The 144,179-nt window shown below is 42.7% G+C and overlaps 1 protein-coding gene and 1 long non-coding RNA gene across 6 annotated transcripts; one reads left to right on the forward strand and one right to left on the reverse strand.

The window, feature by feature from the left end:
* Positions 1-6,644: 6,644 nt before the first annotated feature.
* Met (MET proto-oncogene, receptor tyrosine kinase) lies at positions 6,645-117,160 on the reverse strand. Of its 4 annotated transcripts, none has more exons than XM_050145879.1 (22): positions 116,903-117,159; positions 91,983-92,031; positions 87,476-88,692; positions 66,909-67,100; positions 56,834-56,968; positions 55,426-55,599; positions 51,062-51,222; positions 48,944-49,046; positions 48,698-48,834; positions 47,872-48,033; positions 47,015-47,114; positions 42,765-42,983; positions 33,856-34,002; positions 32,109-32,265; positions 31,797-31,937; positions 27,120-27,350; positions 25,239-25,319; positions 21,785-21,966; positions 19,516-19,625; positions 18,170-18,335; positions 9,078-9,214; positions 6,645-8,975 (listed from the first exon to the last, which is right to left on the reverse strand). In XM_050145879.1, exons 3-22 carry the CDS (start codon positions 88,676-88,678, stop codon positions 8,765-8,767), a joined length of 4,149 nt encoding a protein of 1,382 aa, XP_050001836.1. In that variant the 5' UTR covers positions 88,679-88,692; positions 91,983-92,031; positions 116,903-117,159; the 3' UTR covers positions 6,645-8,764. The 4 variants fall into 4 exon arrangements, with proteins under 4 accessions (XP_050001836.1, XP_050001837.1, XP_050001838.1 ...); XM_050145880.1 differs by having other exon boundaries at positions 117,013-117,153; XM_050145881.1 differs by lacking the exon at positions 91,983-92,031 and having other exon boundaries at positions 116,903-117,160.
* Positions 88,704-105,465, forward strand: LOC126503909 (uncharacterized). Of its 2 annotated transcripts, XR_007592453.1 has the most exons (4): positions 88,704-90,770; positions 91,458-91,718; positions 92,025-96,408; positions 99,427-105,465. It is a non-coding gene; the product is annotated as an uncharacterized lncRNA (long non-coding RNA). The 2 variants fall into 2 exon arrangements; XR_007592452.1 differs by having other exon boundaries at positions 88,704-91,718.
* Positions 117,161-144,179: the final 27,019 nt, after the last annotated feature.

Consider the following 144,179-nt stretch of genomic DNA (forward strand, 5'->3'; position numbering starts at 1 on the left):
CACTTTATAGCATTTGGTCCAGTTAAACGTTTTTCCATGAGGATCTAAATTATAACAAAATAAACAAACCCAAACAGTATAAAGGAACGATGCAGGAAAATTTAAAAATAGGTTTTGAATCAGGTAGGTGATATAGTCAGATATTTGATTTTGGCAGCTGCCTTTTAAGTTAAAAGGAGAAAGCAATATAGAGTGGGCAGAACGGAGAGGACAATGGTTGGAGGAATCCCAGCCTTCTAAACCTGGTGTAACTAGGAGACAATGTTGTAAAGCCCTTATAGAGAACCCACATCGTCTTCGGGTCAGAGCGTTTAGGATGAAATCATTCAATTGTAGAAATTCGATATGCTTACACTAGAGGGAGTTATATTTTTATTAACAGTTTCATTATCTGTCAATTAGATATTTTATAAATATACATATCCCCAGAGTAAAATTATGGGACAGATGTGTGAAAGGCAACAGCACATTGATTTTCTGAATCACAGATTAATAATAATAATAATAAATATATTATATTATTATATAAGTATAATTATAATAATAATAAACCCAGTAAGCACAGTTAGTGGAATGCCCTGCTTTCACGTCCTCCTCTCATGAGTCAGTCAGCCCTGATTTTTCACTTTCGTCATTTTAAACATTCATTTACTAAACCAACAGCGTTTCATTAAGTGAGTCTAATCCCTGAGAGTATTACCTTAGCCCATTAGCTTCCAGACAGCCATTAATCCCCATGACACATCCCGGGATGACATCATTATTGTTATTACTATTTATTTTGTTATTTTTTATTTTATTTCTATACTAAGTTCACTTTATGAAAAACTATCTGTATGGTTAGTTTTAACAGGGGATGTTTTCTTTCTGAATTGTTTGGGGGCAGTCATTTGATGCTTCTTCACCAGGTGCTCCTAGAGCCCCCGTGGCTACCCCAGACGCTAAGGCAATGTTCTAATTCTTGCAGCATAACAAATTAGAAACAGCTCTGCAGAAGGCTGGCACTAGGACATTTGGGTTGTTTTTCTTTATTGGGGCTTCTGAAATTATCTCTGAGGATCATGTGACTGAAGTTGGGTTTCTTGGGGGCGGGTTTTACAAAGACCCTGCGTTGGGTATTTCTTCTTTTACCACTGAGGAACATGGCAATTTTTTAGTCACGGTTGTGAAGAAGGAAAGGCCCTGCCGGCTTGTCTCTAATGGAAGGAGCAGATGTCAAAGTAAGGGCTCGGTCTGGCAGAGAGCACATGACCAGTTCCTAGCACTCAGCATCAGGGCCAGAGCCAGGGGTGGGACACAGTATTGGGACTCTTACCTACCATGTGCCAAGACCTGGATTTGATTCTGAACACTGAAAAAAAGAATAAAATAGAATAGAATACGCAAAACAAAATATAAAACAAGAGACGGGCAACCGAAAGGCATAAAACCACTGAGAAAATTAAGAGGAACCACAAAGGCAGATGAAATATGGAATTTAAAAATAGGATATTATGGTTCCATAGACCATAAGCGAGGAACACAAATGGTTTGGGGGATTAAAAAACAGTTCTGACATATTTGGATGCCAAAGATTTTTAGAGTTGATCTCTTTTGGCCTGGTAAGATTTTATGCATTTTTGTAGTTCCAGCCAAGTGGTCTAAGGATTACTGGATGTTTCTGCCAGTCTGGAGCTCTGTGTAGTGAGAAGAATGGACTTGTGTGGCAGTGGAAAAGTGAATGCCTAAAGCCAGAGGACTTCTCCCACTAAAGGGATGGGAGTTGCCATTGCAGGCTCAGGCCAGTGCTCCGAAATAACGTGGGGGTTGTTATTTATTTAAGATTGAAAATTCTGTTTATTCATAAGAAACATAACCATTTTCATCTAAGAATTTCTTCTTCAATGCTTCATGGAATTTATTTGAAACTTATTCTAAGTTGGTCACTTCAATGATATTCTCTCTCCATCTCTCTTTCTCACAGACGGACAGACAGACAGATATACACACACAGACACACACACACACGTATGCATTACACCCACGTGTGCTGCTGTGGAGACTAGAAGTTGGCACTGGGTGCTTCTCTTTACCCCTCTCTGCTGTGTCTCTTTGAGACAGTCGACTGCTGAGCCTAGATAGCTCACCTATCCACTGGACCAGTTGACCAGAGAGTCCCAGAATGATATTGTATATAATCATGCCACTCCATCCCCACTCCTTTTAAATTCAAATTTCAAATTTTAAACTCTTTAAACACACACACACACACACACACACTCACAGACACACAAAAAAACCCTCAAAACTACTGAGTTCATTTTCTGTTGCATGTAAGTGTTCAGGGCTGATCATTTGGGATTAGGTAAACTATCAGGGAGTCCAAGGCTTTTTTTTTCTTTTTACTTTTGGTAACATGAGTGCTGGGGATTTGAACTCAGGTCTTCTTGATATGCAGTTAAGAGCTTTATCCCTGATCTGTCTCCAGAATCCCCAATCTTTTTTTTAAACCATAGCAATAATAAAGGATTTGGAGTTATTTAGATATTAACTATATGATTTGATAAGTAATTCATATGAGGAAGTGGCAATGGCACTGGGGAGGAAGGGTGTACGTGAGGAGTGGGACAAGGAGGGGGCGAGGAGTGACTGGAGGGGAGAATCCAACCCAGGCATGTAGAGAAATGTTATCAGGAAACCTGTTACCTTGTATGGCAATCAAAAGATAAAATAAAATACATTATTATAAATAAGTAAAAATGAAAAAATAATCCATATGAGCCTTGTGAATCCATATTTTTAATAATAAGAAGAACACATGCATCAGAATAACTCAGAAGCATGAGTGAAGGAACAGGAGAAGACAGGCATTCCTTCCGGCTCGAGTATTTGTTCAGTATTCGCCTTGAAGCCAACACCGCCCTAGCCAGATGCCAGGACGGCAAGCCCTGTTCATGTGGACTTTTCAGTACCATAGGTATGCTTTTTCAGTTTGCCTAGATTCCTGCTCCAGGGTCACATGGTAAGTCAATAGTAGTTATAAACCTCTCAGCACGGTGATCAATACCCTCGGACTGATGTAATCTAGACCTTTGCTCTGATTTACAACAAAGGACAGTTTGGGCAGCCGCTGTTTTATTACCCTCAATTCACCAACTGAAATATTTCACTGGCTTATGACGGAAGTTTTCTTCCATTTCTGTGATAGATAGCAAATTAAGATAGTCCCGAAGAAAAAGGTCAGATCCGAAGAGGGAAGGCAGCGGTAGGTGTCGTTCCCTTTGAGGTATGTCTGCATGCCTTTCTGTGTCATGACATTATCTGAGGTGCCAGACTGAGTCGTGTCTGGGTAGCCCTGTGTCCAGTCATCGGCATGGAGAAGAATGTCCATGAAGTATTCTTTAGCTTCCCAACAGATACCACGCACCTAAACAACCCGGGATACAAGCTACTTTGCCTGAATGGAACCGGAGTGGTCAGCAACAACCCACTTGAGCAAAATGAAAGCATGAATGATATGTAGGCACCAACGCTGGGACTCCGACTCCATCACGGCACCTCGTGTGACGTTCCTAGAATTTTACGCGGATTGTTATTTTCCATATTTCTTGTCAATTGTAGATCTAACCAAGAAAAAGGAGGACCAGCCACTGTCGGAGTGTTGGGGGTGTTGATGTCCTTCAGGGGTCTGGCACTGGATGGAAAGTGCCACCACACGGTCACTGGTCATGTTTCCCATTCGTACCCTCACTTTCTCATCTACCTGAGCTCAAGGATGGGTAGAAGCACAGTGTGAGTGAAGGTTTGCCTTTAAAGACCTCTAAGGTCCGTCCATACCAACCACAGGCTGCCCTTGCGCGGGCTTTTATTGTCCTGCACTAAAGCTCGTAATAACATCACAGTTACTCAGTGGCGGTGACACCACAGGTTTTGCACACTCATTTTGTGTCCTGAAACAAAGTTGTGAGTTAAGCAGGACCTGTCTATTGAAGAGTCGGGTGTAGGGAGGTTAAATACATGGCTGTAGGTTGAGTGAGAGCTCTGTCCCTCTGCACAAGAGCCTACTGCTTTTTGTGTGTTTAACTGTGATGCTTCTTGAAGACAGATGTATAAAAAGCCAAGGTGTAATATTCACCAACTGTGTACTTTGCCTGTCTTATCCATTGAGTTCATTGGAACAAGAAGGACAATTTTACCACCCTATCACCTAACACTATCTGACATACAAGTTGCTTGGTAATTATTTGTTGAAAACAATGATAATTTCTTTGTTATCATATTATTCTTATTTTTTTTAAATATTTATTTATTATGTATACAATATTCTGTCTGTGTGTACGCCTGCAGGTCAGAAGAGGGCACCAGACAACATTACAGATGGTTGTGAGCCACCATGTGGTTGCTGGGAAATGAACTCAGGACCTTTGGAAGAGCAGGCAATGCTCTTAACCACTGAGCCATCTCTCCAGCCCTATTAAACTTATTTTTAAAAATAAACTGGGAAGATATCACCACCTGAACATTTGATACATTTTTTATAGGATATGTATCTCTTTCTTTTTCCCAAGGATGAAATCTGCCCAGTTGGTCAAAGAGTAAAAATATAATTGATGTTTGCTCATGAGATAGAGATAAATTTCCACAATTAAATATTCAGAACATGCAAAAGCAATGCAAAATCAATATTATTTTTATTTTTCTATTTTTACGTATGTGTGTGTGGTGTTTCTCTGTGTGTACTTTAGTATGGGCATGTCTGCATGTAAAGTATTGTGGTTGCTGTTGAGAATCACCCTTCATTACTCCCTTGGGCTTTCTATTGCTGTGATAAAACATCATGACCAACAGTGCCAAAAGTACACAGTTTCACATTACAGTCCACCCTCAGAGGAAGTCAGGGCGGGATCTCAAGCAGGATTGGAAACCTGGAGGCAGGAACTGAAGCAGACGCTGTAGAAGATTACTGCTGCTTGACTTGACTCATGGCTTGTTTTCTTATACATCGAGGACCTGGCCCAGGGATGGCATTATCCCCAGTACTTTGGGACTACCCACAGCAATTACTAATTAGGAAAATGTACCATAGTCTAATCTGGTGGGGGCATTTTCTCAGTTTAGGTTCCCTCTTCCCAGATGACTTTGGCTTGTATTAAGTTGACGTAAAACTAGCCTGCACACTCTCCTATATTACACTTGGGAGCAAGGCTTCCATTACCCAGTCCTTACTAAAACACTTGTGCTGGGAATCCGCATCTCTGCCTTCAGAAGCTGGAATTAGAGACTGGCTGCCATGCTTACCTGACATTCCTCTGGGTTCTAGGGATCCGAACTCTAGTCTTCATGCTTGTGTGACAAGCACTTTGATCACTTAGCCAACCCCCAGTCCATATTCTTTTCTATGCTGGCGCATTCTTTGTCAGCTTGGCCCAAGCTAGTGCCAGTTTAGAAGGAGGGGCCTCCAGTGAGAAAATGTCCCCTCCAGACTCTCTGCGGACACGACTGAAGCGGTGGTGCATTTCTTGACTGATGGTTGGTTTAGGAAGACCCAGCTCTCCATGGGCAGTACCACCCTGGGCTGGTGGTCTGGAAGATATCTGAAGGCAAGCAGAGAAAGCCATGAAGAGAAATCCAGTCGGCAGGACTCCTCCTGGGTTCTGTTTCAGTTCCTGCCTCCAGGTCCCTGAACTGGTTGACTTCCTGCCCTGACTTCCCTTTGATGATGGATTGCAATGTGTAACCATAAACTAAAACAAACCCTTTCCTCCCCAAGTTGCTTTTGGTCACGGTGTTTTTTCACAGCAATAGAAACCTTAACTAAGGCAATCGCCGCTCAGAAGGTCCCTACCCCACCTGTCTGTGTCAGCGTACACCAAATGTCACAGGAGATACATAGACAAGAACTGTTTCTGGGTGGTTTAGAGTGGGTGACAGGAAATGGAGCTGGTGTGTCAGTTCAGTAATTATAAGTGCCAAATACTAAGGGTACAAAGATGACAGGATTATGTCTTCAAAAGACAGGAATAAAGGAGCTTTGTGTGAGACTGCATCTCTTGGCTGGAAGGCTGCCTGTGAACAAGCGCTCCAATCTTATTTTGTCAACATCTGTACGGACTTATTTTTTTAAGAATCAAACATCCCTGAAGGGCTACAAAATTTATAGATGGCTTAAATCTCATCTTTGTAAATATCATTCCAAGAATATAGCGATAACCTGAATGCAGTTTCTCTGGTAAGTAAAGATCCCAAAGGGTGGGCACATGTGTATATCAAAAGGGGGGTTTTGAGGGGGGCAAAAGGCATCTCTTCCCAGCTGCCACTTGGGTATCCCTCTTTCTATCAACTGTACATTACAGCTCCTTTGTCACAGCTTCTGGCCCATGGATACTCATCTTGTTGGAGAAGAGCCCCAAGTTAAAACAGAGCCAAGTACTCTAGCAGGGGAAAGGTTGCCAGAACAATGCAGGGAATTAAAAGCTCAGGACAAACCTGAGCAAGAGAGGCTTCCAGAGAGTCAAGCATGCAGCTATGTAGCTATTGCCCATGCATTAAAGAATCGGCATCCGGTCTATGGAGGAGCGCCAGGGAGCCAGGTGAAATCAATCTTAGGCTTCCTCTGTCGTTATGTAAATGAGATAGGTAATCAAGCATGACTAGCTAGAGCCGACTCACAGTAGACAAGATGTTACGTCACTTTATTTTAACCGTATGATTTATCAGAACAATTATTCACATCCAAAGTACCATTCAGCTCAACTGCAGGTATAAGCAGTGACAAGTGTCGAATTCTTAGAAGAATGATTGACTCGCACAGTCGGTCCAGACACATTACCCGAGGAAAGTTCATAAATAGAAAAGGTGACTTTCACGTTGCCGCTTCTCGCACAGGTATGTACAGGTATGGGTGTCTCCCGCAGCTCTCTCTGTTCTTGGTGGATTCAGTTTCTTGCCCTCATAGAGACAGTTCCTTCTTTTTACAGAGCAGACGGTCGTTTTCTGCCGTCCACCTGACAGCGCTCTGTAAGTTAGAACTACTCTTCATACTCATGAAGCAGTAATATTGGCACTGAAATAAATCTGTGCTACAGCTCCTTATGTATTCTGGTATGTTCCACCACCATCAAAGACCTTTTGATGGCCATCATTTTTCCTGCAACAACAGCCAAGCCCAACGATTGGGTTTCAGCAGACCACACCCATGTCACAGTTTGCTCTATTAACCCTTGGCTTCAAGTCCTGATGATGTAATGAGGGCGGGGTGCGCTGACAATCAGAACACTTCCTTATCACAATTTACAGCCCTGTAGGAAAAAAAATCATGCCGCTGGCGATCCAACTCTCACATACCTCTTCCTAAACGTTCACAGTGCAGTATTTTTGTGGCCTAACGACAATCTTCTTACATCATTAAAAATAAACATTTCTATAAAAATATAATACTTTCAATGTTTACACGGATAAAACCAGCTAGAGGAACCTAAGCCACATGCACCAGACAGTAGTAAAGCACAAAATTCCACAGAGCACAACGTGGCAACAGTCCTGTCCAGAGGAGCTGATCATTCAAGGTTGTCCAGTGGCTTTCTGTCTGTTTTGAAAATATGCTTTCGCTTAACCTACAATGTGTCCTAGCGCAGAATGAGACTCCCCAAAAGTATTGCCGCCAATTGTTTAGGTGAGAAGCCTCCACCTGAGAAAGAGTAAATATTTCCAGCCCATAGATCCTTTCTTTGCTCTCCACATAAGCCATGACTGGAAATAGTGAACCTTTCAGTTTTCTTGTCCTTTAAAAACACACTGAGGGGCCTTTCTAAAGGTTTATCACCACAAGTTACTTATTTTTCAGAGTTGTCATTTAAAAAACAGATTAAAAAAACAACTATGTGTCCACATTCATGAGATCGGAACAAAATCTCTCTCAGACAGTCAAATTTTTCTTTGCTGAGACAGGGTCTTAAAACTCTCACCCATGCTGGCCTGTCAATCCTTATGTGGCCAAGGCTGGTTTCGAACTTGTGGTACTCTGTCTGCCTCAGTTTCCCCAACGCTGGGATTACAGGTGTGGTCCACTACTCCTGGCTAAACATATGATATTTGAGTGATGATATTTTACTGTAACAAAGTTTTGTTTTTGAAAAAAATCTCCCTATGGTCATCTATGTACAATCCATAAAATCCCTGATACTTTATGAACACATCTCATGTCATGCTATCTCGACAATAAGTACATTGTCTGTGGATGTTCCTGCAACCAAAGGAATGTGCATATGAAAGTTTAAAAGGGAATGTTCACTTGATGGGTGGACAACATCAAATAATGGAAAATCTCCATGACCACAACACAACAAAATATGTTTAAAAAACACTGAGATCTTAACAAGCAGCCTGCTGGGGCCACCACATCTGTCATGCACGAGGCTCCCTCTTCTGGGTTTTCTGTGAGAAGTCTTCAAAGTCCACTGTATCACTTCCTCACCAAAAATAAGACTTTATGAAACCTCAACCCAGAACTGAGGTTTTGAACTCCGGTGAGACAGGAGTGCTGTTGTAGCTGTAGTTGCCTTTGGTCCTCAGCCAGTGGGGACCAGGCTTGTTTTTCTGATGCATTGTCAGATGAGAAATTCCTCAGAATCCAGGATCTTCAATAGTAAAGTTTTGGCAAAAGCAAAACAGAAACAAGACAGTAACAACAAAACCATCGGGTGGCCTTTCGAAGGCCAGGCAGTGAGAACTGGTGGGGAAGGTCTAGAGCACTGTTTGTTGGATGGGGGTTATGGCCTCCTGTCCATCATGTGTCCATCTCGCCATCAGCGTTGTCTTGGGACGACAACAGAGAAGGATATGGAGCAACACATTTTACATTCACATAAGTAGTGTTCACATGGACGTAGTGCTCCCCGATGAACGTGGAGAAGATTGAGGATATCCTGGAGACCAGTTCAGAAAAAGATGGGCGCATTTCAGCTTTGGGGTGCCAGCATTTTAGCATCACCTCATACCTGTTTCAGAAAGAAATGCCGTGAGAGACACAGTTTCAAGTGCATTTGTAAATGTCACGAATTTCAGACACAATGGAGGACCCCACCGAGACTCTTACTTACAAGGCATCTGGGCAGTATTCCGGTTGCAAGAGTCTTCTGCCTTGTAACAAGTAGATGGTGATATCAAATGTGTTCACATCCGGATAGGGAGGGGCTCCTCGGGTCATGAGCTCCCAGAGAAGCACACCAAAGGACCACTAAAAAAAAAAAAAAAAAACAAGACCGAAAGAAGCCAGGTGAGAGGAGTGTAACCACACAGCTACGGAGGGAAAAGCAGTAGGGCTCCGTAATCAATCCTGGCTTGACATATTTAACGCCATTGCTGTTTACCGCAAAAATTTCCCTAAAGACGACTAGTAAGTGCTGTACATTTCATGGCCTGTTTAAACCAGAACGAGATGAGATAAACATTACAAGTAATCAAGAGTCTCCAGAAAAAAAGATGTGAAGTCTACATGATGATTTAATCTGTGGGTAGTGGAGTAGATTTTTGAGTTCTTTCTCGTAGGGTTAAAGTATCAACATGTTCCTACCTTCTCCTTCAATAGTTTTCTCAGAACTTTGGATTTTTATAAATAAAGGTGGCCTCCCAGAAATTAAAAAAATGAATAAATATTTTGTTTATGTATGCTTGCATACCCGTGTGAGCTAATGTGTACCACATGGATGCAGATGCCCATAGAGGCCGGAGGGTATCAGATCCCCTGGAACTATTATAGGTGGTCGTGAGCTGTCTGATATGGGTGTTCAGAACAGAACCCAAGTCCTCTGCAAGAGGAGTCAGTGCTCCTTACTGCTGCTGAGCCATCCCCAGTTTTAGTGATCCAAGCCTCTTCTGGCCTCTGTGGACACTAGGCATGCATATGGTATACAGGCACACACGTAGGCAAAACACCAAACTCAAAGACAATTAAAGAGACAGGAAATGTAACTGAATCTAAGGACAGCGTTCTTATCTTTAGTACCACAAAATGATGGGCGGGCATGGAAGTCTCTCTGCAATCCTAAAGCCTGCGAGGTGGAGACAGGGAATCCCTGGGACAAACTAGCTAGTTAGACTAGCTAAACAGAGTGTTCCAGGCTCTGCAAGAGGCTCTGCTTCAGTAAATCCAAGGGAGAAAGACTGAAGAAAACATCAAGTGTCAACATCAGGCCTCCATAAGCAGCTCTCTTGTGCACATACACACACACACACGAACACACAAACATACATACGTGAGAACACATGTTCAAATAGGTACACACATCAAACACACACAACACACAAACACACACACATGTGAGAATACATGTTCAAATAGGCACACACATCAAACACATACACACACACACCCCAAAGGGAAAATGTAACCATATCTAAATGCTAATGTTAAAAGAAAAGGTCTAAATTAGTGTAAGCAAAAATCTGTATTAGAAGCATAACTAATCAAATTGCTAGGCAACAAAGTTCTCTACTGAAAACTAATTTCAATAAACCCGAAAATGCTGAATTGCCAGATTAATGCGAAACAGTTACATCAGTGTTTTATGGGGAGACCAGAGATGCAAGGCGGGGTTAAGGGAATTCTAAGAATTCCCCAACATATGTGAATTCACACCAGCATAAACATTTAAAGAGCTCTCGACTCTCGGGTCTTGCTGTGTCTACTGAACTTTACAGGCATGCAGAACAGCACAGGTCATGCATGTCACCCCTCTCCCCCAGACATGGACTGAATGTGTCAAGGAGAAAAGTCAGTGTGTGCAAGTCACCCTGTGAAGGGGACTCAGAATACCAGTTCTTGGTAGGCAATGCTTTCAGGCCACTCCTATACAAAAGAGTCAATGGCGGTGGTGGGGAAGAGACAGAATTCTTTAATTAATTAATAAAGAAATAAATAAATTAAAAAAAAGAGTCAATGGGCAGGGCATGAGCCTGGTGTGTGTGTGTTAGAGAAAGAGAATCCATTCCAGAAAGAAGGAGTTTAGAACCGAATATAGCTCCGAATACTTAGCAAAGAGAATAATGTGTGGCTTTGAATCCGGAGACAGAAGGAAAGTGTCCCCCTCCAAGGGCAGCTCTCTAGTTGTTGGAGTTGGCAATGCAGTCACATTAACGGCTCTTTACCTTTGCCCAAGTACAAGAGCCAACCATCCTGCTTTCAAGTGGTGTATTTATTTTTATTTGTGTGTGTTGATGACTCTTGTATGTGCTTTGCATGTTTATACTCCTTTGGAGGCTAGAAGACAGTGTTGGATTCTCTGGAGCTGGATTACAGGCAGTTGTGAGCTGCCCAGTGTGGATACTGGGAATTGAACTTAGGTCTTCTGGAAGGGTGGTAGGTGTTCTTTATAACTGAGTCATCTCTCTAGTCACTACTCCTTTTTTCTTAAACTAAAAGTGTGTGTGTTTTGTGTGTGTGTGAGTGTGTGCAAGTGCACACATGCCATAGCAAGCATGTGGCGGTCAGAGAATAACTCTCAGGAATCAGGTCTCAACTACAACCTTGTGAGATCAGGATGGGGAGCAGACTGAGGTCATCAGGCCTGTGTGCAAGCACCTCTACCTACCAAACTCCCTTGCCAGCCCTTAAGAGCTCCCCTGTCCCTCTTTCGTAGGAATGGGGATACTGTCTCACATTGTAGCCCAATTTGGTTTTGAATTGGCAGTAGTCTTCCCACCTCTGCTTCCTGATAGTTGGGTTATAAATATGAGCCATCTTATTTGATTCAAGAATCATTAAGATCATTGGATGCTTTGATTAAAGTGGAGAATATGACCTACCCAAGGAGGGAGCTAGGTAATTTCACTGTCAACTCAATCTCTCAAGATCAAAGTTTTCATGCAAATCTTATTCTTGCAAGTTATGGTGTCAATGCTTAAGCTCTAGACTTTGAGTTAAAATTTAAGTCCAGGGAACAGGAACCTATTGACCTTTGATCTTGTGCAAGGAGGTTACTGTCCAAGCTACTAGATAGGTCCCAGACTGACAAACAGTGCTCACAGCATTGTGCAATCAGAACATGACTGTAAGATAGACTGATGATAGAAAAGAGGTACAACCGTGGTGAAAAGTCAAAGGGCACCCACAAAGATATGGGAAGAGTGAAGGAAAACGGGTCCCATGGAACTGGCAACATTTGTCTCAGGGGTTCATGACATCAGACTTCTGGATGGGGTGGTGCAGCAGCAAGAGTATATGCATGAAGCTGGGGATGGTGGCAGACATCTCCAATCCTGGATGCAGGAAGCTGGGGCAGAATAATAATGGGCTCAAGGCCAGTGTTAACTGCTAGAGACCCTGTTTCGAGCCCCCTATCTTCCCCCCCCCAAAAAGCCCCAGATATTTGTTTTATTAAATTTCTATACTGGAAGTCACATTGCTGGCTCTGTGGAGTAGGGGATGTGAGTGAAGGTTAAGATAGGACAGGAAGGTTTTCAATGATGAAGATGTGCTAAACTGGAACTGAGGCGACAAGACTGATCTGTGTGCCTGGAGACTGTGACCACAAAAATGCTTAAGGCTAAAGGAGAATCTTGGCGTTGGTGCTGTAGCTCAGTTGGCAGAGCCCTTTTCTAGCATGCATGAAGCCCCGGGTTCCACTCCCAGCATATATGAAATCAGGCATGGTGGAGTATGCCTATAATTCTAGCACCCAGGGGTGGAAGCAAGAGAATCAGAAGTTCAAGGTCATCTTCATCTCTATTGCGAGTTTGAGACTAGCCTGGGAAACGTGAATGAGATCCTGTCCAAGGGTGGGGTGGGGTTGAAGCTGGGGAAGCTGGCTCACAAATCCTCAAATGGAGGACTCTGAATAAGAACAGGGAAGGGTACTTCAGGATAAGAGTCATGGAAGCCTGTGGAGCTTGACTGCAAGTTGATGGCGGAAGAGTGTCTGTCATATAGTATAGCACGTGTTAGCATCATCTCCTCCCCAAATTATTACTTTTTTTAATCCTTAGAATGGGATTTGATCCTTACAATGGCAATAACCTTTATAGTTGCTGTACGGTCAAGGAAGTCAGAGTTGTAAGAGGCCATCAGACCCAGGATCCAAAATGGAGAGGGAGTAGAATGGAGAAGAGAGATTCTTAAGCAAAATAGACCTTAAGCAAGGGCATCAGAAGGAAGTTGGAGAATTCAAGGAACAGGAGTTAGAGGTCAGAGCTTACATAAAAGCACTGTACTAGACTACAACAAAAACACTTGTCTGAAGGCACACCTATACCCGGAAGACAGACACGACTCAAACAACTCAAAATAAAAGGGGGTAAGGCTTGATTAGACACGTCACCAAAAAAGATGCAAGGATGACGCCAGGCACACGAATATGCTCAATACTGGTATTCATCAGAGAAATTCAGATAAAAAAGGAAACACAACTTTACTAGATTGACTTAACCTCCCCAAATGTGACAATGCCTAGCGCAGGCAGGTGAGGATGCTGAGTGGCTGGAACCCACTGAGATCACCAGTGGGGAAATGAAATCAAGCAGCCACTCTCTAAAACATTTGCACTTTCTTACAAACTTGAATATGTAGGAGTACTACTCCTAAATATCTAAAACAAACAAATATACTCACACAAAACTTTTTAGCAAGTGCATTGGCAATTATAATTATGTGTTGGTACCTGCCTAAACATATAATGCTTCAGATGATGAGTGAACAGATTAAACTTAGTATATCTATACAATAATCCACTACTCAGAAGGACAAACTACTTTCTATAGAATATAGTACTGAAAAAAAGAGAAAGAAAATAGAACTACTGGATGGTTCATAAATCTCCACTTCTGGGTATATTTCTAGCACAACTAAAAAGATAAAACAACTGGTTTACTGCAGTTTGTTGTAGCATGACTCACAGCAGTCAAGAGGGGTAAGAAACCCAAATGTCTACTAATAGACTGTTCTATTATATGCACAATAGAATTTCACTCAGTTTGAGAAAAGAAAGAAGCCTTTGTCATATGCTACAGTGTGGCTAAACCTTGAGAACATCACATTAAGTGAAACAAGGCCAGTCAATAAAAGGACAAATGTTTTATAACTTTGCTTCTAGGAGGTATTTTGTTTTAAAGACAAAGGTAGAAGGGTAACCAGGAGCTGGAAGAAAATGAAAAGGAAAATTTTTGTTCAGTTAACAATGTTTCGGTTTTGATGGGAGAAAAAAGTTCTCGAGATCTGTCATATCAAAGGTGTCACAGTTAACACTACTGCAGTAGATGCTTAAATGTGGATAAAATGGTAAATTTCATGTGTTTTTAACCCAGTAAAAAATAAACCTGAATGTTGATCTGACCCATCAAAACTACCAATAGAGCAATATGTATGTTCTCAATGCCTTGTTCTGAGTGAAGTTGGCATTCTCCGAAGGCTACTGATTATGATTCTGTATACATAACACTCCAGGAAAAAATACTGTAGAGACAAGTTAGTGATTCCCAGGTCCTGGGAGAGGCCAACTATAAAATGGCACAAGAACATTTGTAGGTGACAGACTGTTCTCTACCCAGATTGTGGTGGCAGCGGTGACACAATTATCTCCATTTGTCAAAACTTGAAGACCTAAGAAGGGCCACAGAAAAGAATGTGTGGTAGATACTTGCAAAATGGTAATATCATTGATAGAAACTGAGTTGAAGACTTGCCAGAGGAGGAAAGAATTTAATTTTGAGTATCAGAAAGTCCTGATGCTGATGATGACCTCCAGGCAGGGTCGACAGAATAATCTCAACGCCGAGGGCATTTGATCCCTGAGATGATCCTGAGGGAAAGCTACATACAGGAGGAGCGTGAAGGAAGACAGGAAGGAAGAATAAAGACAGTAAGAAATAAAGATGCTACAACCAAGAAGCAGGAAGAAAACCAGGAGGTGCAGTGTCTAGAAACCAAGGGAAGTGGGCACTCCGAGGAAGGGCTGAGTGACCCTGGGTAATATCTTCTGAGAGAGGGCCAAGAAAAGCCTGCGCCTGATCAAGTGAGAACGCAGACTTTAGTGATGCGTAAAATGAGAGCCATTGGATGGTGCAGGCTGGGCTTGAGTAATCTCATGGGAACTGTCTTCGAGCTCACTCGAATGCACATTAGAGTATTTGGTGAGGCCAAATTCTACCTGGTCATTGGCTAAAAACAGAGCCTGTCGATACACAGGCAAGTGTTTGCTTGTTGGACTCCACATACGTTCAACTTACTTCATGCTTTTGGAAACGTCCATGTCGACGTTCCAAACTATATGTTGCCTTTGAGGTGAAACCCTACTCAGATTATTCTACGCAATCAGCATTTGTTTATCAAAGCCGCATTGCATGTGGCCTGCATGTCACAGTATCCTAGTGTCTTTCAGGGATGGGGGAGAAACCGTGTTAATACTGTGGCCTACCTGTCACAATATCATAGTGTCTTTCAGGGAGAGGGGGAGAAACTGCGCTGATACTCCGCAGTTTCTTTTAAAGTTTTAGTTTTTTTTGTGGTCTTTGGGAGAGGCCTTTTCTTGATGATGTCTACTTATAGATTTTAGAATTCCCTGATTATCAGGATTTAGTCAATGATACTGGGAAAATTCAGCTGGGTTATCGATACCATTGCCATTCGATTTTAGCTCAGTTGGAACCCCAGAAAGTTCCCTCATGCTCACTTGTCATCAGCCTCCACCCCCATTTTCAGCCACAGGCAACCGATGATCTCCTCTATTTATATTTCTACTGCTTTCTAGAAATGTCCTACACATGAAGTCATTGAACTTTTTATCTTTCAAGTCTGCGTTCCTTCACTTGACATAATTTTGGGAGTTTGATCTGCAAGCAGCATGTCAGCCATTCCTGTATACTGCCAAATGGTGTTGTATTATATAGGCGTATCACTCTGTGTGTGTGTTGGGGGGGTTCTTATGTGGGTATGTGTGTACATATGTGAGTTCATGTGCATATGTGTGGAGCACAGAGGCCAAGGTCTATGCTGGGTATTTTCCTTCACTCTTCTACACCTTATTTTTATTTTACATGTTTGGGTATTTTGCCCGCATTTATGCATATATCAAGTCTGTATTCCTGGTGCCCACAGAGGCCAGAAGAAGGTGGTGGACCCCCTGAAACTAGATTGACAGAAGGTTGTTAGCTGTTATATGGATACTGATAACTGGCTAAGCCACCTCTCTAAGCCCCATCACCCTCAGATTTTTGAGGCAGGAATTTTCACTGAACCTGGAGCACACCAACCTGAGTAGACTAGGCTGACGGCAAGTCCCAGGGATCTTCTCCATCCCTGGCTCCTCAGGGCTGGAACTGCAGGTGTGTACTGCCTTGCCCAGCTTTTATGTGGGTGTTAGGAACTAAGCAGGTTCTCAAGCCCGCACAACAAGGGCTTTACTGTCTGGGGCATCTCCCCAGCACAAAATCCATCGCATTTCACTTAGCCATCCTTCAGGTGATGAATATTAGGGATGTTTCTAATTTGGAGCTATTATAAATAATCCTACTGCAGCCATTCATACATATCTCTGTGTGGGCAGGTTTTCTCTTCACGTGCTTATTAGCTAGTTAGTCACACATGTGTCTGGTGTAATGCCCATCCAGATACTGTGTCTATTTTTAAAACTGTGCTCTTTCATCTTGTCTCCTTGCTATTGACTTGTTAACACTGGCTCTCTCTTGTGTAGGTTTACTGGCAGTCACATCTGAATGAACGACATGTTCTCTAAGGATAGCTAAGCTCTCTCTTCAGGCATCCACCGTTGTTCCAGCATCTCTAGCATCCGTTTCTTTACAGTCTTTCGGTGTCAAAATCTCAGGCGTTAACTTCTACCATGCGCTACCACATTCTCCTCCTCTATAGATCTTGTGTTGCCAGAATTCTCCTTACACTGCCATGACTTGGGACATACATATTGATAACGAACTGCTAGTCACCTCACGTTACTGTCAATGCTTCCTCTTCCTTAGAGGATCAGAAACTAGATGACCACTGAGTCCACCCCCTCCTCTAGCTGACAATGTAGTGAGCTATTTCTCACTAGTACCATCAGTCCCTGTCTCCTGTCGTCTGTCAGCAGCTACCAGCCTTCTCTTTTGAAGGTCACATCCTGCGGGAACATTTCCCGGATGTCTTGTGTAGTGGCAGCACAGATTTATCGTTGTATCCTTAAGGGTAAGACTTTAGATGTTTTTCTGCCTAAACGTCACACTCGTCCTGACTTGCTGCGTGTGAGTAGAACAGCGAGCACACTCTGGGTTTCACGCAGCGCTCACGCTCTGTGCGTGCCCGAGACTTTCAAACCACTCAGATCCAAAGAGGCCAAAGCCAAGGCCCTTTTGCTCCAGAGAGAAGCAGTGAACTTGCTTCCCAACCCCATATCTCTTTTGATGTTTTTTCTTCCTCTGGCTTCTGTGTTAGTCTCTCCTTTGTGGTCTTCATTTTCTCTGCCTCTCTCCTCAATTTTGTGTGTTGATTCTTTCAAATAATTTCTTTTGGACTCTCATAAAAATATTAGTAGCCTAGATTTCTGTGTGTGATGATGTTTGGAGATGGGACCTCTGAGAGGTTATTAGGGTTATGCACATAGCTCAGTGTGGTGCTACGCTCTACAAATATTTTCTCTTTCTTTCTTTCTTTCTTTCTTTCTTTCTTTCTTTCTTTCTTTTTCTTTTTTTTTTATTTTTCGAGACAGGGTTTCTCCGTAGCTTTTGATTCCTGTCGTGGAACTAGCTCTTGTAGACCAGGCTGGTCTCAAACTCACAGAGATCCACCTGCCTCTGCCTCCTGAGTGCTGGGATTAAAGGCGTGCGCCACCACCACCCGGCTACAAATATTTTCGAATAAACAAGATAATTTATGAATAAGTTGGGTACCTACTGGACGGTCAACTCCAGTTCTATAAATGAAGATACCCTGCAAGTAGTGGTGTTGAATTTTTATTGTTGTTGGTTTTTTGTTTTTGTTTATTTTTTTAGACAGTGTTTCTCTGTCAAACAGGTCTGGCTATCCTGGAACTCACTTTGTGGACCAGGCTGACCTTGAATTCATAGAGATCTGTCTGCCTCTGCCTCCTGAGTGCTGGGATTAAAGGTGTGCGCCAACACTGCCTGGAGAATTTTTAAAAAAATTATGTTACCACAGAACTATGGAAATGAAAGTCAAGGAAGAGAAATTTAGGGATGGCGAATACATTACCACGTCTGATTTGGTGGTAAACTTCTGCGTTTGCAGGCTCTCTAAGGCCATCCACTTCACTGGCAGCTTGGCCCCTGTCTTGTTGTGAACACTATAGTACTCTTTGTCGTACACGTCTCTGGCAAGACCGAAGTCGGCAACCTTGACGGTGAACTTTTCATCCAACCTACAGCAGAAAAATCAATTACGGACTGAAGTAGAATAATTTACAACAGTGCTGAATGTCTATAGATTTCAGAAAGGTGGCTTCGGTATTAGAGATCTACAATTTCCTCTGGCCTATTGACTAACACTAAATTACGGTGGATCTCCTCAGTAAAAAAGGTTGACATTTACCATACAGATTCCACCGGCCAGAGAGCGATATCATGAATGACATGGCATTTTGCTCTAATGTAGGTCTGGGGAAAAGGGAAAACTGCCTTCCACCTAGCTTTCCATGGCTGCAACATAACTAGGGCATCAGGCTACCCAATGCAGTCCCCCGCATCACTAGTCTTCCCTGGTCATCTCACCGACAATACGTTCCTTGGAATGAACAGGCCATGGTACTGCTACTTGGCCCTCTTTTGTTCTCAAACACGCTAGCGAGCACATACAACTCCTATGTGCCATCAGTGAGGCAATGAGACAGAAGGCTAAGTGCCTAACGAAGCTGTCATGTTAAAAAACCAAACAAACAAAAAAAGTCTTCTGCTATCTAAAACTGTGCAGCCCTTGTTTAATGCAGTTCTATGATGTTCCCCTGACCGAAATCTAGGTAGAAAATTAATAGCATAGCTTTCTCATTCACACGTACCAGGAGCCATGAATCAGCGCTCTGCAAGGCAAAGCAGAGATCCAATTATAAACTGTTGACTGTTGTTGTTACACAGCCAGGCAGCCAGACACAAATAAAAGTTCTTTGTATATTCGTCTCCAAATACCATCTTTGGTAAGGCGTCTGCAGGCTGGCTGCAAGTCTGCTGCTGGGAGCTGCACTGCCTTGGTATTCCTGTTACCAGTTTTTCTTTTTCGCTGTCTAAGGCTGGAGATCAAATTCCCTCTCCCCATCGCTAATACAGTGTGAAACCACAACACTGGAGACTGCTGGTGGGAAGCGCCCAGGAAGGCTGAAGGAAGGAGCAGCTGCTGGAGAGCCCCCGTGGAGCAACCTTTTAAATGCTTTGTTTGATAAAACTAAAAACCTCTCCCACATCCCCAGCAGGGGCTTACACATCTACTCAAAATCGTCAAGGATATTCAGACTTTGCTCCAGAGAGAAAAGGAACATCCTTACTAGCACTGAGTAGTGAGAAACAAACACTTCATTTGTACTTTGTGCATGGTGATATTTTCATACTTACATGCAGTTTCTCGCAGCTAAGTCTCTGTGGACAAACTTTTTGCTGGCAAGATATTTCATGCCTTTGGCTACTTGGAGACCAAATCCTATAAGATCTTTGACAGTTGGGTTCTGCAATCAAAGAGAGTTGGGAAAGCATAAACTAAGCACTCGATGTCCTAACAGTGTTCTGAGAATACTGTAATGTTTATATGACTTATCTTGTCTCAAATAATAACTCATGCTCCATGGAGAGGCATAACTATTTGTTAACTAGTACTGTATACAAAGTGTGAGACTAGGTTTTTTTTTTTAAATAAAGATATTTTGTTATTTCATACACACTCTGTTTGGAAGGTGTTACAGGTTCTGCTTTCCGGGTGGGAAAATGCAGATGTTTCAAAATGTAGGTTTTATTATTCAGCGTGTGTGATGAGACAAATTGATCAGGAGGCAGCTCCCGTTGAAATGATAGTTTGCTTCTCAGTGCAGATAGTTCACTACCTGCAAAAGGCCGTCTCTGCTTCAGCAGCCATCATGGAGCTTGTGAGCATAAGATTCCAACAGGAACTCAGACTGAAGGCTGAAGTTCCTGTTATACACACAGCCCGAGGGCAGGCCACATCTTGTGGCTTAGACATCTCCTCAAGACATATGTGTGAGGGGCCAGTAGCCACTCTCTGGGTTTTGAGAGGCCAGCTCCGATTCTGGAATGGACAGTAGGGCATCTCTCCCACATCCTGAAAGAACAGTGCTGCCGAGATGGTAGCTCATCTAAACTGTCAGCCGCATCAGAGAGAGGAGAGTTCAAGTGAGACCTTTACAATGTCCGTTTCACTACCTGCAAAGAACTGGCAGTCTGGGGTGCTCTATTCTTTTGGATGAACAGAAAGTAACTCTTTATAGTCCCAGGGCTCATTTGGCTTAGTGTTTATAAAGTCATTTTTGATGAAGAGCAAAGCTACTTGGTTGACTCCCACAGGGACCTGGGCAGCAAGGCCAAGCCTGTGGCTATGACGTCAGCTCAGTTCTTGGAGCTCTTCAGTCCATGCGCCTCACCCTGGACCCCAAAGCTTGCTCAACGTTATGGCCCAGTTAAAGGGTCATAAAGAAAATTCATGGCCACATGGGCCTTGGTTCTCTTTTGCAACTTTGAGCTCACTTATTCAAGTAACATTTACTAAGAGCCTATGTGCTGAGCCCTGGAGCCACAGGAGTGAGCAAAATGCACAAAACTCCTACCCCGTGAGCTAGTGTATATGAACACACATATTTACACTGATGATTTGTTCATTGTCTAGTTCAACACCATTCAATATAATATAAAGTATTATACACCCATACTTTAAATAAAAATAGATGAAACATACCATAATATATTTTAACCCAAATTTTCTAAAATATTATTTCAATATGTGATCAATATAAGGATTATTAATGACATATTCCTCCTTCCAAGGCAGCATGTAGCTCTGTAGCCTAGGCTGCATTGGCAAGCAACTTTTTATGAGACTCAAACGCTTGTGTTGGGGATGAGATGAGGGTTCAGTGGGTAAAGTGCTTGCTTCACAAGCAGGAGAACCTGAGTTCAGATCCCAGCACCTATGTAAAAGCCAGGTGCATCTGTAACCCAGAGCAGGGAGCAGAGACAGGCAGATCCTTGGGGCTCACTAACCTGCTGATTTAGACAAAATGGTGAACTCTAGGTTCGGTGAGAGACCCTTGTCTCAAAACCTAAGGTAGAGAAAGAATTGAGGGAGACACGCAATGCCAGTCTTTGGCCTGTTTATGTGTCTCCATAGCTGCATATGCATACACTAAAACACACCAAATAAACAAAGAAACACGTGAACAAACAAACAAATGGGCTGGAAAGAGGGCTCAGTGATGAGCATTTGCTGCTCTTGCAGAGGACCTGGATTTGTTTCTCAGCACGCACATGGTGGCGGACTCATAACTGTCTGTAATGATAGTTCCAGGAGATATGATGTCCTCTTAGAGTACTAGGTATCAGGGATACATATAGGTAAACACATGCATAAAATAAAGATAAAATCTTAAAAAAGGAAGGAAAGCCAAGTGTGGTGTCATGTGACCTGCAATGTCGGTACTCAAGAGGCTGAGGGAGGTGGACTGCAGAGAATGTGAGACTAGCCTGGGCTACAGAGTAAGTACCAGGTTAGCCTGAAGTATAGCAAATCCTATCTCATCTGCCAAAATTGAAACAATATATTTAAGGAGTAGCTGGCTGACATTGGTTTGTCAATTCATAAACTTAGCAGAGTACTTACATGAGTCTCGTTCCTAATGAAATTTCGAAGATCTCCATGTTTCATATATGGTAGAACCACTAGTGGGGACCCTTCACTCCGGAGGCAGATCCCCAAGAGTGAGAGAACATTGGGGTGACTGAAGTCTTTCATGATGATTCCCTCAGTCAGAAACTGGGAGACTTCGCCTATATCTGTGATTCCTGTGGAATGCAGCGTCGAGACATTAGCTTCCCTACAGGACAACGGAAACCTTTTCAACTTTAGATAGCAAACACAAGGAAGTGTGAGGACAAGCTGGTGACACCTCATCCGGATGCTTCAACCTCAGGGTGCTCTTTCTACAACATGTCTGAGAGATCGGGGTCCTGGGCAGAAAGCTTTTTTTCTTTTCTTTTCTTTTCTTTTCTTTTCTTTTCTTTTCTTTTCTTTTTTTTTTTAACTTTCCTTACCTATCTGAGGATCCTACAACTAAGAACTGATTAACAACACAACAGCATAATGTCTACTTTGAAACACTTTATTATTATTATTGTGATGATGATGATGTGTGTGTGTGTGTGTGTATGTGAGAGAGAGAGAGAGAGAGAGAGAGAGAGAGACAGAGAGAGAGAGAGAGAGAGAGAGAGAGAGAGAGAGAGAGAGAGAGAGAGAGAATAGTGTCCTCAGAGGCCAGAAGCGGGTATTGGATCCCTTGTCCCTTGGGAGTTAGAGATGACTGTGTGTCACCCATGGTGAATTGGTGAATGCAAGGAGCAAAGCCCGAGTCCTCTAGAAGAACAGGAAGTTCTCTTAACTGCTAAGCCATTTCTCTAGCCCTTCACAACACTTAAAATCAGCGTTTTAGGCATCGGAGCCTTCAGAAATGGAGATCTGAGTGTCAAGGGGAATCAATTCTTTTATTCTTGGATTTGATGAAAAATTGAGAGTTGTGAAAAACATGAGTGGACTGAAGTCCATGACCTAATGGATGATAAGGGAAGCCAGCCAGGCTTGTCTGCAATGCTATTTCCTCTTTGTTACCCGTCCCTTCTTCCTGGGTGTAAGAAGGACCCCTGCTAGAACGAGGGTCTTATGAGTGGTGATCAGGCAATATAGGTCAGGGAAAATGTTGTGACCACTCAGCTCAAAACAGGAAGGAGGGGAGGCTCTGAATACAATTTCAAGGTATTATGCCTGGGTTTGGAGGAGGGGGATTTTAGTTTCTATGCTGCCTTAGTGGATCAAAGTCCTAATTTTTAAGGCCTGCTTTGAGAAAAAAAAAAAAAAAAAACAAAGGAGACCTGGGGTCAAGAGGCCAGAGAAGGTTAGGGAGAGGCCTGTCAAATGCTCCTTAGTTCAAGATCTCAGCGAACCAAAGCCCCATATCGTAGGATATCGTTTTCTGAGTCTCCACAGCGCCACACTGCACAGTGCCATCAAGGCACTGCTGGCAGCCTCTTTTGTAAAACAGAGTCCAGGGAACAACTGGTCTCATGTAGGAGCGTAGAATGTCTTATACAGACACAAAACAAAGATGCCACACTTCCATCTGGATAGCATCTGGGGCATAAGCTGTCGAGTGCTTTGTCTCTGGTTCCATAGTCTTTGGCTTCATGGACCATGTGGTGTCTGCTTCAAACACTTAACTCTACTGTTGAACCATGAAAGTAGTTATAGACAGCAAACGCCTGGGTCTCAGTAAACTTTACCCATGAAAGCAGCTTCGTGGCCATAGTTCAATGATTAGTGATTTATTGAGGATCAATCACCACATGGCATACGTAAGTAGCTGCCCCCCTTTTTGTACTGAGGATTGAACTGAACCCTGAATATGAAGGTGCCCCACTACCAAACTATGTATTTTGTAAGTAAGTGGTCTGTGTGTATTTGTGTGCATACAGGGTATTTATTCATCTCTCTCTGTGTGTGTGTGTGTGTAGACCCAAGAATGACATCCATTGTCCTGCTGCACTGCTCTCGGCACCATTCTTTAAGACAGGGTCCCTCAGGGTCCCTCACTGAATCTGGATGGCCATCAAGCCCCAGTGATGCTCCCCGCCATATTGGGGTTACAAGCATATTCGGCCAATCTCGACTTTTTATGTGATCTGAACAGCGGTCCTTATGCTTAAGAAGCAGTCGCGGTTACTCACTGAGCTCTCTCCCCAGCCTCTAAATAGTCAGTTTTTAGCACAGCACTTTCTAATCAGTTCTAGAAAGACCTACTGAGGAAACGAGAGCTCACAAGTGAAGAGTTAACAGTATTAACATACATCTCAAGAGTGTCTCTTCGGTGTTCATTCTGAGACCCGGAAAAGATGGCGGAGTTCTATGTGGACTGACAACAGCCATCGCATAGCGATGACAGGAAGATTTCCCGGGGTTAGGACTGTTCTCAGTGAAAAGGGCAGCACTTCTTTCCCCTGAGGTCAGTTTATTGGTCAGTATATGTCATCTACCACAGTCTGCTACTAGATTCCACGCGGACTGTCCCTTTAGTTACCTTGGGATCAGATAGCCAACAAAATGAACCGTACAGAACGATGCTCACCATGGAGATTAGGTTCACAATGGAAAGGGCAGCAGTGATTCTGGTATGAGAGTACCTTGCATGGAATCCTATCATTTACACATTTCGAGATGATTAGTTCTAACACAAACCTGTAATACGGTTGGCTCACAGTTTTCAGGTTGCTTACAATTCTAAAGCAGAAAGTCACAGAGGAGAAGAGCAAGCATGCGAGGTTTGTCGACAAGGGTGGAGCCAGGAGTCCCCTCATAGGTTGTACAACCTAGCAAGTTTGGGCTGCCATGATGTCTCTGCATCAGTAAAGACTAAGCTGATGTTTAAAAGCATGCCTTGGTTTTTAAAGAAAGTGTGCACTTCACCTTAAGAGTTTTCTCAGTAACAGGCACAATTTTTAAGAAATTCTGCATCATGAACAGAGGGCAGGTTGCATTTCCTTAGGAAACTTATTTCTGTGGAACACCTCATTCCCTAAACACGTGGATAAATGAGGAATTACCACACTGAGGATTTTTCAATTTCCTGTCAGTACATCTCTCTCCAGTTTGTATTACTTCAGCTTTTAATCTTTTTTTTTTTTTAAATGGAAGTTGTGGTTAAAAAGTAATTATGGCAGTGTCTCTGGGCAAAATGAGTCATTACTATGGTATGTGCCAACGTGCTTCCAATAGTTTCCACAAATGTCATTTGCAAAACAAATTTTACAAGTTCTAACGTGGCTAAGTGATACTCAGTTCATCCGAGAGACCCACTGCTCCTCCTCCCTTACTTGTTAGTTGTCTGTGGGGTATTTTCGGAGGGACTATCTCAGTAAGTGTTTAGACTAAACAAATTTCCAGGATTAATTCCACAATTTCAACAGTAGATGACTTTTTTCCCCACAAGGGAAAGTGTAAATCAACACTTGATTATACACTGTCAGTTTGTAAACCACAAATGTGCCCGCCACCATTAACTGCAACTTACTATTCAAGGATTTCACAGCACAGTGAATTTTCTTGCCATCATTGTCCAACAGCGTCCCATGATAAACACAGCCAAAATGCCCTATTAAAAAAGAGAACTTTGTTAAAGTTATATGATACTGGCTTATATAATAATTATTTATTAGGACCTTAATCTCCTTCCTCTGTAAGACAAAAGAAGTAACATTTCTGATGACACTTTTATTAACAATGTCACTTTGTGCGGTACATGTGTTTGGATATAAATAGAGATGCAATACATTTCTTTCCACGGTATAAGTAATATGATTATTTAACATATGGCAATATGTTTTTTTAAAGGGTAATCTATTAAAACATTGAATCATTGTGGTATCACCGAACAGAATAATAGCTTCTGCATGAAAGAGGTTGATTATTTTTAAGGACCAAATACTATTTAAGAAAACATGTAAATAATTTTATCCACTTGAATAAACATAAAATAAGGCCTTTACATTCTAATAAATGATTATAAATTAGGTGTTCTAGAGCACGGATTTCCCCTGTTAGTCACTGGTTAATATGTAAGTTGGGCTGGCAGGAATCAAGAGGCAGTTGCCTAAATGAAGTAGATCCCCTCTGAGTCACCGCATGCCCTTCCCTCTGACTTTACCCACTCACTTCCCCGATAGTAGCCTTTCAACAGCGGCAGTAATTTTTCCCAGAGGTGTCAAATGCCTGATAGCTGTGTAAGTCATTCAATTAATTCATGGAGTCATGCAAGCTGTCCTGAGTGCTCAGTATGTGAGTATCAGGCATGGGGCTACCCATAGGTCACGAAGATGAATACGATAAGCCCATGCTCACGAGTGATCACAATTTCCCTTGAAAAACACATAATAAATACGGAGTAGTTAATATTGATGGCTTCTTAATGACTACGACGTCAGAGAAATAATGACCATGTTAACACCGTCCATGATAAAAAAAAGTTCTGATTTTACAACGCCTGGAGCGAGAAGACAATTAGTGAAGCTGTATACTCCAGCACAGGCACACTTACTGGATTTACAGGCTAGTAATAAAACGCAGATGCACACTTGTGCACAGAGGCCACTTTTCAGGGCGAAGCAACTCACTCACAGCTCAGCTCTGGAGTGTGAGAGGATGCTGCGGAGGACCAGCGCTCACACATGGCCAGTAGCCCTGTCAGTTTCTCCGGCAGAACGCTGACAGATGCCTGTATAGCTTCTTGTAAAGCATTTAGAATAAAAGGGACCAGGAGTCATTCAGTACTAAGTGTAGAGGGATTTTAGAGGAGACTTTACGTCATCGCTTCTGGTTGGTTTGTTTCTCCTGACAAATATTTCCTCCAATAGTGTTTATGCTTGCAGCTATTGATGCTCTGGCTAGCTTATTGCAAACAGTCGTTCTCTGTGTGAAGAAAATTGGAGTGCACTGTGGAGATAATATATGTTGCCTCGGATCAGGGCAGGGCTATAAATTCCCTGCCGCCTGATGCTGTCCAGCAGTGCGCAGGTGTCTCTACACTAGGACTTCATAGACTTTGCTACTGCTCTCATAGAAAAGGTGGGAGGGGCAAAGGAGCGAAGAAATTGGCCTGATTTTTATGAGTAGGTGAGTGGCACTTTCCAGGCAACTGTAGTTAGTGTGAGAAATACGAGGGAGAAATGGGGTTGTTTACTCCCACGTTGGGATGTTATCCAGTAGCTTCCGTGCACAGGAAGGTCTCCTAGGACGTGCTGTAAGTCTGCATTTCTGCAGGACTAAACTCGAACCCCTCATTATCAGTGCTCTGTCAGGGGCCCTTGGCATTGCCTAAGTTCCTAATCTGCAAACCAGGAGATAAAAGACTTCCTGGAAAATTGTATTTAACAGAGAGCTGAGTGGAAACACTTACCTCTTCCTATGACTTCATTGAAATGCACCATCAGGCTACTGGGCCCAATCACTACATGCTGAACTGCCTGGACCAGCTCTGGATTTAGAGCGCTGAGGTCAATGTGGACAGTATTTTGTAGTAATGGGCTGGATAGATCAGAATCTCCGCTCGTGAGGATGGGGGAGAGATCTGTCAGAGGATACTGTACTTGTCTGCACGCTCCATTCTGAGAGGAGTTGGGAAGCTGGTCTGCAAGATAAAGCACATAGGCACAGCTGTGAAACCTCACCCCCTGAAGCAGGCATCAGGGGTGGCAAAGGGGATCACTAAAGTAGCGAAATGTGGATTTTAACATTAAGGAAATCACTGAGTTCAATGAGACCTTTACAAAGGAGTGTCTTGAGAAAAAATGGTAACGAATTAGGAAAAGGTTACATATGCATAGATATCTATATAGAAACACAGTTTATAAAGTGCTTAGGAATGTTCTTTAAAGTAGGCAGTGTTAACTAGGAAAGCTTGTTGGTCCTATTGGTGTCCTTGGGTATTTCTTGTTCGATTAATAGCAAAAAGTTATGCTTGAAGTTCATTTTTAAATGTATTCCACCTTTAAAAATTAGAAGCAGTGTGGAAAAGTGATGGCTTCTAGGGAAAAGAATAAATTTTCCTTAAGGGTGAAGGCCCCAGTTAGGACCATGCTCGACTATATGGCCCCACCCCCAGGAGTATTTTGGCAGCACATATTGGACTATATTAGTTATTAAAAAGAAAAAAGAGGAAATAAAATATGTGTGGTGGTAGGAAGTCAGGGGGAGGAGTGAGGGTAAAATAATCAAAACATATTGTATAAAATTCTTAAAGAATTAATAAAAATATATTAAAAAGAAAAAGAACCAGAAGTAGTAAAAGCGGTTAAGCAATTGCCCAGTGATAAAGAAAATGAAAAAAAATGCTCTCTGAGATGACCACTTATATGGAAATTATTAATATTATGGAGACCTACATGAATTCCTAGACAAGAAAAATGTGTAGCAAAATACATATAATTAGTACAAGCTGAATACCCATTTCAAAAATACTTGGAATCAGAAATTGTTCAGAATTTGAATTTTCTTAGATTTTGAAGTTCTGGCATGGACTTTATTGGTTGGTCATCCCTGATCAATCTGAAATTTGAAATGGAAAATATAAAACTTTTAAACCTGATACTTCAAAGTGTCCTAAGTCTTAAGGGCTGGGGAGATGGTTCAGTAGGTAGGAACACTTGCTTTACATGCAGGAGGATGTGAGTTCAAATATCCCCAGTTCCCACATAAGCAAAATAGCACTGGGGAGCCAAGGCAGGTGGATCCTAAGAGCTTCCAGTCAGGCTGACAAATAAGGAGAGCTCCAGGAACAGTGACAGACCTTGTCCTAAGGGAATAAGGCCAAGGGTGATAAAGAAAGCATGTGACATCTTACTCTGGCCTCCACATGTAGACACAGGGACACACATCTACACACTCACGCGTCAGCAACACACACACACACAGCTCTCATACAGGTTTTTTTAAAAAAATATTTACTTATTTATTATGTATACAATATTCTGTCTGCGTGTATGCCTGTAGGTCAGAAGAGGCACCGCACCAGATCTCATTACAGATGGTTGTGAGCCACCATGTGGTTGCTGGGAATTGAACTCAGGACCTTTGGGAGAACAGGCAATGCTCTTAACCACTGAGCTATCTCTCCAGCCCCTCTCATAGAGTTTTAAAATGATTTTTGATTTAAAAATTTTGGGTTATGCCGTTTCAACATGTATCTATAATTGTATATTGCTGGAAATACAGAGTGCTACATTCTCAGAACCAAGAGCCTTGCACCACAGTGGTAAGTTCTCAGCTTGTGGTAGTGGTCACAGAGTGTTATGGCTACTAAGAGCAGACAGTTCGGACTGTGTTAGTGTGCTATATCACTGTTCATTTGAGGAGATTTGAGCATGGCTGTTTCCCATTAGCCTATCTTTACAACCAAAGCACTGTGAAAACTTCTAGTAAGATTTCTTTTGCAAAGGAATGGCACTTTCATGCCAAAGTCAAGGGGCTGTGGCACTGAGTGCTCTTAATCCCAAATGAGACAGAAGCCACTCGCTGCTTTACCCTTCCCAATGGCAACCATCACCCACATCAACGGTGGGACACCAGGATCACAGCATCTGGCTGGCAGGGTGGGTGTGCTTGGGCTCATGTGTGCATGCATGCGTGCATGTGTGTTTGCGCGTGTGAGATGAAGGGAAGGTTAGGTGAGCGGTTCTCCATCACACGATATTGTTTGCTTGCAAACAAAGAAGAGAATCAGAACACAGCAAAGCTGATGATGCCATGTCTAACCCCACTTATGCATGTTTAGTGTTTTCCTCAGTACATCTTTCTGTTAATAATACTTAGCCAGGCAGTAAGTCTCAGACTGCCTCCAGAAATGTTTCGGAGGGGCCTTTAGGGTCATAATAATCAGTAACACAAATAAAAAAAAAATGCAACCTCAATGGAAGGCTCTAGACCATTTAAGAGGCTCCTCCAAAGCTGGTTGGGTAAATAAAAAAAAGGAAGACTCCATTTCCTGGCTGCTTCTTCAATGGCAAGGAATCAGGTTCTCCAACCTTCCCCAGCGATCACACAGGCAAATGGGGCTTCTCTAAACCAGCTCCTTCCTTCTCACTTTCCAGACCTTTGCACCCAGAGAGCAGAGCTGTAAGTTCCCAAGGGCCTAGGGAACAAAGGTCCTCCTGAAGGGAAGTTCTACAGACGGAGCGGAGCCTTTGTTAAATTCAAGTACACAGAGACGCCAATATAGAGCATTCATGTAGACCCAGACTTCTGGGTTTCCATGGGTAAAATTGTCCTCCCCAGCTACAGAAAAAAAGGTCTGCACTTGCTGTGGGACAGGTTTGGATCCTGAAGCCCTACTGATCTTCCCTTTGGGTATCCCTCTTTTGCCCATTTAACTTTTCCTGTCTCCAAGAAGCAGATTCAAAGCAAGCAGGAGGGAGGAGTTTGTTTTCTTAGCCACGGTGACAAATGTTTGGCAAGTGAGGAATGTAGAAGATTAAGAAATCTTACATATATTACACATGCAGGCATGAACACATGCACGCACACACACATGCACACAGTAATAATAATAACAACAATAATAATTTTAAAAGTGAGAAAGCAAGCTGGCTCAGGAGGTAAATGTAATTGCTTACAAGCCTAGTGAGCTAAATTTGGTACCTGGAATCCACGTAAAGGTGGAGGGAGAGAACCATCGCCACAGAACTTTCCTCTGGCCATACACACAGATGTGTGCATAAACACACACACACACACACACGCACACACACACATCACACAATTTAAAGATGAAAAAAACCCTATGTGCGTGCTTGTGTGTGTATATACACTGTGCATGTGTGTGGAGGTCAGAGGTCAGTATTGGGTGTCTTCCTCAATCACTTCCACCTTATTTCCCTAACTGAATTTGCAGCTGCTCAGCCAATGGACTCTTAGGATTGGTGCCCGACAGGTCCAGGTCATGTGACTTTTACGTGAGCTCTGTAGATACAAACTCGGGAGTTCAAGTCCTCTTTCTGGGGCTGCAAACTTTCCATAGGCAGTCATCTCTCCCACTGAGGATAGCTTTTTTAAGAAGCAATTAGTTGCAAACCTCAGTAATCCCAGGTTAGAGCTATTAAACATGGATAAGAAAGACTAATTACATCTAACTTTTAACAGCATGCACTAAGCTTGATTTGTTCACATTCTTAAAGGATTGGATTTCTTTCCAACAGTGACTAGAGTCACTTGGGGCATTGAACAATCTCCAGAGAACCCACCTAAGTCTCAGGAAGGGCAACAAGCGGTGAGAACCTTCGAGAGCTGCCTGTCTCAGTGCTGGTGGCTTTGCCTGATGAGCAGCCTCTGACTCCTCGGTATCCACAACTGTCTGTGACTCACTTTATTTACCCAGTGGTAAATATTCAACAGGGAAATGCTTGCACTTGACTCATGTCCTGGAACTTCTAAAGATAATGGCCCTGATACAATATGAACCTTTTGCTTTGTGCAAGACGAGTTTAAATAAAACAATGTGCAATGCTCTGGCCAACCTGCCCATTCTTTGGGCTGCTGTTTTGCAAAGCAGATGATGTTGATGAATAGCACCACTGGAGGTTTTTCTTGGATAAGACTCAAAATATATTTGGGTCATAGATGGCTGTGGGTAAAAGCCATGCTCATTGAAAAAGCTTCAAAAGCTACTACTAATGGTATAATTCAAAAGTGTTTTTTTCTCCCAAATATAGCATTTTAAATTTATATTTAAATAGAAGTATTTTATAACTATACTCTTCCTGAATGGTTATAGAGAGCGTCTAGATTTTTTTAAGCATTGCCCTGAGAGAAGTGACTGCTCAAATGATTCTAATGGGAATCTGGCTGTGTGTGATCAGAAAGCTGGCAGATGCTAAAATTCCAATATGATACCTGCATGAGTTTGATTTTAAAGTGAAGGCCATGCAATTCTGCATCAAGTTAAGTATTCTTTTGGCAAAGGTCAACCTTTTTTTTTCCTACTTGTATAAAAATGTGAGGAAAAAGCAAAAAGCAAGAACAATGCCATAGTTCAAAGAGGTCTATGTATAGATATTTCTCAGGATAGTAAACTGAATTATACCTTCTGGAAAAGTAGCTCTGTAGTCTACAGACTCATTTGAAACCATCTCTGTAGTTGGACTCACACTTCGGGCACTTACAAGCCTATCCAAATGAGGAGTGTGTACTCTTGCGTCATAGCGAACTAATTCACTGCCCAGATCTTAAAACAGAGAGAGAAAACTTGTTAAAGACTTGGTTATCACAGGTCTCCGCGCCCAGAAGTCACAGGCTATATAAATGTTTACTATACAACCCATATGTCCCCATGGCAATATTAAATATAATTACTGTACTTCTACGGCAGTTTCTTAGACAATACCAAAATATACACCTTTAATATGCTTCCTCTTTCTCAGCCACAGGAAGAGCCCGAGTAATAATAAAAGGATTAGTGATATTGAGACCACACCGACAATCAATCCTGTGAAATTCTGATCTGGTTGAATGATCACTTTTCCAAGGACAGTCGAAGAGATTGCTTGCTTCCACTAGAAAAAAAATGAGAAGGGAAAGTAAGAATTTGGCCAAGCTTGATACAAAATATACTATCTATGTGGAACCAAAGTTCCTCTGTGATCCCATTAGCACCTCATGGTCACCATTCTAGAAGTTGCATTATGACATTCAGAACAAGAAATTCCTCAATTTTGCCCCAGTGTTTGGGTAATTAGGAAATATTGATTAACTGAAGCACAGCTATGATACTTAGATAAACAATAATAGTCTTTGATCTTGAGGAACTAAAGTATATATGAAGGGAAATGGCTAGGTCAACTATTCTAATGATACCACAGAAGTATGAACCAATAAAAAGTAATTATGCCCCATTTGTGGAGGGCGGAGTGCATAGCAGAAAAGATTTCTCATAGGAAGGAAAATCATATTATAATAGGATAATAAAGCCCCGTGTTATCTTTATTTCACTTTGATAATAATCTCGTCAGCATTTCTTCCAGCCCCAGGGCTTTGTGATTTTTTTAAGATTAAAGGTCATTTTGAAATTTCTCCTCTAGTGTCCACATTCAGTCTCAGATTTTGTAATTCTTTTGTACATTTCCATTTCCTAACACTTTCAGAAGACTTCAGAAGCCCCTGAAAACTACTTTTTCTTGGGCAAGCAATATCTGGTATATATAAAGTAAGACATCAATCAGCCATAAAATGGAATGAACTACAAAACACTTGCCAAGTAAAATGAGCCAGATGCCAAAATACAAATATGGTATGATTTGACCTGCATGAAATACCTAGATCAGCAAATTCATAGAGAACGAAAGATTAGAGGTTACATGGGCTGTTGGAGATTAGGGTATGGCATTCTTGTTCACTGGATACATAGCATCTGCTTGGGAAGGTTTTTGAGTTATACAACACTGATCGTTACTCATATGACAAATACAACTCATGTCTCTGAATTGTACATTTAAAATTAATAAAAAGGCAAATTTTATGATATACGTGTGTTACCAATATTTAAAGAAATTAACAATCACGCCATATCTAGTCTATTGAATTGTATACTTCAATTGGCAAATTGTATGGTATGCAAGCTATATCACAATAGAATATTAAAAATAATGAAGGCATATTCTTGTCCTGTGTTGTCTGATTTAGCCGTGTACGTGGAGGAAGATAGTATTCAACAATTGAGTTTCCACCTTCCTCTGCCATGCAGACATATCTCTATCTGCTTTTATGTACAGCGTTCCATGCGCTGGGACCACTGACGCGGGAAGGCCTCTTGGCTGGGTGAAAAGCGGAAGAAGGGGCTCTCTTGCGTTTGTCCTTGTGCCTTCTGAGAATGACAGCCCATGTTGGCAAGAGTATGGGATGGCGGAGAAGTAGTGTTGGTACGACGGCTTCTGAGACTACACTTCTAACCCAGGGGAAAGAGACAGTGTAACAACAACAACAAAAAAAGCCTTCAACATTTCCCAAATCACAGCTAGGAACTGAGGCTGAGCTGATGAGCCAAAGTCAACACACAAATGAGCCTTAATGATTTATTTTAAGCCTCCTGGTGACATAATTGCACTGGCATCCTTATTTACATCATGAAAGGCACGCAGGAACCCCACCTCTATATTTAGCTCGCTGTTCAGTTTCAGCAGGTCGTTGGGGACCGTACATAAAACAGCTTCGGAGTGCCAGTATATGCTCTCGCAGCTCCGATTTCCAACTCTCAGCACTTCACCTTTGACCGCTTCAGGGTCAATATCATTTCCCTGAAAGGGAGAGGGAAAACAAAATGAAACGGTCATTAACACTGCACAGGTCAGCAGGAAGGCTGGCAACTTTAGAAGGCGCACACAAGAACACAGCGAACGTAGATGATCTTTTCCAAGACGTCTGATTTTTAGGGTGCTCATTTTCGGGGCGGGGGGGGGGTTGAGCCGGCTGAAAGGGAGTGTAAGCATTTCAGGACACAACCAAGGCAGGGATGAGAAGATGCGCTATCCCAACAGACTGAATTTTAGAGAAAAGGAAAGGGGATCTTGCTTATGTCCTTATTCTGAAAACTCTCATGCATAATCGTCTTATTACTGACTTCAGGCCCAGTATGGGTGTTTGACGAAAAGAAAGCCGTTTGGAGTTTAGTGGCTAAGCCTGTTGAATTGCTTAACACTGCCTTTTGTAATGATTCACTTTTAGAATCGCACGGAATGCTTTGAAAAATACCAATGCCAAGGTCTCGTCTCCAGAGAGCTAATATAACTGCCCCATCGATACATTCCTTTTGCTGTTTGGCTGGGAAATTCCTTTTCATTCTTCTTGCCTGGTTGAACCCTGTACACAAGTAAATTCATTTCAAAGAAATTCCCTGAAGACGCAATCATTAGGACCCGAGAGCACATTACATTATTTTGAACAATTATATAGTTACTTGAGGACTTTTACACATTACCCGATTTGACATAGTTAACTTGAGTTAGCATCAGGAATGTTTAAAACATCAACATTTTGTTCAAAAGACCAATCATTAGCCTTAGGAAAGAAGTGCAAACATAAATACAATTTTTCATACCAAGACTTAATGAATAGTTATTTATTAGACAGGTTGTTACTTGGAGGAGAGAGCTATCAAAACCTATTACTATTTTTCTTATGGACAAAGAACAGCTCCTAATAGAGACAGCCCAGCCCTGCAACTTTGTTTTCCATACTGAGTATGTCCACCAACTGCTTCCCTTACAGTATCTCATGGAATTTAAGGCGAGAAGGTCAGATATATTTCTAGAAAGAGGAATACCTGAAAGAAGGTGCTTCTTTATATTCCGAGAACCCGTGGAAGAAATGAATGCAGACAAACCTTATCCTTATCATATTTCCAGAAGCACTAGGGGCAATCTATTGATCTGGGTCAGGCACACAGGGTAATTCAACAGAGAAGCACATAAATCTCACGGGTCACTTTGGGGCTTGAAAGGACAACTTGTTGGTTAGGTCTAGGAAGGGCGCAGGCCTTACTCACAGGTTGGAGGGAATTCAGAGAATGACAGAGAGAAGAGATTAAAGAGCTCCAGGGCTTGATTTATGGGAGAAGCACTCACATGTGCCTTGTGGGCTTAGGTAATAGCTAAGGGTGGGGGAAGGGAGGCCCGCAATGCATGTCCCCTCCAGAACTCATTTTTTCAGGCTTAGGATCTCCTAGGATATTACAACAGAAGAATAGAGAGCCGAAAGACTGAATCCTTCTTGATTCATAACCATCAAAGAGCTCGCGATGAGTACTGACTTAAGAGAATATGTTACCACCAGCATTGGATATGAAAACTGCTTTTAGAGTTGAAAACATAGATACAGTAAGAGCAATCCCAGCAGCTGTGACAATAAAAGAGGAACTGATATCAAAGCAGGAAGAATAAAAATAGAGGCGGCTTACTTTTTGTATTTAAAGTAAGTGTAGCTTTATTAAGCCAGGGAAGCGAGGTTTAAAACTTTCATTGTTGATATTGACTAGTTATTAAGTAGAAGAATACATGTGAAGAATCAGCTCAGTTCGGCAGGCATGCAAGTGACAAAATATGATTTCTAATAAAATGGCATGAGTGAGAACTTCATTTCCTTAGGCACAAAGAGCAGCTCAAATGCCAACGATCTCGTTCTAGCCTGTAAAGACTCAGGGGGTATTTGTCATTGCTGATTTATACGAGGGGAGCTAAGCTTCAAGAAGGGTCTAAGCCACAAAGCTAAGCAAATTCTATCTGACACAAAATCTACTTCCCACCCAATGAGTGTTAGCGCCAGGCCCAGTTACTGCAAATATGAAGATGGATAGGAGCTTCTGCCTGCCACGGAGATGCTAAAGCAAAAGCCAGCGACTGCCCATTTGTCCCCAGTGGTGACATTTTGTTTGTGCTATAACAAATAAAGCTTGTCTGTGGGTCAGAGTGTGAGGTGCCACTAGTTAGCCATAGAGGCCAGGCGGTCGCGGCACACACACCTTTAATCCCAGTATTTGGGAGTCACACACCTTTATTCCTAGGACTAGGGAGGTGGCGACAGGGAGGGATATGGCTGGGTGGAGAGAGGAATATAAGGCAAGAGGAGACAGTAGATCAGGGCATTCAGAAGACTTAAAGAGACAGGATACCCTCTTTGGTCTGATCTTTCCATAGAGGTAAGAACTAGTGACTGACGGCTCTGCTTCTCCAAAGACCAGCTAGAAATCACACTACGATCCCCTTACCCCCATTCAGGTTGTGGGATGCCACTCATTCACGACTGTGACAAAACAGAATAGAAAGAAGCAAAGGTGGGTAGTATTTATTAAAGCAGCACTCTAGTTGACAAGATCTGACAAGTGTTTGTAGCCAGGCAGCCACAGGAGAGTTCACCAATGACAGCGTGAGGTACAGGCTGCTAGCTAGACAGAAGCCGTGCAGTGAGGGCGTTAGCAACAGACAAGAGACGTGGTGGCTGCTGTGGTGGCATTACACTTTACTTAGAGAATCTGAGCCCTTCTCTATAGAATTCAGGCCAAAATTCTGTCTCAGAAAGCGTCAAACCAACCCCACAGGATATCCGCAGGAAACGGGGGGAATAGCGTCTAGGAAATGTGAGAAAAGCTGGATGGACCGAAATTCAACTAATTTCATCACTAGCAACTTGGGAGTCTTTTTAGAGACCCTTCCTGAGACAGCGTGTTAACACAAGCACCTCCTATGTGCCCTGAAGTACCTTTCCTATAGAATAACCATCAATGTGTGCATCTCGGGGAAATACTACTTGAGAATAAGGTATGAACACCATCAACACGAGTACGTCTGGATGCTGGGCCAAATGACGAGAAGAAAGGAGGGAAATCTGACCTCACACTAGCACAATGGGATTGGCTTGCAGTAAGCTACCGAGAGAAGGGAATAGGCCAACCTTTAGCTGGCTGGGGCACCAGGTTGATTGGATTGGCCCAGAGTGGTACTCCTTTCTATATGTCCTTGGTGCCGAGACAGTGATGTCTAGTTCCTTACCTGTAACCCGCATACTTGTTCTCATGTTCGCAGAATCAGTTCAAGTCTCTAAATCTCGCTGTGGCTCATCTTGAACGACTTCTTCTTTTTATGAGGTTCCTGCTCTCCTCTCTCTTTGAATTGAATTTTCAGAAATGACTTTTGAAGCACCCCTATTGCCACATGCACCTTGAGCACAGCTCTAGGATAAGACAAACCCCCAGGACAGCCAGAAGTAGTCCCGTTCCAGCATCGAATAGGGCACTTCTTTCTATAGAATCTATGCATGTGCAAAAAACTTATATAAAATGACCAGGGGAAAGCATATCAAATTTTAAATGTTTGAAGAAAGTTTAGAGCAGGGCTAGAGAGATGGCTCAGTGGTTAAGAGCACTTACTGTTCTAGAGAGCCCGAGCCCAGTTACCAACACCCACATGGCTTATAACTCTGGCTCCTGGGATCCGCTGTCTTCTTGACTCCACAGGTACTCACACTCACACCTGCACACACACACACACACACACACACACACACAGAGTTAAAATAAAACTTAAAAATGTTTAGAGTGAAATAGATAAGATCATCTGATAAAATTGGGATTATGGGGGTGGGGGAAGAAGGGAGGGCAGAAGGAGAAGAGGAGGGAAGAGGGGAGGTGGGAGGAGAACTTGAGGGAATGGGATAATTGAGATGGAGGAAGAACAGAGGAAAGAAATATCTTAATTGAGGGAGTCATAATGGGGCTAGCAAGAATCCTGACTCTAGAGAAATTTCCAGGAACCCACAAGGATGACCCCAGCTAAGATCCTAAGCAGTAGAGGAGAGGGTGACTGAGCTGACCTTGCCCTGTAGCCAGACTAATGAATATCTTAAATGTCACCATAGAACCTTCATCCAGCAACTGATGGAAACAGAGGCAGAGACCCATAGTGGAGCACTGGGCTGAGCTCCCAAAGTCCAGTTGAAGAGTGGGAGAAGTGAGAATATAAGCAAACAGGTCAAGACCATGATGGAGACACCCACTGAAACAGTTTACCTGAGCTAATGGGAACTCACCAACTCCATTCAGATGGAAAAACCAGCATAGGACCAAAGTAGATCCTCTGAATGCGGGTGACAGTTGTATGGCTGGGGTAGACTGTGGGACCACTGGCAATAGCAGCAGGATTAATTCCTACTGCATGTACTGGTTTTTGGGGAACCCTTTCTCTTTGGATGTATACTTTGCTCGGCCTAAATATAGTAAGGAGAGTCTTGAACCTTTCCCAAAGCAATATGCCTTACCCTCTCAGAGGAGTGGATGGGGGTGAGGTGGGGTGGGGAAGAAGGTGGAGGGGAGGGAGTGGAATTGGGATTGCTATGTAAAATGAAAAAAGATAGTTTATTTTCTCTTTTAAAAATAATAAAATAAAAAAGTTTAGACCTATTTCACTCAAATAAGGGTGTAGAATCTATTGTCACATGATAGAAAGTTTCACTATTTTGAAAAGTATTTTTATATTCATTAAATGAAAGAGAAACACTAACTCAGTGAATTGCATGGAATTTGGACTCAGGAGAGTTGAGTCTGAGTTTCAGTTTGCTATTAGCTCTCTGGGGGACACCAAGACAATTAAGTCAATCTTCTTAAACCTGCTGGCTGATTTATTTATTAATGGGGACAATACTCACTGACCTCCTAACCTCCAAGGGCCACATAAGATTTAAATCGAGTAACATACATAAAAATCCTTGTGTTGACTGTAGAATCCTTCTTAAACATGAGCACTAATTGTTGACAACAGCCCAATGTGCACTCGCAAAGAGACTGTGACACTCACAGACGTCCTGGTGAACTTGAACTACCTCAAACATCTATAGGTTCCTGATCTATTACCAGGAGAGACCAATGATTTGTCTTACTGGGTTCTTTTGCACTGAATGTGGTTGTCCCCTTTGTATAGTTACCAGGCCAAATAAGTCACTGGGGCAGAGCCCACCTCTGGGACTGAAAACTACCACGACCCTTTCAAAACCAGTGATTCTTACTGGTATATCTGGTTGAGGAATGCGAGCTTCTCTCGGCAGTAAACAACAAATTTCATTGTATAATTTCCCCATAGATCTTGCTTTCCTTTCCCCCCCTGGCCTAGAACCCTTATCTTCCTATCTCAGTTACTCACAATGGGGTTAAAGTCATAGAGTCAGGCGCCACTGCCCCTAACTATCAATCACTTCTCCTCTTCCTCCTTATGTCCCCTCTCCTTCTTCTCTTTCTCGTCCTCCTTCTCCTCTTCTTTCTTCATCCTCCTTCTCCCATCCCTCTCTGCCTCCCCTCTCCTCCTCTTCTTCCTTTTGCTTCTAGGTTTTGTGCATGTGCGTGTTTTTTAGTGTGGGTATTTTGAGTGCAGGTACTGGCATTGTCCAGAGAGTGAACAGGATCCTCTGGAACTAAAGTTGCAGGTAATTGTGAGGCCTCTGGTGTGGGTGCTGGGAACCAATCCTGAACTCAAGTCTTCTTTAAGAGCAGTAGATAGTCCAAACCACTGAACCACCTTTCCAGCTTCCACTTTTTTCTTTCTTTTTTCTTTTAGTAGTGCTGACAGTTGAGCCAGCTGGCTAAGCACCCTACAGCCAAACCACATTTTAGCACCACATCACTTTCATTAACGGGAGACAAATGCACTGTGCACTCATGTTTTCAATGGCAGTAAAACAAGTACAAGAAAGCGTTTTAACAAAGACACTCCACTGGGGGTCCAAGAGAGGCAGAGGTTTCAAAGTGATCTATTTTAGAAACCGATAAAGGATTAAAGTGCTGCCACAGCCAATAGGATCACACACCTTAGATTTCCTCCTGTACGCACAGAAATGGAGTATGGGAAAAGAGCAAATCGTGTCACTAAAACAATTGCCCCACGCTGCGCTGTCACCATGGGAACACAGCCTTGGGACATGGCAAGTGCTATAGACTTGTTAGAGAAAATAAGTGAACTTTACATAGTCAAGAAAAGCGACTGCTTTGTGCCGGTCTCGGCGGACATTGGGCCATGTTGGAAACACCACTGACAGACTTAGGATGACGTCAAGCCATGCTTTTCCTGGTCCAACAACTTCACGGGGCATTGAATAACTGCGGTTTAATTTATAGAAAAAGAAGTTTTCTCTTCCACCAAACACTGGATTTGAAGGGGTAGATAAAGAACCCCTTGTATCTAATCTGTCCATCCTAGACACTGGAACAGGAATGGGGAGGGGGAGAGAGGCTTAAGACTATTTACACACAAACCTTTGTTTTCATTAAGAAAAGCCAAATGGAATCTTTCAAACAGCAAACACAGTAATTGTTGAAAGCGAAAGGTCACACTAGATTAGTTTTATTGAGGAAAAAAAAGAGGAAGTGATAAAAAGCTCTTTCTCTTTTTCTAAAACCAATTAAAGCAGCAGACGAAAGAACTTCGGTGTGGCAAACACACTGTTCAGTGAAGCAGGTTTGTCCATTTAATTTCATGCTGGGTTTACTTAATTATTGTACAAAATGCAACAGAGAGGTTAGCGATTGTGTGAGTGTGCCTTTGTGCAGAGATAAAAATCTCCCCGAGAGAGCAGAACTATTTCAGCGGAAATGGCACTCGCTTGGAGATGACCCGTGCTGCCCACATCACACCTGAGTAAGGCCTACTCTGCCGCTTGCGTTGCTCATGTTAGCACTCAACTGCTCTCTGAAGACAAACATTTCCAGTGTCTCACAAAACAGGCTGTGAAGGATGACTATTTTGCTAAATAGGTGGACTACGGAAAATTCAAATCTTGATCATTTTGCTAGTTTTCTTATCATCTGAAGTAAAGTTAACTGGAATGACGTCAGAGAGCTGATTCGAGTCCCCCTTCTGTATTCTGCTTATTCCATTACTTCTCAAACCCTAACCCGCCTTTAGTGATATTTGTCTGCAGCAGGCTGTCTGGACAAGGTGCTCTGTTACTATGTTTTCAGGAGCTAATGTATTCCCAAGGTGGTAGGAATCCAGATCCATTTATAAAACAGCTTATGTCTGACCATACCTATGAAATGGCCCTGTGGGTAAAGGTAAGTTAACTCTCCGAAGTCAACGCAGAAAGCTGGAGGCTGTGCCATGCATCTCTGATCACACTTCTTCTATGAGCTGGCAGGCAGAGACAAGAGAATTGCTCAGAAAGTACAGGTTGCCGGGCAGTGGTGGCACACACCTTTGGTTCCAGCACTTGGGAGGCAGAAGCAGGTGGATCTCTATGAGTGTGAAACCAGCCTGGTCTACAGAGTAAGTACCAGGACTGTTTCACAGAGAAACCCTGACTCAAAAACTAAAAAAAAAAAAAAAAAAAAAAAAAAAAAAACCTTAAAAAATGTGGCCAAAACCCATACGGGGGAGAACTCATTATTTTGCTAAACAGGCTGTAGCCCTCAGACTTCATTAGGGGACTGTCTTGTACATTAGATAATGGTTCATAGAGAAACTTAGAACTTGTCACAAATGGAACATTTATATCACTCTCTCCTCTCTAAGCTTCAAGGACTACATCTCAGAAAAAGGGGTAGAAAGATCACCAGAGACAGAGCTGTGGAGGAGTGACTTCTGACATGGGGGGACTCTTCATTCATGGACTCACAGTTGCTTGAACAAAAACCTGCACACGAGCCTGCACCCCTAACTAGGAGCCATTGACAGCGGTTGGCGATTTGGAGATAGATGATCAATTGTTTTAAGAGTGTGGTCCTGCTAGGTCAACCACAAGTACATTTCAGTGGATGGCCCCACGTCTGTGAATATATGAGATTGGATTGGCTAGGCTCTTTAAAAAAAGAGGATATGAAATTAAGAGGGGGAGGGAAGGTATCTGGGGGGAGTTCAAAGGAAGAGCTGGGGGAGTGAATATGGGAAACATACACCATATGTTTACAAAATTACCAGAGAGTTACTAAAATATCATATACACACATATAAGGAGAGAGAGAGAATGCCATAGAAACAAGGTACAAAAAGAAAAGGGGAAAAAAACTATGAAAAGTTGACCTCTGATCTTCAAATATTTGCTTTGGCATGTATGTTTACACACACACACACACACACACACACACAGAGAGAGAGAGAGAGAGAGAGAGAGAGAGAGAAAACTTCACAAAATACACACTATAAGGAAATACAAAGCTGCAACCAATGCATTTCCATCAAGGCCCTCACTGTTTATCTTCCGGTAAGCACATTTAGGTGAACCACACAAGGGAACGTAAAACATCATCAGGATAGCATCACGGGGAGCCTGTTTGACAGATTTATGCTCAGCATTTGTTACTTTTCAATATGTACACAAGGAAGGGGTCTTAAATGCTTCATTAAAAAGCAATGCATAATTACACCCATCTTTTAGTCTTATGCCAAAAAGATTTGTTTTCAGTGCTTTGATATTTGTTGGTATAGAATAAGATATAATGCCCAGATACAATGACTCTATGGACATGGCTATGAAGTCCACAACGCGATTCAAGTTCATTTAAGAAAGTATTTTACGCAATTCTTACCTTAATTTCTAGTACATTTTCGTTGCCCATTGAGATCACCACTGGCCTTTCAAAAGGCTTAAACACAGGATTATGCACATAAGCGAGATCAAAGTGCTTGGAGAGGACCCCGTCCAGCAGGAAGAAGGCTTTGGTCTTCAGGGGGAGTTGCAGGTCCAGCTGTTGCAGGGAAGGAGTGGTGCAGCAGATGATCTCTGAGTTAGAGCGATGCTGGCATTCCTACGGGGAGACAGTTTCCCACCGTCAGAGGACCCAGGCAGCACCGACACGATTCGGCTATCGCATACCTTCAGAATCCACCCACACCACATTGTCAAAAATGGTCTCCATTTAACTTCCTAACATCGAAGAACACATTTCAGGAAACATGATAGGTGTAAAGTGTTCCAAACAACACAACTGTTTTTTTTTTTTTTTTTTTTTTTTTTTTTTTTTTTTTTTTTAACCCAGAGCGTGCAGGGCAGAAGCTATGGTGATGTAGCTGCAGCTGCCTTCCTTCTATCACGTAACTGCTTAGGACAAGGCGGGGGAACCGCCTCCGCATTTTGTAAAGCAGCTATGGGTGAACAAGGGCTGGACTTTGAGAATTTAGAAGTCCTTGGTTCCGATCTCACTTTTAGGTTATGAGAAGTGGGGTGAAGGCATCACTCAGAAACTGTTTCCCCACTTAGGAACTACGACTGAGGTTTTTTTTTTTTTTTTTTTCACAGCGTGGGAAGCTTCACGGTAAAGGGCTTTGTACACTGCCTGGTTCCACGTGGTTAACATCACAGCTGACCATGTTCATGGACCCTCAGTGTGTTAACTGGTAAAATACTCTACAAAGTTAGTCTCCTGTGATGTTCCTGTTACTCCTACAGGGAGGTGGCATGCTGTGCCATTTTTAGTTAAAGACCCTGAGCTCAGGAAAACATACTTCATTCAGTCTGGTCACACATCTGAGGGGTGGAGTGCCAGCAACCAAGGCCATTGGCATCAGCGGCCCCTGTCATCACCACCGAGCCTTGCGTCCTTTCTCACTCCGTAGCCTCTCTAAATAATTCTGTCCATGTTACAATGGCTCTGTTGCTATTATTTTATATCCTTTCATCTCTCATTTCCAATCCTCCTCTTTGAAATTCTGATTTATGGAATTTTGGAAAATGTAGTTTCCTCCTGATTGTACTTAGACGAAAGCCAGTCACACAAAGTGGTGTATTTAAAGTCAAAGGGTAGCGTTTCTCCCCCAAGGAAAAGACAAACAGGCAACAACATCCCTTAGATTTCCTTTTCTTTGACAAGTAGAGTTGGAGATAAAACAATTGCTTATGCCCACAATAGCAAAAGACCTCAGGATATACATAAAAAGCACAGAATTTACTGTGTGATGTTTTCTCCTTAATAATTTAAAACTTACTCAGTATTTAAAAATCTATGTTGGAATCAGATAAGACGGAGAGATAAAAATGAATAAAATAGATTGCACTATCTAATTTTATATAAAATAAAATGCCATAGTTCTAAGAGCTATTTATTCCTATCATCTTGTAAAATGGAAATGAAATATTTCACTGCTACCATATTAATTCTCTGTATAATAACAAGAATCTAAAAAAAACCCCACAGATTAATCTGCAGGGCTCTGGTACACAGCATGCATTAACAAATTAATCTACGTTTTTGTTACATTAATTATTTCTATATTTTAATGCTGTGAGTTTTCTGGAGTTAAAAATTATTCTGGCTAGATATAGATCTACATCAGACATCACCATTAAGTTTTTATTTGCTAAATAATAAATGAGTTCAATTCATCATAGCCAACTTTATAGTCTAAAAGCCACAGGGAACTGAGATGGAGCATACACCTCTCCATAAGGCAGTGTTTAGGAATGACCATAAAGGAAGGGATAATGAAAGAGCAAACAGTAGAAGATCCCTTAGATAGTTCACTACCATCCAGTACTAACATGCAGAGCTATTGTACACTGTGTTTCTGACTCAAACAATAGCAGTTTGTATTATTTCCACATATAAGACAGCTAAGACTTGTATGTCTGAGTCTTCTTGGTGGTACGCCTCTCTTATATCACCTGGAGGGCTTCAAGCAAACATTTAATTATAAATAAATGGCCGAAGTTGAGAATTGTTCTGTAGACCATCTTTGGGTAAAGAGACGAAAGCAATCTCCCCCATTATTTTAATAATGGAAGCTTGCTCTTCAGCAAATGAATCATTTATCAGAGCCAACTTTAAAAATTCACATGCCAACACCAAAGGGGATAACTGTTATTTTTATTTGGCTAAAATAAAATTGTATCTTGGTTGTGGAGAATGGATGTCTCCTAAATTAATATCAGTGGTATTCTAATGTTGTTTGTGGCCATGTACGGGAGATCAGCTTCCGGGCCCTTCACTTCATGCCGTGACTCCCTGGGGTACCATCTCTCGGAAATATGATAAGAATCTAATAATGCACGTTAGAGGTGATGCGGCGTGGGGTGATCGAGAGGGTCAAGGGAAATCTCATTTGGGATGACCTTGTTGTTTGGTGACTTAGCTTGCCATTTTTAGTCCCCAATTGCTTTTCTTAATTAAGGAACAGAGTAGCTTTAGTCTTTAAGAAATATTGGATGGGGAAATTTCCAAGAAAGTGCTATAATTCAATCTCTCACTTGCCTGATTGAGAGTGTATGCGAGAGAGGGCACTTGGAGCCTTTTCTCCAAGTAGAGTGCATATGTCCAGTGAGAGCATGACATCTCATCGCAGAAAAACTGCAACAAAATCTAGACCTTTCTGAGGTCTATATTAAAGCTACGGCTGTTTCTTTTTGTTTGCTTATTTTTCTTTTTGAAACAGGGTTTTATTTAGCCCTAGTCTAGTCTTGAACTCACTATATGGCTGAGGCCAACCTTAGGCTTCGGGTCCTCCTGGATCCGTCTTCCAGATGCTGTGATTATAGACACATAGAGACCATGGCAGGCCTTATGTGACCTACTGAAATTGATCCATCACCTTTAATTAAATTATGGTTGGGTTTGCAAATAAAAAAGGAGATGTAGAGGAATGAAAAATACCACCGACATCTAGGATTAATATATTCTAATGTTTTTTTTGTTACTTGATAAAAATACTTTATTAGCATTTTGTGTGTGCCAATAGAGACAAAGGCAGTGGGATGGAGATACAAGGAAATAGGTTTTAGATTCAGAGCCTAAAACGCAGAGTGGTGGGGCAGATGTTGTGATTTTGTTTATCTATTTTTTATCAAGAGGTGTATAATAATTTAAAATTTCCTAACTTCAGTAGTCTAAATCATGTCTTTGATTATATATATGTTACAAGAAATACATCTATCTGTAATATATGTGTACCTGTAATGCTTTTCTATAAATAAATCTATTTATGATATAAACTTTTCATTTTGCTTATTGGCATCATGTAGTATGTATTTAACAAAAATAAAAACATATTAGCATGACTAAAGCATAGTATGTGCACATCTCACTCTTAAAAATGTCTATCTCACATCTTTCACTTGAAAAACGTATCAAAAGCTGTGTTAGGTTTCCACTGCTGGGAGGAAGCTCCATGAACCAAAACCAACTTGAGGAGAGGCTTGTTTCCTCTTACAACCCTCGGATCATACTCTGTCTGCGGGCTGTCAGGACAGGAACTCAAGGAGGGAGTAGGGAAGCAGGAACTGAAGGAAAGACCGCGGGAGAATTCTGCGTATGGACTTGTTCTCCCTCTGTAGGTGGTCCTATCTTTCCCAGGACCATCTATAGAGGGTGGGCACCACTCATACTGGGCTGGCCTTTCCAGCATCAATGAGTAATCAAGACTGGGCTGGCCCCTCCAGCATCAATGAGTAATCAAGACAATGCGTCCCCCAGACTTGCCTGCAGGCCAATATGATGGAGGAGGTCTCTCAACTGTGGCTCCCGCTTCGCAGATGAACCCGGCTTGTGACAAGCTTGTGTTTTGTACCAACAAATTCGAAAGCTACTGTCTCAAACTGAAAATCTTCATTGCTATATAAATGGGTTTGTGCGCATGCGCATGTATGTTCATGTGTGTGTGTGTGTGTTCATGTGCAAATGTGTATGTATGAATGTGATTGCAATGTCAGCTCAAGATTCTATTGTTGAATAAAAAGTGCCATTTGACCACTACAGCAAAGATTCCTAGTGAATATTAAAGGCAAAGCCTGGGCACTGGAAGCCTGGTGGTGGAGGCACGGCTCCGAGCAGCTACTCCAAGGACTTACCACGGTGTAGTTCATTCCCACTTCATGCACATTTATGACCAGCTTCGGGATGCTGACTGAGTTCAGGTTTTTTCCAATCCCTGTTATTGTGCTTCCACCACTGGCAAAATAAAAGAGAAAACAGGACTCTTCAGAGGTTCTCCACCAAGTCTTTAGAGGTTTACACTCAATGATAATGAGTAATAAGGTTTTACGCTCAATGGTAAAGTTAGAGGGCTAGCCAGAGTTGAATGGGAGCTCGGGGTAACACTTCTCTGGAAGTGAGAGAGCATTTTAAAGAAAATTTGTAAGCTGTAGAAATGTCTGAATTTTTACTGACTAAATGTGGAAAAGAAATGGGTTTTACTCTCTGAAAAGTACAAAGGAAAACGTCTGCGATCATTGTTGTGAGACGGTAGAATGAGCAGAAACGAGAAAGGCTGACCTAAGTCCAAGAAGACACTGGCTGTGCAGAGTCTGGTAGAGGGGAAAGTGTGTGTAAAGGAATCCCAAGGTGTGAGGAGAGGCAAGGGAGAGGTGGCTCTGCTGTCAGGAATTGTGCTCAGCCGAGAGCAGACACAGACGCACACACGCTCTATATGACACAGGTGTGTATACACTACGGCACTAGGTTGAACCATTCTTGTCTAAAGCATAACTGGATTGGAAGACTGTTTCTTGGCATGAGCTGCCATCGATAAAGTCAAGCTGTCCCTGAATCCCAAATGTAATTTCCCACTGAATCGGAAAGGTGCCTTCAAAAGAAACACCACTGCATTTAAGTGAGGGATGAAAGCACGAGGCTGCTTGGTTGTTTCCGCAGCCAAATCACCCGTCTGTTCTCGCTCTTCTTCTCCCCATCCGCAGTTTTCACTTACCTAATGAAAGATTTGGTCGGGTAGATTTCAGAGACCATGGGGTCCTCCCGGTAACTGAAGCTGCTTGTCTCTCGGTTAGCTAAATCAATTTTCAATTTCACGGGAAACTCGGCGGAGATGGTTTGGGCTGGGGTGTAGCACTCAAGAATACTATCTGATACACTGAACAGAATCAAACAAACAAAAGAACAGAAAGGAGGGAAGGAAGAAAAACAGACATTAGTTAATAGTGATATACATAATCCGAAATTATATCTGCCAGTCAGAAAACATAACCCTGTGGAGTTTCCTGAGGTGGTCTAGGAGACTAGCTCTTCCTAGTGTAGGCTGTTTACATTCAACTGGATCCCACACTCAGCCTTGTTGAAAGGCCATCCGTGACTTCAAAACAATTGGCGGTTCAGGCAACCTTCAAAGTACATTTGGTACTGGAACAATCTTAGCTGCTTCAACTCTAAGAAGGAGAAACATAGCCACCTTCCAAATCTAACCTCACCCATTTCTTCCCTCCCTATGTCTTCTTTAGCCTTGAATCTTGATAGAAATGTTTATTTTGATGTAATGCCAATAAAGAGCCTCAAGCTCACTCTGTAGCTGGGATAAGACTCAGGGCAGCAAGACAAAACTCCGAAGGGGGATAAAGCAATAAAAAGGAAGGGCAGAAAAACCAGCAAAGGGGGCGAATGGCTGTGGGAAGCAGGGAACCGTCAGTAGGAGAGGAAGTCATAAACAAACACCTTTACTATGCTTTGTTTCCACAGACACAGGAGAGCTTGGCGTGATGCGTCAGGTACAGACATTAATACGGCAAAAAAAGCCCCAATACCTTTTCAAAGTACATGTTTTCCCACCAATCGAAATGTGTCTAGAATTCCCGCTGTTTAGATACTTTCCAGTTAACGTGAGCAAAGTCCCTCCAGCCTGAGGACCAAAACTTGGAGAGATGCTTGTTATTACAGGATCCTGAGTAGGGAGCAAAAACAAAAATGTTAACCGGTAAATTCCATCATTGAAGTAGATGAAATAAAGATCAAACGTCCTCGGTCATGAACAAAATAATGCCTGGACTTACTACATAGGAAAACGTGCTGTATTGTGTTGCCCCTCGGCTGTTGGAGATGATTACAGACACATTGAAGTGCTCACTCATCGCAGGACCAACTGTGCACTTCAACCTACAAAAAAAAAAAAAAAGCAAGACTTAATATGATTGTGAGCTCATGACCGCAAACGGCAAGCTCGGTTTCGTGGACTCATTAGGTCAAAAATCACATAATTCTATTTTTTGAGTGATCACGCCAAACTTCGTATAAACCGTAATAGGAAACTTCAGACCTCACCACGGCAGACTTCCCCAGCTAAGAAGTGCGCGATGATCTAAGATGGTAAGACTACATGGTTGGCACACGGGAGATGATGATCGCTATCTCAACAGCATGTGAAGCAATGCGCCATGGATGAACAAGCCAACTCTTCATCAACTATGCCAGCAGCTATATTTCTGTGACTGGAGTTGTGTGTGACAAGTCTATTTAAATCACTGAGAGGAACAAAACTATGGCAGTTTTTCCATAGAATTATTAGTATTACTGTGCCGTGTTGGAAGCATAAGTATTCACATGGAAGCCAGAGGTCAACCTTGGGTGTTATATCTCAGAGGCCACCTACCTGGTTTTGAGATGGGCTCTCTCACAGGGACTGGGACATCCCCGATTAGGCTAGACTGGCTGGCCAGCAAGCCTCAGAGATCTTCCTGTCTCTGCCTCCCTGGCGCTGGATTGCCAGTGAGCACCATCATGCCCAGTCTTTTACTGGGCACTGTGTATTGAATTTGGGTCCTTGTACTTGCCTGGCAAGCACTTTGGCAACTGCAACATCTTTTTAGAAGCCAACAGAGCCAATTCTTCATCAGCAATCTTATATAGTTTAATATATAATACATATAATATAAAGCTGAATATAATTTGTTTCACTAAGTAACACCTAAAAAAGAATGCATTGTGTTTCTTCTTTATAGATCTTAATTCATCTTGCAATAATGAGTTTTTGAGAACAAGGGATGTTTCTAGGGTGAATTTGCTTTTGCCTTCGGGCTAGCAAGCTTGACATTAATTGGTTTTAGTTTCATTAAAATGTATATGTTAAGGTCTTTTATGACACTGGAATGAAATCTAGTAGATACATTCACTCTCTTGAACAGGTTCAACCAAAAAGATTCAACTGTTAAAATTTCAGTTGTTGCTACTACAACGAAACAAGTCATTCCCGCATTACCCACTCACTGTAGAATTTAGAGACTGGAGGGGGAATAGGTAGGATAGACAGAGTAGAACAAACACAGGCCTTGATCAGAGGGCTGAACTTGCCAGTCTGTCGGCTCTGATCCCTTAGTTTGGCTAGGCTGCATCCCAGCTTTCTGTGCTTTATGTAAGAATGGAATTGACACCTCTCAGTTGTTTGGGGAGATGCCCGGATGACAGAGTGCCAACGACTATTACCTGAATATAAATTTAAGTTCACCAAGAAAAGAGTCTCAAAAGTGTGATGGATGGCGTCACCCCTGCTGCGAGGACCAGCAGGTGGGTTGTGATAAGAGAACAGGCACCACTGTTTACTGATGTCCACAGGAGGCTTTGGGAACAGTGTTTGGAGTCTGAAGAGGAAGGGCCACTATTTCAAGTGACACAGATAGTTTCTGCAGAAACTATTTTAGTAGTTTCAAAGCTCCTGGAAGCCCAGCTAGTTAAGACATTTCGGTAGGTAAGGTCACAAGCCTCGCGACCTGACCTTACCATACAACCCTAGCCCTGGGAACTACAATAGAAGGAGGTGACCAAATTCCTCGAGCCGTCTCCTGACTTCCACACGCGATGCTCCGTGTGTGACGGTAGGCATAGATTTTCGTTACCACACAAAACCAGTGAAAATACAAGTATTAAACTCCAACTGTGCATAAAAATTAAATCAAGCAGACAAGTCAAAAAACAACCAGTGGCTACTGAATCCATCTTTTCGTTACCGGGGCCACGTCACCCTTTTCTTTCTCCGAGTCTCTCCAATGCAGAGACCGGTCAAGACCCTTATTAATTCATGATGAACATGTTGAGCATTTTTTCTTTTTTAGAAACTGTAATTAAAAGCCTACGCCTGTCTTCCAAGCCCGGCCCAGCAAAGCCCCTGCGTTCCTTACGTATTTGTTGTGCTCTCACTTAGGGCCAAGGTACAGCTCTCATTGCCAAGCAGAACTTTGGTTTTCTTTAAATCAAATTTATTATTCTTCTTGAATCCAAAGTCCCAGCCACATATGGTCAGCATCGTTCCTCCTTCAAGGGGCGCGCTAGTGGGGAAAACCTACAAGGATAAAGCAGAACTTAAAAGGAAGATACATAATAATGTGATCTTTTTTTCATATTGTGGAAACCAACAAAACTATGTATTATATTTTAATAATTATTTTATTTTGAGAAATTTATGTGCATATGTTTCTGTGTGTGGGTTTGTGCCTGTGAGCACATTGACTATGAGGGTCAGAAGAGGACATGTGATCTCCTAGTCCAGGAATTACAGCTGGTTGGGAGTCACCAAACATGGGTGCTGGGAAGTAAGCTCAGGTCCTCTGGTTAGGCATCTCTCCAGCTCCCTGGATCTGCTTTATACGTACCCATTTGTATTTCTTACATACGATTTTCAGTAGCTTTTAAATGTGTATTTGATACATAACATATACAAAATTATGTAATATTTAATACAAACGACACATTTCCATTGGGAAAAAAAATCAAAACTAAGAGATCCACAAATCAGAATGGTAGTAATCTTTCTAATTCTCTTTGACATTATTCTACCTCATTTTAAAGATATTTTTCCTCATATGCGATGTTCAGTGAATAAGAGGCTCATCTTTGGTGTGTTAAAAGTGCATTCTGGAGGCACTGAAAAGATGGTGGCAGCCATGATAAACCAGAACATGAGGCTTCTATGCTGTCTGGAAGACAACAGTTCCTGGACTAAAACTATTTAGGCAAAACACACTTCCAAGTTAAAAATAAGCTTCTCGTGGGGAGCTGTGTGACAATTGAGAAAGGAAATGCTCTTTTGGGGGGACACATTGTAAATTGTGCTGTAAAGTACAATGGTGGGAAAATGAAGTGTGAAGATGGAGAGACTGCGACCCCGCCTAGGCCTGCACCAAAGCCTGTCCGGCACCAGCTTACAGTTAGGAAGAACATACAGAAGAACTCAAATTTGCAAACATTCGCACCCTCCCTCCGTAAAGAATTACAAACCAATGTCTTAACTCACCCTTGTTACAAAAGTCTCCTAAAGTCTTAGCTTAATGCTTTTATGATCGCCATTTTTTTTTACCATAAAATTCCATTACATAGCTGTGTCTTTCTTGAAAATTCACCTCATCTCTGTCTAACCCAGTGAGAACTGCTGGGGGAAAAATCTGTTTATTATGATATTAGAAATCCAGGAGAAGAGAAACATTGGCGCCCAGGACCTTCTTCAGGCCAAGCCCGCCACACGGCTGCTGCTCCTTCTAACGAGAAGGTTTTCCCCATCCAACACAGTAGCTCAAGCTGCTGTAGGTCTGCTCCTTCTGCCTCCAGCCCTTGCCCTGCTCCGCGTCCCAACTGAAGCCTGTCACTCAGCACACACGATCGCTCAGAGACTTGGCCGTCATTGAGAAAAGGCACAGAGTTGTTCAGCAGCTGCACTGGCCAGAGACAACAGTGACAAGAAGTCCCGTCTGAGAGGACGGCTCTGTGTTAGCATTCGCTGAGCCGAACACGGTCCCAGCGGCTTATGGAGGAACTGCCGCTCTTCCAGGGGAAAAGGAAGGAAGTTGTCGTAGACCACACACCCTTGCACAGCCCCAACAATGGGCTGGCAAACTCTGAGTTATCCTGAAGTGCAGAGAAACTCTCTGGGCAGGAAAGGAGTGTCCTGCAGAAAGCCCCAGAAGCCAGAACTGCCACCTGTCTGGCTATCACAGGTAAAAGATCCCATCACTGCTGAGGGCATTCCAACAAGACTTTCGGATTGTTAGTGCACTCCACTAAGATAAAATATGAGAAAGCATTCAAAAAATGGAGATTAAGTTTTACTACTGAAGCCACTTTCTGGTTTAGCAGGAAAAAACAAAGCCACAGATATGCCGATGGCAACACACTGCTGCCTGGTCTGCTGTTGCTCCGTATCAGTGACTCTGATCATTGATATAGTTCTCTTGTGTCTCAGAGATCATCTTCAGTCCTATAAGGCATGGCAACCCCCTTCCCCTCCCAATACCCTCAGGATATATTGGGAAAAGGCCCCTCATTTTCTGAACATTCCTCCTTGCTCTCAAAGATCAGATGGCACATTTGAAACAATGGATTGGGGCTAGCATCCTGAGATCACTCATATCTAAGAGTACAAAGACTCTCAGCCATTGAGCACCGTGTACCTTGAGACGCAGGTTGGTGTGTATGTATCAGAATGTGAAACTCTATACATCAGCTGAATTTGCGCATATAGAGTTGAGGGCAGCAAAGCAAAGGGACAATCTGTCTTGTTTTTCGCAGCAAGAACACCAAATGTCACGGTCTAGTACAGCATGAAATCTTTCTAACAGCGATGGGTGGGGGCGGGGTGGGCTGGGCTGGGGGGATTTACAGACTCAGCTGTACCGCTTTCCTCTTACTCTACGGCCCAGGCCTCGTCAGCGTGTGCATGATACTCTGCAAGCTTCTACGTTTACTTTGCTTTTACTTTTAAGTTTTGTTTTGGGGGTTGGGTTGCAAGGGCAGAGGGCAGAAACAAGGGGACAGGGAGAGGACTGGGATCAGGGTGAATAATGTGAAATCCACAAAGAATCGATAAAAAGTTTCAAAAAAATCAACTCTAGAGCGCTGGGCTTCCGAAAGAGGAGGGAGGAGGAAGGCTTGTATGAGAGACTACGTGGTTCTAGAAAGCTCTAAGCTATTTACTCTGTTTTCAGCTTTTTTTTTTTTTTTTTAAAAAACAAGATTTTCATGGTTAGTAACGAGAAGCACAATGGTCAAGAAGAAATGTTTCTCCTGGTCAGGTTATCAGTCTGCCTTCTTAAATACTAATGAAGATAGCTTTGAAAAGCTGTTGGGACTTGACTTGACACACACACACATCACACACACACGTGCACACACACATCACACATACCACACACACATACCACAGACATATCACACATATATACACATATGACACACACAGACACACACAGACACACACATCATACACACGGGCACGCATGCACAGAACATCACACATACCACACACACATATACCACAGACATATCACACATATACACACATATGACATACACAGACACACAGATACACACACACACACTCAAGTTGTCATAGACTGTGAAGAAACCCCCAAGGCTGTTTGGAAAAGTGGACAGTTGCAATGTGAGTGTTTAAAGAAGACTGAAGGACACAGCAAGGATCCAGAGTTGCTATTCCCTGCTTTCAGTGCATTCTCTGGCTGGTCAAGAATTGATATTGTATTGCACCTAGCAGAAAATGGTTTTATTGAAAAAACCACTGCAAATCTCGCTCCAAACCGTAGCTAAATGGAAACAGTCAATTCACTCCAGCAGGGTTTCCACTCTGCTACTTTGTTTACTTGGAGCAAACCAGGTGACCCAGCCCTTTAACTTGAATCTTTTACAAGAGGCTTTTACTAAAGTCCAACTGGCCTACAGGCAGACAGAAAAAGCCAATACTGGGTCCTTGCTGAGGAAATGTTTTCAAGCAAAATAAAACTACCCCTGCTTTTCAAACCAATCCTTTTGAAAATGAAACAACACTTAGCTACGCAGTGCCAATGCGTCAAGGCACTGTACTGCAGCAGCTGCAGCACCAAGGCTGCCGTCCTTGCCGGGAACTAGGATCTTCAAGAGCAGGCTGCACTTGTCTCCTTTTGAACTATATGTCCCAGCATACGATCAGGAAGTATTTTCAAAGTGAATTAGAAGAATGAGATGGCTTGTAGAAGTGCGGATGTCAGTACAGCTATTCCTAGAGTCATCCTTTCTCGTTCAAGTACATTGAGACAAGATTTAAGCCACGCACAGGTGGAAAGGGAACTGACCTCTATGTGTAAGGATCGTCAGTTGCGTGGCTCAACTCAGGAGCCCGCATGTATGCCACGGACCTAAGACCTCTCTCTGGGGAGTTAGAGGCTTCTGCTTGGGCACCTGGCCTAGAGCAGGCCATGAGGAATGAGTGTGGGTGATTCAGGAGGGAACAGATCGGAACTGGGGTGCAGTGCTGCTCACTCTCACCCCGCTGTGCATCACACATGGGCCTAAGGGAGAGCAGCCACCCTAGACAGGACCTTAGGGGCACTTCAGATGCAGAGTGAGGGGGTGTCCCAACTCCACCTTAGGGACAAAGCTAAGATAGGTAGGGCCGGCGACCCCTCACTTTAATGAATAAATTGATTTTTGCATTCTTTTTTTGTTTTTTGGAATTTGCGTTTACCAAAAAATCTTCATGAGAGCTGACGGATGTTCCTACCTCATAAATTGCAGGCAGACAGACCTCTTGAGTCCAGGTGCCGCTGGGGCATTCATCAGAACGCACACATCGATCGCGGCACCAGCCACACTGAACAAAGGAAGGGGCGGAGAGACACTGGCTGCAAGACTGGAAGTGTCCACAGCCCAGGCCATTCAGTGGGATCTTGGAGATCTGCAAAGAAAAAGGACAGAAGGAGTTTCTATAAGGGTTTCGGTTTGCTTAAGTGAGAACTGCGTGTGCAAAAGTTTTATATAAATATCAGCTCAGGGCTGGAGAGATGGTTCAGTGGTTAAGAGCTCTGGCTGCTCTTCCAGAGGACCCTGGTTCAATTCCCAGCACCCACATGGCAGCTCACAGCTGTCTAACTCCAGTTCCAGGGAAGGACACCCTCACGCAGAAAAGAAAAAAAAAAGGCCAGGTGGTGGTGGCACGTGCCTTTAATCTCAGTACTCAGAAGGCAGAGGAAGGCAGATTTCAGTGAGTTTGAGGCCAGCCTGGTCTACAGAGCAAGTTACAAGACAGGCTCCAAAGTTACAAAGAAACCCTATCTCGAAAAACAAAAACAAACAAAAAAACACACACACAAAAAGGAGAAAGGCAAAAACATCACCCGATAGCATCTAATTAGGATAGCATCTATGTGAAAACCCCACAACAATGGCTCTAAGTGATCTAAAAATTCAAACTCCTCCTTTTACTATAGGCACATACGCGATGAAAGGTTAACGCTGTTTGCTGGATACGCTGTGCACCTGAGGTACGTGCCGCTTGGAAGGCCGAGACAGGGCTGTGAGTTCCAGGATGCTGACAGCGTAGCCTGAACCAACTCCCTAACACCCCAAACACAACTTCAAGGAACATCATTACTGTCTAGTCCACGAGCACTGTCCTATAACGCTAAACATTCTACAACGTTTAGAGACGAGGCTCTGTTTAAGATGATTTTAAAATAACGAGAGACCAATTGAGGCTGCAGGGGAAGCATTTGAAACCCTGGAAAGTCCTAAGCACGGTCACATACCATTCTGGTATCAAGGCGCACATCTCTCTCTTAGAGGACAGTGATTTCTGGCTGGAGTTAAATTCCTGTGTGTGCCGCCAGAATTTATCTGCCTGCTCTGGGGTTCTGAGTTAGGACTGTAATTTGCATTCTGCGAGGTTGTTTTTTTCACTGATAAACAGGACTGAAGAAGAGCATGATCTAAAGAAGATGCCCTCAGGCCTCACCTCCCTTGGACAACAGATAACTCTACTTCAGGCAGTCTCTGGAAGACTCAAGAAAGAACTAGACGGAGGAGATATGAATCTAAGACTGAGAGAGAGGTTATTGAAACAACAGCACACAGTTTCTATTTAAAAAAAAAAAAACCAAAGCCATGGCAATTCCAATGGAAACAGGCCTTACCTTCTTCCCTGTGACAACCAGTGTGTAGCCATTTTGGTCTGATGGCTGTACAACAATAACTTCTGGAGACACAGGCTGGGAATCCAGGAGGAAGTTCACATGAGGGGTGGCAGGTACGGTCCGAGAAAGCACAACCTGAGGTAGAAAAGAAAGCACATTCATTCCAAGGGACTAGCTTTAAACATAGAACAGCTAAGTGCGTTCGTGTTCCAACTAAAGACCGGCGGTTCCCCGTTAGAAATCAATACCACATCTTTTCATCCCCTGCCTCGAAGCCAGTTCTTCTGAACCCTCATGTTTTGCCCATGGTCTCAGCAGTTTCTAGGGAAAGATCTTGCAAACAATTAGCCGGCACATTCAAATCAATCCTCATAAATGTGCGGGCAGCTGGAAGAGACGAAACTGTCCCCAGAAGGAAGCCACCACATAGGCTACATCGTCACTGGATTATTCTCTAATCTGTCCTTTCAACCTTCCCCATGGGGCAGTTTCTTTTGACATCATGCTGAGAACAGAAGACAGGGAGTCCAGAAACTCGGGGCTGATTCCAGCTTTGCTGCTCGTAAGCTGTGTTCATCGATCTTATGAGGGTCAGAATAGACCCCGGCTGTTGGAATTAAATTTTTTAAAATAACACTGTCTCGTGATATGATATTACTTCTGTTACAATAAAGTTCTCCATTTTGTCCTGTCTGTAAAAATAAGGCCTGGTGGCTTTAACAATGTCTGAATGATGTGTACAGAAAAACGGTGTTAGTCTCGCTTTCAGGTATTTATCACTAGGGATATTCCCCAGCGATTCGATTTCCCCCCTTCCTGCTTCCAGACCCCAGTGATAATGGAAGTTCAGAGACAGACAGGCAAGGGATATAGTATCAGGACGGTTCTTCGCTGAGCGCAGCGCTTAGGATGGCTTGCGCATGCTCAGAGAGACTCTTGTTGCCAATGTGCGCGCAGGGGGTGTGGGAGAGGAGGCTGGTGCGAACTGGGCTCTATCTCTACTATAACACTACCCTACATTTCCAAGAAACTTTTACAAGCTGCATTTTCAAAGTGTACTGGTTTGTCATATGAAATCCTAGGACAGCTATGGGCACCCCGAAGTTAGAATGAAAGGCCAACCAACCAACCAAACAACAAAAATACTCCCTCAACCATAATTTTTCATTCCAAAAACAGAAGTGTTATTAGAGTAGTGATTACTGGCTTGGCACTCAAAAACATACAAAACATACTTATTTTGAAGAAAAATGGCCATTTTTTTCTTCTTTAACACAATGAAAAGGCCAAGTAGCCTGAAACAATGTGGGATGATTTCCAAGTGTTTAATTTGTTCTCATGGGGTGAACTGTTAACAGCAAAACTAACCAAATGCACATTGAGCCATAAAAATTTAGCATCGTGACATTTTTGTTCTACTCCAAACACTCAACACATTGAAAACACCTCCATTAAACTGGGCAGTTATATTTGCACAGAAATTTAATGATGACTCAAAGGTCATGTGGTCATGACCTCAAAGGTCATGAGGTCAGGATGGAAATTACTGTTATTTCCTACATTTAGGGCTCAATAGACATTTGTGACCTCTGTGGGCAAAGCAAAGAGGAGTTTAACTTCCAGTCCCTTACCCGCACCCCTGGGCTGCTCACCTATCAAATGCTGAGGATCTCAACCCTCTAGACCATGTTACCCAGATTTCAGCTCTTCAATTTTGCAATTTTAAACCCCTTGGGTGCTTAGCTCCTCCCATTGTCTGTAGTTCTTCAACCCATTATTTCCTCTTTGAATACAAAGGTTTTTTTTTTTGTTTGTTTTGTTTTGTTTTAAACCTGCTTTTAACATGCACAAGTCCAAAACTTAACACTCGGTCTTCTGTGATCTTGACTTCCTTGATGACTATGGATCAACTCTGGGCTGTTTGCATTTTTCACCCCCCTTCCCGGTTTCCTCTGTGCTCCTCAGACCCTACTAACAACCTCAGTGATCATCTCCCGGAGCACTTTCTAAAGGGTGTCGTGCGTTTTCTTCATACTGCTGTTACGTGGTATGTCGGGACTGAAGCTGCAGAGCCGTATGGTAATTCTATATATAACCTTGCTCTGTTTAGAATTTCTTGTGTCTATAATAAGCAATCCCTTCTTAATTCCTAGATGGTTATCTCGACTTTATCACATATCTGATTATATGCAACTTCCCTTGCTTTTCATAGAGATGCTCTGCTCTCTGCATCCCTGGGCTTGGGTTGATGGATTTGTTGTTGCCTTCTCTCTCTGATTTTTCAGCTGGAGACACCGTACACATGGCGCTGTCATCGTCGGTAACCACGTCAGGCACGATGCTAAGTGCTTCTTAAGACACCAGAGTGGCTTTTCACAATTATTCTGGATAAGATACTGTTTTTGTGCTTTCAACAAAATCCAAGGGAGAATTTACCTAGAACGTGCAAGAGTCAGGTTTCCCAGAGGCTTTACCTAATGCCAGAATCCGTGTGCTTGAGCCCTCCTTAAACACCCAACTGTTTGGTTCTAGGAGTCCAGGAGTAAGGACCAATCTGAAGCTTTGAGTGAGAACTCCCAAAGAACACTGGGGAGTTGAAGCTAGAACAGTCTTTGCAGTGCGTGCTTGCTCGTTGTTCCTTGTTTCAGGAACCTTGGCTGCACGAGTCAAGCGTGCCTAAGAAGGTCTCTCTGTTTTGAGTAGCACTGATAGCTCACATGACACCGAACAAGCCTAGCCAGCCAAGTTCATGGACTAGCATGGGTGCTGTCTGCTACAGAGATTGGGCAGCAGGAGAAGGCGGGAAGGCCTCGAGAAGAAGGGGTGAATCTTTGCCTCTGCAGTGATGAGCAGAGACCTTATCACACATGCAAATACCTTTCCAGTTCCTCATTAGCCTTTTCTCTGCAGGAACACCCACTGTATGGAAATGCCAAGAATGCTTTTTCTATCATTAATCCCTCCCTCCCTCTCATTGCCAGAATCCTAAATAATTGAGTAACCACTAAAATCCTCAAAACACCCCTGGAGCAATGCTTGCAAGAATTAGGAGTTGCTTTTTGTTGTCATGGAGATATTTCTAGGGACAGATCAGAATTTGGCATGTAAGTTTAATTCTTATGATAAATCACTTGGCAATCTGAGAACAATTAGTATGAAATAGAAGACTGGCAATTATCTTTTGAATTTCTACTGTGTCCATGACTAATGCTTAGCATTTAGACCACAAAACCTTTTTCTTTAATGATCCTGAAAATATAGCTCTAATGCATTGTTTGAGAGGAGGGGCGAGGGAAGAATTCAAATTTACTTGCTCATTGCAGTTATTAGACCACATAAACTTTCTCAAAAAAAAAATCTGAGGGAGGATGTGAGAAAATACTACATGAACAAATAAATAAAACAGTATTGTTTCACCCTGAAAATTTATAAATGTGAACAAAATAATTTTATGTGAGATAGTATAATTCATAAAAACTGAATTTCCCTAACATTCACATAGATTTATTTTCAATTAGACAACTTTACAATTTAATTTTGTTCAAAAACAGATGAACACAATTTGACATAAAATCCATCTATGTGGCTATTTACTTCCTCAAACGTTTCTGCTGTTCTTTTTTAAAGTAGACAATTCAAAAGTTTCTTGTGAGAAGGGGAAGATGAGGAGGAGGAGGGAAAAGAGGAGGAAGAAGAGGGAGCGTGGGAGTGTGGTGGTTTTAGGATCAGTAGGAATTTCAGTGGTCACTCAAGTCTCTCCAAGAATACGAAAGGGTAGGACATGCTCTCAATGCCCAGCAACCCTGATCAAATGTCTTCTTTGGCTGTCCTCTGAAGACACACAGGGGCCTTCCAGGTCCTTCAAGGAACCCACCCTCACCCGGGCTGTTCTGATCTAACCACTCCAACTCCTCTGTCTGACACTTTTCCTCATGTGATCCGCCACAGATGTATGGGGGAGCGCACTGCATCCCACCGTGGCCGTTTCTCCAGTGAGAATTCATCCCTCTTCCTTCCATCCCTGAAGCTTCCAGCCTGCCTTAGAAAGGTATAACTTTTAGAGCCTATCCAAATATTTGCAATCATTACTGCAGTCAACTTTGAAATACTTTCAGTAGCTCCAAAAGCACCAATATCCCTTAACAATCATTGTCCAACCTCCCCAGCCTCTGATAACTACTATTCTACTCTTTCTAATTTTTCCTATTCTAGACAATACATATAAATGGAATCTGACATTATCTGGCCTTTGTGTTGGCATTTTCCACTTAGTATATGTTTTTAAGGTTGTATATGTTCATCAATGCTCCTTCTATTGTCAAACAGTATTCTACTCTTTACTTAGACCACATTCTATGTATCACTCGATGAGCATTTGGGTGGCTCCTACACTTTGCCTCTGAATAACGCTACTAGGGATAGATGTGAGCTTCCTGTGTGAACATATACTTTCATTTCTCCTGTGTGCTGCATCTAGGATAAGGAGTTTTTAAATTTTTTTACTTTTATTTTATTTTTTAAAAATTTTTTCGAGACAGGGTTTCTCCGTAGCTTTTTGGTTCCTGTCCTGGAACTAGCTCTTGTAGACCAGGCTGGCCTCGAACTCCCTGAGATCTGCCTGCCTCTGCCTGCCGAGTACTGGGATTAAAGGCGTGCGCCACCACAGCCCAGCTCTAGGATAAGGATTTGTAAAACCTTCTGGTAGCCCTATTTTGAACATTTCAGAAGAACTGCTAAGCTTCTTCCCATAGTGTCTGTACTACTCCACGTTCCCACAAGTTAGTGCTACCATGTGCATTTGCTTTTCTCTTTTCTTCTACACTTTTATGAGGCAGGGTCTCTCTACAAAGCCATGGCTGTCCTGGCCCTCACTATGTAGATCAGCCTGGCCTTAAATTCACAGAGAACTACCGGCCTCTGCCTCCCAAAAGCTGGTGTTCTGGACTTAAAGGTATGTGCCCCCATATCTGGCCCTATTTTCCGTTTTCTTAATTATGGCCATTTTAGTGGGTGTGTAGTGGTACTTTTTTTTATTGTAGTTTGGGTTTCTGTTTCTATGTTTATCACCAAGTGCTTTTTTTTCCCCAGAGGAAAGTTTTTGCCATCCCTGCTCAGCACCCAGGTTTCTTCACAGTCAGAGTGAGCCTCTATGGTGCAGGGTCCTGGAGAGACTTCACAGTCAGAGTGAGCCTCTATGGTGCAGGGTCCTAGAGAGACTTCACAGTCAGAGTGAGCCTCTATGGTGCAGGGTCCTAGAGAGACTGGTAAGCGGCCGGACAGATGCTCCCTGGAGAAGCAGGGTGGCCGAGGCAGCACACTCCCCAGGCACCTGCGGAAGGGTGTGGGGCAGAGGAGGTGGAAGGGCAGTGGGGTTAGATCAGCATGGGTGAGGGTGGGTTCCATGAAGAACAGGGAGCGTCTGCTGCTGTCATGCCTGCCTCACTGTGGCGAACTGTGTCCTCAGGAGCAAAGAAACCCTTCCCCTTCACATTGCTTCTGTCAGCATTTTGTTACAGCGACGAGACAAGTCACTAAAGCAACTTCCGGGTTAGTATTGCAGATACATTGACTACAGGACAACCCGTCAGTGCACCGAGTTTATCTGCTATGCTAGTTAAAAGCAATAACCGTTCATAAACTAATGCTACACATGCTTTATATTTTACGCATCTCTCTTTTTTTTACCCCCTACAGAATTTCATCCATGAAATAAATTTTAGTTTCTCTTTGTCATCTACAACCCAAACAAACAAAAGTTTCATATTTTCCCAGGGTTCAAACATTTATGCTGCTTCAAATTTCCATACATGTGATACTGAACCAAATAAAAGCCTTCTAGAGCATGTATGCATTGATTTTAAGACATTGTACATGAACCCAGCTTAATTTTTAGCTATGGTCATGACCTTGAAATTCTTATTTACCCAAAGTTCCTGCTTAGCACAAAGAGACTTCTGAACTCACAACACATAATTTCTTCGAAAGCAACCAACTACCGTTAATAATATTCTTTCGGGATATATCTAGGTGAAGGCTGTGCGTTTCATTTTAAATGATGTTTTTCGTGATGCCTCTGTCTGAAAATGTTGTAAGAGATGAGTAAACTAACAAGCCCTATAGAGAAACGATGTGTGAGTTTAATCTTCATTCAGAGGCATCTCCATCTAATGCTCACATTGCTGAACCTGTATGTGTCTGTATATTAGAAAACACTAGTAATTCTAAACACAATGCATGCCATTGCCTTCCAATGGGAAGCACTGGTGTGGCACAGTAGAGTGGTGGCGTAGAAGCCACAAGCAATCTGACGACAGAAGGTCGGCAGATGAACTGATTTTACGGCAAGGGAGCAATTTTTCTCAACATCCCTGATTACCGACATAATCCTTTAAGTAATGGTCATAAAGAATGATCATGACCAAAAGACATCTTTCCTCTTTTAAGTTCCTTGCTAGACCCAACTAGTCCAGATACGACCAGAAGAGAAAGAAGGTGGAGGGTGTTACTAACACTGGAGGTAACATAACAGGAAAGGGGAGGGTGCTGAAGAAAGACCAGGGTGCTACCAAAGAACTTAACGGTAGCAGTGGTTGTGCCCAGGCAGCGGGCACTGTTAGCAGACACAGTGAGGCTGCCCAGGAAATGCTTGTGGAGCTGAATTTGAAACAAGTCTTGGGAAGGCCTCCAGCCCCTCCCCCATCTCTGATTCACTCACCCTCCCTGGCCTGACAGTCACGCACAAATATTTTAATAGCAATGCTTTGCATTTAGAGATTAAAGGCCTTATACAAGTGCTGTTAAAAAAAAATCAAGCAGGCATTGTTTAGATGTAGATTAGATGAGGAGCTCAGAAGGGGAGACGCGGGCAATCCCTGTGATTAGTCCTGTGATCTTCATGGGAATGCAGCCTTCTCCCACATGGCCCTGCACACTGGGCTAGGTTTCCCTGCAAGGGTGCACATCCTCACTGTTTACTTCTGCTGTCTCAAATGCTACTTGGTGTTTTACTTCAAAGCATCCCAAGAGAGTGATCACACAAATCAGAACCGTTTTTTTTTTTAATTCTATTATTACCATACTTCCACTGATCTCGACTCAGATCCATGTACACGACAGTAGATTTAGGTTTAGTCGCACCTGCATGAGATACGTTACACTCGTCTCAAAGTTAGCGACACGTCAAAAATGTCCTCTCTGCCACGCACAGACTATTGTTAGCTAAACAATATAATTCTTCCTAATCAAGTAGCCACTGTGAAATACCTGATTCACTTTGCACCCAACAGCTGGGGCCGTGGCGTGGGTTCCCAGCCCGAGCCCAACACCAACACAATAGGAAGGGCAGAAACAGCTGCAAACTCTTGGGATAAAAAAAATTTGCTCAGCGGCTCTGCCATTAGGCTCGAGGGTAGGAAGGAAGTAAAATCATTTCTCTGTGTTTTTCATGTGTGGCAGCTGCCTTGGGTGGGAAAAAAAATAGGTTGATTCTGTTTTGTAACAGAAACGCTATAGTATTTATTAAAACGATGAGTTGCAGAAACTTGGCCTGGCTTTTAGTCCAGTCAAAACACTTCACAGAACCTGGGAGGGAGTCACTCTGGCAACGCCAGCTGAAGGTCTCCTATCTTCCCTGCCCCCCTGCCCTCTTCCCTCCACTGTATCTGATGTAAACAAACTGGACCTCAGTGTGGTTGGCTGCCTGATTCAGTAAACTGTCAAATGTTTTAGGTTTATTTATATAAAAGTCGATGGAACATAAGTACCACTGAAATACATCCCCCGTGGTTCCAGAGGCCCCTTATCTGTACGCACTATTGCTGCCAGGCAAGCATTTAATCTCTTCAATTAAAATTGTCTTTCCTCAAAAGCAGGTTCCAGCTTTCCTTTGCTTCATGCTTTTGTCCAGTAGAGAAGAATTAGTTGGTTCTTTTTGTTTTTGTTTTTCGAGACAGGGTTTCTCTGTAGCTTTGGAGCCTGTCCTGGCACTAACTCTTATAGATCAGGCTGGCCTCAAATTCACAGAGATCCGCCTGCCTCTGCCTCCCGAGTGCTGGGATTAAAGGCGTGCGCCACCACTGCCTGGCAATTAATTGGTTCTTAATACATGTTTGTGACTTTACCTTTTTCTCTTTGTGCCATTAATAACAGAAGATAGCTTTTTACTCCCATACACAGTAAGGGACAAGAATAAAGTGTCACCTACAGCATTTTAGTTATAATGAGTATGTGATTTTATATATACATGATATATTCCTTGGATGGTATGACCTTTTTTTTTATTAAAGTAAACTTACTGAAAAGTGGGGTTTCATTATAATTTTAACATGTGAGAATAGACTATGACCCTTTTGATGTTTAAGAAACTACTCCTTTATGGACAAAACAGGTTATATTTAGGAATATATACACATATATATACACACATATGTGTATCTACGTAAATAAGTATGTATATACAATGTAATTGCATGAAACAACTGACAAAATAGGATTCATGAATTTGAAGCAGAGCAGGAGGGTGTATGGGAGGGTTTGGAGGGAAGGAAGGAAGGGGGAAATGTTGTAATTACAAAAATATAAAATATCTCTCAAATCTAAAGTGACTGTAAAGAGTATTAGTGAGGACCTGGGCTGGTAAGATAATGGTCAACTTAGAAAAAAAGAAAAGCAGAAATGAAGACGAGGGGGAAGCAGGCCATCGCCACGAGCACATCCGGAATCCCCTCAGTTTCCAATTCTCCTCCAGATCCTTTGGAATATCATAGCAATTATCAGTATGCATGAAGCATGCATTCAAACACAAGCAATGTGATCCCATTTCAAACATGACAGGTGACAGCCATATAGGAACGTTACAGTGTGTAAGTACGTGGAAGGAATTTGTGTCCCACCTTCACAGCCAAGAACAGAATGAAGGGACCAGGACTGGGGATCAGGGAGATTGCACACTAGATAGGGGGAGAGGTGAGGAGAGGCCCCGTCAGCAGTGAGGGAGTAGCAGCAGGGGACACAATGTACAAACTCATCACAGCATCTTTGTCAACACGGTGACACTGCAGCTCTGAAAACGTCCCGCTATGCTCTAGAGTATCAGAGAAATGATTTGCACCTCTTAAATTGTAGCCATGACCAACATCCAGATTACTCTAAAGACACTGAGAACTTTCAAAACTTTGCTTTGTAAAATAATATCAATCCACGATGTGTAGATGGGTATATCCGAGGAAAATCTCATCAACTCAGTATTTTACTGGAAACCATCCTCTGATCAGGATATTAACTACATCAGGCAACTAAAAATAAGCATCTTGCCTTATAAGACATTCTTAATAGTCACAGAAATTCCACAGATGTCATTGTCCTTCTGCATTAATTGAGAATCTGCGCACGAACTCATGGTGAAAGCACCAATAACTATTAAAGCGATAAAATACGCCTAGCATGAGGGGTTGTTAATTTCTGCAAAGTGCTGTGATTCTTGTAGCTAGGAAACACTAATTCCATCAAGTCTAAATTGTGAACCTTTATCGTATGGAAATAGTGCTGCTGGCCATTAGAAGCATTTCTTAATAAAGACTGTGCTTAAACAAATTAAGTATCTGATCTTCTCTGTGTGGGGCTCCACCATTTTGCAGAACGAGGAGAGATTTTGATGATAACACCCCTTCCTGAGTCCTGCCAGTGTCTCTCGGGGTGTGAACGTTTCTCCTCAGGGACACACATGGCTCACACAATAGCGCTCCTTTGATCCACAGTTTCCCCTGAGAGAGGAAAACCCTGCCTGGAAGGGCTTCATTGTTTCATTTTTACTTTCCAATCATGTGACAGAAGTTATGAATGGAAAAAAAAGGCCGTTTTAGACAAGCAAACTAAAGCAGCCACATTTGAGTTGAAAGGTTCAAAAACTTGACCAAAACATTCTACCTGCTTCATGAAAAGTAGGCCATGCTTCAGCGTCAGCCTTTTGGGTTCGTCTCTACTGCGACTGTGGCTTTCACTGTCTAGCCTGTTTGTCAATACCTGACAGTGAAAACAGAAACAAACAAATTACACGAAACTCCAAGAAAGCACCCACCTGCATGAAGCGACCTTCTGATGTCCCGAGATTGGCAATGGTGAGGTCGCCTTTGATGAAGGTGGATATAGACGTCAAGAGCACCTGCTTGAACTGGCCCATGAATAAATCGACGCGCTGCAAAGCTGTGGTGAACTCCGTCCGATACTCGTCACTGCGCACCTCACAGCCTGATGAATTCCTCAGCAGGGTCTGGAAGAAAATACGGCCATAAAGTTAAGGTGAATCTAGGGCAAACAAACTGGCGAGAAACCTTATTAAAGAGCTTGCCGAGAATATCAAGGAGAGCTGGGCAAACGATAAACAGCCCTAACCATGCACGAATGCTGTAGTGACCAAAGCAGCTTCAGCTTTACTAGGTACTGTTGTGTGTACAGACTCTCAAAGATGGGAGGCAAAGAGTGCTACCTCAGTTTTACACTGTGGTTCAAATGGTCACTCATGAAGGCAGAATCTAGATGCTGTTGAAAGAAAAACAAAACATTAGATATTTCATTTCTGGACTTCCTAGCAGCAAGTCCAGTGAAATGAATTTCAGGTATATTAATATTAATAGCATTAATAACATATTAACTGTTAATGGTCATACTATGAAATATCTTAAAACTCAAGTATATGTTCTTGTTTTGGGGCCATGTTCATGGGGAGACAACTGCACCTAAGACAACTGCAGCCATCAGGGTCCTGAATGCAAGCATTTTATACAATTCCTACAATCTTCCTGAGTTCAGAAATTGAGTTAATCTCTGTTTTACTCTATCTGTAAAGTAGAGATTGCTACAGAGAAATGTCCCCACCACATAGAATTGTCGCAAAAATTAACTAGCTCACTGAGTCTCAGAGAAGAGAACCAGTCTGCGGAACTCCTGCCAGCCCTGGGAGAAAGGCTGAAAAAGAGCGGATGTCAAGTATCTCAGTGAGAAGTTTCCTGAGAGACAAGTACCAATCTGGTGATGTTCCAATTCAACTGGAAGGGTTCAAAAAATTCCGTTCATTGATGCAGGGCAATGCCAAGCAATGCCATGATCCCTGGCACTACATATGCATGCATTCAGACCCCTGGTTTTTCTTTCGCCTGTCAAATCTAAGCATTTGTCTTTCCTGAGCAGGACCATTCACGCTTGACATCCATGGCACACTACCCAAGGCTGTATTCTAGACTCATGCCTGGACCACATACTTATCATACTGGAATTATGCGTCTCCTGTGATATCTGTTTCATTGATTCAACATTTGTATCTCCACCCACTTGTCTGAGAGATACTTCCCACTTCCTGACCTTATGCTATTACACACCTCCTAGAATGACCCTTCCGTCCCTTCAGATGTTCAATGCAGACATCTAAATGTCTTCAAGATTCCTCCTTTTTTTCATCCCGCCCACGTAAACCAACTTCAGTCCCCACCAGTTTCACTTTCCAGCTGCCCTACCCAGGTAATCTACCTTCCGTTTCCAGCCGTTTCATTTTCTACCTGTCCCAGCTGCTTTCTGTCACTGTGATAAGACACCGACCAGAGGTGACTCCGGGTGGAATGGGTTGTTTGGTTTACATGTCCAAACCGCTGTCCATCGTTGAGGGCAGGAACTCAAGCAGAGGCAGGAACCACAGAGAAACGCTGCTTACTGGCTTGCTTCCTGGGTCACATTCCGTAGCTTGCTTATTCCTCCCAGGACTAGCTGTACAGATGATTCCACCATTGTGGACTGGGCCTTCCCAGATCAATCAACAATCAAGAAAATGCCACACAGAACTGCCTACAGGCCAATTCTGATGGGGGCATTTCCTCACTTCAGGTTTCCCTGATCCCGACTGACTCTAGTTGGTGCTGGTTTTTTGTCAACAGACTATCCCGAGACCTAGTTCTGGTCTTTCTGCCTCCAGCACCACGCTCTTTGTCCTAGCCACTGTCAGGTTAGCTGGTAATACTGCAATAGACCTTATTTCTTGTCTTTTAATGATTCAACACCTCTTCCCTTTTCCTTTCTATGTGGAACACTTAATGCATATCCTTGCTCGTAGGAATGTCATTTTTTAACATGGCCTGCTAATTCATAACATGCGGTTTCTACCCAGCTTCTGCAGGTCTGTGTTCTTTGTGTCTCAATATGCAGATCTACTTTCAACTGTCCATGTATTCCAGACACTGTCCCATTAATGACCCTGACTTATATAGTTTCCTTTTTCAGGGCGCTGGTTCTCAGCTCCTTCAATACTATATCACGAGTGGTAGACCGAATCATGGAAATCAGAGAGCTAATAAATAATAACAGAATGACTGAAGAAACAAGGGGGAGGGGCGTGAGTGTGGAGCACTGAGCTAGTATTTTTTTAAGCTATCTTTTGCAGGAATAGGGCAGTGAGGATTTCATGAAGAGCAAGGAATACTAAGTCCTCATTGTCCTGATGACAACTGGGAACTGATAAACCTGGGCAAGATGCAGGGGGTGTGAGGATATACTAAGAAAAATGAAGTCTACTTTAGATGAAAAGAAATGGAACATCTTAGACATCTTTATACTCAGCTACAGGTCTAAGAAAAGGATTTGAAAGCCATAAATCCCCTATTATTATAATTTCTTACTATCATTTTTATTACAATTTATTATAATAATCATAAGCTTCTCATTTTTTGTGGTGCTTGTGACTGACCCAGGGCTTTGCACACATTAGGAAAGCAGTTACTGCCCAGTCACACCCCCTGCCCTCCAACTCACTGTTTAAGAGCAACAAAAAATTCAGTTTTATTTCTGTATAATGACTGCATTCTTTAACAGTGACCACCCATCACATGGGTTAAAGGTCACCTAACATATTCTATTCTGTGCGCCGACAATTTCTCCATTTTAAATGGCAGTCAATGAGCAAACTGAGAGAGTCTCAGAGATACTAAATCTATTGTATCTTATAATTAAGCGAATGCTTCTGATCCGGACACTTATTTTGATGTATTAATGAGCCGTTGCTCACTATTTAATTAGAAGCTCTTCTTCGCTAGAGTACTATAGATTATTCTGAGGCGTAGCAGGTAACTGGGCTGTACCAGCCACTCCATAGAGATCGATTCATTGATAATTGAGGTTCTACCGATGATCACATTTGTAGAGACAGCCATAGCCGAGAAAGGCTGCTTAAAGCGGCAGTGAACGGTTTAAACTCTTAGGCCGTCTATTAGAAGAGGGACTGTTGCAGGGCCAGGTTTCTGGGGCTGCCTTATTCTTTCTCCTAGGCTCTACTCCCTCCTCTACATCTGGAAACTTGAAAATCTCAAACTTGACATAGGGCACAGCGTTACTTAATGCGTTGTCTGGGATACGAACACAATGCGTAGTGTGTGGAGTCATCGTGGATCATAAACTACTGTTAGCTTTCTGTCATCAACCCAGGAGCTCTCATTATCTGTTGTCCCCCGCGCACTGCGGCCTACCTAGGTGATAAGCCTTGGGATCTGTGTCTGCAAAACCACCAGAGATAAGGCCCTTCTCTGAAGCAGCTGGCTTTAAGGTACACCTTGCCGGGTGGGGCGAACAGGGCACTGGGACAGGTGATCTCTGGGAGTTCCCTGGAACGTTTGCAGGCTTACAAGAGCCTGCTGACTTTTTCTTCAGTGGAACGAGGGTGCTGCAACCCGGACTTCAGTCCCTATATACCTGTTTCTACAGATGTAAAGGTTGAGTGTAAATCCGCATCAACAATGCAGTAGGGTCCATGTTGTGAACGTCAAGGCCCTTCCTTCGGGAAACCAGTCTCTGAACCCCATGCCTTTAAGGATTAGAAACATGGAGTTATGTCTCTACCTCTCCCCAGTAAAAGTGCTCTGTGGAGACGTTGCACAATGTTAGGACAGGATCTGCAGGACGCCTTGATCTCGAAAGATTGTGCAATTTGGAGCTAAGAAACAAACAGGGGCAAGAACATTCTAGTTTCAGAATGCATGGATCCATGTCTACTTCTTTTTCATCTCTTCCCATAGCAGAAAGCTAAAGGTAGTAAGAACACTGGTTTCCAGAAAGAAGTGATATGCCAACATTCACTGCAGGAGAGAGGTCTCTTCTTATCTCTCTTCCTGCTGAGAGCCTTGGGCAACCCAGAGATTGGGGCAGGCCTGCAGAAGTGCGTGCTGTATAAGCCTTAGCAATGGAAGCTCAATAATGAGCCTTGGTTTAAGCTCTGCCTATTGCAAAACAACATGCAAAGAGAGCTAACTCTCAGTCTGACCTCAGCATATACATTCATAGGATTGTGTACCACACACACACACACACACGCGCATGTGCGCACATGCACACACACACAAGACTTGTAAACTCCCTTACCTAGCCCCTGTCTTACATCTCATCCTAGAGATTACTCTAGGTGTAGCAATTACTCTGCACTATACATTAATTAATTCAGTATTTTGTTTTATTTGTGTGTGTGTTTATTATCATGAGTACTTGCTAGTTTTTTTTTTTTACCTGACTCAGGCATATGTTTTTTTTCCCTTTTTTATAAAAAGAAAATTGAAGTTCTAGAAACCTCAATAGGTTTGATTCAAAATGTTTCCCCCAATTAACACTGTGATATATGCAGCGAGTATGCAATTATCTTTAATTCAGTGTAATTAAGGATGTGATATATTTAAAATAGTGATTCTTTTAATTGATTGATAGGACAGATTTAGCTCCTCTATAGATAATTTAAAATCAGTCATGTAGATATTTATTTTTAAATGTAGCCTTGTAAAATCATTCCAGCTTACTCATATCAGTGCTTACAACCCTGACCATGGCAAGTTAGTTAACAGAAGACTTTAATATAGGTTATGCATAGTCATATTTTGCATAAGTTCTAGTAATGGCTTTGTGGGAGACTCAACTTTCAAAATGCAAAGTGTCCTTTCTTATACTTTTCCACCAGTTGGCTAAACACTCAACTGTGCTAGCGTCAGGAGCTCTGCTCAGTTTTCTACCCTGAAGGCCACTCCTGTAGGGATGTAGAGGGTTGCTGCAGGCAGACGCACAGGGCTCTGGCCTTCAGTGTCTGGCTATGCTTCTTGCAGATGAAGTTTAACTCCCTGGCCACTCGAACTTCTCAGTGATCAACACTAAAGCCAGGGCGTCCCCGTACAGTGCAGAAGAATGGCTCCCGGGCAGAGCAGGCTAGTCTCTAATGCCAGAAGTTGGTGTTGTCTGAACCCTGTCCTGTGCTAAGAAGAGAACTCAAGTCTGCTGTTCTCAGGGCACAGCATGAAAGGAGGATGCTTTCCCACTACTTCTGCTTCCACTGACTTCCCTAGATGAAGACATCCCAAACTGTGGCTTCACCGGCCCTGCGACCATGTCCGCCTGAAGCCTAGTCTAGCTGCGAGTGTAGCACAAGAACCAAGCCGGGCACAGAGTCGAAGGCAAGCTGGCCAAAGGACACCCTTTCAGTCTGGCCGGTCACCAGCATGGCCAGCCACCAACACAGCACTAACAGGCCTCTGGTTGGCCTGCTGCTGGCTCAGCGCTGGTGAGTCACCAGGTGACAATGTCGTCGCAGCCCAAGTCTCACTCACCGAGCGTTGCCGAGCGGTGATGACCTAATTCAACACGCTACTGGATTTGTGCCCCTCAGGGCCAGCATGGCTCCACATCTGCCTGCAGGCTATATGTGAATAGGCCTGACTCAAACCCATCATTTTTTCTTCCCCATTTGGGAGGGCAGCTTTTCTCTGCTTGAGTGCTGAAATTCCATAAAGCATTTCTCCCAGCCCCTGCCACCTCCGCTGCTGAATATTGAACCCAAAGGTCTACAAACGCCAAGCACATATTCTCCTGCCAAGCCACACCCCAGGCATAGTTTTATCAAGAAAGTATTGCGTCTTTACGATGGTTACCTGCTCAAGACTAAGCCCGTCAAATTCCAGTATGGAGAGGGAAGGGGCTCGTAAAGCCTGCCCTTAGCTGAGTCCTTTAATTTTGAAGGCGACTAGAAGGAGACTGTGTTCATGCCTTCACGGATGACCCACACCCATTCCATATAAAGCCTAACTAGACTCAATGGGTTAGATATAAAAATAAAAGAACATGAAGCTGGAAGGGGGAGATAAGCTGGGGGAGGGGGACCTAGATTGTGGGGGCAGGGGCTGGGTTTGAGAGGACGCGCTGCATGTATTTATGAAGTTTTCAAAGAATCTGTAAGAAACATAATAAATACGTTAGGCTTTGAAGGTCATAGAATCCTTGTGGCATATTTTACTTTTCGTGTACATACATAACTCTTTAAAAATGGAAAAGTCCATTCTTAACTTGACACATGAGCCAAAATGTCTTCCCAACCCATCTTCTGAAGGTACCATGCTCATTGGGAGACAAGAGACTGACACCTGAAAACAGGTAACTCGTCGTGCACAGCCAAGAACTCAGCAGACACGCAGATGAAAACAGCCCCGGGCCCAGGGCTGTAAGAAGAGGGGAGAGCGAGTGAGATCGCACGGGCTTCCACAGCTGTGCAACCCCGTAGCAGAGATGGATGGCGAGGAGATCTGGACAGAAGTTGGACTACAGGAGGAGAAAATTCTTGGAATAGATTATATTTTATGTACATGTGTGTATGTTTTTTTATTTGCATGTGTACAAATGCTTGCATTCATACATAGATATAAACTTACTCTTGGGGTTAGAACACTCAAGTTTCTCCAATGATGACATGGTCTCTGGAATTGGACAGGCTAAAACTTTTTTGCTTCTTTATCATTTCCTAAGGTGAACCAGATATAAAACAGGCTGGGCCCATGTGGTTTTGGTTTGCAGTCCTCATGGTGAGCTTCAGTCTCAGCAAGGAGTGGCAGGGATTCATAAACCCGTTCCAAGGATGGCAGATTTGGATGCTGTGAGGAGCTTTTTCTGTCCTTCTCTATTTAGCTAAGAGAAACCAAACTGTAATGCATTCATTTCACAGAGAAATTAGAAGACCAGAAGTCACAAAGCCAACGGCTATATTACATTAACCAATCAAAGGGGAGGTTCCCTTTCGGCAAGGAGTACTAATGACTGTCTTAGCAGAAGACCAGAGGAGCTGAAAGACAGGTGAAACAGTCATGCCTTGGTGTACTGCTGAAGCCCATGACTACGCTCTAGGCCGCCATTAATCCGCCTGCCAATAGCTCTTATCCCTCTTTTCTATCTTAGCACTAAGGAGTGAGACACATTTCATGTTTTCTCATCTGGTTTTAGATGTGAACTACTTATCAGAGACTTCCTGAGTGGGCTAAGTACTCAAAGTCCCGAGCCCAAAGCCAAATCTCTCATTTCAGTTGGCCTATCTCGTTCAGGAGAGTGTTTCTCTGCCTAGCATATACTTCATGCCAAGGGGTGCCAAGTCAGGGGAATCCTGTGGCCATAAGAGATGGGACTGATGAAGACATTTCTTCTTTTTTTATTTATCCATGCATCATTTTAAATGAGAAGCCGTGACTGGGATCTAGGAGTGAAAACCTGGGCGGGTACCACTATGACTATCACTGCTCAAGCAACAGCCACTAGACTCCAGCGTTCCTCTCCCCAGCAGTATCACTCAGTTCCGGGCATGTTCCAGAAGGTCCGAAGGAAGACATGTCCTCCCTCCGAAGCCTCCTACTGCTTTTAACTCTGTTTCTGGTTTCAGTTAACTACCAAGTTCAGTAACTTCTGCCTGGCCACCTTCCTCATCTTTGTCTTCATCTCCTTTCATTTTTCCTGCCTTTGATTCAATCATTTTCCCAAAGTGTATTGAGATCACAGTGCCCGTGTGTTTATTAATGTAAGGAGGGAACACAGGCTAGAAGAGACAGAACTTTTTAGCTTCTCCTCCCTGTTAACTCTGCAAAAACCACTACTCTATAAATTAGGTTTTTGAGACCGGAAGGGAAGAAGGAAAGGTAGTTTACGGGGGAAATGGTGCTTTTACTAATAAACATTTTAATAGCCAATGTGAAACACAGATCTGTGTTATAGTCATTTGTTTGATAAGTATGTGTTTTGTTCAAGTGATTTTATCAAGGACCAGATATACGGAGCTACAATCCACTCCATATCAAGGGATAACAATATGAGTGGAAAACGTATCTCTCTACAAGTAGTAAGAGATGTGCTTGAAATGGGGAGTGGATGCCGCCATGACACTCGGAAAATTTCAGACTACAGAGGGGAGAAGGAACGGGAGGGAAGCTGGAGAACAGGAGGGTTAAAAAGAAATGGAGAAGCGGTGTGAATCTGAACAAGCGAGTGCTGAAGGAAACGGAGACTGCTCGCAGAGCAGGCGGTAGAAGGCTGGGTTATACAGGGACTGACAGACCCTACGGGCTAGGGCTTTGATAGGCTGGGTGTAGGACAGAGTTCAGCAATATTCTTGAGCCAGTTTGTACCAGCTCACGGAGCCATTTACGCAATTTTCCTCCTCGTTGTACTCAATGGCCAAATCTGTTTCCGTGATAACTTGGCATAGGTGGGATGGGATATTGAAATGCCAGAAACTGGCCGGCAGTGAAAGCCGGGGGCGTCTACTATCTCCTACCAAGAGTTCGTTCTTGGCTTATTACTACATGTGAGGGAAACCAGGACCCAAGCAAGGGATTCCTTGAACATCATCCCAATGAGCATGGACTTTACCCTGCGCCACTGAGGACTCCCCGGATTGTTGCTAGGGTTGCAGCTCTAAAAACAGGCCGATTTCTAGAAAGATGACCACATCACTCTGGAGACAGATTCAGCAGAGATGAGGACAGATCCAGGGTGATCTAATTTTTATCTTATTGGCATCATTTTTTTTAACACACAACAACAACAACAAATCTGATAGAAGCAATAACGTTTTCTATTTCTGCTTTATGAATGCATAGAAAGAGAGAAAATAAGAGACTGTTCATGAAGAAGGCTGAGGCAGGCCAAATGATTCCTTGGGCGTATTGAATCTCTTGATTAAATAGGTGTTGTTTGCACATACACACTAGCAGCTGGATAAGGCGCTTAAGGAATCCTTGAGCAAGGCTGGACTGCGGGAGAATGTCAACATGGATTAATGAATGAGAGAGGTTGTGTAAACGATTACTTAATCCCAGGGGAGGGTTTCCTGAGCCACTGGGGAACTGGGCTGAGGTTGACAGACAAGAACAAGGTTAGGAGGAAACAGAACATTAAGCAAACAATCGTTCGATTTCTTTTGTGATTTGCCTGCAGCTCAGAGTATGAGACAAAGCCTCACTAAAGCAAGGCAGGTAAAAGCAGCCACCCTGCAATCATGATTAAAGTAACTATCCACCCAATAACTGGAAAGGATTTCTCAGTGTATATTCCCAGACAACGCAGAAAATGTGGCTGTTTCTTAAACTAGTTCTTGAACCTCTAATAAATAGAGCATTAAATCATGTTCTGGGGGCTATAACGGAGGCTTCTTGGGGCCAAAAATGCAGGGAAAGTTTTAATTAAAAGCAACACTTGTTTATGGAACTGTAGGTATTCACTTTCCCGGTAGTCCCCACTGCTTCTCTCCGTGGACTTCTGAGCTCTCAGTCCGACTGTTGTCTTTTCCCTGCCTGAGTCTCCTGTCTCCTGACAGCAACGGCCTTCCCCATTGCTACCCTAGAGCCTATGAAAACTAGAAGGTTGGTTCTTCCTTTTTCAACAAGGAACTTTCTTTTCAGTAGGTGGGGAAATGGTCTCGTGCGACACCACCTGTAAGGCTGGAATATGTTTAAGTTCTTTGTGTAGCTGTCGCCAACTGAAAACTTAAACTTTCGACCTTTAACATCAATTACAAATTTCACCTCCTACTTTTAAACTACCGCTTAGATATCATGTTTTCTAATCCCAATGGATATCCCTACCGCCGGGACAATAATAGAGTTGAGATTGTATGTTATATGCCTGACTCTACCTTGGAGTAACCACTTTCATAGCAATTGCACTTAAAAAAGTCTGAGCTTAGTCGAGAGTGGGTAACAGAGCTAATTTTCCCCCCCACAGTGTCTCCAGATAAATCCAATGTAATTGCTTTTTGTCAAAGTAAAATTATTTCTCAATCACTTTTACTAATATAGCTACTGCTTCTTGTTTGCCATGATGGTGGAGCCAGAAATTGGTTTCTTCTTAGCAAATTATCAGTTGTATTCCATCCCACGGCAAACTCCCCATAGTAATTCAAGTTGCTGAGTACCGGGATTACCTAATGTGACCCGAGGTTCACCTCTCTTATTGCACTTTTGGACATTTCTAGACACTTAGACTGTCTCGTATTGTTGAAAATATGAAGAAAACAGTTTCACTTTCCTATTATCCTATTCCAAAGTGTGTATATTTCTTACATCCACTTGCTCTTATAAACAGTCGGTTACACTCAAGATTCTGGTCCCTTTACTGGAAAACAGAAGTCCTCTGCCTGTAATTACCAGCTGCAGGAAGGGACAAGCCAGTGACCTCCCTGACTTGTAGGCACAGGACCAAGCGCGGAAGATTAAGTGCCTCCTATTCCCTTGGTAAACACCAGTTCTTTGTTGGCCGAACAAAAGCGAACAAACAAAGCACAGAAAAAAAAGATGAGTGCTTCTTTGGATCCCTCAGATATATTTTTACACCTGCACTTCAGACCTTTGCGGCTTGTGTAGATGATAAAAACAACATTGTTTGTGATTTATTCATAAAAATACTTGGGCAAATTTGCCCGAGATCTTATACGCCTATGACTCCTATGTTCTTTCTTTACTGTTTAAATATACAGATTCATTTCAGGAGACTTCTCAGATCAAATCAACGCTATTTGGCGTCTACGATCTACGATGCACATGCTCGGTAGTAACGCATGGTTAGGCCTCTCTTCCGAGACCTTATCTCATTTAGGTATCTCCATGATTAAATGCACACAAGCAGACGAAGACAATCGATTAATGTGGAAGAGAAAGGTCTGATGTGTGTGCAGCAAAAATGGAGGAATCGACAACACAAAGAAGATCCTGGTCTGAAAGCACACAAGGACATCCAGGAGGTGCTCATGAGTTGGGCATGGGTCCTGGGAGGACATCCAGGAGGTGCTCATGAGACGGGCATGGGTCCTGGGAGGACATCCACGAGGTGCTCATGAGACGACCATGGGTCCTGGGAGGACATCCACGAGGTGCTCATGAGACGGGCATGGGTCCTGGGAGGACATCCAGGAGGTGCTCATGAGTTGGGCATGGGTCCTGGGAGGACATCCAGGAGGTGCTCATGAGACGAGCGTGAGTCTGGGAGAGCTTGGCTCCCACTTGGCCTCTCAGCCACATGATCCTCATGAGCAGGAAACACTAAAAAAGGGATATAGTTATGAAGGGTACACTCTGCCGACTCAGAAGGACAATGTGACTCGGGCCACCTCACCGCCACATTGCCTCAGATTCCATTACTGTGCATAACGCCGAGGGTTTCAAAGGGACTCATTTTCGTGTTCTCTGAGTTGCACGATTCTTCATCACAGGACTCATGAGTAACGGGAGAGCCCTTTTCATGCGCAGAAGAAATATCTCCAGGAATACAGAGTGTTGGCACCAAAGAGAGGCAGGGGACCAAGGAAGAAGAAATCCAGCCCAACAGAAACCTATCTGCTTCCAAAGAAGCTGATGGGGTGCTAGGCTAGGAGAGGCACAGCTCTCTCGGGGCGAGCACAGCCGACATCACAGCTGCAGCTCCCAGCCATGCACACATGACTTACTTCATGCTAAGCTTTATTAAAACACATCGACAATTTTGTATAACAGGATGTATTTTAAAAAGTTAAACTCTCAACAGAACACTGCACCTTCTAATATTTTTGTGAAGTACAAATTAATGTGCTTTCATGGCCCCAACCCCCTTAAAAAAGTTAAAATTAAATGCGACAGTTTATGGTTCAGGCACAAGGCTATGAAATGGGTCATGATTATTAGCGTATTAGACACTCGGCATATGTTTGCCCAAAACTAAACATGTTAAAGATATAATGCTTTATCCATAGTCTAAAGCTTCGTGTAAAAGTTCACTTTATCACTCTAGAGCAGCCTTTTAATTAAACCGTAAAAAATATTGCCTTTCTTTTATATTCACAGATTATGTCATATTTCATGAATTACCGAACGCCTTGTCGACAGAGCGACTCGGACATTTGCTGTCATCTCCACTAATCCATTGCTGCATGAGGGTCAGGTACAGTTAGCTTCCTGTTGCCTTCCTATCAAGAGTGAGCACTCAGTGAGTAACTATTGGGCTTCCTACTGAATCCTGGCCACACAAAACTCCTTTTCCTCCGACTCTTGCTGAAAATAGTGTTCACAAGTATCTGCTCATCTTATGCCCTAAATGAAACAGTTAGACTCTGGCACTTAGCTTAAACTATTAAGACGAAAGAACAAGCTTGCAATGTAATTAGCTGAAAATAAATGGAAAATATTGCACATTGTGTTGTCAAGGTAATTTTTAGAGACATTCATTTTTTGCTATCGACTCCTGCTGCATTAGTGCTTGTAACCTGTTTAGTGCATTAGCGCTGAACACTATTGATTCACTCAGAGCTGGAGGGCCAGTTCAGTCCCGCTTTGTCCCCAAATCCTGAGTGCCTCTTCCCCTTCAGTGCGAGCAGGCTGCCCATGAGAGGCTAAGTGCTAATCAGATATTTCGAATGTAAAGGAAATTTAGCCTTCAGATGTATACTTTTCTGGTACGCAGACCCACATTCTAGGCCGCCGTGAATCATCCGTGTTCTGTCCTGACAGCACTACAAACTGGATTTCCATAAAGCCGGCTCGGACAGAATGCTTTCCAAGCCCCAAATGACCTTAATTCACCCCTTTTACCTAAAGTGCAGTCTGAAGTGTCACCTGCCATTTAATGGTCCCTGACTGATGAACGTTTCGACAATGTGTCCAAATAGGATAAGTGAAGTGCAACAGTGTATCTTTTTATTCTATACTTATATGACCCGTAAACCATCTTTCCCCACCTGTGAACGTGGAGAACGGTTAAAACTCTTATTCTATATTAGCATGCACTAGTTAGACCTTCCCCTTTCCTTTTCTTTCTGCAAGATGGGCCAATCTTCCTGAAGTGCTGTGTGCACGCACTTCATCTGCTACTACATTAGCCTAGGTCCCAGGTAAGCGCAGAAATTGCTTCCCCAAGGTAGAGCCTGGCTCATAGAATAGGAAGTCAATACTGCTCAGCCAGTGAGTCATAAGCGAATGAGACCTCCTGGAACGTTTTAGCTGGAGGAAAAATATATAATTAGCGGACTGGAATGTATCCAGGATCTTAGAATCAATTACTGCATCTATACAAAAAAAAAAAAAAGTCAAGGGAAGAAAGTTTTATTGACTCCAAGAGTAGTCAAGCCTTTGTTTCTTTTCTCTGATACTTTTGAGTCCTCCATGGGCCCTGGGGAGGTGGCTTCCAGCACAAACATGGGCACTTGGTCATTCTGTGTCCACTTTATCAGTATTTGTGCCAGTGCACAGACAAGTACCAGCAGAAATTCCTGGTAAGTCCTCTCTAAATTCTGGCAGATCCTTGTTTTTCTTCTTTGAAAGAAGAGATAAGGAACCAGGGAGGGATGGCCATTGATAAGACCAAAGTCCAGAGAAAGGGTGCAACACCCCAAATTTGAAATACTACAGTAAGTTTTAACAATGTTATTACTCAATAGGTTATTATCCTTATCAACATAGGGGGTTCTTCATGCTTCCAGTAATCTCTTACTAAGGAATGTGGGACTGGAATCATCACATATCGGTGCCTTAGCTTCAGAATTTTACCATTTTCAAAAGTCACCTTTAAAATCCATTTCTTCTCCTGTTGGACTTACTATCCAATAAGTAATACAGAAATTTCCTCAAATGAATCACCACGGAGGGATCAGCAACTTAACACAGTCACACCCTGCTTTAAAGGAGAGTATGAACAGGAAGCACCCTTAAAATGCAGGGACGTGGTTAACCTCAGCTACCTGACACATGGGAGATGCTGTTACTCACATCCTGAGTAAGTACCCTCCCCAGGTAAAGGCTACCTGCATTGCACGCCAGAGTTCCAACTTGAACTGTGTCCTTTTGCTTTTGGTTTATGAAAGCGTTATACGGTGACATTTTAGAATCTTTTTGGGGATGAGTTGAGGGACAGACATGTGACGGTTTAAGGGGGTTAGCAGGGATGAGGCAAAGGCAGGAGGCACTAATGGCTCATTTGTTACTTTATAAAAACACCTCTGGGGTGTGTCCAATGAACTCAGAGAATATTATGAAATTTTGGAAAGAAATTCGTTTTAAGTTTCTCTTAGCTTAAAAACAAATTGCACCGTGCCATTTTGTATGCCATAGACAGCAGAAAGAATTCAAACAAGGCAGGAAGCAGCAACTTGCCCAGTCTGCAAGAGAATAGACGCAACAGCTATGGAAAAGAAGCAAGTGAAAATTAGTACAGTTTTAGTTAATTTTTTTAAAGTAAAATACATCGAATCCTTGTACCTTAAGGGTTTTCTTTCTTAAAAGATTTGCTTTGGAGCAATGTTTAGTATCAAAAATGAAGACTCATCAGTAACAGTGCACAGAGGGTAACATTCCCTCATTCCTGGACACGGGATGTAAGAAAACAACTTTGGAATGTGGCTTTACATGTTTCACTCCTAATATGAAATGCGTTCTCGTGAGAGCACTACACTGTCTAAATGAGCCATGGCAAACCGATCGGATGACTTGGATGTTAGTTCTGATGCTGACTCCACAGCCACAATTTGAATAGTGTGGGAGATTACAGATACACGGCCCATAGAGAGTTATAAATCTCTGTTTATTTTATTAAATATTACAAGACATGCCCTGAGGAGGACAGATCAATAATGGACCTTGTGGTTTCCTGATGGAATGCTGCAATTATTTCCTTCCATTACAACTTAAATGTAACTCAATTTTACCCATCAATCATCTTTACGATAGTGATAAGAAACATCCCCGAATGTTTGCTCTTCTGCTCATGCCTAACTCCTTGTTTGCATCTTGTTTCGCGATTCTTTCTTATTGAAAACCGTGGCGATCCCTTTCCTTTCTCCCTCTGACTGCTTGGAGTGGTGACCCTGTAACTCTGGCACTCAAGAATGGAGATGGAAAATTACTACCTTCAGCTTCCTTTATTTTGGGAAGCAGTTGGCTACTCTTTGAATTGGAGTACAAGTGCAATATTTGAGAAACAAGGAAGCGCAATGAAAACAACCTACGTGGCCGACTTTTTCTGGAGCTGTATGGCCTAATACTATATATAGTGTATATATATATATATATATATTTACTTTTAAAAATTCATTTTACATACCAACCACAGTTTTCCCTTTCTCCCCTCCTCCTGCTGCACCCCACTTCCCCCCAACTCATCCCATCACTTCTCAGAAAGGATAAGGCACCCCCATGGGAAGTCAACAAGGCCTGGTACATTCAGTTGAGGCAGGACCATGGCCCTTCCCTCTGCATGAAGGCCGAGCAAGGCATCCCACCACATGGTGTAGGCTTCAAAAAGCCAGCAAAGGCACCAGGGATAGTATCCTGGTTCCACTGCCAGGGGTCCCACAAACAGAAAAGTTCTTAAGGCAGAATTTGACTTTAAGTATATAAGCAGGATATCTTACTGTACCAAGGCCAGTTTAAAATTTAAGTCAGAGAACGATTTTCATAAGGGTCATGCAATTCGATTCCATGGTTGTCCCCATCAGTGTCAGCCCACTAGATAGTGATTAGTTGTCTGGAGTTTGGTCACTCATAACATATAGAGAGAAGTGAAGCCTCTCATGAGACACACAACCGCAATATGCCCTGTTTAAAAAGAAACTGATCATTTGAATTCATCTCTCTTTATACAAGCATTTTATAGTAAAAGCTGTCATTTAATGTGAGCACAGGACCAAGCCAGGACTGTTGGGTATTGTTGTGCCTGCCCACATGATAGGTTCCACATGAGGCTAGACCGTCTAGAGAGCGTAAAGAAAGTTCTCAAGGACACCAGGTAGGAAACCGTGGGTTGCAGGCCCTAACCTGGACCTAGGGCTCCTTCCATTAGGTTATACTGATTCCCAAGGAGCTAATTTTCTAGTCATCTCATTGCACCAGGTCGATGGCGGAATCACTGCACGTTTTGTGAACACCTGCGAAAAAGGCTGTGCTACCTACACGTTGAGGATAGAACCCAGATTGCAAGAAGTTAAGCAGCAGGTGGAAGTCACACACGGGCTCTGTACACCAGGCCTTTCACCCAGGACTGTCTGGTACCAGATCTCACATGCTACCCCCACAGTGGACCCAATATTCAATATTAAGATGACCAAGATGGGGGCTGGGCAGATGGCTCAGCGGTTAAGAGCATTGCCTGCTCTTCCAAAGGTTCTGAGTTCAATTCCCAGCAACCACATGGTGGCTCACAACCATCTGTAATGAGGTCTGGTGCCCTCTTCTGGCTTGCAGACATACACACAGACAGAATATTGTATGCATAATAAATAAATAAATATTAAAAAAAGAAGATGACCAAGATGCCACTGAGCACATCACCGACATTCAGGACAGATCCTCATGCCCAGCAGTAGTTGGCAAGTACAAAACAGACTCTATGTTTGCTTGTTTTTATGTGTGATTTTGTTTTGCTCTGGTATATTTTATCTTACTGTTTTTTATTTTTATATCTTGCTTTTTCTTGTTTTTATCTTGAGTGAGAGAGAGCTGGGGCAGAGAACATGAGGTTGGGTGGGTAGGGAACTGGGGTTCTCCCAAATCTGGAATGATTTGGGAAAGGGGAAATAATATGATCACATATATTGTATGAAAACAATTTTAATTTAAAAAAATTAAAAAAAATGACCAAGATGTTGGGGAAATATTTACTACAAGTTAACTTTTTCAGATGTTTACACAATACAGGGAAACTTTCTAATGGACTCTAAAGAGTGTAAGGCATTAACGGAATTATACAAAGAAACTTTCCTCTCTCAACTTGCATTAAAATTTTTCCCTAATATGTAGTATTACAAGTCTCCAAGTGAAATCCATAGCATCCTCACAGAATGAAACTGCTGCTGACTGTGGGATTTTTAAATGGGTCTCCTGCTCACCACTGACTTGCATTTGCAGCAATTGTCTCAGTTAGCTCACTAAACCATTTTTTCCTGGACTTGCAAGTTAATGAACTCCTTATGTATGATTGGTGGAGATTGAAGTGGATTAAGGGATTTATAATGCTATTTATCTCCAAACAGGAGGAAGAGGGTTTTTTTTTCCTCCTAAAGTTGGGTCATTACAAAGTTTCCATATTATAGGGGTGTTTTCTCAATGATTATATTTTGCTCAATAACAGCTAAGAGACTATGCATTAGCCTAAGACAACATGAATCCATACTAAATTGAGATGTTTATAAAGATTCACCAATGAATGGGTTAAAAAAAGGCAAGAAAGATATTTCAAATGAATTTGAACTTATTGTGGATGGGCAAACTAATAGAATTCACAGTTAGATGTCATTATAAACAAGCCCTTTATTGTCTGTTATTGAATTTATTAATATATTTAATAAGAAAACTTAATATTTCGTATTTTAAATGTTTCTAAACTTTTCATAGGATGTCTCTAAATTTATAAGGCAAAGAAAATTTAGACATAAAAACGACATTAAATACACATTGATAAAAATAAGCCCTTTAAAATCCACATTTAAACTAAACAAAAAAGTGCAAATCAAGACTATATTCTTAACCCTGGCTGTCTTGGAACTCAGACTGTAGACCAGGCTGGCCTTGAACTCAGAAATCTGCCTCCAGAGCGCTGGGATTATAGGTGTGCACCACCGCTGTCTGGCTTAAGATTCTATTCTTATAGAAGGTCTATTATAGCCAGCAATGGATGGGCACCTGCGGCTTGAGATAAGCTCCCAGAAACTGAATTATAAGTAGAGACCAGATCAGAAGTACATATAAGGCATGGGTGAAAAAAGTGTGCTCTCAGAATTGTTGATGACTCAAAGGGGCTTTCCTGTGGCAGATATGAGAAGATGCCCGTTAAGACCGTGACTAGATACATTCATGACATGTGAGGGGAGAGGGAGCCGCATAACATCATCAATAAGAAGTTAAGCCTGAAACACCTGCTGTATCCCCAAACAGACAACCGTCCTTCCTGGTACCTAGTGCTTATGCTGCAGTAGAGATATGTTTTATATATGGTGGGGAGATAGGAGGGTAAAACCCCCTCTGACGGATCTTATCATACAAACTGAGGACTGGGCAGGAACCTAAGTAGAAAGGTACCATCACAGCATACTTCAGCTTGTCCAAAGAACACTTAAGTCTGTGCATGCAATATTAGAGATATTAATATCAAAACTCCTCAATGTGTGTCTAGTCATGAAACTTCATGCTAAAATAAAGACTCAATTCCAAGATGTCCCTAGAAGGGTCACCTGATATCTGACCAAGTTAATCCAGTCCGGACAAAGCAGACTCATCTTATTTCTTAAAGACTCCCTAACTCCCTGTATATCTTTTTCATGTTGCTGGCCTCATTTGAGGACAAAGCTGGGATATGACTGCACGGTGGTCACTGGAACACTTTCTGTGGACCAGGTATGTGAGAACAGTGAGTAGCCTCGGTTTCAGAAGAATTTAAGCCGCTAGTAAGCAGAGAAGATGAACAGGCAAATAAAGAATGGAGCTTCGCCGGTATTTGTCTTTATGGAATTTGGCCAGTGCAAAACTTGGCTTCCCTTACAAGGAGACTGTTGGCAAGTTACATCTCGTTTCCCACAAGAATTTTTGAGATGTGGGTGATAATGGTTTCAGGTGTGGCTTTGGGGGCATTTTTCCTGCGTGATAAAACTAGCCTGCATTTTATTGGATAATCTTGCCTCTTTGTTCCCTCTGGAAAACTAAAAAAATGTCAAAGCAGGTAAGATAAAGTTCAGGAGGTTTTGAGACTTTTTAAAATGAGTAAGAACATTTACAACTGGGAGGCTGAAACGCACAAAATAAAACAACGAGATAAGACACCAGTATGCGCTTGCAAAGTTGACTGTCTTTTTTAACTTTTCCAGGACAAAATCCAAAAAAGACCAGCAGCCCTGGAAGCCTTGGAGGAAGTCCCATAGGCTCTTTAAAGTCACGATGCTCAGCTAGCTTGCTGGATGCAGGGAGAGTGTGCGCTCTCAGATGCCCTGAATAGCACACTTGTGCTTTGGAATCCCAGGTTTCTGAAAGCCCTCCGGCTTTCTTCTCTTCTTTTGCAGTATTTTCCACTGAAGAAAAGGGCGGCCTGATGAAGAACTTCATTGTGTCTTACAGAGTTGACAATGTTCATTAAACACGTGAGGGAGCAATATGCCTTAGTTGGGACTGGCAGGGGCGTGTTATATGTATTATCAGACCTTGGAGGGGAAAGGAGGGATGTTGTCTTTGTTTCAGCAAAGAATGTATTTTCTGCGTCCCATAAAACAGGCAAGTAATTTTGCACATAGGGAAGTAGCCCAGGTGACCCATCAAGAGCCAAGCAGATGTCGTGAATGCGCATGCCCCGGTTGTGCTGCGGTAGAATTATATGCTTTCTCTTATCCAGTTCATTTATGTTTCTCCTAGTTGCAGTGAGAACCTCTATTTCTTAGAGTGAAACCTGTCTGGACAAGATACACTTTTCCAAAACCCAAATGTCTTTAGACTGGATTTAATGGGACACTATCTGTTCAGTTACAGTCACTGGGGGTTACTGGGTTAGGAGGCACAACCATGCTATATATGCAAATCTAGGCTGAACACAACTTCCAAGGAGGCAATGGACTCCCTAGGTCAGCGCTGGTCTCTGTCACTAAGGGATCAAATGACTAGCAGAAAAAAAAAATTCTACTTTATTTAATTAAAACACCAATGATTTTCCTATGCTTTCTTGTGAAAGCACCATTTTTAGTGATCATCAAACCAAAACAAAAAGTGCTATGCAGGAATGCACACTAAGTGTTAAAATTATTTTTTTTAGTTATAGTATCACACCCCTCCATGTTTGTGTGTGTGTGTATATGTGTGTGTGTGTGTGTGCGCGCGCGCGCGTGTGCATGCACGTGCGTGAGGTGGCTCGCATGCATGCATTCTTGGATGCATTTCTTGTGTGGGTACATGGAGACCAGAAGGGAACCTTGGGTGGCACTCCTCAGTACCTGTTTAGTTTTAATTTACTTATTTGAGACAAGGTCTTTCTCATTGATCTAGAGAGTGTCAATTAGGTTAAACTGACCAGCCAGTGAGCCCAAGGCATTTCTATTATTAGTGCTGGGACTACAAGCATGGACCACCTCTGTTTTCTTCACATGGGTTCTTGGAATGGATCTCCACTCCCCATGCTTACATAACAAACGTTTCCCTGACCAAGCTACCTCCCCAGCCCCACGTGAATTTCATAAGAAACTATTTTAATCAGTAATGAAGATCAATTTCCTAACAAAGAATTTGTAAATATTTTGGATACAAACCATTGGCTAACCACAGAGATGTCTTGGTATCCCCCTCCCTGTTTTTAGATTGGCGTTTATTCTGCTTTATACCTAATTTTAAGACTTACCCTGTTGAAACAGTGCTCATGGTTGGGTCCATAAAAATGCTGGAGACATCTCACATTGTTTTTGTTGACAATCTTGTTGAAGAATTCATTGACATATTTGATGGGGAATGCGCAGACGGCCGATCGATTCATGGGTTCAGCAGAATCTGGCTTGCTTTGTGCGAACACGCCATAGAGAATGTCATCATTCGGGCTGGCACCAATCTGCTTAGCAAGATTAGCCCCTGGCTTCCCGACATAGGCCGCTTGGAGGATGTTGAACACCTCCTCCCTTGTGGATCTCTTTCTTCTTTTCTCCGTGAGAATACACTCCAGAGGCATTTCCATGTAGGAGTGCAACCCCGAGTCTACAGAGCAGAACCTGATTATCCTCGTGTGAAAACTCTGAGCGTCTAGGGTTTCCTTTTGGACAGTCAGAAAGTAAATAAAATGTTTGCTTTCGAAGGCATGTATGTACTTTATGGGGTAGGACTCCCGGAATTCAGGTAAGACATCAATATAGGACTGGTCTGTCAAAAACTTAAAACCATCCTGGGTCTCCTTCAGCCGTCTCACCGAAATCGAATGCAATGAACGATCAGGAAGGTAGGTCGAATTGATTGTATTCCCCACAAAGAAATTGATAAACCTGTCCTTTTCAGACAGGAGGACTTTGGCTCCCAGGGCACTCACGACGCAGTCAGGACACTGATCTGACTCTTCATCCACATCTGGGGAGAACATGCAGTGAACCTCGGACTGTACGTCAGCCGGGTTGTCAGGAGGCAGGACATGCCGCTGGCAGGTACCTCTGCCGACGCTGCCACAGCTAATGAGCTGATCGTCATAGTACGTGTCGACGAGCAGAGCCATGTTGACGTTGTCTTTCCAGACGCCTCCTGAGGAATTGGCATTGCCGCTGCAGTCCTGACATGGAAAACAATCTGGGTGTTCCAACACGGGCCCCATCTGGTACTGCGATACCTTCTGAAGGTCTTGGTCATTTAGAACGTAAATGTAGTTTGTGGCTCCCAGGTAAATATGATGCCCGTGCAGAACGACATTCTGGATGGGGGTTTCTGAGGTGAAGTTGGGAAGCTGATACTTCATGTTCACATTCATCCCGGACTTCACAAGGGCCTCCTTGCACTCCCCATGGCTCCTCTGCACCAAGGTCAACAGCAGCACCAGAATGCCAGGTGAGAGCACGGTGGGGGCCTTCATTGTGAGAAGCGGATCTGCCAAGACACGTTCAAGCAAGAGCTGCTTAGTCGTCATTAGAAACAAAGAAGAAAAATGGAAGCCCTGCTCCAGCTTCGCTGGCAGAAATAACATTTCCTCATTGGAATTTTTACATAGAATGAAAACAAAAACCGCTAGCTAGCGTCTCAGAGAGATGCATTGTAGGACTGGACATGACTCCACACAGTTTAATTTTAGAAGTCACGCCACGAGCGAGTAGCTTTCAAGGGCCATTATGGGATGCAAACAATGTTCTGTGTTGAGGCCCATGCGGCAACCGAGAGCCGTTCAGCAGCTGAATAAGGAACGCAGTGCATTCTTTCTTAACCCCTAGCTGGTTGCTTATTGTGGTTTCATATCTGTGGCTAATGACTAGGTTGACACTTAAACTTTCTTGGTTAGTCAAGGAAAGGAACTGTGGTTCAGATTCATTTGTTCTAGAAATCACAGGAGGCGTTGTTTCCTCGGGAGCCTGTAGAATTACTAGGCTAAATTTAGCTTCCTTGTGGAAGAAACCAATCATAAATCCTAGAAGCAAGCGGTCACATGCTGTTTATAGGATTTTTGTGTGTGTGGAAAAGGTATGGTTATAATTGGCTATGGCTAACCTATTGTTTCAGACAGACAAATGCTTGATGCGAGATCACTAGGAACAGCTGACTGAAATATGTGAAGTCAAATTTAATCTTCAGAATTGAAGTTTTAGAACTATTTCCCAGGGGGAAAAAACAACATATTGTTCATTATCAAGTCAAAAAAGCTCTTTAGTCCCAAGAACATTATTTCAGCATTCTGGGGTATACACATGGACCAGTGTTTCTCCCAGGAAGCATGACTGGCTTGTTATTCAGGCTAAAGATGTGCAAACTCTGCTAATAATAGCTAAGGGCAGTGGTAGGCTATTGTTTTGCAAAGAGGGTACTTAGGATGAAAGCAACTAATCACCCAACACTTGTGTTTTCTGACAGGACTGAAGGGGGTTTCAAACCACATTTGGCATTACAGGTATGGCAAAGACTAACCTTGGACCTACGAAACTACATCCAATATCACCAAGCAACTAACATGTGATAGGCTCTGTGTTTACACTAAGGAAAATGGAAACATGATTCCTGCTTTTCAGTGAGCCTAAAAACCTGGCTAATAATTAACACACAGAGACTGATGACCAAACTACCTGTCACTACAGCACCCCATATAGCACAATCCCCAAGCTACAAGCATCAAGAAAAGGAGAGATGGCTTCTGTACGGGATCATAATATGAGACATAGCACACACTCCTTATGTTAGGAGGTCCATTAGGAGGACAGCCTCTGTCTGACTCATTCGTTACTGTATTCCAAGAAATGGATGCCGGGGAGCCTGGAACACAGCCGGCAATCCACAAATATATACGGGACCTGTGTGTAAATAAAAGATAAGCAGCAGGTTCAGAAACAAGAACCTGGGCCCTAACGTTTCAACTTTGGTTCTCATAAGTTTCTAGAAATTGAGAGCCTTAAAGAGATGATTGGCCAGTAACTATGGTGGCCTAGAATGAAGCAAAGGAGGGGAATCAGCAAGATGGTGGCCCCGAGAACAGAAGGAGGCAGTGAGAGGCACCATTCAGTAAGTAAGACTTGCCACCTGGCTGGACAGAAGAAAGAGGAGGTGGAGATGATCGGGAGTCATCTGGGCCGAGGTAGAATGAGCTACACAGCAGGCAGCAATAGGTAGCTGGCTGAGAGAGATGGTTTTGAAGCCTGCTGAGTATAATTAAGTGATGGGAACCGAGTAAAGGTTCTACTGTAGGAATGGCTGGAAGGGCTCACTCACTCATTTATCAGGAAGCAGATGCTTGGAAAACGTGACGAATGGAATTTCTGAGCAGACGGAACATCTATGCCAAGGAGCAGAGGTGAATAATGAAAGCTTCAGAGGAAAGCTGCCCTTATAGATGGGAACATGACTGGCTCAGGGGAGACACATCTGCTTCCGGTGACACAGTAGTAGCCGGCGGAATGAGGAAGAAATGCAAGTCCAAAACTTGGGGTACTTGGTACTTCATTTAGCACAAGAGAAATAAACTTCAGGTATATGCATAGGAGTGAGAGTTAAGACCTAAGTTGGTGTGCCTGTGGTAGGACTAGAAGGAAAAGACGTGGCCAGTGAATTATATCGGGGCAAAAACTTACATTAAAAGAACTGAGCAGAGTCAAGAAGGCATTGAGGCATCAGGAGCCACCACTGCTTCAGTGTGACAGAGGCCAGGCAAGGGTCTCAAGAAGACCACAGTCTGTATATGTGTGTAGTCGTTGACCTTCAAAAGAGTGGTTTCAATAGATTTAAAAGTAGTTTTCAATACTGTTAAGGTGTAAGGGAATATGTGTTTTGAGGAAGTAGATTGTTCACTTAAGCAAGAACTAGCAGAAGGCAACAGCAGTTGCTTGGAGTTCATTGTTAAATTAGAAAGATGTATGCTTATTTGCAAGACTTCCGCCTCTGCTAACACTGATTTGGTGCCTACGAAGACACAGTGCCTTTCTCTGGAAAGCTCATGGTTCCTTGGTAGAGGCAACGAGTGTGAGTAGAGAGGAAAGCAGACAGCAAATGAGGCTAGAATCAGTCCTCAAGGGTGAGTGAATGAAGATTCCTCACAGACAACCAGTTTTGTGCATAGAAGAGACCCAGTGGAGAGCACACGGCGTGGGAAGGACGAAAAGGGGGGCGGTGACAGGCACAAGTGAGAGACAAAGCTGATGATGCAATATTCCAAACAGGTATTTCTAAGATTCCCGGAACATCTCCGATACAACCAGAGAGGAGAAGTCACATGACAGTACAGGAACAGCGAGAGGTTCAGAAGATGATACTTCTGTGTTCTAAAAGTAAATCAGAGTGCACAGACATGTGCTTCAAGAATGGATATAGAGGAGGGACTAGGGACTTCAGCTGGATGAAGAGCCTGTAAACAGAGATCAGTAAGGAAGTAATAAAAGAACCACTCTAACAGTTCCTTTGAGCCCCAGCGCTCCTTTAAGGTAAGATACAATCAACATTCTCTGACAACCTCTTCACATTCAGGAAAGAGAAGAAACCTGGTGCAGACAGTTGAAAACACAGTGGTCTTTGGGGTTCATATGAAGGGATATGATTGAGGATACAGGCTTTGAGGTGATGTGCAGCAAAGCCAGAGTGTCACTGATGTACCAGAGAGCAAAGCAAAGCTTCAATAAGATAAATTACTGGGAGAGGTATAAGCCACAGAATCATAAAAGCAACAATAACATGCATTGTGTGCTTACCACGTGCTGGGCATTCTGTTAAACCGTCTCGTTTCTCTTCAGAAACATCCTGTGAAGAAGGAAGTATGGTTAGCCTCCTCCTCTGGATGAGCATGTCTGTCAGGAGTCACCCAGTGTGACACCCAATTCCACGCCTAGCAGAGAGCGGCCACCCTCGGACGCTTCCTCAACATGGAAGCAGCGTCCAGAAGCAGCGTCCAGAACACAGGGGTCAGAGCAGAGCAAAAGTTTCAGCATCATGTTTCCGACCCTGGCCCTTCCCTGTCTAGCCATGTGACTTAAGGCCATCCATCTACCTCTGTGGCCACTGTCCAATACCCTCATGTGATTGTTCTTAAGTATCAACAAGAGGGGAGATTTGGAAGACATATGACCATTTAAAAAATATATGTAGAAAGAATGGGAATTGAACTTACTATTTAACATATCGTTCTCAATTGTTTTGAAATATGCTAGAACATTTTGGGGGCCAATGAAAGGAAGAAGAATGAATGAATAGAAAGGATTAGGGATAAATTGTCTCACCAGTCCAGAGTATATTATATGAAACTTTAAATGTTTTCTCAACGTGACATACATCAGTATGTCTTCCAAGAATGGGAACACTGTTTCTGTGTTTTCTCCAAAAAGTATGATGTGAGGGAAATAAATGAATGCATTTTTTTCCAAAAGGAAGTCCAAACAACATTAGAATTCATTTGCATCCAAGTTGATGCCCATTAAAGCAGCACTGAGTGTGCCTGGCTTCTAATTTTTCTCTTGTGAAAGAAACTTCAAAATGATCTTTATTTTATTTTATTTTATACAATCTGAGGGATTACGTAATGTTTTAGAAATAAGGATCGTGTTCTAAGGTTGATACATATGTCACTCACTGTGCTACTGCTGAACTAGCGAGGACTCGGCATATGTACAAGGGAGCTTTTTGTTATCTCACTGGATGGGACAGCAAAGCAAAAGAAAGCCAGAAGAGAAGGATGTAATTAATCATTTAATACATTCCATTTTCTTAACCATCCCGTTAATTAAGACTAGTCTCTGTTTACAAAGCTGTATGTTGGTGAGACCAGAGTGCCAAGTGCAGACTCTGGTGCCAAATGTACAACCACATACTCTGGCCAGGTGCATTGTGGGACTCAGCCCATTTGTGAGGATGGCTCTGTGAATTTGATGATAGATGCAGGTTAGCGCAGTGCCTAGCCCCTGGTAGGTCAACAATTGTCCTATATTATCACTGTTGGTTCATAGTCCCAGAAAACATAGATGGGCATCTATAATGTGCAAGATACCAAGAAGAGGGCTGACGTTTCAAAGATGATTAAATTACTTTCCAATTGTCAGGGGGAACAGAAACTAGTAGGGGAGGCAGGCAATCACACAATAGTTTAAACTCAAGGAAAGAAGTTCAAAGAAGAGAAATGTAGCCTAGCTATGGAGTTAAATGGGCGTGGCAATCAATTATCTTTTCCTCCTTAGGAATCCATAATTTTGAGAAGCAGAACCCAGCTACAGTTGTGGCAACAAAGCTAAGCTATATGACCCAAAACAAGTCGCTCAGTTTCTTCTGCTTCAGCAGCTTCCTAATTTGTCAAATGAATTTTGAGTAGTAGCATTCTAGGGTCCCCTGGTACTGGCTTAGCACACCTATTTTGTGTGTCTCTTCTCAGTTTCTATTTCAGTGACCTTATCTTAACAACCCAAATCATCATGATGGGACTGCTACCTCATAGGAACTGGCAAATACCCCAAACTAGAGCTCTGGCCTCCCACACAGGGATGGTTCTTGACTATGTACTGGCATTCCTGAACTCAACTACTGAACTCCAAAGTATGTTCTGAGTGTAACAATTTTGATCTCAGAGACATTTTTTTTTCTACAATTACCTGTCACGCCGGTGCGACCAACTTGCCTATATTACTCTTGCTTCCCAGCTCTGTGCCAGACCTGGCTATGCCTGAAATTGTAGTGGTTATAATGGTAGTGACTCCAGACACACTCACTTCCCATCTGTTTTCGTCTTGACACATTTATTCCTGTGATGTCTCTGAATGAGACTTTCAACCCAGAATGCCTTTTCACCACTTCTGCCCCATTTTTTTTCTTTTGGAAATAACGCTGGTCATTTCACTCTTTTTTAATTAAATGGAACATATAAAGATGATTCAAACAGACTGACTAATTCATTCTCCTGAAGTCTGGCACACAGCAGATGGCACTGAGTCACCTATAAAGCATCTCTTTAGATCTCTGCCGTTGGCAGCAAGGATACTCTCACTAAACAAGCATTTCCTGTCAATGAGCACCCCGGTGCCATCTTGGTCATAAACCTGGGGCATTTATGAATCCTTACGTTAGAGACAGCCTGTTAACTATGAATTCAGGCTCCGCCCAACCTTCCCAGTGGCCATTCAACTCTTCTCGGCCACTTCTCGGCTTCCGAGTTTTCGCATGAAAATACCTTGCATTGGTCATGTCCTCCCTCCCAAACCTAGCAATGGGGTGGGTTCTCAGGCTTTTGTCGAGTAGCACCTGTGCCGCTCAGCCACTGTACCAGCAAGAAGCATAGTGTTCTCCTCAAAGATTGATTCCTTGGGGACAATCACAGCAGGCACAATGAGACACTTCTTAAAGAGGAAGACTTTGTAAACTTTGGCACAATTAACTTTGCTTTAGGAACTGATTCTTCTCAAAAGTCCCGGTGATGTAGAGCTATGTTGAAAACACTTTCCAGTTTGTGAGATACACTCAGTTATACCATCTTTTCTAGTTGGTACATATAAGATAAACATTATTCTCATTTTGTTTCAGATGACATATATGTTTAAAGAGAATAAAATGTTAGCTAAATGCACACAAAAAAACCAAGGTCTCAAAAAAAAAAAAAAACAAAAAAACAAAAACAAAAAAAAACCCCAACAAACCCAAGGTCTCTTTGGTATTTCTAATTTTTAAAATATCTGATGCTTATTTGAAATGTTTCTCTTTAGTAGCATTTCTAGGGCAAAGATTTCATTCAGAAGACGCAGAAACACTTATTTACACCTGCTTAGCACCCACTATTTCTTCCCCAGAAGCTTTTTTGAGAACTCTCTCTGCCCCGTCTACTGAGACTGCCTACCAATCATATTGCTTAAGTCTCACTGCAGGGAGAGTATGCGCACCAGACTGGCTTTTCGAGGAGCTCTACTCCTCTGAGCCAGTGCTCTGTCAGGGTGCACACGTGACCAAAGCAAGGACAACCAAATGGATGCTGGCAGAGAATGGCTCATGTTCAGAGATTCCAGACATTCAGATGATACCTCCTGCGGCTTTCTGAGGGCCATCTTTGCTGCCATGTTGGCCAAGCTAGCCAGAGTTGAAGTTGATGCTGTGGGCAGAGGAGCTCAGACTTGGAGAGAGGAAGGTTCTCACTGTCATTTGGCAATCTGAATCCCACCATAGTTTAAGCTTATAAGAGCCAACGAAATTGTTTCCTTCCTTCTTCCTTTTTGTCAGCCATTTAATAATGATCCCTTTACTCCGTGCAAACCACAAGCAAATAATATCCAGGAAAAAAATATGAACTTGTGAGTTCATAACACAGGTCAAACGCAAAAAAAAAAAAACAAAAAAAACCCCAAAAAACCAAAAACCTCAACTTTACAGGAAATGGAAAAGATCAGACATGCTCAGTATGGTACATAAAATATTCAAATAAAGTGGAACAAAATATTTTCTTTGTGTTTTTCAACAATTACTTGTAAATATTTCACTTGACACCTGGGAATATATTCATTAACTGAGATTCTTGAGGTGGTTTACCGTTTTATTTCTTTCTCCTATTGTATATTTCTGAAGTCATTTATAACATTTAGCATAAACTCAAGATGAAAATAATGTACCTAAGTGGTGAGTTAAAATAAAAAATTATAAAAGATTTCAACAGTACATTTGAGTGTAAAAGGGAATTTATAATTCTGGAAAATGGCGGAGATGCCATATTGAGGAAGCTAAACCAAAAAAACCAGTCACTGCCACATATAAGGGGGCTTGCAAGAACGATATTCCAAGGAAAATTCTTAGATCTCTCTACATTACACCCTTTCCATTAACTTTGAAAGTAGGAGAGGTAGAACTACACCTTTAAGATGGTCCCGCAGGTAAGAAACTTGGCATGCAGGCATATGAGACCCTAGGAGAGTCCATGGAACTCACATGAAGTGCTGAAGTAACGTGCATGTCTGTAATTACCAGAGCCTCTGCTGCAAGAAAGGAAGTGGAACCTGGAGACTATTCTGAAGTGGGTGACCAGCTAGCCTGGGATACACAGTGATGAACAACAGAGACCCTCTTCAAAGAAGAGCGAAGATTAGGATCAATTCCAGGGTTGGCTGCCAACCTCTGCGTGATCATCATGCATGAGCCTGCTTCACCAGATAAGAAAAGGTAGGACCGTAATAATCAAGTCACTAGAAACTAGAAAGTTTCTGACGACATTTCTAGTCCTGGATTTGTAAAGAGCCACAGTACACGGTGGTACACAATATGGAACAGATCTTTGAGAGCATCCGTTACATGATGAGCAGAAGTCTGGATACTGAGAACTTCTGTTGGCTTGAAGACAGCGAGATAAACTCTATACCTTAAGCCTGTAGCCTAAATTAAAACATAAATGAAAACACAGGACTGTTAAGAAAGCAAAGTTTACCTGTGAGTTCAAGGTCAACCTGATCTACAATAACTAGTTCTAGGACAGGCTCCAAAACTACAGAGAAATCCTATCTCAAAAAAACAAGCAAACATACAAAAACCAAAAACAAACAAACAAAAACAAAAGAGAATGAAAAAGAAAAAAAGGAAGCAAAATTTACAATCTTTTTTTTTTTCTGGATTTTCCCCCTATGCCTCCATATTAACCATGGTCTACATAATAATAAAGACAATATACCACATCAAAATCTTTTTCAATGCAGTTAGATCCTTCCTCCCCCCACCCCCACCTACTCTTTTCTTTCCTCCCTTCTCCTCCCCCTTTTACTTTTCCATCTTCTCCACACAAGGCCTTTACCATGCTAGGCAACTGGTCTACCAGAGAGTTACATCCCAAGTCCAAGAGCCTCTCACAGCTCTCACAACTGCAATTTCCAATGGTGGGTTAAAGGGACAGAAGGAAGCATCCAGACTCTTCAGCCCATCCAACTGCTCTTTTGTATGACCATATTTAAATAATCCAGAGTTCCCACAAGACAGGCTTATTTTTAACATATATAGATTAATTGGTTCTAGAGTACCTTTCTGGCACTCTACTTAGAACTCTGGCACATAGAACTTTCTGGAAAAGAGGCGGGATGTGGTGGAGGGAGTGGGAGGAGGCTTAGGCCATAGGTCGATATGAATGTGCTTTACCCCTTCATAGAGACTGGCCTTAGGGTCAGACTCTTGTTTCTACCTTGTGGGCTGGCCACAAAGGTCTTAAATTATGGGATACACTGGCTTTCATTTATGCAGCACACGCTGACATTGAATAAATGCAACACCCAAGCTGCTTGTTACCCCGAACCGTGCGTTAGCCAGTTCACCTTGCTCTCCACAGAAATGAGGAAGTTGGCCAGTGCTCTGGGGAAGAGCACTCCGAATACCTGCCTAGTGTTTCATTCCTTTATTTCTCTCTACAGTTTAAATAGAGCTATTTGTTATTTCCCCACCCTTGGCCATCTTGTGGTTTTCCTCTAACTCACTTTCAAGTTCTTGAAACCCTTAAAGTTCTTCCAAGGCAGAGGCCGCAGTAAGGGCCAAACAGGAACCATTAGTTTAAAGAGTAAGCCCATATCCCCACAGAGATTTAGGAAGTGAAGGTGTAGGAGACCCAGTTAACTTCGAATCTCAAATACGGGGTTCTTTTTTTAGTGTAAATATGTTCCAGGAATGCATTCAAACGACAATCCTAGTCGTAAGTGGAAAGAGAAAAATAAGGGAGGGATCACCTTCTGGAAAAAACAGAACTTGGAATGAAGAGACTTGGATGGAATCTATTTATCTTGGGAGTCAAACTATTTTCTGTCTTGTGCTTGCCTGCTTTCTTATTTTCCTTAGTCCCTCCTTATTTATTATTGATTGATTTATTTATACTGGGATTTGAACCAAATGCCTTAGTAGGCAAGTGCTCTACTATGTAGCTATATCCCTAGCCCTGTATTTGCTAAAACAGTCTTGCTGAACTTTCTCTGTGGTCCAGGCATACCTTAAATTTAGGATCTTTCTATTCCAGCTTCCTTAGTATTGAGGAGTAAGGCATGCATTACTGGGCTTGATTCAATGTTTTTTTTTAAGGATCTGTTTCCCAAACACACACACACACACACACACACATCTATCTATCTATCTATCTATCTATCTATCTATCTATCTATCTATCTATCTATCTATCTATCTTTGTAAACTGTGCACCATTTCTTATTTTTATCTTGGTTTTGTTCTTGTTATATATCTAAAACATTGTTTTAAATGTGATTTGTAAGTTCAAGTGATTTTAAATACATATAAAGGTGTAACAGTCAAAGGGCATAAACATTTTTTTTCTAGAAAAAAAGTTATACTGAAGATAGCAACTTGCACATTCCATGAAATTTCATAAAAGATCTAGATCTGCATATTTATTAAAGATTCAGATACAGATGGCGATAGAAGAACATGCTAAACTTAGCACTACAATAATGTACATGTGTTACAATGAATGGACTAGGGGAGGCCCTAAGCACTTGCGTGGCATCACACAAACGTTTCTTTAAAGACTTATAGTACTTCTGTTCTCCTTCTTATGTAGCTATCTCAGTCTTTCTCCTGACCATCATATTGAAAATGACAGACATTTAGCCTAACAAAAAGCGAATTGTGCATTTTCCACTTTCAATGTATGATTACGATCTTTGTTCAGGCCTGATATGGCAAGAGTAAAGATTAAGAGAACAGAATTCATTCTAGCCTCAAGATTTTTGTCTCATAAACTCATAAACTGTTAGCAAACATCTTTGTTCTTTTAAGAATGGCTGAAAACATCCAACTTCTGGGAAAAAAGAATAAATGGACATTTGTTTTACTATTGTGCACGTTGCAAAAATAAAATACCATTCAGAGCATTCATTGAACTGTCAGAGTTCTGATTGATGGACAGGCATTTACCCCATTTTAATAAATGGTAGCTCATACAAGAACATTTCGCTATCCTTGGAAATGGGGAGGTTGAACTCCCCCATTGTTAAGACCATACTAAAAGGCCTGAAATCAGAAGCAGATTTTTATTCAGCCTAATAGATGAATGAATGGGAGTTTGTGTAGACTTTCTACCAGATTTTGTTCAATTAAGCCGGGAACACTGAATAAAATAAATTCACAGATTACATCTTTCTACATGCAAGTTAAAATAAACCAAGCTCAGCAACCCTTTCCTGCTCCATTCATCCGCAGAGTTTGGAAAGCATGAACCTGACTGGGCAGTCAGAACGGGAGTCGAGAGGGAGACACATCCAGAGAAGAGGAAGCTGCTACATTGCTCACTGGTGAATCAGACATCCCCTCCTGTCTGCGGGTGGAGGTGGAAAATGTCCTGGGCATAAGGCATGTTCTGGTTCCAAATGGGGGATCCGTGCTCAGGAGTGGGTTAATCCGTGTCTTTCCTCTCTCCCTTTCCTCCCTCCATTATCTTTGGAATGAGACAAGGTCTTGTATGTTGTTTAGGCTGGTCTCAAAGGGTCTTCTTTTTGTCTCTGCTTCCTAGTGCTAGGCTTAAAGGCAGGTTACACTACTGACGGGTCCATTTCCTCTGGGTTGGCACAAGGCAAACACTAAACAGCTGCGCAGGGAAATAGGCAGTGAGTAGGTCCATTTTTGTCATGGTGGCTGCGCCATAAGGAGAGAAACCACTACCTAGCAAGAAAGGGGACACAAGGTGTCACACCGGGTGGACATTTCTTTCTAGGACTCTTTTCACTTGGTTCTCAACTCCATTTGGCTCACGTCTGAGAACATCTAGGATGCTGACGCTAGCAAGCCACCTCTGAAACCGAATGAGTGACGTCTCCCTTTTGAAGCTGAATTATACAAAAATTTCTTCACTAGGCAAAGTAGAGATTGTGGTACTACTGTGAATGAATGGAATTACCAGACTTGGCTGTTATTTTCCACAGGTGAGGATTTTCATGGGTGAAAATAATGCAATTACGTGTGTGATCAATATATCATCAGAAAATGAAGAACTAAGCACATTTTCTACGAAATAAAAATTAAATACCTTTAAATGAACAGAGAATGGGAAGTGAGTCAAACCCTATGAAAATAGGACAGAGCAGAAAGGTAAGTATAGGACCCCATTTCTAACATTCAGTAAACACCCTGAATGCTTGAAAAAAAAAATCAATAAACCTAAAGGTTAGGACAACATAAAAACAACTGTGCTCAGCATTGCATTTATATAACTGATCAATGGAAGAGAAAACAGCTCAGTACTGTGTGTGTGTGTGTGTGTATGTGTGTGTACTTACACACAGGCTCCTGTTTCTGTGTAAGATGTATGTTTGAGGAAAAGGAAGTGTAAGAAGAGGGAATGGTCTTTTTAAATGACCCTTTTCACTTAAAGAATCACTGCCCAGAGGACTAGGTGCCCTCTTCCCCACCTATAACATGAACACTCCTGGTTGGTACCCCCAGCTATTTAGTCCCAGAGAAATATCATACATAGGTCTCCATAAATTATAAGCTGATTGGCCCATTAGCTCTAGCCTCTTACTGGCTAACTCTCACATCTTGATTAATCCATTTTTCTGATCTATGTTAGCCATGTGGCTCAGTACCTTTTTTCAGTGGTTGCAGATCACATCCTGCTGCTTCAGTGGTCTGGGCAGGAGTGGGAGGAATCAACTTCCTCCTTCCCAGAATTCTCCTGTTCTCATTACATCATTTCTACTTCCTGTCTGGTTTTCCGCCTATATTTCCTGCCTGGCCAATCAGCGTTTATTTAAAACATGATTGACAGATTACAGACAATTCTCCCACACCACCCACCCACTTCTAGCAGTGCTGTCATAAGAGGAACACAAAGAGAAGGGACACTAAAGACATCCCAGAAAGCAGGAATGGCTTAAACTAGGTCTTAGGACAGCTAAGCTAGATGCAGACACTTTGAGGACAAGGGACATAGCTTTTCTAATACAGTAGTAGAGAGGCTGGGTGGGAGGGGCTCACATGGTTGAAACTGTCAAATCACATTCACAGAAAGCCTCGTGCATTCTGTTGAAGGCTCTGCATTCTATGTGTTGTTGGAAACCAATGGATATGGAAGTTAGTAGAAACATCCCATTTTGGTGAGCATGGGGTGAGCAGACAGAAGTGGGAAGGAGACAAAGGCTGTAAAACAGTGCAGAGGGTCATTCAACCATCTAGGCACAGTGTTGTGGGATATTTGTACATTGTGTGAAGATGTATTTTCTGTGATTGGTGTAATAAAAAGTTGAACGACCAATAGCTAGGCAGGAGGGAGGGAGGGGGGGGAGAGAGAGAGAGAGAGAGAGAGAGAGAGAGAAGAAGAGGAGGAAGAGGAAGAAGAAGAAGAGGAAGAAGAAGGCTGGAGAGAGACACTAGGAGACAGGAAGGAAACAGGATGGGCAGTACATGACAGAACATAGACTATTAAAAATAGGTTAATTTAAGTTATAAGAGCTAGTTAAAAACAAGTATAAGCTAAGGTCAAGCTTTTATAAATGAATAAATCTCTGTGTTGTTATTTGCAGGCTGGTGGTGCTGATGAGAAAGGTTGCTTCAGCACAAGGATGAGGATCAAGGAGAAAAAAGTGGGGACTCCCTAGTTCAGTATTGTTTGACCTTCATGAGCAGAGAGTATAAAAATCCATCTCTCTGCATTAGTTCTGTCTATCAACAACTACTCAGCCTGAATTCAGCACATGTTCATCAGGCCCTACTATGCTTGAAATACATCAGGAAGCAGACACACACTCCAGTTCTTTTGGGAAGCACTTACTAGCAGGGGCAATACATAAGCAGGCAGGATGTAGAGTATATTAGAAGTTGACAGCGTCTGGAGATCTGAACTGTCTCAAGGGAGGGTACAGGGAGAAGTCTGTGGCTTTGAAAATCTGTGGAGGTGACTTTTGAGAAAAAGGTCGAGGGAGGGAGAACTCAGACAAATGGCATGTGGAAAGAGATTTCTGAGTAGGGGTAAGAAGAATGGAATCCCTTTGAATGTGTGAAGGAAGACCGCCCATGGCAGGGGTTAACGTGGCCTAAGGGGAGGCACTGAAGCCAGCGGAAGACTGCTGACGTGGTCCCACCTGATGGACTGGCCTGGGCTACAAGGAAATAAGGAGTTTCCTTCGGGCTGAAATGGCTGAACTGTGGCTGTATTTTGATGATAGAGAGAATGGAATTAAAATATCAGGTGTGTGGTTTAAAAGGGAATTAAAACTAAAGATTTTATAATAAGGAAAATGGTCTTCCCAATTGAAGATACGGTGATGCAAAGGGTTAGCACAACCAGTGGGGTTTACGACCAGGAATTTTGAAGACCAGGGGATGTGAAGAAACCAGTTTGGTTGTATTCACAGTTGATGTACAGCTTACACAGTCAAGAGTTGTTAGGCATGTGGTGAAATATTTGGTTCTTAGAATGAAGAATAAAGGTCTAGAACAAAGACTTAAATTAAGAAGCAATCAGCATGTAGGTAGTGTGGAAAGATAGGAAGTTGGGTGAGATCACCATGATGGTTAATCTTCAGGGTCCATTTGACTGGGTTTGGAATCACCTAGGAGATGCACCTCTGGATATGTCTGAGAGCATGTTTCCAGAAAGATCTACCTCAAATGTGTTACAGATTAAACAGAAAGGAAAAGGGGAGCAAGCAAGTTATGCACTGGCATTCAAGGCTTTTTGCTTCTTGATTACGGACACAATGTGACAATCGATCAGTCTCATGTTCTACCACCATGCTTTCTTTGCCCTGATGGGCTATTTTGTTGCAGACCACCAACCACCAACCAAAACAATCCCCTTCTCCTGAGAGAACCAGGCAGGCTTCAGCAGAACTGCAGCCATATAGCACAAGGACCTGAGCAGACTTTGAGACCAACACTCCCTTAAGTTGCTTCTTGTTATGCAGTTTGTTACAACAACAAATAAAGAATTAATACAACCTAAAAGGAAAAGAAAAGAGAGGACAAGAAGTGTAGAAGCGAGGGCTGGAGCCAACAAAGCTAACAGGCTGGAAGAGCAGGAGGAGTAAGTGGAGCCAAAAGAACAGATGGAGATCCTTGTGGAACCTGTACTCGCTCTCCGGACACCTGCTCTCCCACCGGCATCTTATCTGTGCCTCACATCTCCCACATTCCCACATCGTCATCGTATTGGACTCCCGTTTGCAGGAATGGCAGACATGCCTGTCTCATTGCTCAGTGTCACCTCTTACCTGTACTGCTACAGTTTTCTACCTGGTTTCCCCTCTCCACCCTTGTCTTCATCATATGCTCTCCAAAGCACAAGAGACATTTTTTCTTCCTGGATGGAAAATCTGATTATGCTGTTTCTGAACTGAACAAAGAGTCACTGCCTTAGGAAATCTTGAAAGACACACGTGATCTCCCCAGACTTACTACTGCAATTGCTGGACTAACCATTCGATTCTGAGTTTTTAAAGCAAGCTATGTACTCTCCCACTTTGGGTGTTGGCGTATGTGGGTTTTCTTTATGGAGCAGTCTTTAGTTGCTTCACCCGGATAACTCTCGGTCTCGCCTTAGGAGATTTGTCTGGAAAATTTTGATGCCTCTCTCGTCTTCCAGAGGGAAACAGGGACTCTCTCAGGTGCCTTCCTCTCATCTTGCCCTCAACACACTGCATTGCAATGTGTGTTTCTTACTAGCCCGGGAACGTGGCTGTCAACTACTAAATTATTGTCATTACATGGCACTTAGTAAACACATATGACAAAAGAAATAAATGAAATTAAGTTAATATCTGAAAGAATGATCGCAAACAGAGTTCATAAATTTAGGTCGAAAGTGATGACAGGACTAGGAAGATACTAAGAAGAGAGAGAACACTTATGTGCTGATGATTCAGCAAAGTTGTTGATCATAAGAGAGACTGAGACTTCAAGATAGTTTAATTACTACCTCAAAGACACCTTCCAAAGTGAGATGGTAGTCTAAGTAAAAGACCTCGGAGTCAAAGACAGAAATTTGTGTTCCATTGGTTCATCTGAACTACAAAAGCTGTCGTCTTCATTGTTTCAGAGCAATGCATTTAAACTTTATGCAGGATAAACACCCATAATTTAAAAACCAAGAATGTAATGTCCTCTAATGTCTGTCATCTTTTGAGTACCTGCACGCCTAAAAAGTTGTGAGTTCTGAAGCATTTTTTAATTTTGGATATTTATTATGGCCTATGCTTTCTATTCTAGAATCTGCGTGATGGAAAAAAACTCTAAAATTTGAAACTTTTCTGACCCCAGCATTTCAGACAGGGGCTAGCATTGCCTTAATTGCAAAGGTATAAAGAAAAGTAGTAAACAAAGGAAACACGGAGACACAAGAGGCTGAGTTTGGATGGGTTTTGTGAAGAAGAGGGGGTGGGGTGGGGGGAGAAATTAGACATACATCGTGGATCAGAGTGTATTCCACAGGGGGAGACAGTGGGAATAAAACAAATGTCCATTATCTTTGGCAACAAGGAGACTTTCTTGGTATATGAAGGTGACTACTTGAATCAAATGAGTTAGGCAATTAATAGGAAAAAAGTAAGCAGAGAAAACAGGTTAGGCATACATTTTCAAGAACTCTTACTGAAAAGATAAGACAAATCCGAGCAACTTCTTAGGCAACTGTGTATTTAAGATCCTATCAGCACGCCTTGCATCTGTGTTTTCTTTCTTTCTTGAAGAGGCAGCTGGTTGCTTAAGGGCTGAATGAAAAAAATGGTTTAGGGAGAGTTTAAAGATGGGAGGGCAGGAGCAAAAACGAGGGCAGGGCAGGCAGAACAATCAAAGATGCTGGAGAGACGGAGATCAGGATCACAGGTTGGAAAGACCACTTCACTCTCTGAGACATACCCAAGGAGGTCAAAATGAGTGACATGGAGACCAAATGGGCTTCTGCTACTCTCTACGTCTGAAAGGAGACCTTACATCGAGAATAAAGAAAGCCAAAGGCAGCTGAGAGCTTGAGAAAATGGTGAGAGTTTGAGTCTTTGCAGTGGGCCTGGGGAAAGATGGAAGAGAGATCTATAGGGAAGGGACTCACTGTGAACGGGTCAAAGATGGAAGGACCAAGAACGAAACTATGTCTCATGATTCTCCCATCTTAAAGCACGTAGTGCCTGTTCCCATTGAGCTTCTACAGAGAGAGCAGGCTGAGTTGAGGAGCAGATGGCTACACGATTATGACCTCTGCAGCAAATTCCTCTTAATGTTTACATAATTCATCAGATCTATGGGCCTTTATTAAGAGGAAATGCCAGGTTCTGATTATTATTATTTTAGAACGAGATTTATTGAAATCTGGAAGAAATAACTTCTGGGGAAAGAAAACACATCAAAACAGATACTCTTCTCTCTTCAATAAAGCCAATGACATAAAGATGTTGAAGAAATGAATCAGATATAATGATCATCTAACTCTGAAAAGCGAAACCCTTTTAGGAACTGTGAGGGAGCGTTGGTCCTGAATTCCAGTCTAGTTATTCACTAAGAATGTTTAGTCGTAGTTGGAAAGCAATTAATCATCTTACCGTACAGATCCAAGGGCTGCCACCTTTCAGTGCCTTTAGTGAAACTGCCTGGGATTTTATCTGTACTTTTCTGGTGACTTAAAGAGCACTTTTAAAAAGCTCCATAAAGACCTGAAGAGTGCTTAAAAGTCAATGGGCCTTGACACACAGATCGAAAGGGACAATCTATGTGCTAGTCAGACTGAAATAAAATTGACAAGTCTCTTAATTTTGACATGACAGAGAAGCAGTTTTAAGAAGTCTAAAATGCATATTCATTTCTGCTTGAAGCTCTTCCCCCGTCAACCAACAATAGCTAACGAATGTTTAAACCTAAAGACTCTTCTAGCTCTTAAATGATATACGCTTGTTTGCTGTCCTTGTGTTAGCCAGATAGTGTGTAAACCACAGGCTCTCTTTGGACTTTGTGGCTTCCACTTGGAGGTAGGTGGAAAGAGAGGGTCATGCCCAAACGTGAAGCCAGGTCAGGTGACAGCTGCCTAGTTTACAGTCTCAGATGAACAAAAATACAGGAAGCAAAGACAAAAAGACAGGAAGTAATGTATGTTCCTCAAATCTTTAGATCAAGGTCTAAGTTTATTCAAAATATGAACTTTTAATTCCAGATTCACTCTAGCGTGGATTCCATTGTAGTGAACATCCCAAGAAAGGCTTCAAGATACATCCTCACAGGAAGCTAATTCATTCCCACAACAGAGAGTTTTCAGTGGAAAATGATTACTGATACAGTTCTTAAGACCATAGCTTTTGTTCACAGTAATAATTCTTATATTGTAGTGATTATGTATGATAGAAAAAAATTTTCTATGAAAACGGAACAAAAAGCTGACACACTTGTTGGGTTTAATGTCACAACTGTCTCTGAAAAGAGCACTTGACCCAGTGTACGAGGGCTGGCTGCAGAGGGCTTAGACCATGCCACTGATAATAAAAGCTGTGTTTCTGCCTTACATTCCTGCGATTCCCACCAGTAGACAAAGACAGGATAAACTTAGAGGCCGGTTTACATCTGGATAGTTATATTACTAAGCTTTGCAATGAATTTTGGGAGGCAGCCGGCTTTACAGAGCAAAGGTTTACTCGGCTCATAGCTTTGGAGCCTCATGGGCAGGAATTCATGGTGCGCAGCAGATGGCAATGGCCAGGGTATATGAAGCTGCGTGCTCACATCTGGAGCCAGGGATCAAGGGCTAGTGGCTCCAGTGTGCAACACATTTCCTCCTGCTAGCCACCTTTTAAAGATTTCCGCCACCTCCACTTGTTTACACCTTATCCATGGGCTTCTTTGGTGACGCAGCCATATTCAAACAACAATACAACCGATAGTCTCCCTTCTGTAATAAGTAAAGCGTGTGTGATGGAAGAGAAGGGGAGCTTAGGTTTTGCCCACAGCCTGACTTGTGTGTGTATGCACGCGCACATGCGCGAGGCTTCCATTGCTGATTTCCCACTTTGAGCCTCCTCTTTCCCATTTAGGATGAAGGCAACAATCCAACAGTGGGCTACGGAACCTTACAAAGTGTTCGGAAGAAGGAATACAAATGGTTATGAAATATTTTTGATAAATCCTCATTATATTTAGCCATCTCTAAAGCATTAAATGTTCTTTGAGATTTCATCTTACCCCAGCCAGAAAGGCTAAGATTAAGGAAACTAAAGACAATGAGTGCTGGCAAGGCTGTGGGAAAGGAGAACGTTCACGCGCTACTGTGAAAGGGAAAACTGAGGGAGCTGCTGTGGACCTTAGTGCAGCAGCAGCTCTGCTATTTGACCTGGCTGTACCACTTCCAGGCGTCTATCAAAAGGGCCCTACTGCCTGCTGCAAAGATACCTGCTCATTCGTGGCCGCGGTCGCTTTACTCACAGTGTCTGGAACATGACAACAGCCGACATGTCTATCAAATGATGAAGGAGTGATGAAATGTGAAGCCTGTATTAAAATGGAATTTTCTTTAGCTAGGAAGGAAAATGAAATGATGAAATTTTGCAGGTAAACGCGTGGATCTGGAAAACAGAATACGGAATGAGGTAACCTAGAAAGGCAAATGCTGCATGCTCTCACCGATACGTGGACTCTAGTGTCAAATCTTTAGATGTCTGTGTTGAATTTAGAATACCTATCTAATAAGGAAACAAGAAAGGGACTGTTGATGGGAAGGGCAAAGAAAGATCCCAAGGGAGATCGTTCTAACAGAACAGAGACCATATGGAGGGGGAAAGGGTTAACAATGGGGAGGGAGTTTTAAGTGGAGAGAGGGGTGGGAGGGTAGAGCAGGAGAGGGCAGTGGGGTGGGGCAAACAACACTGGGGATGTTTGACACAGCCATGTAGAAATGTATTTTATAGGTTTCATAGTACATGTATGTATTCATATAACAAGGTTGTTGGAGCTGCGCAGCAGATCATGCACATCCCAGAAGACGTATGTTGTCAAACAGAAATCCCAGTGCCAGGTATGAGATACCTCCCCTTGTATTGTTGGTCAGAGAAGTCCCAAAGACTCCAAAATAATTATGATTACTGTCATTACTTTTGGTTGGGGAAGAAAATCATCATCAGAGTTCCCCATCTGCGAACCCTGTGGGCCACAACAGTGACCAGCAAGATAGAGTCATGAGCACAATGCATGTTCCAGGAGTAAACAACTGCTTTCTAATTGCATTGAAGGCTCACTCTAGAGGAGAAAACACATGCCTGCTAACTGCAGGTCTGGCCAAGAACCCGTGGCTGTGGACCCTTCACCCTGTGAAGCCTCAACCCCTGAACCAACTGCTATCATTTTTAATAAATGGTCATAGTATCAAATTTCCCTCTAAATTGACATCTCTCTACCTATGGATTAGTTGAGTGGATGGTGGCTAATAACACAACACAATCATCCAAAGTGCCTAAGAAGTGCCCAGCCACAAACAGGACATCGATACCACACCCCTATCCTAAGGCTCAGGAACCGCAGTGGAAGACTACGTGAAATATTCTAAGAGCCAGAGGTGGGGAGCACCAGAACAAAACAGTCTCCTCTGGACATGAGAGGACACTAGACTCAGGAGCTCAGAACAGTTATGGTTGTCTGCAGAAGACCAAGCCAGTCGTTCTAGATGGAGAAGGAGGGGGCCTATGTGCTCCATTCCTAGCCAGAAGGGCTATGACCAGTTCACAGGCTCTGGGAGAAGAAGAGTCCATTTTCTTTAAGGGTCTGGCTTCTAGTAGGCTGATACCACACGTCAGAATTGGTGGGCTGTTAGATTTTTTATTTTTTTTTTGAAAGAAAGGACATGAAGTAGGGTATGAAGAGGCGGAAGTGGATCTGTAAGGCGTTAAGGGGAAGAATTGGGGCTGAACGTGGTTAAAATACATTGAAATGATCAAGAATAAAAATTCCTTTGCAGGAAAGGCAAGCGAGCAGGCAGCTGGGTCCTCGTTGGATGCTGACTTACAGTGCACCTTGACCCTTCAAGTGTTTTCCTATCATTCACCTCTGTTTTCTCACTGACCCAATACCCATCAAAACCTTCAGGTAGTATTGATTTTCTGTGTCTGTGGCATAAAAGTTACCACAAAAAAATGTCTTGAACTGAACAATTTTACATATTCTCTCCAAGGAACTTCCTTCATTTATCAAGCTCTAAGATCTTTTAACTGGAATTTTAAAACGCTTGCAACACAGTTGTGTAAAACAAAAAGAAAAATAAAACACATCGTTTTTAATTAATGATTAAGCCGCCAAGCACAAAAACATCAGAGTATTCTAAGCCATATAAATAAGTTGCTCATTCTACAGAGTTATCTGTAATGAAATGTCAAAACAAGACTTACTGATGACGTTTGGATGCAGTGACCCTTCAGAGTCAACAAAAAGAAATCTATAATTGTAGTAACATAACTCCCCCCTTTTTCCCATCTCCCCCAATATAAGAAATGACCAAACGTTGCTACTTCACATGTTGCATATGAGGAAGGGTTTCTGAGGATAAGATTCAATGGGCAATTAGAAACCTAAGTCTGGCATCAATACCAACCACATGGCCCGTTCCAGTTCTGCGCCCCCCCCTCTCTGCAAAGCAACCATGCATTCTATAAATTTGCATTTCAACTGCATGGAAAGCAGCACGCTTGTGTTGAGCCCAGCTGGGAAGTAGAGTCAGCAGATATCACACACAAACAGGAAATCTAGCTACCAGCAAGAAGGTGTTTTTCTCCACACAATGGAGTTCAATGTTATTTGGAGTGAAACCCAAGGGCACCATTACCATTGGGCACCCCTCATACCCTTGTACATGATAGTAGTTTATACCTATAGTGTATGTTTCCTAAGCCTATTTGAACTCGCTGCTATTCCTAGGCATACGTACACCTTCTCCTTTCTGGGCAAAGCTTTCAATCAGCAAGTGTGTCAAGGTGGGTGGAAGGAAGACAGGAATAGTAAAAGAGGGAAAATCAATTTTCAGAAAGCATATGGCAACAACAGAATATTTAATCAAATTAGCCTAGAAATTCCTTCCTATTTTCAGAACTCTTTGCAAGGCAGTTGCTTCATGGTACAAAATGAATTTCAATAAATGTCATATATTTAGTTAGATGGCTTATGTTTGAAAGTTGCCGAAACAGGTCAACGCACTCAGAATAGATCTTGTTCTAAGACATGACAGATGAATATTGATATTGAATATAAAGATTGGCATTAGGTAAAAGGTTCCGGGCTGAAGAAAGCCATTCACTTAACACTCAAGTAAGTATTTGCTGGATGCCTACTATGTGACAAAGGAGGAAGAGATGAATATTTGGTATATAAATAAGATGTTAGCACGATGAGGGTGTCAAAAATATTTCTTCGGTACCAAGGGTTTTCACATTGTGTTAGTGCCCATTCACGGGGCTCTGTTGATAGTTTACACCTATTCCACGTTTTTAAAAGATGCCATTTACTCACTCTTAGCAAAAACCAACGTCATATTTTCCCCGAAAAGCAGTGGGTACTTCCATGGTTTCAAAGATTCCGTAGACATCAAAGAGCTCCGAGGGACATTCAGTTTATGGGTAATGGTTTAAGGTTTAGTGAATCAAAAACACATGGATTAAATTTCCCTTAAAAGACCCCTAGGTTTAAAACTCAAAGGGAGAAAATGCTCTGGCCTCAAGCTAAGCCAAGACTTAGTTTTTAAAGTCAGTTTGAGTTGTCTTATGGACCCAACACTTGGCTGGGCTTTTCTTTCCCACATAAGCAGGCCTCAGAGGAGGCGACAGAGCACTCAGCTACGGACATTTACACTCCTCTCTCTCTCTCTCTGAGTTTGGACAGCTATCTTATGTCAACGGTCAGCAGTTGGAGTCATTTTTGGATCTCCAAGTGATTCTGTTGTAATATACAACTTCAAAACTGGACCTCAGATCGTAGGTGCTATCGCTCAGATTTCCTACTTTCAGGCAACACCTCATAATTTCAAAACAGGAAAAGGTCTGCAATCTTAATATATGCACTGCTTTATGGTGCATGATTATGTTTGTGTTTAAAATAGTAGGAAAACATACAGTACATAATCTTCCTCTTGTACACAATAGCTTTCCGGAAGGCCGCTAGCTTGGGCACTTTAGCTAGTTTCTAGGATTAGAGGAAACATGTCCATACATAACCTGTGAGCCTTTCTTTCTTTGGAAAAGTAGACTGCAACACCGAGCTGATCGCTTTGAAAGGGCACGCAAAGCCAGCAAAGCCAACAAGGTGGTGCACGTTTTGAGTTTCAATAATAGAGAGAGAAAAAACAAAGGGGGCAGGCTCAATCAGATCCAAAATAAAGAGCCAATATTCCAAGAAGAGAGCCTACTCTGAAGGGGGAGAACTTGGAAATGTAGTTCACACACAAATTGAGGATGGATTCAGCTTTCAGAAAATGAGGGCCTCGGCGTAAGAACAAAATAACTAGATTATCCTGCTACTTAGAGACGTCCATAGCCTGGTGCAAGGCATGCGGAGTGGCCGGTTTAGAGAAGCACGTTCTAAGTGATGGATGATAAAATAGCCTTGTCTTTTTTGACTTAACTTTCCACAGTAAATTTTTTTTTGAGAGTTCTAGAAAAACTAAGTGCTTTGTTTAGAAGGTCGTCTAAGATGCTCTTGACTGTGTGTGCTGCTCCACTGGACAGTACCCTAAGGAGCCACACCACTGGGCACAAACTGTCAAGGCCACATGGGACCAAATCTAGCCTGCAGACTTTGTGTCCCTCCTGAATGTACAGTGCTTTAAGTATACCAAGTTAACATTTTAAAACTGGAATCTGTGTGGATTCTCTTGAAAATTTATAAGATAGCTACCACGCTGGTTCATGACACGCAGAAAGGCCACACGACAGCCCCAATGTTGGATACCAAGTGATGACTGTCCACTCTCTGGTGGAACGTCTGTCAGCACCTGGGCAAAGTGGTTACCTTCATTCATTGAAGACACTTGTTTGCAAATATTTCTTTCTTTTTTTTTTTTTTTTAATTTTCGAAACAGGGTTTTTCTGTAGCTTTTTGGTTCCTGTCCTGGAACTAGCTCTTCTAGACCAGGCTGGCCTTGAACTCACAGAGATCCTCCTGCCTCTGCTTCCCGAGTGCTGGGATTAAAGGCGTGCGCCACTACCACCTGGCTGCAACATAGAAATAGGACCCGTGCAGAACAGGAGAGGAAGAGGGAGATCAGCACCGTGTCTTTGCATAGAAGGCAGAAGGACACGGAGAGAGGGGGAGACACAAGTGCCCAGCACACATGCTCTACACCCTAGCAATTGCCTCACTTCCTGGCACCCACCTGACACCCTGGAGAGGCCCTGCGGATGACTATGCGCGTTTTATTGCCCACAAATTCCACAACGTCAGACTCAGGGCAGAAGGTAAGAAGCCTGCATAGCCTAACGGGCCAACAGCTCTGCCGTTGAACCTGAGGAATGTAGGGAGCTGCCATGAAGCTGTTTTTGTGTTATAAACAAAAGGTCCGGGACACCTTTGTACCTTTGCCTTTGAGACTGGAGCTATCCACAGAGGCTTTTTAATTTTATTTTATTTTTTTAAAGAACACCCCACCTTCTAAATGAGAGACTCTGTGGCCAGCTGTGTAGTGCAAAATTTCAGAAAAACACAAGAACACAAGGATACTATGGAGGGGACCCTCGGCGTTCACACACTATCTCCTTAAGGTTCCGGCTAAGGTCATCCTTGATGAGAGGTCCTTCCCGCATCCCGTTGCTGGGTTCCAATCTCCATTCCTATCCTCCTTACCCTTCATCAGTGCCCATTCTCCTCATCACTAGCATACAACAGGCATTTTATTTACAATTTCTTGTTTGCCTCCCTCAACAGAACCGGGTGTCATGGGGTCACAGATTTGGAGGCCTTCATCCCCTATAGAAACCGCACACACTAGAACAATGCCTAGTAGATGCCCAATGAAGTATACTAAACCCCCAGCCACATTGTTAAGAGACATGGAGCTTGGCTTTCCTGAGCACCTGTGGCCCTCTGGCCACATCCCACAACTGTTTTCCCCCATCTCATAAGTAGTACACGGTCAGGTTTTCACCCTTATGATATCATCTATATGAACCATAGTTTTTCCCACATTACTCTGTGGCCCTGCGGCTCTGCAATTAGACGCAAAACCGGAGATCTGCATACATTCTTGCACACATCTACACAAGCACAGAAAGAATACATATGCCGGGGTCTGTGACTACAAAGGCGATTGTCCCCCATTTCACAGCGCTCACACCTCCTGTTACATACGCCACACGTGCGCGTCTTCTCTCTCAATTATGTTTTACAGCTTATAAAAGCTTTCTTCATTTTGTCCCTTGAAAAGCAAAGGAGTCTGATTTTTACTGGGTGTTTTTTTATTAAAACAAAACCCAAGGGGAATATAAACGTTAAACAATTTAACACAGCTGAAGAAATGTCTGAGAATGGGCTTTCTGATGGACTGGCAGGTTACAAAGCCACTCAGCGCTCTTAATCTGATAATGGTCAGAAGACCCCACACATATGAAAAAGGCTTTCTATTTTTTTTAAGTTAAGAGAAAAGTAAAAAGGAAATTGAGAGGCAAAGAGGGAGGCGGGGAGAAGGGGGTGGGGACTGGGTGTATATTACCAGAGGGTAGAAATATTACACTCATCTTGGTCTCTAACCAGTGGAAAGTCTTGCAGGAGCTAAGCCTCTGCTGCTGGCTGGGAATGGGCTGCGCAGCTGGCTCAAGCCAGCCCAAGTCTATGATGTGGGACAGGGAAGGCCTTCAGATGAGCTGTGCCCACTGTGGAGGACATGAAGAAGGAAGCAAGCAGAAGCAGCCCAGACATCTGAAGGCCTTTATGTTTCAGTCTTCAGCGAGTGAGATGACTGAATGTCTTTTTCCCGTAACGTTCCCTTAATAATTAGGGATTGTAGCTTCACTGTGTATGTGTGCTATCTGGCTACGCCATTCGACTGTAAATTTCTCAAGGGCAGATCCATTTTTATTTCCCTCCTCCACTTTTGGATATTCTCCTAGAACCAGCACAGATACTGATCACAGTAAAGCTTCTTTGCTTGTTTTGGTGAGAAAAATCTGAGTTCGGTAGTGAGCCAGTAAGTGTGAGGAACTCATAACCAACATGATCCCAAACAGACACTGGTCACGGTGTCTACTGCATATTGCTGAGAGCTGGCTGTTGTTTCGCACTGAGAAAAACCCATGAAACTCTGTCCTGAGGGCCCACTATCAGACAAGAGTTGCAACATAACCAGGCAGGAGAGGACTTCCTGCACTTGAGAGTCTGCATTCATTCACTTTGTCCCTGAAGGGAGAATGATAAGGATTAGGTATCCCAGGCACGAACACAGTTGGCCAAAGGGTATCAAAGGGACGCTGGAGGAGTAGCTCTGCATTTAAGGGCAGTGACTGCTCCCTCAGAGGACACGGACAGTTATCTGTAACTTCACTTCCAGGAGATCTGATGCACTCTTCTGGCCTCCATGGGCGCCAGGCACATACACAGTGCAGAGGTACGCACGCAGACAAAACACCCGTACACATTTTCCCCTGCAGTGGTAGGGAAAAGAAGGAGACATGGCTCTGGTGATGATCACCAAGCCGAAGGCCATGAAGACGAAACCAGAAAACTGCGTGATGTGGGGGCAAAGCCAAGGGACAGAGATGAAAAGCGAAGGGGGACAGAAATGAGAGGGAGTCTGGATGCGTGGTTAGCCAAGCCTGGCCATGGGTGTGAACCAGAAAGTGACACTTGGACAGCCCCACAGTGCCAGCCCCTGAGTTCTTCTCTTTGTTCTGAGAAAACCACATCTGAGGAAACCTGTACCTGCGGTTATTACAAAGACTTGTAAAAAAAAAAAAAAAACCTGACTAACTCTACTGTAAACTATTTATTTCTATCAACAGTACTGCAAATTGACCTTTAAAGTGTAATTCTAAGTGCAATCCTCATTAAAACATTTTTTTTAAAAAGAGTTCAGGACAAACGAGGCGAGTTTGTTTACGTGGTCTTAGAAATCATAAATTGTAGGTATTTACCTTGTTGAGAAAATTATTTTCCTCTCATTATAGACTTAAAAGCAACCCAATATTAAACTTTCATATTAACGGCCTGTCGCCAGTTTTACTTTTCTCTTTGACAGATAAAGCTTGCCCTAGGTTCTCAGAGCCTGTAGTGCATCCCTAGTGTAAACTCCCTGCTGCACACGATCAAGAACAAAGCAGTATGGGAAAAGGCAGCAGTTGCCTGATCATCCTCCACACGCTCTAAATTCATCTTGTTTACAGCGGAATATGCCTAAGTTAATAACTATTGACGAGCGCCCTGCTGAGTCTGGGAACTGACCGCAAGATTTAAAAGATTTAAAGCACCTATTACACTCTGTAGGAACGCATTTTTCGGTGCTTTAAAACTTCTTATTGAAGATGGACATATCACCCGTGTTGTTTATCTGTTCACAGTGAGGTAAACACTGACTGTATCACAATCTGCAGTGGCAGAGACCACGGCACCTCATTTCTGCTCCACAATGGAAGTTTCCCCTTGAGAACAAAGCCGACTCGGCTTCCAGATGGAGAGGAACGCTATATACCTGTAAATAATCTGAGCAACATTAACAGTGTTCCCATAAAAGCACAATTTATATCCCAGTAGCAAAGGAAAACACCGTGTACATCATTTTCAGATCATCTCCATGCAGAAAAAATTCATTAGTCAGCTCTAATAGTTGAGCTGTAAAGGAAAATAATGTTCTTCTGAATCCATTTGCATGGCAATGTGTGTGTGGCTGGCTGCTGGAAGCGACAGAATAAACCTCCACCCAATGCTACAAAATGCGAACAGTCTTCTTAAGATGCCGTCTATATTCTCTCCCGTTACAGCTTTTACAATCTCCTCGTATTCATGGACCGTTTTAACTTGGCAATTAGAGACTCCTGATTCTTTCGCCTAAGAAAGTTGACAATATTTCATTCTGCCCGCGAGCTGCTTTGAACACAGCCTGTGATAAGGCAAAAAACCCACGGACAGGCACTCATGCGTGAACCCCTGAAACCCTTGCCAACTGCCGAATTAGCAAATGGCTCTTCTAAAACATAAAAGATAGGAAATGAGAAACCACAGTTTGGAGTAAATTCTGCATTGTACTTTCATTTGGTGTTTTAATAATTATACCGGCACTAGCCAGCCTGCCTGACCTCTGGTTATAATGTATTTCACCTCCACAGAGTCCCAGCAAAAAGATCAAGTAGGATCAAAAAATGATGGATCACACACTCTGCGTTTTTGCCAGGAATAAAAAATTCAGACCATCCCAGAAACACCTGCCCTTTGGAAAGACGCCCCCACCCCCACCCCCGCCCCACATAAGGCAGAGAAAGCAGGGCTGGGAACAAGGAAATAGCTGAGCTCAAACCTTGCAGGCTACATCACCCTGGACAGGGTGACCGGATCCCTTTTGTAAGGGCTGAGTCAGATCACGACGGTAAAACTTGCAGAGCCACAGCAGTCCATGAGCACCCACTGCTCCCAGCGCCCTGAGTCACACAGGTGGCCGTCAACAACACTATCCTAAGGCGACAAGCTCAATTCTAGTTTGCACCTTCCCCGACCCCATCCCTTCAGTTTCCCAAGCCCCCGAGCTCGCACCCACCTCGTTGGTCTTGCCCTGCGGAGCGGCAACCAGTTCCCTTTAGTGGAACAAAGAAAGCGGAGGTGCTGGGGAGAGGGTGGGTGCGGGATTGACGCGGCTGGAGTTTGTACCTTGCGGTGCCCGGGAGCGCGAAGTCAGCCGGCCGGGACCAGCCGCGCGCTCCGCCCTTCTCCGGCGAGTCAGCGGTCGCCCCGCATCTGGCTCGGCACCAGGTCACCCGGGATCGGGAGCTGTGGGCGGCGAGGCTGTCCTGGTCACCTGCGGCCCGGGCCGAACCCCGCCGAGCGCCCTCGGACTGCTCCGCCCCTTCCCACACGCGCCCTGCCCGGCCCGTGACTCAGCCGGGCATTGGCGGCGCCCCGGCGCGTCCGGGCTGGAGGCAAAGAGACACAGGCACCCGCCCCAGCACGTGTCCGTTCGTCCCTGTCGCTTTCGTCTGTCCCACCGGTCCCTCGAGGGGCCGAGGTGAGAACTGGCACCACCCTCGGGGTGGGTGGGGGACACCGTCTCCGCCCTTCCCGCCGCCCGTGCGCCTAGCCTGGGGGGGGGGGGGTAGAGGAGGGGTCGCGCCTTCTCAAGCCCCGCCCCACCTCCGCCCTCGACAAGGTGAAACTTTCTAGGTGGCAAAGTTTCCCTCTCCCTGGCTACTTGTTTTCTCCTCCTTCCCCGGCTTCCGAGTCTGAAGCGAGCACAGCGGAAGATCAACGGCCCCGAGTCTCCCCCTCCTGGTGCTCCCGCAGCGAGTGTCACCCGCACTGAGCGCACGCACCCCAGGCGCACCCGGGCGATGCAGCCTCTCCCACGCCCGCCCGCGGTGGCGGCCCCGCGCTCACCCGCGAGACTGAAATCTGGGCTGAAACAAGGGGCTCATTGTCACAGACGCTGGTGGGAGTGCATGGGCGGATTGTCCCAGTGATTTCATTTTGCAACCATTATCCCCTACTATAATAACTCTAGATTTCTAGAGGAAGAACCCCAGGAGTTTAACCTAGCAGAGGCTTCCGTTTAACTTTCACTTTTTCTCATAGCCGGACATAGGGTGATTAAATAGACAAATAGCAATTAACAAAACCAACAGGAAGTTCAAGTCTCAAATGTTAAAAACTCAGATTGTTGGGAAGGGTTTGGGGGCAATAGTTAACTTATGAGGATTCGCAGTTACCTACCAGAATAGAGTAAGGCGAAAGGATCTATCCATTGCCTTTCAGGACACCAGTTCTTTCCATGTTCTTAGAGCTGGTTTGACAATGGAAACAGGTAGGGAGTCGCTAGTCACCGCGAGTCACTTCACTGACAGGTGGCACCGACTACACACAGATTGAAGACTAGGAAAGTAACACGTCCTCGTCTCATACATTTCTTATTGCTGCACTATGAGCCCCGCATGTTAGCAGACAGTAGACAGAACTATTTCAGTCCCCAGAGCTGTTTACCTCACCACTCTTCAGTTTGATGGAAAAGGAAAGTTCCTATTACATTTTTGGAGCCCTGAACGGAATCATTTTGCAGATGAATAAAACAGTTCCTACAAGTTCCTCGCAAGGCCACATAGCTTAAGAAACTCGGAGTCAGAACAGAACTCGGTTCTCAAATCTCCTTCAAGGGTCTTCAGCGGCTCCAGTCAGGCAAGCTTGATTCAACACGGCCCTTCCAAATATCAAGTGTTATTAATGCAAGCTGGAGCTCACTCTAAAACTCCGGTGTTCCAGGTTACAGGACACTGGACTTGTAATACGGCGACCTGATTAGCTTCGAAGTGTGTAACATCTCACAAAAAGAACGTGCATAGATGACTTTTACACACACACGTGCACTCTCACACATGCACACGCGCGCGCGCACACACACAAAACCACAGTTGTCTAAATGAATGATTAGAGTGCTGTTTCTATTTCCTGGTTTCCATAGCAATATGTTAACTGGATTTTTTACATCACATGTAGTTGCCTTAACAGGTTTTCCGAGTTTGAGGGCTATGATAAAAATAGAAAAACAGAACAACAACAACAAAAACAATTAAAGTTGTATAAAGACCCAGAAAAGGCAGGACAAACAAACTGAAAAGTAGATTATACATGCAAGCAATATATTACGCTTTTAAGAATTGGATTTTCATTTTTTTTCTACTCGAGGGCAAATTCAAAAACTGAATTGAAATTATTATTTTGATATACTAACCATAAACCAGGATATAATAATTTGCAAAGGGAGCTAAGAATAACGCGACTAAAAGAATGGCCGTGAGCACTGTGTAACTTACACACTGCCTGGACTGGCCTATTAGGAGGATTATTTCCCATCTTTAGAACGATGGAAGCAGATACTTTCTGAACATTAGAGAACTTTTGAAGCAAACTAATTGTTCCTTGACTTTCTTAGCGTCTGTGGCTCGGGTGACACACTGCATGATGAAGTTCTACTGGTATTTTCCTAACCATACCAAACCACTGTGGCCAATACTGTTGACTGGCTAAGCCAGCACCTGTTCCCAAGCACATTTCCCTTCTCTGCATTGGGCCGGCAGGCTTGAAAAAAAATTCCCAGGCTCCTTTGCAGCCAGATGTGGATGGAAGCTATCTGTCACTCTGGTCATAAACACGAGAAATTTGATGCTACCTTTGGAAAGGGGGTTAATGTCTTCCGTAAAGGGAAGGAACAAGCTGGGTCCACCTCCTCTTCTCCTTGCTGTCTTGAGTTTGAAAGTGACGTCTACAAGAGAGCGAGTCATTCTGTCACCAGGAAAGAAGTTGGTGCTGACACGGACACAAGCATGCTTGCTCCGAGATTTCATGCTTGTGGGAAAAGCCCTTCGTCCAGACACAAACAGCCAGGGTTTCTGTCACCTGCAGTCTTCAAAGAACTCAAAATAGATACACCCTTGAAATGGGGGACGAGGTGTCCCTAAGCTGCTAGCTAACTCTAGGCCAAAAGAGGGTTCTTATGAGGATTAAACGTGGAGCCAGACATAAAGCGTGTGCCCCAACATCTGGCAAAACATAAGTAGACAAAAGAGCCAAACTACCCTTGTCTGTGTGTTCTTAGACACTACACAGAGCCAAGCTGGTAAATTGTTATATATTAATGTTGAATTGGGCCTACTGGTGGCTTTGGTCAAGGGAGACGGTGAAAGCCACCGTTTGCTCTAAATGTGCTACACCCTTTCGGCCCTATTTTCACTAATCACTGGATCTTAAGATACCATGAAGCTCATTGTTACATGGTATGCCTTTTGAAATAGAAGTGGAGATAATTCCTTCGAGCAAGGACTTACTGCTCGCGAGTTATGAGCAGGGCTCACAGACACATGTGGGCTTATAAAAAGTTACTGCAGTTTTGTTTTGCAAGGCAAATCACAGGAGGAAAACCATGAGTTCTCCCGTCTGTCACCAGCCCACCCTCATCTCCTGTATTGCATCCCGAGTTCTGCTCTTGACTGCATGCTCTGCTGTTGGCAGTGGTGGCTAAGTGTCCCTGCATCCCGCTCCTTAGGCTCTACACCTCCCTGCCCTGCCATTTCTGCTGCTGCATCTAAAAAAAAATGCATACACCAAAACCAATAGAAGATTTAGATGACAGCCCATTTGTGTTATTTCTGAGAGCAAATAAAATTCAGGAATGTAGAGTTTCTATTACCCTGTGGGACACATACATTGAATCATACATACATCAGAATCATAAAAGTTCTGAAAATTTGCATGTGAGAAAAGAGAACAAAACAAAGAGAAAATCCTTCTTAGCTTCACTTCCCCCATCACGTTCCAAACTTAGCTCACTGCGGATTGCTTCCTCTGCTCTTAATATCCTCAGAGGCAATTTCCTATGGAATTAGTTCACTAGATAACGTATTTTGGGAAACCTGACTTTAAGGAAAAGGCACTGCCAGGTAAGCAGAGGGCCGGCTACGCCTTCGTCTGTGGATGGCAGTGAGATACGAAACGCTTTGGACTGGCTTTAGAGTGGTCATCTACCGATGCCTGCATCTCTAAAAATGCTCCGTGTTTAGTCATCTGAGGATATGACTGGGTCTCTTCAATACTGAGGACAAAAACACTGCTTGTTGACAATCAGCAAGTGTCTTCGTTTTAAGCAGAAAACGGAGCAAACTGTAGGTAGGAAAGCTCAAAGTGAGAATTTCCAACCAACAGGGTGCGCACATTTTGTTAGTGGTTTGATTTATTCATTTTAACATAAAGACTCCGCCTCTGCTAAGCAGAGATTTCGTTTCCTAATAGTCCTCAATGTGTCTGTCATATACTTGGTTTTTTTTTTTTTCTGATGTCTTCATGACAGGCCAGACCATGCATCATCCTTGCCTTACATGTAGGAAATCAAGCCTCAGAGAGCTCCTGTAGCCCAACCAAAGTTACACAATTGGCCCAAGGCTGCTGTTTCCATGACTGTGCTTCCCACTGTGATGAATAGAAACTGTGAGGGTGCCGGTGAATAATGCAGCCATTTTACTCCTAGCCACAGAGCCTACTGTTTCTTCTTAATTTTCTTTCTTCTCTGGCCATGAAGTCAGCTGCAACTCAGGACAAGACCAACCCTCTTCCACTTGCCTAATGCTACCGGGCTGAGGTTAGGGTGAGGACCAAAGGTGCTGGTTCCTCCCTGCTGTCCTTCTGAACAGCACTTCACAGACTGGACCAAAGGTCCTGGGTAGTCAGGATGGGGGCAGGGATGACTTGAATGTGAGAAAGAAGAGGACTGTTTTTCTCCTGTGCCTTTGTTCCTATCAATTCTGAGCTCTCCATTGGCGGCTGTATTAGCACACTTTATATTGCTGGGTCAAAACATCTGAGACTTCCTACCTTATAAAGACGAGAGTTAAAACTTCAAGACTAGGAGGTCTCAACTTTGGACATCTTGACAAAGCCCCTTAAACTGTGTATCGCAATATGGCAGAGAAATACACCGGGATCAGACATCATGCAAAAGGTGCATTGGGTACATGGTATGGCCCAGTTTATAACAGCCCACTCTCAAGAGAATTAGGTATTGGTTCCTGTAAATTAGGTATTAATCCCTTCTGGAACTAGTACTCCAGTAACTAAACACCAGAGTGAAGCCATATTTCCCAAAGGTTGCACAGTGTAGCACAGCCACAACCCTGAGACCAGGTTTCTAGTTCATGGATCTCTTAAGTGACAAACCACACCTAAACTACAGCAAGGACACAAGGAATGAGAGAGGGAAGGAAGCACCACATGGCAGAGCTGGGAGTCCTGACTAGGGGGTCTTTGGCCACTCTGTCCTCTAGAAGATCAGAAATGAATGCCAAGACTTGGAAACAGCCCTGGAAAGAGGCTCCAATAATCCTTTCTCCTGTCAAAACCTCCCACTTCAAAGCCATAGTCACTTCTTTCTTTCCCTTTTCTCTTCTACTTTGTGGTAAATTCGTGAAGGTGTTTTTGGAAAGGACTGTTTTCATTTCTATCCAGTGCAGCCCTACAGGGTGTTCATTTCCTAATTAGTCCACATGACCCATCAGCTGATTTTAAAGTCCTCACTCCTGCCCGGTAGGTACTATAAATTTGACCAAGAACCTATGCGTGGGAGCTCATAGTTTTTGGGGAAGAACATACTACTACTATTTTGCTAAATAAACAGAGTATCAAACGGCTTTCTAAATACTAATTAATCCTTATGCCCAAGTAGGAGTACAGGTCTCAGACCTCATCATAGAAGCTCTCTCTCTCTCTCTCTCTCTCTCTCTCTCTCTCTCTCTCTCTCTCTCTCTCTCTCTCTCTCTCTGTGGATGATGGGGTTAAAACAGAGACTCATAACTGGTCAATGAGAAGAGAATAATTGCCCATGGAACATTCATCCACAAATTCCACATTCCGCATCACCCTCACCCTCCTCAAGAAGCACCAAGGAAGACAGGTGTAGAAAAATTGTAAGAGCCCAGAGGTTAGGAAGGCATGCTGTAAAACCGTGTCTTTTGGACATGATACGGCTGCTGTACTCATGGGCTCTTTGCAGCTGAGGTTGCTTTCACAAGACCTGCATAAGGTAAAGCTAGTCAACATTCCAGTACCAGTATGGGAGGACTCCTGACATCCCACCCCTAGGTGAGAAGTTACTTATGGCTGCTGGAGTGAGGGGGGAGGTTATGGAGAGTCAGTTTTCCTTAGTAATGTAGCTCCTGGTTGTCAATGCTCTAGTCAGTGGCCTTACAGCCGTGCACAAAAAGGCAGCACTACTCAGACTTCATGGGTATTTTATTAAAAAATGAAAAAAAAATGAAATTAGGACAGCAATATGGGGGGATTTAGGAAGAGCTGGAGATGGGGAACAGGGTGGATATTAAAATATATTGCACATGCAGATTCTCAGACATTTTCAAAAATAAATGATCTTTTAGAACTTCAGTACTTACATAAAGGGTTTAGTTAAGAAAATAATGTATCAATAAAGATAAATATGGAGAGTTAGTGAAGAGCTTTCTGTGCAGTTGTGAGGACCTGAGTTTAGACCCATGGAAAAGACTGGGTGTGGAAGCATATATTCAACTTATATTCCTACCATTGGGCAACTGAAGAACTAATTCCTGGCTGCTTAACCTAACCAAATAAGTGAGCTTGAAATTCAGTGGGACCCTTTGCCCCCCAAAATAAGGTATAAAAATAATTGAGGAAGAAATCTGGCATCAGCCTCTGCCCCTTATACATAGTGTGCCCACCCTCCACACAAATAGATATTTCATTTGTGGATCAGCATTTATTTATAGTTAGTCTTTTTAAAATATGTCTCTGTGTGTCTTTGCATAATTACTGCAGTTCTGGATTTTATTGCTAACACGAATGTTTGGACAGTTAAATCCCCAAGGATCAGTTTCTTCAACTATAAACATGGTACTGAACCCTGATGAAAATGATACTTCAAATATTCAGTTCCAATCCAAACTTTATAGAAACCACTTCATATGGAGCAAAGAGATCAATTCCTGTATGAATTCTGTTGAGGAGAACGAGGACATCTATGAGAAATAAAGTACTTCAATACATGGTTCTTATTAACTACTGTCCAGTCCAAATATGATAAAATTCCATTTTCCTTCCAATATAAATAATTAAATAATCAACTTAGGGATCGTATATTTTTGATGAGTCCAAAAGTAAATTAGGCAATTCAAAAATGGCTACAAAGCTGAACAGTTTAAGGGGAATTATGTAAGTCTTTTGGAATTGAAAAATGATAGAATGTTTGAAGGGTTTGGTTAGAATTACCGAAACTAATGCACATGATTGATATGTTCTGAAATATAATAAACATGGCTGTTTCGAAAGGCTTTCCAACACTTTTACATTGGCAAGAGTTTGGCCTTTTGTTTAACAACCTTAGAGTGTAAACATAATTACCATTAATGTATACTCAAACACACAAGAGAAATGGCAGTACCCCCGGATTAACCTTGGGTCGTCAATGATGAATTAAAGAAATAAGTACACAAGCAAGGGTCGGGAGCAGAAAGTTGGCAGTGACGCAGTACGTCGCGCTCACTGGCCTATTGTAAACATCCTTGCCTTTCCAACCAAATCCAGCAGAACCCAACCAAGCTACACAAGGGAGGCAACTGCCAGCTAACCTCTAGATGAAGCCGTCAGCTGCGATTAGAATCATCTGCAAACTTTTAAGCGTATGCTGAGGGAACTTTCAAGGAGTGTGTAACCTGAATTAGCAAAGACATCTCGTTAACGCTTTCCCTACATGTCGGGTCCATCTGCTTTGGTCTGAACTCCCCACGCGAGAGCTGTTATCAAGGACTGTCGGCTTTTTCACTGCTCCTGGCAACAAATGGATTTGTCAACCTAAAGTTAAGAAAAGCACATTTTCTTTGCTGCTACACATCCTCCAAACTTTTTGTAAACAGTTATTTGTGAGTGTGTGCCACTGTTTGTGTAAAGGTCAGAATACGTCAGAATTGACGGCAGGAGTCCGCTCCTTGCACTCGTCCTGAGGATTGAACTTGGGTCATTGCGCTTGGGGCAGGCAGCAGGTGTCTATCTACAGCGTCATCTTGAGAGCCATATTGTTCTATATTTCGATGACAGACCAAAAGTGTAAATAACACCAATGAAATTGATATTTAGGAGTAATCTCATTAGTCTGATCAGTGAAATCATGGGATTTATATTGACTTTCAATATTTGTTCATTTGCTTTTATTGAATTATCTCCAATCAATCAATGTTTATAAGACAAACGTATATTTTATGGGAGTCACAGCTTGTATTGAGGCAGCTGTAAATGTGGAATAAAATACTTATACCTATCAAATCTTGAATTGGATCAAGTAGGTTTTCATCCAAATGTTCACGGAGCTCTGTCCATGTGCCAGGGAAATTTGTTAGTGCCTGGGGATAGGGAGATGAGTCAGTTGAGGTCCTTCACATCGAGAACCTAACAGTCTGGCAAGAAGACAGACATGTAAATCAGTACACGTGATGCCACTTGGCAAGCATTCCTCACGTTTAGGAGAATTTTGTGACCACGTGCCCTGGGAGACACTGTAAGGAAGCCCATGCATATCTGTGGAGAATGAGCAGTATTTAGTCTGGTGACTGTATTCCCAAGAGGAAGGCGATGAGGGAGTTAAATCTAGAAGAGAGGGTAAGCATGTACCTTTGTTGATTATATAGTCTGCACCAACTGTTTACATGACATTTACATTACATTAGGTATTATAAGAAATCTGAGATGAATTAAAGTATTCACCTTGCTAGGTTATCTGTAAATACCATTCTGCTTTCTAACAAAGAAGGGGCTTGAGTAGCTAGGATTTTGAATGAAAGGTGCAGGAACCGGTTCTCCCATGGTAGTCAGGGCTTTGGTGCGGGAATGCTACCTTTCAGGGGAGCACTCCATTTTGATGGAACATTTGGAACACGGTAAGACTGAGGCAGTTTCCAAGAGACAAGTATTATCTAATTTTAATGCAAATGAGCAATGATGAATGTGTGCTCTAAGGTAGTGATTACTCCGATACTGGGATGGGAGGAAAACTGGCTAGATGCTTAGGGTGTGGGATATGTAGAACCATATAAAAGTGCCAGAAGTTGAGCAGAAAGGCTCCTGTCCCTCCATATCAAAATATCGTATTGTAAGCTATGGATAGATAAGATTTTATGCATCAATTATACTTTTAAAATTTGAGGGCAAAATGTTATTTTTTCTAAGTCGTTTTTTGTCTTTAAGTGGCATACAAGCATGCATTCATTGGGACTTTCTCAGTTTGAGGCACTGACATAATGGACGACCGGAAGTCCCAGCATTAAATCAACCAGGGTAACTTCTATATACTAGGTTATATTCAGACCTGAGGCTGTCAGACAGTCTATTTTCATGTAGTTCCAGATTGGAGTTGAGCAAAAGGGAAGATGCATGCTTCTGGGAGGTGGGAGAGAAGCAACCGTCATCTTTCCGGAAGATTCCTGTCACCTCTATGTGGTCAGTAACAAGCGGTATGATGTCAACAGAGTCCAGTTTATCTTTGCTCCGTCCTTGAGGTGGTTATGACCCTGCAAAGCGCCTCTGGCTGTGTCAGATGCTGTGTTGAGAACTCACAGCGAAGGGGACCACAATGAGCAACTCTCCTTCAGATGCTCTGAGGTAGCATCACACAGCAGGGAGGGCAAGGTCTCAGGACCCCTGCCAGGTCTTAACTTTTGTGTCTCTGCATTATTTCCTCTCCTCCATTTGGAAGGTCCAAACCTGCCATGCTTTTCCCACAATGGTGGAGGAAATTCAATTACCATAATGATTTTTGTTTATTTACATTGATTTAAATGTTTAGTGTGAGCTTTTTGTGCACACACACATGCACATGTGTGCCAGTACTGGTACATGTGTGAAAGTCTGAAGATGATTTGGGAGAAGGGTTCTCCCATTCTCGCATGTGAGTCCCAGGGATTGAACTCAGATCACAGGGCTTGGCAGCAGGATCCTTTAGCCACGTAGCCATTTCCCCAGCCCATTTTGTCTTCTTTTTTACTCATGGTGGTTTGCTCCCATGACTGAAAGCTTTTTAGAGCTGTAACTTAGGCTCATATCCTGCCATAGTTTACATTCGTAACTCTAGAGCTTGATACTGTTTAGATCTTGAGTCAGATCATAGGACTCACAGTGACTACCAGAAGAGTGATAATCTCAGTGTGTTCACACTAAGATGACCGTGTCAGGCTGCTTGAGAAAAGTCAAAGAAATTCAACATTAAGTTCTTTCTTCATTAAAAAAAATGATTTTATAGTGTGTGTTTATATGAACATTCTGATGTAATCTAGGGCTCCAAAACTTTCAAGGCCATAGAGAACATGTCATAAAAATATCTTTGATGCCTTAGAGAAGGGCAGTGGGAAATGGCAGAGCAGCAGGCTGATGTAGGGGAAGAAATTTTTCTCCTGTGAGAACATGGAACTGTTAAGTGTGGGTGCTAGTTTCAGTTCTGATGACATTCCTCATGCACAGATTAACACAGAATGAACAGGAGATACTGCCCAGACTCTAGAGTCAGTAGAAAGGCTGTTGCGTAGAATGGCTTGACATAGTACCACAAAGCCCCATGTGGGGAAGGTTCGGTTCCAGGTGTGATGCTATTGGTAGGAGATGGAAGCCTTCAGAGATGGAGCCTATGGGAGGTCCTAGGTCACTTTGGGTATGTCCTTGAGATAGACGGTGGGGTCGTAGGATCCTCATTATTTCTCTCTTAGCATCCATGGCAGTTTGAATGAAATGACCCACATAGGTTTATAGGGAGTGGTATTAGAAGGAGGTGTGGTCTTGTTGGAATAAGTGTGTTATTGGGGGTGGACTTTGAGGTTTCAGATTCTTAAGCTAGGCCCAGTGTCATGCTGCCTGCAGATTCAGATGTAGAACTCTTGGCTCCTTCTCCAACACCATGTCGGCTTGCATGCTGCCCATGTTGATAATGGACTGAAACTCTGCCATGCTCTCTACCATGTTAATAATGTAATAAACTAATCATGTAAACCAGCCACAATTAAATACTCTCCTTCATAAGAGTTGAGGTGGTCATTGTGTCTCTTCACAGCAATAAAACCCTATAGACTGCTTCTGAACCACATGGTGAGTTGAACAACTTTGCTCTGCTTCTAAGTCCCCATTATAATGTACTATCCCCAAAACAGTGGGGTCCATGATCTTGGACTGAAATGTCTAAAACTATGAACCAAAATAAACATTTATCTTCATAAGTTGAACTTTGCTTAGGCATCCGTTGCAACAATGGATGGCTAACATACCCAGTTTGTACTGGCCCTGCCTTGGGGAGAGGGTGAAGTTTAAGTCCAAGACTGGTAACAGAGAAATCATCAGACGTGTGAGAACTGCAAAGTGAAGGTGGTCCTTGCTCTTGGCTTTTGACCTCTTCAAAGGAAACTGTGGCTTCTCTTCCCTCAAGAAGGGAGGCTGTGTGCCAGCCGTACTACAGTAGTATCTGTCTTGCTTGCTACCTTCTCTGGGAAAGATTTTTCTTATTATATTCACATTGTAATTTCTGGGCAGTCTTCAAAATCCAAACCTTATATTGGAAAGCATCTTTGCCTGGCCCTCTCCCTGGGCAGGCTGGCAGGTGGCTTCATCTATTTTTCATTGGCATTTCATACTCCTGATTTAGTGTATCTCACACTGTATTACAATTAGCTGTGTTTTTTTTCTGACAACATAACTCAATGATATATTAATTTGTGCAGTGTTCTCTAACTTCTACTTTATGGATCATAGAGTGCTAAGCCAAAGAAAACGAGAGAAGCTGTCAGTGTGCTTAAGGGCAAATAGATCCTGTATCTTTTAAGAGTGTTGTATATCCAGTGTATAGACTTGCTGCAAATATGGCCAAACCCAGCTCTATATTTGCATAGTATTTGAACCAGAAATAGCACTGTCCATAAGAATTCTTAAGATCCTTCATCTTTATGTACATATAAGAATGTGAAATTCATTAGCAGTTCTGGAAATTGGGTTGTGTCCCCTTCAGATACTCTGGTAGTCATAATCAGAGTTAGATGTCATGTTCTGAGAGCAGAGCCAGCATGTGCAGAGTATGGAGGTCTGTCCAGCTTCCAGCTAGTTCATGTCCTGAGGGAGTCTTAGGTAAATGGCCTTTATGGGCCTGATGACCCCCTGACCTCCAGTGGGTAATTAATAATCTTCCCCTTCTCCTGGGAGACAAATGGGATTAACAAACGGTGACAGTGTCTATTATTCTTAAGGAAGTCACACTGAGATTGGTATCTCATTTCCAAAGGACATGTACACATTACACAAAAGGCGAGACATACAATGTGTGCAGAATTCTTGTGATAAATTTGTCTTAGCTAAGATAACATGAGTGCTAGATCTGGCTTGTTGGCTAGGCAAAAAGTTGTTTGTGCTTAGTGCCCCATATGAGATGAGAAACTGAGATTGGTTGAGTCCATTAAACTTGCCAAAGTGAGGTATGTTACAGAAAACAGATTTCACGGGTCTTAAGTAAAAGGGCTGTGCCTGATGTCACCCTAATATTCATATGCAGCTCCCCTTGGAAGCATCTGTTGATCATTCTCATGGCACTTAGCTTAAGTGTGGGAAGAAGAGCTCTGGCTCTTCTGAGACTAAGCTGGCCACTGTTAGGGCTCTTGGCTGCTCAAGCAGATAGGACTTCACATCTGCCTGTTTGACTCAGGATTCTGTAGTTTCTTTCCCATGACTACCAACAGAAATGAAATAAAACCCGAGCTAGGAAGGATGCCTAATTTTGGCAAAATTCTAAAACATAGAACAAGGTCTCCATTGTTGAAAGGACAGCTTAATCCTTGTACAGGGGTGTTCATTTATAATTCTACACAGTCATGTGGGGTGAATCAGATTTCAAAGGTCAGGGCTAATGTAATTCTAATAGACATTCACCCATAGGACTTTGGGGCCTGATTGTGGGTTCAGAGCGGCCCTTAAAGCTCAAGATAGTTGACACAGAAAATTCACTTAGTTAGCCATGATGACGGAAGCAACCTAGAGATCCTGAATTCAGGTTGAATAGAGAACAGAAAGGTCATGATGAATAAGGAGAACTTTGTGCCAGGGTTGGGGAATGAGAGAAATGTGCAAATCCAGAGGTGAGAAGTAGGAGGACTGAGGGCTGGAGAGATGGCTCAGTTAAAAACACTTCAACACTTTAACAGTGTCAAACAGTAACCCACCTCATCTAATTTGTGCTGAGCATCCACTAATGAATGTGGGACAATCTACTGGAGTATCATTAGCCTATCAGGGACCACACCTTTCGAGAAAACTCTCCATCCCTCAGAAGCCATGAACTTTCAGTAGTTCCTCAGTGAGAGATGGGGGCTTGTGAGCCCTCCTTCCTTGGTTGACTGGCTTGATGATTTTGCGCAGGTCTTGTGAAGGCAGCCACACACAGCTGCTCTGAGATTGTGAGCAAAGTGGTCTGGTCATATCCAGAACATGGCTTCTCCCCAGTCTTCCCTGACCTCTGGCTCTTACAATCTTTCCACCATCTCTTCCAGGATGGTCCTTAAGCCTTGGGGGAGACGGTGTGGCATGTTATGGATGTCTCATTTGTGAGTAAGCACTCCACAAACATGTATTTAATGCTCTTTGATCAGTTGTGAGATCTAATGCTAGTCACAGTTTACTGCACAAAGAAAGCTCTCTGATGAGGTTTGCGAGCTGTGCTACGCTCTGGGAACAGAAGTTAGAGAAGAGTTTGATGCTGGATGTATTTAACAGGGCAAGAGTAGTAGTTCATCACTGGGGCCTCTCTATGGGTTCTTGGCTAAATTTACAGCACCATACATATTTCTCTCAGTGCAGTGAATCTTAAATCCCATAAAAGACTCGATTACCCACAAACACTCATGCCACTATTGTGCACATAGGCATATCATTTTATGCATGTCATTATTATAACTTTCAGTTCCCAGTTGGATAAGAATGTGGATTTTTCTTCCCCAGCAGCCTGCACAGCGCCTTCTGGTAATACAGAAATTGGTTAGTATGAGGGAAGCTGTATTATTTTGGGAATCTCTGTGACACAATCAACTAACAAGTAGAGGGGAGGCATCCCATCTTTGACACTGGGATTTTTATTTGGCATCTTACGGTTTCTTGGAGGAGTATCATACCCATGTAGGAAAACTCCAATTTAGTTCTCTATATGAACACACATACACACACAGACACATACAGTCACACACACACACACACACACACACACACACACACACACACAGAGGAATCTTAAATAGTAGGTTAGTAAGTTTCTAAATGGGTTTTGCAAATATCCTTAGCATTTAGTTGTACCTCTCTAGCCCCTTCTTTCACTCTATTCTCAAATCTCTTTTCCAAGTACCACCCTCCCCACCATTCTCTCTTTGTCCTTCATGCTACCTGTGTTTGACAGTCTCCCTCCCCTTAAGATTTTCTTCCTCCTCCCAACCAATGGCTCCTTTCTAGTTTCTGGATTCTACAGGTCCTCTAGCTTAAACACACACATAAATCTAAACGTTTGATGGCCACATATGAGTGAGGCCATATGATTTCTGTCTCTCTGGATCTGAGTTTCCTCACATAGTACAGTGTTTTCCCTTTCTACTCCCTGACCTAAAGTGTCAGGATTTTATTTTCTTTACAGTGGGTTAAATTCCACTGTGCACCAGTATCACCTCTTCTTTATCCGTCTCTCAGTTGATGGACAGCGAAGCTGTTTCCATGCCCTGTCTATTGAGAATAGAGCACCAATGAACATGGATGAGCATGTGTCTCTGTAGCACAAAATAGCCCTTTGGGTATATTCCCAGGAATGGTATATCAGGGTCGTATGATAGATCTATTTCTAGTTTTTTTGGGGGGTAATTGTTTTACATAGTGGCTGCACCAGTTTTCACTCACACCAACAGTGCATGAGGGGTCCCCAGTCCCCATATCCTTACCAATATTCGTTGATTTTTTTCATTTTATTAATCTTAGCCACTATGGCTAGGGTAAGATGAAATCTTAAAGTAGTTTTAATTTGCATTTCCCTGATGTTTAAGCTAGTGAACACCCTTAAAAGTATTTCTTGACCATTTGTATTTCTTGTTCTGAGAAGGACTTCATGTTCTTACTCGCAGGGCCATCTCTCTGGCAAGGTATTTTGACAGCAAATTATAATGTTAGCTTTGTCTGAAGCTCAAGAGAAACAGTTTGAAGAAATCATTTTGAGTCACAACTTCAGAGCTTTTAGCCCATCATGTTCAGGAAGGCATCTTGGAGCCACACAGTTCATGTCATGGAAGCCAGAAAGGCATTTTTTTCTTTGCTTGTGCCCTTAGGCTTTCTGTTTTCCCATCTACTTGTTGTGTCCTATGTAGAAACAGAGCATTCTATCTTGCTTTTGGGTTATGTGCTCCTTAATGTCAGGACCTAGCTATTGCTCAGATGGCTACTTCTTACTACTCTTCAGAACACTGTCAATTTTACATAACAAATCTATAGGCAAAAGTCCATAGTTTTTTTTAGAAAACCTGATTTCATATATAGGAAAGCACGTATATGGGTCTTTCTTTTTAACAAGAGCTTCAGTACTGACAGATGAAACTCTTGAATGAAAGAGTTCCATTCACAGGAGGTAACACTATCTCCCAAGCTGTCTGGTGACCATTATCTTTTCTGTTTCTCTTTCTTCTTTGAGAAAAGACTTCACACAATTTTCAGGTTCTGATTACAAAAAAAAAAATAATAATTTAAGGGTTAGTCATTAAAGGTAAAATTTTCCTTCCAAAAACCACCTCTAAATACTGCAGTCAAACAACGTAATCTATACACTTAGGCATTTAGCCTCGAGATGATCTTGATGGGTCACTAGCTTTAAAGGCTTGCTGGTGTTTCAGACATATCAATCCATAAGAAAGGATTCACCAGGTAGACGGGAATCACAGCCCCTCATTCTACTTACTAGCCTAGTTGGGATAAGTGTGCTAGGAGACACGGTCAACATTTATCCTGTTCTTGTGATATGAAAGACCTCTGAAGGAATGTTAGGACATTGCCCTTTTTTGAGAGTCAGGAAAAAAGTCTACTGAAGGAGACTTGTGAAAGTTTTCCCAGGAGACTGTGTTAAGGTCCTATTCCATACCTCTTGCTGGCTATTACCAGATTTCCTGGACTAGGCACTTGCTCATTTCTATGAATGTAACTTGCTTTTCCTATGAAGTCTGAATGTCAAACTGAGGAGAGACTTCAGTCTATTAGACATAGACCAGATTGCTAGAAATAAGCACAGTATATAAATGTTCACTTAGTGCTGAAATAGCATTATATGCCCCGTGAGGCCCCATGGTTATAACTCTTTTGTATTAAAAAAAATCCTTTAAACACATGGAGTGTATACAAAACCTTGGGATTTTAAATATTGTCAAGAAATGTTATACCAAGGGCAGCAAATGCATAAATATTCACATATTCCACTATTATTTTTATTATTTATTCAACACAAATCTCTAAAGTTCAGAAAATATATAATGCACAATCATACATGGTTTATTATTTCATTCAAATAAACCAGATTTCCTCTATCCCTTCCTGACACATTTGGACCGAATAACTCTTATTTAACAATGCCTTTTCCAATTTAATCTAGAGACAATTGGAAGCTTAGTGCTAAAAAATCTCCTTGATGAAAAATCTTTCCAATGATATTATTATCCTTTGATTTATATACAGATTACATGTCGCTTTCTTTTAAGCTGAAGTGGCATTTCAAAATAAAGGTTTCCATTTTCTTTGTTTTAGTGACATGGCTTTGCTTATATTGGGCATAGAATAATACTAGCCGGGGGTAACTACGAAGGCAATTATCAGATTGCCATTGAACCTCACGCTTGTTTGGTATCCTTTCATGGCGGAAATCAAGTCAGCTCGTATTGCTTGACTGTAATGTTCATCTGGCTTCCAGCCATGTAAATGGATGTATTAATATACCGTTCTCAAGTGTGTTGTGAAGTTTAGTTAATTAATGCTTATAAAAGCTTTTTGAGATTGTCTACTGAAAGATATGGCAGGAGTTAAAATTGTGTAAAGAGCAAACATTGAAGGCACTCTAGAAATTGTTGCTTAGGAGAGATGAGATGCCTATTAGCCGTGCCTGAGTCGATGGCTTCTGCTCTCCTTAGTTTATTGATGTATTTTATGGCCGGTGAATAAAGATGACTTAAAGGTGCATCATCTCTTTTCATAGTGCAGAAGCCTTTATGTGGTCGGAGAGGTTTACATAAAGCATTTGTCTGCTGTTCATCCAGGCAGAACATTCAAATTGCGGATATCATAAAAAGTAAAATATTAGTTGGGAGATTAATTCTTGCTCCTGACTGAGTACACTTTGTGGCAGCCACACTATTCATCTACCCATTTTTTCTCTTAAAGCAATGGGATGCCCTTTTTTCCATTTTCTGAGCACATGGCCATCTAGAATGAAGATCTACCGTGCTTGTCTTTCTGTAGCTAGGTGTGGTCTACAGCAACTCAGTTCTGGCCGATAGGATGTGAACACAATTGATTTGTGGAGCTTATATGTTATAAACTTAGAGGGAGGCTGTATACCCCTTCTTTATTTCTGCTTAGAGTGTAGATGCAATTATAATAGAGTGTAAACTGCATTATATAGGTGAGTGATACAAACAACCTGAAGATGAAGGAGAAGCAAGACAAGCATCCTACAGCTCACTCATAGAGCCATTGTGTCAGCCTTGCACGGTCTCGCTAGGAATGTGTTTTAAACCGTTATTTTGAGATTTGGCTATAAACAGTCCTCTCAACATTAACTTACACCTGCTTCCACAGGAAAGAGGCAATGATATGATGAATGAATCTTACATAAATTAGCTGCTCCTGGACCAGGGATCCTTTGAAAACCCACTATAACTTATTTATTTGCTAAGCACATTAAAACCTTTTAATCTGAGAGTGTGATTAATCTCCCTAAGATGGATACAGAAATTCCCTTTAGTTGTCCCTTTAAAGAGCTGACAGACCTTTGCTTGTAATAACCTTTTCCTCTGAAAACCTTCAAATTTTGAAAATATTAAAATTGAAAATAACTATTTAAATTAAAATGGTTAAATTCTAGTATATCAGACATAATCATAACTGACTCTTGTTTCATACCCTGCTTTAACTCACTCTTAGACTGTTTATACCATTTTCTGACAGTAGTTCATTTCTCTCAATGGCAAAATTCAACAGAGCTGACTGTATTTTGTTTCAGACTTTAAAGTTCGTCTCTGTTCTGTATTCTTTAAGCATACAGAATTATTTGGAACTCAGAAAGGTACTACTACTGTAGTAACTGCTTTTTAGGTTTGGTTGTTATTTGATTCTGAAATATTTTTCTTATATGTTAATTGGGGAACAAACCTTGTATAAATTTGTTCAAATATTAGGGTTTATGGATCTCTGACTAAAGCTAGGAATACTACAAATGTGGATGGTTTGGGATTATTATGTTAAATGAGGAAATATGACACATTCATGATGGTGTTTATATTTATCACACTTATAAGACAGAGTCTTAGGTAACTCAGATTGGCCTGAGAATGACCTTGAACTCCTGAATCTCCTACATCCGTCCTTAAGAGTGCTGCAATTGTAGGCATGCACTGTGAAGTTTATGAAGTACTGGGGACCAACTCCAGGGCATCTTGTATGATAAACAAGCACTCTACCGGCCGGACTACATTTCTAGTCATTGTTTGATTGTGAGAAAGTCCTCTTGGTTTTACACTGCATGATGTAATTAATTTCTTCTATTGAAAGCAATTGTTTTCGTTATCTATCGCTGTGATGCAAACCACCTCAGCTATTAGAACAACTATTTATTCTGCTCACAAGTCTGAAGTTTGATCATTATTCAGAGGGAGCAACTCTCTCTGCTTCATAAGGTGACTAGGACAATGCAGCCAAGGCCAGAGATTCTACTTCTGAAGCAGCTCATAACATGAGTGACAGTTGGTGTCAGCTCTGTTCTGAGATGTAGGAAAATGCTGAGAGCTGGGGCTTTGGTCACTTTCCGGTATGCTTTGATTCTGGAATGTACCCCATAAGCATATGTATTGCACTCAATTGGTGATGCTATCTTGGGATATTTTTGAAAACTCTAGAAGGTAGGTTCTGATGGGAGGAAGTAGGCCGCCGATAGTTCTGTTCTGCCAGCTGCCTGCACCCACAATGCAGTGAAATATTTCCAATCAGGAGCCCAATAGTTCTCTTGATCATTCCCCTTTCATACTAGTTGAATTTCTTTCCAACATGGTAGCTAATTTCCAAGAGTGTGTATTAGAAAGGACACAAAAAGAAAGCTGCCAGTTTCTTGACCTGGCTTTGGGAACTGGAAAAGTGACACTTCTAGAAGGTTCTATGAGTCAAGCATTCACAATGACAAACGACAAAAAAGACATAAAATTCACCTCTTGGTTGGATCAGTGTAAAACATTTGGGACCATCTTTACTTCAGTACTAAATACTTTCCAACTAATATTTTTTGTTATTGTTATTATTGTGTTGTAATACGTATGAGTGGACTTATTTATATGTCCATCTGGAAGCCAGAGGTCTATGTTAGGTATATTTCCCTATTGTTCCTAACCTTATTTTTCTTTTTTTCTTTTTTTCTTCATGAAATTATATTTGTTTTGTCAATTATTGTAAAATACCAGTCATTTTATTGTTTCCAATATCTTTAACACTAAAGCTTTTAAAAATATCATAGGTATAATACCTCATTATTTTAGAAAATTTTAATAACAATCTTTTAGTATCAAACACATACATTGTTTTAGGTAATTTTTTGTGTGTCTAGTATATTTATTGATAACTGTGAGTCATCATCTCTTTTACCTGTATCCTTCTTTGAGTTATGTATGCCATTTATTCTGACTGTAGCTGTCACTTTCCCCATGTCCTACCCACATCAACGGTATGGTGATAGCAAAAGCTATTGCAATGCCCCTTTGGGTATGTAATGGGGAGTGGTCATCTACTACTTCTCTGGTGAGCTGGTAACTGACTTCTGGTCCATCTGCTTTCTTTGTGATTATTGGTGAGTATAATAAAGATTAGCAGGTTGGAGTTCCTTTGAAAGATTGTAATAGGTAACTAGACTTAGATTTTACACTCATTGTCTGAAATAAGGACTATAGGTCTATCCTGAAGTTTGGTTAGGGTCCATGTGGTCACTTCTGTTTGTGTAGAGCTGGTACTAACCTTATTTTTCAATCAAGGTTTCTCACAGTGCCTGGAACTCACTGAGTTGGCCAGCAAGCACCAAGGATCCATTTATCTTCATCTCCTCCAGTACCGTGGTTGCATGCCGAATTTCACTCCACCTGGCTGTTATGTGGATGCCGAGAATCTGAACTCAGGCCTTCATGCTTGTGCCTGAATCAACAAGGTCACCTCTCAAGCACCTTCAACGAATACTCAAACACAACAATGGAAAAAATGTAGTTGAGTGATGTGGGGATGTCCTTCTGTATATGTGTTTCTTTTGATGGTTGATGAATAAAGCTGCTTTGGTCAATGGCTTAGCAGGGGAAAGCCAGGCAGAAAATCTGAACAGGGATATATCTACAGAGAGAGTAGGCAGAGTCAAAGAGACACCATGTAGCTGCCCAAGAAGCAAGATGTAAGGTAACAAGCCACGAGCCTCGTGGTAAAGTATAAAATAATAGAAATGGGTTAATTTAACATACAAGAGCTACCTATGAGTATGCCTGGGCCATTGGCCAAGCAGTGTTGTTATTAATAGAGTTTCTGTGTGATTTTTCAGGTCTGGGTAGCTGGAAAATGACAGAACAGCCTCTGTCTACAGTTGAGAAAATAAGTAGAAACCATTACCCTTTGTAAGAAAAAGTGATAGAATATTATTGTCCTCCCAGAGGAAGTAAAAAAATTGGACCAATGAGTAGTTTATCCAGGAGTTCCCTATCCTTGTGGCTCAAATGTAATTTCAGCCCTTGAAAGTGGCTACAAGACAACAAAAATTTCAAGGTCATCCTTGGCAACACAGTGAGTTCAAGGCTGGTTTACATGAGACCTTATCTCAAACGACAGCAGAATAGCAAAACCAAACATCTAATGTCAGAAAGCCTGTATTTTAGTAGCGTGAGGGTTTTTGGGCTCACAGTCTAGTGTAATAGAATTTTTATTGACAGTATATGCCAGATAGTGATGGCTCTCTACTCGGTATTGATTCCACTCTCTCTTCCTTCCTCAGAGACTCTGAATTTATCCATATTCCCTTGTAAAAATGCTAAAAGTCCCTTGATTCCTTTGTCCAGGGTAACAGTTCTGGCCAATGCATTACTTTTTAAACTTTCATTTTATTTATTGTTTTGTGCCTTCCACACGGTGCAACCCGATCTTATTCCTTTCCCTCTCCTTCATGCTTGTGCTCTGCCCTTGCAAACTCCCCACAAGAATAACAAAATTTAATAGAAAAAAAGGGAAACTCAACCTCATCACGGAAGCTGTAGTGTGACACAGTGAGTCACACAGCAAGTCCTTTTATCCATACATCTTTTCTTTCAAGTGTTCATTGCAGACAGTCACTAGTCTGGATCAAGACCTCTGGTTTCTGCTACACTGTCGATGCTGGGCCCCCACTGGGGCTCCTCTTGGATGTCCTGTTATTGTTCTGTGTCATGGAGCCCCTGCAACTTTGTGTCTGCAGGACCTGCCCCTTCACATGCTCCAGCAGATCACAGATGAGCTGGATATCGGGGTGGGCAAACGTACAGCCCTGGTCAATCTGAGTAATGCAGTGTTGGTCATTCCACCAGCTCTGCCCTGTTCTCACCACCAGGGTGAGCTCTCCTGCACTGCCTTGGTTAGTTCGCCCCTTGCTGGGTGGATGAGGATGAGCAAGGGGCAAGGCCAGATCCCCTGCTCTCATGCCCCCAGTCTTGGTTCTTCTGAACATAAGGTCAGGGCCAGCTCTACTGTATTGCCTAGGAAAGGCCTTGGGAAAGGGGCCACTTTCCCAAGCGCTGTAGCTAGTAAGGGGGAGGGTCAGCTCCCTTGCCTGTCATAGGTGGTGAAGGCTGAGGAATAAGCAGGACATCTCACTTCTTTCCACACCACTTGCAAGACAGGCGAGTCGTGGGGACAGCTTTCCCATGCTCACAACTTTGGGATTGGCTCTCCCATACCCCCATCAACAGGATTGACTCTACTGTGATGCCCAAGTGAGGTGCAGGGATTGTTTTCCTGAGTGCTGCAACTGGTGAGGACAGGAGCAGCTGTCTCGCTCTTTCGATGGTCAAAGAACAGGACTCTTTGGACCTGATTTTAGGAAGATGTTTTCAGTGGGCTTTCTTCCCTCTTTTCTTGCACAGATTATGATGATACTCTCTGTGGTGGAGCAGCTTTTGTCAGAAGTGAGTACAAAGAGAAAGGCTTCATGTCAAAGAGGAGAAGTGGAAGACTATTTTCTCAATCATACGATGTCACCATGCCAGCCTTATCCTACCACCCTGGACTTTTAAAAACATGATGCCAATAATCCTCTATGTAGTAAAACCAAAGAAATTTGGTTTATGTCCCATAAAGTCTAATTTAGTTCTTAACTGAATTAGTACAGTAGAAAAGTCAACAATAGGTATAATCACTAGAGATTAAGAATGTGTCATAGCATTTAAAAAAGCGTCAGCAGATTTCCCCTCTGCTCACTGTGTTTTTTAAAAAACGGGTGGGGGGTGGCGGCAGCAATCTGACTACCCCTTTCTTTTCTTATATTTATCAGGCCTAATTTTGGTATGTTCAAAAGTTCTTGGTGTCAGCAAAGCAAAGCAAAACAACAACAACAACAACAAAAATGACAACAAAGCAAAAGGCCCCACAATTTTTTGTTTCCTTTTGTTTATTAAATTTATTATTATTATTTTATTTATTCATTTTACATACTAACCACAGTTTCCCCTCCTTACTCACCTTCTGATCCGCCACCTGTCTTCTATTCCCCCATTCCACTATTCCTCTATCTCCATGTCTCCATTGAGAAAGGGTAAGACCTCCCATTGGAATCACCAAAGCCTGGCATATCAAGTTGAGGCGGTACCAAGCACTTCCCCCTTGAACCAAGATTGTGCAAGTCATCCCATCATAGGGAATAGGTTCCAAAGAGCCAGCTCATGCTCTTTGGAACAGGTCCTGGTGTCACTGCTAGCGGCCCCTCAAAAGACCAAGCTACACAACTGGCACCCAGATGCAGAGGGTCTTCTAGGTCAGTCCCATGCTGACTCTCTAGCAGTCAGTCCAGAGTCTGTGAGCTCCCACAAGCTCAGGCCAGCTGTCTCTGCCCAACAAACTTCTTACTGTTATTTGAAGCATATTGAGCTCTGTTCTGTCATGCTCAACACAACCCACTTTGTTCAGCATTCCTTCTAACACACAACACTTTACTTGGTTTACTGGGGAAACAGAAAGTAGGCCAGTTCATTGACAAAGTGCTTGCAGTAAATCAGAGATGTAACCATTGTTACAACATATGTGTCATAGTTTGAGCTAAGAATTTTGCAACACATAATTTAAATTAGTTAAAAGACTATACCAAAAGAGTAGAGTCAACCCATCATATGGGTATATACTCTAAGTAGGTGGTATGGGCTTGGCTATTTTATTAGAGAGCACATAACAATGGCTTACGCATGATGGGGAGTTTGTTGTTTTCTTTAGTGAGAGTCAGAGTTGGGAAGTGGTCAGGGTTGATGTGAGGTGATTGGTTACAGCTAGGTAGCTGTGTTTACTAAAAAATACAGTATCCTGGTGCCATTGATAGGCCATTGCATAGGCTGGATGTTGTCTTTAACCTATCATGGCCAAAGCTGGCTGATTTCCATTATGTGTCTATGCTAGACTCCAGAAGTGTGAAATTATCAAAGACTAATATCCTCTTATGAGGATGTGATCCAGAAGTTTTTCATATCCTCTTGGTTCAGACCCCACCCGCTATGTGAATAAGCCACACGAGCTAAATGGGCACTTATAAACTGGCTCTAGGTGGGATCATGTGTGCCAAACTGATGCTAAGGAGTCTGTATCATTCAAAAGAAGAGGAAACTGGATACTGGGTGACAAATGGCTACCTCTTTAATGAGTGTCTTGTCTATCTTCATAGAATAAACCATCTTTCATGCTAGGAAGCTTAATTTTTTAAGATTTATGTATTTATTTTATATACAGTGTTCTGTCTGCATGTATGCCTGCAGGCCGGAAGAGGGCACCAGATCTCATTACGGATAGTTGTGAGACACCACGTGGTTGCTGGGAATTGAACTCAGGACCTCTGGCAGAGCAGTCAGTGCTCTTAACTGCTGAGCCATCTCTCCAGTCCTGGATTCTTAGATTTTGGAAAAAGGATGTCAGAGCAGACGTTTGTTCCTGTTTGTTCCTACTCACACTGAAGTATATGGGTCAGCTCTCAGTAGCAAGGTCTGTAGCTCTGCAGTTCTTTACACCAGATGGATGTGACCTCCCGACTTCTTTTCTATTTTCCTCTGGTTCTCCTGTTATGTTATCCTCTCGTGTTTATTTTTAATATATAGGTATTCATGTTCATGTATTGAATTACCTCTGTGTGTGTGTGTGTGTGTGTGTCCGTGTGTGTGTCCTGAAAGACAATGGTAGCTATCATTCCTTTGAGATAAGCTCCCTCCCAGACCTGGGGACAACCAATTATGCGAGTCTGGATGGCCAGTGGGCTCTCGGGATCCAGCTTGTCTCTGTCTCCCCAAAGCTGGAATTCCAATCACTTGCATCGTCCCTGGCATTTATGGATTCTAGGGATTGAAGTCTGATCCTTCTGCTTGCAAGACAGGTGCTTTACCAATAGAGCCATCCCTGAATCCCCATCATCTCATCTTATTGCCATCTTGACTGATAGTCCTTAGTTTTTGATATGCATATGGAAATGCCCAAAGCAACGACATGATTAAACTGTACCAAAGATCAGGGTTGGTAGGAGGGGACAAGGGATCCCTTCTCACTGGCGTAAGCTCCCTGGCATCTCCAGTCTCATGTCAGCTCTTCACCTACTCACAACCAAGTTATCCCTTGGTCTTCCAGCTTGTTTTTCTCTGTTCAGCCAAACCACTCTCTTGTTCTTCTTAAGCTTTTGCAGCCCGACCAGATCCATAGAGAGTTAGTTCAGTTTCTATCCTAAGTTGTTTACCTCCTAGAGGAGACTCTATTGCCAACTGCTGAAATAATAAATGTCCTCACCTCATTAGAAAATGAAATCAACTCTTGAATTTGTTGTAAAAATGTTGAGGACACTGCCGATGACATCACTCAGTTTCCTCTCTAGAAAGCTTCACACCAGAAAGTTCTTTCAGATTTCAGTGCCAGGAAAAACTTTGCCTCTCTTGCAGCAAGCTTCCTCCCTTCTGATAACAAGAGCTTTACAATTTTTCATGCTTTCTGAAGCATGGAACCCAAAGTCAGTTTTGCAGCTCTGTCATTGCAATTATGGTAAACACACAGCTACTGGATTTAGCATTGCTCCGTTTTCTTTGGCCATTTTTTATATCTATAACATTGACTTAGATTTTCATTATAAGCTATTTAAAACCTTCTTGTTAAAAAGAGGGAAAGTAGCATGATGCATGCTATCTTGCAGTCAACGATGCATGCCTGTATTTCCAGCCACTTGGGAAGATGGTTGCTTGAGCCCAGGCATTCTAGGCCAGCCTATCTCAAGGCTGGAATTTGGGTAATTTGTGTAATTTAACTTTTCCTTTTTTATGCTGCTGGGCTCATACTAGAGGCCTTGCCCTTGTTGGACTACTTTGTGCTATTAAGCAATACCTTCAACCCACCATATAAGTTTTCTAACAGCATGGGTTAATGATGGGTGTTTGAAAACTATGTGAGCAGTCTCAAGTTCCCAAAGGTCCTAAAAAGGCAAATAACTTCTGGCTAACACTCTCACTAGTGTTTTTCTGGGGAACAGCTCTATCCTGGAGTTTAGAAGGAGAGTAAGGCTGGAAATGTGAAAATGGATTAGTCAAGGCAAGACTGAGAATAAACCTTCTGGCAATGATCAGAATTAAGAAATAACAGAAATTTGGGTGCGAACTCAACATATACATGATGTGGGATTCCCCTCTGTATGCTGTGAATATCTTTGGTTAATAACGGAACTGCTTTGGGCCTATAGCAGAGCTATAGGGGAATAGAGGTAGGCAAGGAAAACTAAACTGAATGCTGGGAGAAAGAATTGCTCAGTCAGAGAGAAGCCATGTAGTCCTGCTAAAGACAAACACTGGAACTTTAGTGGGTAAGCCGGAGCCATGTGGCAATACACAGATTAATAGAAATGAGTTAAATTAATATGTAAGTGTTAGCCAATAAGAAGCTAGAGCTAATGGGCCAAGCAGTGATTTGATTAATACAGTTTCTGTGTGATTATTTCGGGGTTAAGTGGCTGAGAACTAATTAGCAGCCTCCCCCAACACACACACACAGACACAGACACAGACACAGACACACACACACACACACACACACACACACACACACACACACACACACTGTTGTGGAGCCAGCAGTGACAGGGCCAGGATGTTTTCAGACAGCAGGAAGGGATTAGAAACCTACAGTGCACAGCAAGACAGACTTTGGTGATGCTACTGGTCAAACTTGGGCTAACAATAAAGGCTTACTCTAGGACAGTTGGAAATTGAGGCACGATCATATATCTAGGATAAGTCAATGTTTTATGTGTGCTTTCTGCAACTCTGTAGACTTCCAAGAAATTAGTGGCTTGTAGTCCACTTAAAGATAAGATGTAAAGATAAGGTGAACAGCATTTCTTTCCTCTAGGTAGGTAAAGGTAAAGAATTCCGATACTTTGTGGAAAAATCCTTAGTAATTTCCTCTGACTTAAAATATTCCTTCCAAAATTAAGGGTTCAGAGAGGCTCATGAGATTCAAGAATTAAATAAGCCTCACAAGTCTGGGAAATCTAAACGTTATAAGATTCATAATGACCCCTCGGTTAGGTTATAGAAGCAGCAAACAATGCAGAGAGGCGACTGACCAGCTGAAATGCCAAGAGGAGACTCTATGGCTCCCCCTCCCCGCTTCCTGCCCTGTGCCTCCTACTCAGTGTTCAGAGAGCTCTGGGGATTCAGCTTCCATAAGCCTGTGTTGCGTGAACTTTGCAGCGAAGCAGCTGCATTTGTTGTCCCAGCTTTAAGTTAACACAATTAAAACTTATTATTTCC

Source organism: Alexandromys fortis, unplaced genomic scaffold (assembly GCF_014885135.2).
Source record: "Alexandromys fortis isolate MF-2015 unplaced genomic scaffold, M_Fortis_MF-2015_v1.1 scaffold_34, whole genome shotgun sequence".
Lineage (NCBI taxonomy): Eukaryota > Metazoa > Chordata > Mammalia > Rodentia > Cricetidae > Alexandromys > Alexandromys fortis.

Bases quoted from the DNA above. Each gene is read 5' to 3' on its own strand.
- Met (XM_050145881.1), bottom strand. From the start codon at position 88,678: ATGAAGGCCCCCACCGTGCTCTCACCTGGCATTCTGGTGCTGCTGTTG. The intron at 25,320-27,119 runs GTAAGTGTTTCC...CTTTTTTAATAG, and splicing joins CAATGAAGTCATAGGAAGAG to GGCATTTTGGCTGTGTTTAT. The intron at 18,336-19,515 runs GTAAGTATGAAA...TTTCTGCTGTAG, and splicing joins TTAGCTGCGAGAAACTGCAT to GTTGGATGAAAAGTTCACCG.